At 37.8% G+C, this 121,896-nt stretch overlaps 4 protein-coding genes across 8 annotated transcripts; 2 read left to right on the forward strand and 2 right to left on the reverse strand.

Annotated features, from left to right (window-relative positions):
- The first annotated feature begins 759 nt into the window (after positions 1–759).
- RBP4 (retinol binding protein 4) lies at positions 760–8,045 on the forward strand. Of its 2 annotated transcripts, none has more exons than XM_065671909.1 (6): positions 760–828; positions 997–1,132; positions 1,726–1,862; positions 2,022–2,128; positions 3,734–3,946; positions 7,652–8,045. In XM_065671909.1, exons 2-6 carry the CDS (start codon positions 1,004–1,006, stop codon positions 7,663–7,665), a joined length of 600 nt encoding a protein of 199 aa, XP_065527981.1. In that variant the 5' UTR covers positions 760–828; positions 997–1,003; the 3' UTR covers positions 7,666–8,045. The 2 variants fall into 2 exon arrangements, with proteins under 2 accessions (XP_065527981.1, XP_065527982.1); XM_065671910.1 differs by having other exon boundaries at positions 812–878.
- An 866-nt stretch (positions 8,046–8,911) lies between these two features.
- Positions 8,912–15,565, reverse strand: FFAR4 (free fatty acid receptor 4). Its single transcript, XM_065670690.1, is given in 5 exon segments — positions 8,912–9,319; positions 13,051–13,179; positions 13,940–14,445; positions 14,448–14,673; positions 15,509–15,565. Coding segments are annotated over 5 exon segments (1,326 nt in total).
- Positions 15,566–22,297: 6,732 nt separating this feature from the next.
- Positions 22,298–36,662, reverse strand: CEP55 (centrosomal protein 55). Its single transcript, XM_065671911.1, has 8 exons — positions 36,284–36,662; positions 34,921–35,205; positions 32,390–32,455; positions 31,674–31,815; positions 29,248–29,564; positions 27,335–27,406; positions 26,290–26,409; positions 22,298–24,727 (listed from the first exon to the last, which is right to left on the reverse strand). The coding sequence occupies exons 1-8, from the start codon at positions 36,464–36,466 to the stop codon at positions 24,521–24,523; spliced, it is 1,392 nt and encodes a 463-aa protein (XP_065527983.1). The 5' UTR covers positions 36,467–36,662; the 3' UTR covers positions 22,298–24,520.
- Positions 36,663–38,629: 1,967 nt separating this feature from the next.
- Positions 38,630–111,549, forward strand: MYOF (myoferlin). 4 transcript variants are annotated; one of them, XM_065671913.1, is made up of 54 exons: positions 38,639–38,819; positions 44,703–44,758; positions 45,628–45,719; positions 59,153–59,261; positions 60,551–60,635; positions 63,087–63,247; positions 63,763–63,891; positions 65,340–65,402; positions 65,515–65,565; positions 67,178–67,208; positions 67,687–67,802; positions 68,986–69,112; positions 70,352–70,455; positions 71,407–71,475; positions 71,590–71,633; positions 71,998–72,080; positions 74,210–74,248; positions 76,713–76,837; positions 77,305–77,424; positions 77,749–77,926; positions 78,741–78,865; positions 79,388–79,494; positions 81,740–81,932; positions 82,957–83,112; positions 84,132–84,263; positions 85,885–86,048; positions 87,523–87,637; positions 87,941–88,046; positions 88,736–88,878; positions 89,650–89,823; positions 90,850–90,961; positions 92,358–92,435; positions 94,166–94,347; positions 94,440–94,598; positions 94,764–94,862; positions 95,162–95,323; positions 95,863–96,028; positions 96,649–96,725; positions 100,552–100,563; positions 100,679–100,777; positions 101,363–101,488; positions 102,267–102,422; positions 102,533–102,624; positions 104,021–104,191; positions 104,735–104,883; positions 105,101–105,240; positions 106,193–106,281; positions 106,367–106,462; positions 107,069–107,210; positions 107,542–107,641; positions 108,561–108,754; positions 109,810–109,919; positions 110,264–110,411; positions 110,865–111,549. In XM_065671913.1, the coding sequence occupies exons 1-54, from the start codon at positions 38,732–38,734 to the stop codon at positions 110,898–110,900; spliced, it is 6,180 nt and encodes a 2,059-aa protein (XP_065527985.1). In that variant the 5' UTR covers positions 38,639–38,731; the 3' UTR covers positions 110,901–111,549. The 4 variants fall into 4 exon arrangements, with proteins under 4 accessions (XP_065527988.1, XP_065527985.1, XP_065527986.1 ...); XM_065671915.1 differs by lacking the exon at positions 38,639–38,819 and adding an exon at positions 42,151–42,187; XM_065671914.1 differs by lacking the exon at positions 100,552–100,563.
- Positions 111,550–121,896: the final 10,347 nt, after the last annotated feature.

Here is a 121,896-nt window from a genome sequence, read left to right on the forward strand (position 1 = left end):
ATAACAGAAATTCTGGAAACTCTGATTTAAAACTGATGTGAAAAGGGACAGATGTGGTGTGTACATGCACTCAGGTATTTGCAGGCTCCACATATGTCCTACCACCTTTGCTGTACCACACAAAAGTGCTCTTTGTCTTCTCAGAAATTTGCAGGGCTCCGGTTCCTGTTCCTGAGAGCAGACCATGAGATTGGCACCTGAGCCATCTTTTGGGAAGGAAGAGGGAACCAGGCATAAGGACCTGAAGAAGTTCTGACATGACGAGACTTTCAGAAATGTCACCAGAAATTTGCAAGTATGATGTTTGCCACTGTTTATCAGGAGAAAACAGGAAAAGAATTTGTGGAGGAGGTGAAGGAAACAGGTCTGCACCTTGTAACTGGGTTGAGCATATTGGGCAAGAAGGACTTTGGACTGCAGCATAAAATCACATAGGAGGTGAATGCAGCTAACTCTCCTCCCTGCAGAGACAGAGTGCCTCTCTTCCTTTGTTCTCCCTGCACATGTGCACACCCCTTCTCCCAGGTGTGAGCTCTGCCTCTGGCTTAGGAAAACCAAAGAGAGGCATTTGTTCCTAGTGCCTGCTTGGCTGCAGGTGAGGGTCAAAGACCACCTGAGCCCATGGGAGTTATGCAAGACGTTGTTATGAAGAGGCCCTGCATGCCTACAGCATGCAACAGCCCACCTCCCTGCTCCCTATCCAATGCTGGGGTTGTATCTCAGGGGGTTGCGAAACCCCGGGACTATATAAAGCATTCCCTGTCTGGGAGCCCCACCACTGCCATCAGCTTTTGGGCTCTCAAGAGGCTACAGGGACCAGCACTGTCTGTAAGGGATCCTGCTGTGTTGGGCTGGGGACAACTGGGTGCCTTGCCTGTGTATGCATCAGGGAAAGCTGCATGATGCCTGGGGATCTGTCAGGGCAGCCTTCCTCCCTTCCTCAGTTGTGTGACAGAGCCTGTTTCTGATGCTATTCTCTGTTTGCTGTTGCTGCAGGGACAGGATGGCCCATACAGAAAGAGCTCTGTCCTGGCTGCTCCTGCTGGCACTGGCCTTGCTAGGCAGCAGCACAGCACAGCGGGACTGCCGAGTAAGCAGCTTCAAAGTCAAGGAGAACTTCGACAAGAACAGGGTAAATCTTCTTTTTCTCATGGATCTGTGATATCTTGCCTAACTCCTCTTCCCAGGCTACAAAATCTGGCATTCAGTAGCACCAGTGTTCACATTTTCACTCAAAGTCACAGACTGAAAAACAGCAGAAGTGTGTGATGTTGCCCACACCTCCACAGATGCTGGATCCTGGTGCATCTGGTAAGGAATACTGCAGAAACTGAGCTTTCCTGGTCTCGAACTGTAATAAAATGAGAGTTGTGATTTGGTTGTTTCTATGAAAAATTTATACTCATGTTTTCAGACATCACTGCAAGGAGAAAACATCTATACATAGATCTGACAAGATCTGCCAGTTGTTATCCTCTTCCCACCAAATTTCGCATTTAAATGCTGGAGAACTGCAGATACAAATAACATACAAACAGAATCAATTATTTATCTACCTAACTGTTGCAACAGCTAGATTTGTTTCCTAGGTACAACTTTGAGGCATGGTGTCAAATATCTGCATGTCCTCCACTCAGTAACTTCCCCCCCACCCTAGATTTTAATGTCTGTATGTAGTTTTCCATACTTCTAGGTCTAACTACAACCTTTCTTATTTCTTTACAGTACAGCGGCATTTGGTATGCCATGGCAAAAAAAGATCCTGAGGGGCTGTTTCTGCAGGACAATGTGGTAGCTGACTTCACCATAGATGAGAATGGACAAATGACTGCCACTGCAAAGGGCAGAGTCAGACTCTTCAAGTAAGCTGTTTGCAATCTTCCTCTTATTCCTTTTCATTTAACTTCTCCTTCGCTTACTGGTGCTCTAATCCTACCTGCTGTCCCTGTGGTAGTCATGCAGTCACACTGAATCTGTGCTGTTAGGTTTGCATGTGATGTATCCTTTCTCTCTGGCCACAGCAACTGGGATGTCTGTGCTGACATGATTGGCTCTTTCACTGACACAGAGGATCCTGCCAAATTCAAGATGAAGTACTGGGGTGTTGCCTCTTTTCTGCAGAAAGGAAGTGAGTACTTAGCTGTAGAAGATGAAGAACAACTAGTTACATTGTATGTCCCTCCTGGGGAAGGGAAATATAGGTTTGGACTTCTTAAACACACTTAAAACATGTAATAACTATCATACAGCAAAGCCTTAATGTGAACAAGGTAAGCACTGTTTTTCATATGGATCAGCTGGTTGGCTTTCTTTAAACAAGTCAAGACCAGGCCTTTGTATATCTTTCTATTTCTTTTGTTTGTTATCCAACAATATAATTGAAGGTCATTGGAAAGAAATGAAAAGCAGATGAAGTATTTTAAGTCTTTAGTTCAGAACTCAAGTTATCAATGCTTCTGTTCTCTCTGAAGAGCCTAATGTCAGACTTGGCCGAGAAGGAGAAAAAATTTTGCAACTGTTATTTTGCTTGGTTTCATATTTTCAAATGTAGTGATTTATCTATTTTAAGAAACAAATATGATCCAGTATATATAAATTCATATTTTTCTGTCATCTGTCACACCCTAGGCAAAATTAGTTTATTGAGCCAAGTAGAGATTCAGACACTTGTAGCTCAAGACATTTCCATGGATTGTTTCCAAGAGAAGCAGGTGGAATTTGGAAGTGATTTGGACTCCATTCTCTCCAAAGACACAGTTACAAAGAATGCTTTGGATGCCAACTGCTTTTGAATTGTTGCCAAACCTCCTCACAGCATGCTGCTGAATCATGTTTTCATGAATACCTCAGACTGCTGGCTGACCCCAGGTTCTACCTTTCTAAAAACTGTGGTCCCCACCCACAGGAGAGATGGGGAAGAGAACATACAGTATTCCTTCACCAGCATAGACATAGCACAAGGGAGGATCTTTTGCTCCTGGAAAGGAAAGTGTAGAGGTTCACTTCTGTTAGTACAGGGTGTCTCTGTGACTGGGTATTTATGAGATTACCTAGCTAAATAGTTAAGAAATTGTCACTGTGGTTTGAGAAGAGGGTTCATGATAGAGCCTGTAGCAAATGCACTTCTAACACACACGGAAATGGCACGATAATCTTTTTCCTTACAACCACAGTTTAAGTAACATCCCTGGTAGGAAAATAGTTATGGTTTTGAGTAATCTGGAGCATGACTAGCATGACCAAGAATACATTTAGCTTCTCTATTTGCTTTGTTAACCTTTTTTTTTTTCTGTCTGACTCTTCCCCTTTTTTGGTTAAAATAAGAAAACTTTATTTATACTTAATGATAGCTACTGTAATAGATGATTCCTTTTTTTTCTTTGCTGCTACATTTTATAATGATGTTCAGGCACGGATTTACAAGGTATTCATTAGCACTTCTTCATGCTGCTCTTGTTCTGAGCCTGTGTTAGAGGAGCAGCAGTGTGCCAACCATTTCCTCTTTTCTCCATCACTGTCCCTGATGAATATGCTTATTTTATTTATAAAAACGAAAACTCCCTCAAAACCATGGAATTAAATACTGGAAGCAGGAATAAACTAAGAGCTAATCTGTTATCATTTATAGCCATTTTCATTGTATTACTTTTATTAGAGTTATGGCAGCAATCTCTCTAGTTTTACCATATATTGCTTGTGTCTCAGCTTTGCTATTTGCAATGATTCCTTCCAGATGATGATCACTGGGTAGTGGACACAGATTATGATACCTATGCTCTTCATTACTCCTGCCGTCAGCTGAATGAAGATGGTACTTGTGCTGATAGCTATTCCTTTGTGTTCTCCCGGGACCCCAAGGGATTGCCTCCAGAAGCACAGAAAATTGTCAGACAAAGGCAGAAGGACCTTTGCTTGGACAGAAAATACAGAGTTATTGTTCATAATGGTAAGAACATTTTTTTTCTGAAGAATATTATTTCAGGGTTTGGTGACTAAAGTACTGGGAGTCAATTGCTCGTTAAATAGCAAATACATGAAGTCTTTTAGTTAGTGGCTGTAATACTGTATTTTGAAAACTGGAACTTGTAGTAAGTTATTGTAGTAAGTTTTTCTTCTCTTATCTGGAGGAGAGCTGAGTTGTGTAGCTTTTTATGCGGCACATCACATCAGCTGAAACAATAATTAGAGGAAGTTGTAAAACAATTATATCAATGTAGTATGAGTAAACATAGTAAGGATAAACTTCATAGTTGCTGTAAAAAGAAGTTGTATCTTTGACCAGACCTTTGTCTTTCTCAACAAATTAGTTGTTGAAGAGAATAGAATATATTTTCAAAAAACTTCTTTGACAAATTCTTCGTAAAAGGATTTTAAGTAAAATCAGATGTCTTGGAAAGGGTACCTTATAGCAGACACTTTCTCACACATCCTCATGCCAAATGTTTCACAAAGGGTGGTGGAAGAGAGACACAGCCTTCATACTGGTAGTATGACTCTGTCTTGAATCACATAGTCAGGCTGAGCTTGCAACACAGGGAAGGATACAGATTAGCTCACTTCTGCTCAAATATATTAGAAAAGGCCAAATAGTAATTTGTGCTACTTTAATCGATGATCCAGAAGAAAACTTAATATACTTACTGATAGAGATTACACCCAGAATGAGAAATAGTGAAGAATGAAGAAAAGAGATCATAATATTTAAGAGAAACAAAATAGTAGTGTACCCACCCCTACCTCTCCCCCTAGCATTCTGGAAGACATGATATCTACAGAAGCCTTGACTGGTGAACCAGCTGAATGTGAACTCGTATGAGACTCTTGTGCTTTATACCACAGGATATATATATGTTTCCTCAGGAAAGGATAATGAGGTTGAGTTAGAAGCTTCAAAGAATAGCAGAGAAAATTTGTAAAATGTTTCCTCCAGTGAGGGCTTCAAAGACCTTGATCTTTTCTCATCAGAAACAGGTTGAAGGCTGACCTGAGCAAAGTCTGTGCTTGCCCACACAAGCAGTGGGAATTGGATAATAAAGGACTTGCAAACATAAGAATAATAAATTAAAATAGATGGAACTTTAAAATGGACACATTCAGAGCAGAAATAAATAGCCATTTGTTTAAGTCCAAAGGTCATTAACCTTTGGAACAGTTTACCAAGAGCTGTTGTATGTTCTTCATCACTGAAATCTGTAAATCAAGATTAAAGGCTTTTCTAAATGACATGTTAGAATAAACTGGGATTGACTGAAGGAACTTTTGTGTATTATAAAGAAAGTCAGAACAGATGAGCAGAGTCAGCTCTTGTGTCTCTATTACCTGTTCATCTGCTCTATAAACAAAAGAGTAATATATTGCCATGTTGTAAAGTAGGTATGCTGATAACAGGGTGCCTGAAAGATCTGCTAAGGTGGGTGGTGTTTAGCATACTGATTAGTGATCTGGAAAAAGTGCTTGACAATGGAAACAAAACTTCTGTCTTGAATGAGAATTTGGAGACAGTATAAAAGACAGATGAGATTTAAGGCACTCAAGACTAAGAGACACTATAAATGCAAATGAAATTGTCTTTTGTGAATGATATCCATGATTGCATATAGGGTAGGATAGAAAAGAAACCATGTTATTATATGAATTGATACTTTCTTGTTTTGCATGCCACATTCACTGCTTATTTCAAACAAAATACAGTGAGAATAAAAATTTCTCAGGATGAGAAAACAAAATAATGACATAATTAGGGATTTTTTTGCATTAAATATAAGGTAGATATACAGATATTGTGTTATGCCTTTGAGACGTGTGTGCTATGGTGATTCCTTGCATTTCTGCCAAACCCAGAGAAAAAATATCCCACTGTAAAATCAGGATATTGGGTTAGTTCAAGTACCAGCCTAATTCAGCATGGTGGAATCTGTTTTATCTATTATTTCTACACTATACAAGGTTTGCAAGACTATAAATTTATCGCCAATCTTTGCAAGCATAAACTGAGAAGAAAAGCTCAGTATGCTGATTTATTCATAATTTGTGATATAACTTGGTCAAATATCTCAGAACTTCTATATAATTGAATGCTTGGTGGTTTTTTTCCCTGCGGAATATAGAGCCAATAGTGTAATTTAAAAATGAAAGTTCAGAATGCCTTTTGAAAGTTCAGTCCTAAATGTTCTTTGACTTGCTAACCTCAAAGTTGATCATGACGCCTCTAGTTTGTTATGGAAAGAATCAAATCTGCCAACTTGCACCTAGTGCTGTGTTGTCAGCTATCCTGATTTATATTCAGATGTTAGGTGCTACTGTTTGTAAATGAAAAATAGCAGCCTGGGTCCTTAATGCTGTCTGCTTTTTATTGAGTTTATCTTTATGAGCCCAGCACCAAAGATTAAATGAAAGTTAAAGCCAGCAATTTGCATTTTTTCCTTACTGTAATCAGGACCTGTAATTACCATAGTGTTAGTTGATTCTGAATTATCCACTATCATTAAGCCAAAGTTTCTGCAAAGCAAGAACATTTGGGAATGAGAGAATGATTGTGAGCCAAACTGAAAAAACCTTTACTGAAAATTTATATCAGAAACTCTTATAAAATTCCCTGAATTCCTTAGGAAGCCCTGGTACTTTAGTTTTCATTCTGCTATTAAAAGCTACAGAATTAGTAGCAGAAAAAGCCAATTTCAGTTGTCTGTACTGACCTGCATTCAATTGTTACTGTGGTAAAATTCTGACTGAAATTCATAGATGCTGCAAGAATAGGCTTGTACCTGTTTCTAACTGTGCATATTCAATGTCTTGACACTAATTTCTTTCCCCACCCCCAAGATTTTTCATTAGCTTTTTAAATTAATGCTGTACTCAAAGAACTGAAGTTCCCCCAAAAATCAAGTAGCTGTACAAAACTTACCTTGATGGGAGAAAAAAATCCAAAATATCTATTCTTTGTATAGTGGCTAAGGCAGAAGCTTAGGAAATGGCGAGTAGTTTGTAACTTGCATTGCATTTCTGATGGTAGCTCCGTTTGAAATATGGATCCAGCTCTGATACACTTAGTGTCTCAGAAGAATAGCTTAGGTTGCTCTGAGTTATACAAATACGAGTGTGGGTATCACAGTGGGACTACTTGTAAACACAATACAAAGTCATATCAGTAGAGCTGTAAGCTGAATTTGCTGTTAGCATTTGGTAGAAGCAAAAATTGTGAATTAAAGTATGGCATATTACCTCAGCTAATTTACTATTGCCTTTAGGAGTTTTGGAGGTCAGGAGAGTCTTACTTTGTTTACTCTTTATTAATTCTTAAATTAATAATTTTTAAAAGGCAAATAATTTGAAGCTTGCTAAAGTAAATAAATAACTTTTTCATCACTGATCTATCCAGTCCCTTGTTTGCCAGAGTATTAAAATGCTCAGGACAGTTGTAATAGATTGGGAGAATTCCTGGTTTGTTCCAAGTTGGAAATTCTTTAGAATTACAAACTGCAGAGCAAGGTATTGACATTAGCATTACAAGTAACACCATGCTGAATTCAAGAGCATTTTAAAGAAAGTAGATATGCATGCATTTTAAAATTGGTGAAAGTTGGTATATTTTAATTTTGTCTAGTGAGGCTGAGAACCAAAAGTTTCTTTCTTTTTTTTTTTTTTTCTTCAGGATTTTGCTCTTAAGGAGATCCAAAACTATGGAAAGAAACCATGTAACAACACCATGGATGTAAAGTTCACATGTTGATTGGGTGGTCTCTTCATAACCTTTTAAACAGCTTAATTTAGATTTTGAGTATATTTATCTGAGCTGTGTAGCTCACCTTGTTAATAAACCAATGAAACATTTTAATAAACTTGGATTACAGGGGATTCAAATTGTTTGTATGGAAATCTGTACATATGGAGACATTGGTTTTATTAGTAGACCATTTTCTCAATGCACTGTTTTGAATTGGTGACAGATAATAATTAAGAATTTATTTTTTCTTTTTTTTAGCAGTTTCAATATCTGACTGAAGAGTTTTAATTAAAAAGAACCAAAATAAATGTATTTTAATTTATTTTCAATACAATGTCATCTTTTTTCCTAGGAAATACTGGAAATCATTCCCAATAGCATTTTAGAAAAGAGGAAGAAATTTCAGTGACCCTATGTATCACTGATCAACTTTATTATATGCCTACTGAATTCATAAAAAATATGCATCTTTTAAAAAGAACTATTTTACACACAGCAAGTAAACATTTCTTTATTCCTTATTTATAAATTAGAAGGCATTATGTCCATATTTTTAATTTGAGGTGGAATATAATTGGTTATTCACTCGGTGATACTACCGATATGATGCTTATCATCTTGTTTCCTACATGAAATTGGTTAGTCTGCTCAAACCTGTGTTCAGGCAGTCAGTTATCTAAGTGTATAAGCAAGTGCCTGTTTTAAATGGGACTAAATAAAACAGCAGATACTTTCTGAGGATGTATGTTTTCACTAGAAAGTTAATCTCTTACTCAGTAGAAAATAAAAGAGTAAAAATAGATCAAGTGCCCCTGATACAGATTCACTATAACTTCATTAAAGTTAATGACATTTATGCCAACTAAAACTGTACCCTCATAGAAATTAATCTGTCTGGTATGTACTTATTTCAACTATTTAAATACACCAAGTTAACTGCCATATTCATACCTATTTCAATGTAAGTGGCAAATTAAATCCATTGGATTAAATTGTCCAAATCTTAATAAGGCAAAGCAGTGAAGTCGAGAATTGAGAATTTTACTTTCAGGAATCAGAAAATGCAGATTCTAGTTTGCTTTTCTTTTTCCTTCTCTGGAATATAGTACTATAACACAGTGACCTATTCAACTTGGGTTAACATAGACATTAACATCAAAAAAGTGTCGTAGCTTAAACTTTAAATAATTATCTAGTAATGAAAGATAAATTTGGTTGTTCATGGTTACTTCTTCTTGCAGTGGTTTCTGTACCAGCCCCATGCCTTACAGGGATCCCTGTACAACAGAGAAAAATTTCCTGACATTTACGTCTGAAATGGGCAATATTATACAAAATTGGATTGACAGCAGAGTTGGCAAAAGTGAATAACACTATCCAGAAGAAAACTGATGGAAAAATAATTAAATCTTGTTTGTAGTTCTGAACTAAGATTAAAAGAATAATTATTATAATTGGGCTCCACATGATGAAGAAGGAGATCATCAAAACAACGAGGGTTCGGAATAGTTTGTAGTCTTGCTGGGAAACACGAATCTGATGATTTTCTGAGTAGGCTAAGCCAGCATTTAAACTCCTTCTTGATGCTTTTGTAATCTGCAGTAAAAGAAAAGAAAGTAACTTTCACTGAAACCTAGAAGAATTTTTAACACATTTTTACAAGTGCAAAAGTAAATCATAGCACATAATGCTTCTGTTTTGAAAAGTGACCACAAAAAGACCTTTCATAATTCCATTTTACTTTTTGTCACTGGTTCCATTTCAAATGTTCTCACTTTACTAGCTTTTTTTTTCCTTTCAGCTGTGAACTCACGTCAGTATTAGTCAGGCTGGTTGATCTCCTTATGGCTTTCTCCCAAGCATAAATACTTTTTAGCATAAAACAGAACCTTAATTACTCATGAAATCCCATTAACTTTAAATTATGACCTCATTTGTTCTATCTAAATAAACCCATTGATTTTTTTCACAAATGCAAACTGGAACATAATGAACAATCCTATTGATGCACAAGGAGGAACGCAATCCAGTTCTCTTACAGCCATGCTGATCTTATAATGCAGGTATTAGACAGATCATGAATTTATTACAGCAACAAAATAATGATATGTTTTAAATGTGAAAGGAATTTTACTTCGAATTTTGTGTAAAGTTTCAGTCAGTAATCAGAATTGTTCTCTGTGAACTAACCTGGAACTTTACAGATCCATTTGTCACTAAGAAACTGTCTCCTGTAAAAGTACAGTCCAATGTAATAAACCAGACTATGGGTAGTTTGGGAATCCAGTGTTCATGGGGGTCAAACATCTGTCACCAAGTAGAATAATGAATCCCAGTGGCTTGCAGAAAACTGAATCTCATGCGCTACCTTCCCGTCTTCACTGAAGTTGGCATGGCACAAGTAAGTCTGTTACATTCACTTATCTGATGCAAATAAAACAAAATCAAAATATATATCATACAAACATTTATGCTAAATAATTGAGATGCCATTTTATCCCCTGCATAGGTAAAGAAGGGGTATTTTCAAAAGCCTGGATCAATTTGGTGTAACGAAAGTAAGTAGGAAAGCCAGAAGGCATAAGATTCTTCCTGCTGCTTATACATGTGACATTTCCCTTTAGCAGTAACTAATGGAAGGATAACACTAATACTAGTAATGCTTAGTGGCTTCTTGGTTCAGGTAAGGATCAAAATGGTTATAACTATTTATAAATATGGAGAGAACAAGAGCAATTTTCATTCTTTCTGCAGTTTTCTGAATTGGTCACAGAGGGCAATGGCCTAGAATAAATATTCATTAAGAACCTAGACATCTACCAAAAACTTCAAGAGAATGCAGGTGTGTAAATCAAAACCTGTGATCTAAAAATGGGCTTCTCAGCAGCTGCTGAGCCTGAGAGCGGAACAGTCTCAGTAGCTGCTCCTCTGATTCAAAATGGGCAGAGAATTCTGGTGTTTTCAGCAGGTAAAACTATTCTAGGCTGATGCTCTTCTGCGGTACCCATTTGTCACCCAGGCTAACTCCTCCAAACAATCCAATCCAAGAGTTGGTCTCAGAGGGCACCTAACCTGTCTTAGTAAGAATGAAGGTTTCACAAAATACAAAGGACTAATATCTCCTTCTAACATAAAAGTGGGAAGAGCAAGTTCTGTGACCTGCTCAGCCTCCACTGTTCAAAACAGCCACAGTATGTGTCCCATATAAGCATCCTCCATCTTTCCTGCTGGTATTGTACAGCCCAGAACTAAAAATGCAAGAATCATGAAGATTGCAGTGAGTAAGATGTAACTGCATTGTACGGAAGTGCTCAGCTGACATGGGCTGGCAGGGAAATGTTTTGGATCCCTTTTTGGTCTGCATAGCATAAAGGCAGGTACCTATCATGGCATCTGGAACACACTCTGAGAAACAGGAGCTTAGAAGTCAGGTAACCTCCAGAGCACAAACATCTTTACTAGTTCTAGCCTCTTATGTAAGTCTTGCCTGCAAGGAGGAACAGTGCAAAACCAAATAACTTAACTACAAATCATGGCTTCTAATCTTACCAGTTCTACTAGTGCTCTAAGAAGTGTTACAATAAAATAATACTCAGCTTCAGATTAAATTGTAAAGTATATATTTGTAGAGTATATTTGTTAACAAATTTGAGGTCTTATATCTGTAGTGATTCATCATCATCACAGATGCTGTATTAATTGAATACATGAACACTCTGAACTGCTTCCAGCAACACTGAGCATTGTAATCTGTGCTCACTGGCATCACAGAGCGTTCTCATGAGGTGGGAGTGAATCTGCTTTTGGGAATGACTTGGGGATTAAGACATTCTCCAGCTGAGTTCTGGTTGCTTCCTGGAGAGTGTGTGAGAGAGCGGATTCAGTTCTAACAGATGGGATCCTGCTATGGGCTTATTCTTTTTCCAGTTCAGGAGAAACATTACCTCATCATCTGTGTTATCAAGCTGGAAAAGAAACGTGAGCATGGCATCATGGAGCTGTTTTGTAATCCAGTATCCCAAACACTTTTTCAGGCTTCTAGCTCTCTACATGCCATTTTGTTTTCTAAATTTTATTTTTATTGTAACCTGGCATCTGCAAGGACAAGAGGTGTCCAAGGACTGTGACATTACTGGGCCTGCAATTTTCTTCAGTGCTTTCCAAGGGTTCAGACTCCCCACTGAGTTCTGTATCTTCTTTTCCTACGGCAAATAATGAGGTTGCAAAAGGCAGGTATTTTACCTAATGCTTTTACCTCAAGCTTATAATGAGTTTTCAGCATGTACAGAAACTAAAAGCTGATGATTTTGACTACAAGTGAAAGCCCGATCAATAGGCAACTACATGCAGCACCCAGATTCTCAGTCCTATGTTCATGGAAACATGGATTGCAGCGCTGGTGCATGTACCCACTGCCCCTTGGTGCTCAGAATTTCATCAGTTAATTCCCTGCTCAATAATTTGTGTATTTTGTGGTTCCTTTCCAAAACCTGTAATTTTCCTTATAGATAGTATGTGAAGTTTAATTGTCTAATACAGGAATCAAGAATCTTTTGGAAGTAATTGCTAAAGATTAGGCATTGCAGCTCCTAGTTTAAAGATTTCTAGCTCTTTCCCACTCTGGTTTTGGAAGAGGAAGAAGAAATCAGATGTTTGAAAAGGAAATCAGGTAACTAACATCATGCTTGCTAGATGAGATTAAAATTATTATTAGTTAGATTAAAATTCTGTGGTGCTTGGTGTCTTGGCCTACATTTCAGCAGTTAAACAACATCTACACACAAAGAAAGTGGAAGCAGATTGTTTGTGGTTTTTTGTTTGCAAAGTTTGAAATTGTGGAGGAATAAGTGTATTCTAGTGAGAACTGTACTAAAATTACATGCAGAAGATCAGCAGACATAAAAGGGGATGGTTTTTTTTCCTAGTCCTGCCTCTCTTTGCTTTTACAAATCCCTTGTAACTCTGGAGTGTAGGCTCAAGGAAAGCAAAAGCTTGTTTTTCATTACTTCAAGTGCTTGACTCCTTTAGCATTCAGCAGACTGACAGTCTAAATATGAACAGCACATAAATGGAGAAGTGTATCAAATACTATATGTAAATTAACACAAACTTTGTGCTGGGCTTCTGGTAATGTGCTGTTCAAGCATGTTCTTAGTTGAAGGATATAGGCTGCTACTTAATGGTTGAAGTGCCTTGTTTTGTATCAGTACTTACCATTCACTAATCAAATGTCTATTCCCTTTGGGTGTATCTGTATTCAATGACCATATGGTGATGCCTAGTGAGTTTACTTCCTTTTGTTCTGCTACAGGAAAGGAAAAACGTACCTGTAGGATTTTGGAGTAACTGATGACAATGACTAATCCTGGTACCAGAAAGAAAACAGTGGCAAAGGTCACATCCCAAAGTATTTCTCCTGCATTGCTGGGCCAAACCAAGGTGCAAATCTGAATGTCCTGTTTGCAAAGAGTAGAGAAGAAAATTAATATTGTGCCATTCATTATTTTTACTACAAAGTTTTCCCTATCTCCCTCTGTGTCTATAGAAAAAAGGGCTGCAGACTAAATTGAGTTAGTGAAAAGATTCTACTTAAAGCAATTAATATATTACTTCATGGCTTTAAAAGCCCATACAATTCCAAATATGTTGTCTACCATCTAAATATTGCAACAAATTTCATATCAAATGCTAACAGCAACTTTAACATTGAAACTTCTAGACCTTAAACTCGGTGATGTATTTGAGCGTTGTGTTGGGTGTACATCTGTATGTATTTCAAAATAGTAGCAGAAAAATCTGTGCATGGCCATTTTGTCCAGGGCTGCAGCATGTTCGGGGCAGCTCTCCCTGGGTGCTGAGCCCTCGGTAAGGGGGAAACGTGCTGAAAAAAGCATCTCTAATTCCCAGCGTACTGGGGGACACAAAACCATCCCAGGCGATGCCCAACTCCCACCTAACGGGAGGGTCCGCTGGCAGGACAGGACGGGACAGGAGCGGCAGCGGCGGGTGGGGGTCTCTCCTCGGTCACTCCTTGGGCACGGCCTCGTCTCCTTCCCGGAGCACGGAGCGCTGCCCGCTCCCCCGAGCATTTCCCCTCGGTGACAGGAGCGGAGGAGCCCCCCTCCCTGCCCCGACTCCTGACGCCGCCTGTCGCCCACTCCCCTCCGGCCGCCCCTCGCCCCGCTGCTGCGGGCCCTGCCCTGCGCTAGCGCTCACCTCGCCGGCGGCAGGCAGCCGCACCACGGAGAAGAAGCAGCAGAGAGGGAGTGTGGCGAGGGCGGCGAAGGCCCAGATGAGGAGGAGGGCGGCGGCCAGCGCCTTGCGGCGGCGGAGCGCGGCGTGCCGCAGCCGGGCGATGCTCACGACGCGCTCCAGGCTGACGGCCGACAGCGAGAGGATGACGACGGTGCCGCTGAGGCTCATCACATAGAAGAGCATGTGGCAGACGACGTCGCCCAGCACCCAGGACTCGGTCCAGCGCACGACGGCGATGAAGGGGATGGCGGTGATGAAGAGCAGGTCGGCGCAGAAGAGGTTGAGGACGAGGCAGTTGGCAGCAGAGAGCCGGTGCTGCCGTTGCACCAGCAGGTAAATGCCCCAGATGTTTCCCGCCAAGGCCAGCAGGAAGATGAAGGCCAGGGCAGACGACTCGCCAATTCGCAGGGCCGTCACGTTGTAGCCCCTGAAGTCTGAGAAGAAGGGGAAGTAGGACCTGTTCCCCCCGGTGCACTCCTGGACCCCAGCATGAGGGTGGCCAGTAGGCATGAGGGACCCACTGCAGGCAGCGGTGCCAGCCCTAGGGAAAGGGCTGAGCTCCCAGCCACCACGGTGGCACCCGGGGTGTCCTCCCAACACAGAGCAGGGGGCTGGCTGCCATCCCCCTCCCTCTTCCTTCTGCCTGTGCTGCTGAGGGCTCGGCTGTGCCAGCCAGGTGGTTTATGGCCCTTCCACTAGTGTGGAACAAGGAAGTGGGAGGGCAAACACGGTGCGGCTCACACAAAGGCGAGGCCACAGTGTGTGGCGAGGCAGGAAGGGTGAGCGGGTCTCTGTCACCTCCATGCTCAGGGGCCCAGGCCTGGTCGCCTCCTCCAGAGCCAGCCCTGCTGTACAGGCAGGTCCCTGGGGCACCAGTGACCCAGGCCCAGCCAGCCTGCTCCCTGTGCTGGGGTCTCTACATGGCTTAAAACAGAGGGATGGCTGTCAGACCGCTTCAAGAGCTCTTCTTGGGAGCCTGGAATAACCAGCACTGCTCTGAGGTAAAAACCAGAGGAACTTATCCATCGCCTCATGTCTTGACAGTGGCTTTTTGAAACAGCAGTCCTGTGCTAACTGTGGTCTGGCATGGAGGTAAAGTGTCAAAGTGCCACTGTCTTGATTTTGGGGGTCTGTTTACTAAGCTGATGTAGAGTGTTACCTGCCTGTTGTTATGGGTTCTTGCTGAAGAAGCCTGGTAACTGAAGACATATCTAGAAAATAATCATCTTGCCTCTGGGCAATTCCTGAAAGCAGTTGCTCGAATTGTGAATGAAAGTAGGCCTTTCTGATTGCGCTCTTCACTCCAGATGATTTGGAAATGGTCTGGAAGTAAAGCACATAAATCATCACAGATGGGCAGATAATGTCTCCTGTTTTCGTGAAGTATGTGAACAGCTGTGCACCTTCAGGCAGCTCTGGATGGATTCATTTGTCTTGGTGCCAGAGCAGGTGCTTAAGGATACAGTTACAGGCTTGGCCATATGGAGCTACACCTTTTGATTAGGTGAGAGTTATGCCAAACCTGTGTACCGATGGGACCAGGTGACCAGGCGGTGCTTCCATGTACTCTGGGTGTGACCCTGCCATCACCCACTTACGCAATGGCATTAGTGGGGATTCCAGATTAGGGAGATTCCAGAAACTCAGTCCTTCTAAGGAACAATCTCCTAATGAGGAATGACAAGAGTGAGATCTTTCTTGGACTGCTTCCCATGTCCTTGCCAGAGCAGAACTGATTTTAATTAGTATATTTTCTCTTGAGCTATAAGTGGTTCTAACTGTCTGTGCTGTCTCATCAAACAGGGAGTTTGCAGGGCAGCTTGAACAGGTGGATGAGATGCTCCTACTAATTCCTTCTGATTGATGACCATATGAATTGTGGGCAGATCTGCTGCTAAGTGGGTGGCTGCTATGAACTATGAACTCAAATGAACACAATAAGAAAACTTGCAAAGATGATTTTTTTGGCAGCCAGCAACACAAGTGACTGGCAAGTGTCTCAAAACACAGATCTTATTCTACATCATTCGCTGGGAGAAAAAAAATCTGCACCCATATTGAAAAAGTTTCAGCAAATTTAATAGAACTACTGAGGATGATTATCCATACTTATGATCAAAGCTTGACACATCTAATCACAATTTATGTTGGCTTTGCTGTGGACTGATTCTGTGAAATGATTAGTGAATCCTGAAATACAGCAAATACCTTCCAATTGTCACAACATCATGTATCTGGGACTTCATGCAAGCTGACAAACTATCCCTGAAGTCCTGGGCAGATGGCAGTGGTGATGATGTGGTCAGCTCTGAACAGCCACATCAGAAGTCTAGTTGTACCTATGTGAAAACTTGGAAGGCATTAACAGGATGGGCAGGGGTGGAGGGCAGTTGGAAATGGTAGCAGAGATAAATGCAAACTTTGTTGTGAATGAAATCTTTATAGCCTTTGGCATTAGTGGAAAATGAAATTAGAACAGAACAGGGAAAGGAAAACAGGGAGAGAAACATCCAAAGCAGAATATTGAAGCAATGAGGGCATTTTCAATCAGGGAAGAAGGGAATACCATAGAGGAGCAGATTTGAAAAGGAAACAATGTGTGGAAGTATCTGCATAGACCCTTGATCTTCTTTAGAAAGGATCACCTTTAGCTTTGGTCCTTAGGTGTGGATGAGAATCTCACTTAGCATAAGGCCATTGTTTGCTCAGGAGAACCAAAGCAAAATGCTGCTTTTAGTCTGCTATCGCTGAGTGAGCTTCTTGTTGACCTGTGTGCAAAATCCTGTGCCTGGGGACAACAGAAGTGTGAAGAAACATGCATGTTTCCAAGGGGGTTTATGAAATGAATGGGAGCTCCTTGCAGGAAGAAAACCTGTCTGATTACTCACGGGTCTAATGGATCCATTATATAAAGAAATAGTTTTATTTTCCCTCCCATGAAATACAAAAGCTGTATTTGCTGTTGGGTAACTACAATCATAGCAACCATCACGATGTGAAATCTGAGGAAGGGAGAAATCATACCTTCAACAGCGCTACTCTGGCATTACTGTAATAGGTAGATGCTGTGTGCGGTATATACTCTATGTGTGCTTAAGACAAGGAAGTGATTAACAGAATGCTTGGAAACTGGTTATGGTTACTGAACCTATATATTTTTTTCAACCTACCTATATAATTTTTTCAACCTATGTGCTCTTTTGCACTCAGAAATAGCAAAACATAGAGTCAACTCAAGTTTCTTTGTTCCAGGTTAAATGGAAGTTGCAGGGACCTCTGTGGAGCTGGTTAGCTAGTCTAGCAGGCAAAATCCTATTTCATTTTTTGTTTTCATCTTGACTGAAAACCTGAGTCTTTGCTTTCTCTACGACAGGTAAGAGCTGTGTTACCTGGTACCATAAGTCAAGCTCTTTTTTTCAGACTGTATCCTGACAACCATGAACTGGCATGACAGATGGGGATGGTTCAGCTTATTTATTTCTTGACCATAAGAAATATTCTCAGAGAGAGGGACTTCTTGGGCTAGGTGATTCTGGGAGATGGGGATTCTGGTTCCATTTGGACATGACGTAAGAAAGTTTCTACCTTATTTATGCATCCTTTTGCATGTAGTTTGGTGTTGAAGTCTTTGGGTCTATTTTCATGCACTGGTATCACAATGATTAGATAGTACTGATGTCAGTAACAGATGTACTGCATATTTAATGTTTGCTAAGTGATTTAAATTCATTGCATTAGAAATGTTGACTTTTTGTCTTCACAAAAGATGTTCCAGTCTTGTAGGTGACTCAAGCTGTGTCTATATAAGGGTTTTAGAATAAGTGGCAACCAGGGTTAGCTTTCTCTTTTCACTTTTGTTTTTGCATACCATATTGCAGCTCTTCTGCTTCTGGACGCTGTTAATTCTGTGCTTATAAGTTATGCTATTTTAAGGTTTGATTCAAATGCAAATCTGTTTTATTTTGCTTTTTAGGAACTGCTCACCCTCTGTATACTTTCATATCAGTGAGCTGAAGCATTTACACCAATGCCTAAGGGACAATGTTAAACTTGCAGTACAAATATAAATGCATCTGTTTGTCTTCATATAGTAGCAAGCTCACCCTCTCCAGTGTTCACTGAAAATACCAGATTCTTCTATGGATCTGTGTGATTACATCGAGAACTAATCCCTGTTTCCTCTGAGGAGTTTCATTTTCCTGTGGTCAGTGTCCATCAGAAGCTGGCATGTTTCCTGGGTTATGTGCTAGGGTGCTGTAGTTTCAAGCTGTAGCAGCACCATTACTGACCAATGCCTCAGTCAGAAACAGAGCTGTTGATAATGCTATCAGTTGATGTGCTTCCTAATAATAGCTGGGTCAGGTTTTTGTTGTCAAGACCACCAGAGGTTTTGCCAGTAGCAACACTGAACAATTTCCTCATGACTTGCAGTAAGGGAGGGATTTCTTTCTGAACCAAGTGCAAATGTAAGCACATAATCCATCTAACAGAGAATTCCCCTGGAAGGGCATGATCTCAGTTATGCTGCATGCTAACCAAGCCTCACCAGGGTGACTCAGCTCCAGCTAGATTGTTCTGACTAGGTAGGGTTGTTCCTGAATGGTTTTAGATACTGTAGTACACTTACACATTTAGCCCATGGATTTAGGGAGTTTATCAGTGGATATAGGGTATCAGAATGGTTCATTTGGACATCGCAGGATCTGGTAGAACACTCTCACCAAGGAACTGAGACCCTGAGTGAGATTTACATGGTGAATTATAGTCTGATATTCAAGTGCCATTGGACCTTTACTAACTTTCAGATGTGCAAAAAGTTACTTGGATTCCTGCTGTTGAACTTTGATGCAGAGCCATCAGAGCAAATTCTATGGTGTGCCTCTGAAGGATTTACAAACAAAACTTGTCACTAGCCTCTCTTGCTCATGAGATGTACTCATACATTCCCTGAACACATTGGTCTGCTGGGTTGTGCTCAGTGCAGGGATTACAGATGTCATCATTTTCCCTCATATTCAAGAACCACGTGATTAGAGAATGCTCTTATACATGAGTCTGAAGGAGAATCGTCTTACTTGCTTTCCCTTGTTTCATTTTAGAGGAGTAACTTGCTGGGAGCAACAGGGGTTCTTCAGGTCAGAATTGGGATAAACGCTGTACTTTTAAAAGTTGGCCATTTCTGAAAAAAGGTCTAGAGTGTGCCTGTCTGCTGCAGGAGAATCTGTGCATCCTGGAAGGCAAGGCTTGTACTTAGCTAGCAGTAACTGAGGGCTGGAGAAACAATCATTGTTGAAACACGAGTGAGAGAAAGTACATGTAGTGCTTTAAATTCTGCTGTAAACCCTCCTGACTTACCAAGTGTAATATGCTCAATGATGTGATTTCCCACACTGTTCATTTTTGTCATTATCAGTGGCTGTTTGAGATGATTGATGAGAAATGACTTAGAGCTTCTCATAAACCATGTCCAGAAAGCATGGATGCCTAACTTAGCCTGTATAGTTTTGTGTCTAGTTGAATAACACTGACACAATCACTGTTCTTACATTGATAAAACCCGTGCTTTTGCTGAGGCAGTGTGCTAATTCACCAGTTTTGAGCTTATCAGGGAAATTAAACCTGATTGCACTACTGTCAAGAAGCCAGCTGGATATCACTCTGATAAGGTCCCAGGCTTGTTTCTTATAGGAAATACATAGACTTTAGATTGGTCAAGGAGACAGCAAAATGAATCGCTGACTCCTGGTGGGGAGCTCTGTTCCATGACTGAAAGGGGACTGTGTGTAAAGGGTCTCACTTCACAGATGTGTGTCCTCTTTGGAGTCTGCCTTTTTTGCAAGAAGGGACTGGTTTGCTGTAAGCAGGCAATGCTAGAATAGAATTTGCATCTGTGAATCCTCAACAGCACCTCCTTTTGCACACCTAGCCTTTCTTGAGGAGCCATGTTTCTCACTGGCTGGCTTGGCTAGCTCCTACGCAATACCCTGGCTTCCAGAATCCTGATCCTGGAGCATCCTATGGACAGGAGCCCAAACTCCCCAGATACCAAAGAACTGGATAGCATGGCACTGCCCATTAAAACTGTGTGGGAACGAGGCACTTCCCAACACTAGGGACATGTGTGTGTGTGACATCATGTTGCATTTGTGTCATTTATCTTGTTTTCCATCAGGGTTGTGATGCTTGAGTGCAAACATTGATTTAAAATGGCTTTGTGTGCTCAAACTAGAAGCTTATACATAGAAATGCCAGCAATATTCCAGTCAAGAAACAAGGTGCAGTAAAACTGTTACATTGACTTCTGGTGCAGTAGCTACTAATTTTGCATGGAGTGAAATAACATGAAGAGTCAGTGCAGAGTAAGCATTGTTACCTGCTTTTTTTTTTCTTTTTTTTTTCCCATGATTTAAATCTTTTGGTGTGTTTTTTGCGGGTCTCTTTGTGTCATTAAAAATAGGGCTTCAAGGGACTGTGAGCACTCATCTGGCTGATGTCCCTGACCTGAGGCAACCTCACCTGCCAGGAATGGTTTAGGTAATTATACAAGTGCCCTGTAAATCCCCAGTGGTGAAGATTTTGCAGCCTCTGTAAATGATGTGCTTCACTGCTCTACTCCAACCACCAGAAAGATTTTCCTTATGTCAGAATTTCTGCTGGTGCAATTTTGAGCCTGTTACTCTTTTCACTGAGCATAGGAAGACTACTTCTTCCCTCTGTATGAAGCTTTGTTATTTTTCTTCATGGTCTTTTCTAGACTGCATAATCCTGATTCTTTCATGATTTTTCCAGACACCTGAAAGACTTCTACTACATTTACATTAGTTTGAATTGCTCTTGAAGTATAATAGTCAACATTGGATACAGTATTCCAGCTGTCTCATCTGGATTGAAAAGAAAATGAAAGCTTACGTGTAAAACATATGAGCCTGTTTATTCATCATGTTGTAAAACTTTTATTTCCTTACCTACCTTTTAAAATCCCACCTATGCTGCAGAATTCTCCAACACAATTGCTCACTCTGCCAACACAATCCTGCACTGTCCTTCCTTGGGAGATATGCAACTGCCTTGCTGCAGCTGGCTGCCTTGACAAAAACCCAAACACACCCCCATACTGACAACATGGCCATCTTTTTAACACCCAGAGAGACTTTGAGCAGGACCTTCCCTTACTGCAGGGTACGTAATTCTGCCACATTTTAGAAAAAGGAAAAGATTAGAGATGCTGTAAGTAGTATTCCAAGTTGCATAGTACCACTGTACATAATGCAGCTTGTGTTACTCTCTATACGGCATCTTTCTTGTGTGATAAAGATAATTTCTTATAATTTTTAAGGTAAAACCATAGCCACAGCTGTTATTGCAGTCTTTAACAGTTCAATCAGATTATGAGATATGGAAACTAACGGACAGGTTGATTGCCAGATTAAAGTAGAAATGGCCAGACCTCCTCTACTGCTACATTTTCACAGCTTGTAAACTTCCCCCCCTCTCTGCTTTGGAGATCCCACAAGACCAATATTACCCCTAGTTTTCTTGAAGGCACTGCACCATTTACATTAGCATTCTCTGCCAGGTAAACAGTGACATCCCATTGTCTCTAAATATTTGTGCTGTTCGGCGTGATTCTGTTACAGCATAACCAGCACTACACCTCCCTGCCACGTTATCTGCACAGTTAAACATAAGTGGTTTACTGTACAGTTTGCCTAACATCTGTAGTACAGTTATTGGCACATGGTAAATAACTGTGAAAAAATTATTATCGAAACCAAGAGCAAGAGAGAAAGCTGCACAAGCAAGCAAGTGATTAGAAGTTGATCCATTTGATGTAAGAAAAGTAAGAGCCATCACTCAGTAATTATTTCACAAGCAGCTCTCCTTGTGTAAAAAGTCAGTTGTTATGCAGAGTTGAGCTGTCTTTACAGCCACACCCATGGCATCAAACCCGTTTCACACTGGCTTGCTGTTTACAAAGAACACAGTACGTGAAAGCCAGGGTTTATAAATATGCTGGCACTGGTGAATACGTGCATTAATCCAGAAGCTTCCCCAGAACATCTTCAAATGATGCAGATTTCACAGAATTTCTGCCAGGTTGAGATTCAATTACTTGAAATGGACATAACTCAGAAAAAGACTCCTGAAATTATAAACACAAATGGCTTGCTTGAAATAACAGCATTTTTAAAATTACCTCCTGCCTTACAAAGAACTAAATTTGCAGCTAAATCCTAGCATTAAGATGAGCTCATTAGGCACAAACCTCTCTGTCCTACATATGACTAGAGAGAGGAGCAGCAGACCTTTAGCCCTTTGTATTGTTCATTTATTTTTAGGATAAAAAATAATTTTCAGTCCTAGAGAAAAAAACAGTGAAACGACCTGCATGCTTTCTGGAGTTTTATAGTTGGTTTTAGTCACATGTGACAACAATATTATTTGTGGTAATGCCTTCAAAATAGGTGTTCTGATGCACTAGAATGTCATATTGGTAATTTTCAATATGTACCACCCTGATGTCAAGCAAGGTTTTTCTGTGCTTAGGTCTAATATTTAGCAGGTAGGACTGAACTAAAGTTCAGAAGAGGTGCTGAAATGAACAAAACTTTTTAAAGGTTATCACATTATCAACTTAATGATTGTCAGTCTACAGTACCTGTAATGAAAAAGTGGTTTATGCTACTGAAGACTGCTGGCCTGTAGCAGGAAAACTTATTTCATCTATAATACATAAAAGATCAGAATTTCCTTTTGCAGAAACTATGCCAAGTATGCAACTGGGAATAGAATGCCAGCAGATTGGTGTGTTCTTAAAAGACAACTAACTTAAACTTCCAAAAGTAGTTTAATTAGAGATTAAAAATATTAGGCTGCAAGAAAAAGCACCGTCATTATACAGAATTTAAAAAATATTTAAAATGAAAGACATGAAATTAAAACAATTTTCTTCACAGAAAAACCTTGAGATTCTGAAGTATAATGTCTTTTTTACTCATATAGTTCATCATATCTTTGGTCAAAAAGCTGTAGCTACAATTGAGCAAAATTGTCAAACACAAACATTAGCCTGAGACATGGTTAGTGAAATTGAAAAGTGGATAGATAGTGGCTAATACAATAGATTTGGCAAACACATTTCTGATATCAAGCTAATAGCTTTTAACATTTTCTTTCTCAGGAACACTAGATTTAATTGATAATAACATCACTTGATATTATAATAGTTACTGAAAACAACCTGGAAGACAATCACATTTAAGAATAATGTTTAACCATCAGAGATCAGGGTGAACATAATGGGGTAAATGCACACAGCTTTGCAGCAAAATGTGATGGAAAAAGCTGATACTACCTAGCAATCACAATCAGTGTGGCAGAGATAGACCTGGGGAATTTCAGTCCTCAGCAAACCATAAAAGTGCAAAAGAAGCAAATTTCTCTTAACTAGTGTATCTTTGTAAAATTTCTTCACTTTAATTTTTGTGGAAGGAACTGCTTGTTGGACTTAACTACGGATGCAAGGAGTAAAATGCTTGCAACAGATCCTGGTTTACAGTACGTGCTAAAGGAAGATAACACTGTGATTGCAAATCTACAAAGGATTTTTTTTCCCCCGTTTCTAATTTGTTGCAAGAATTTATTGCTGACTTGTTTTCTGTATTAATAACAAAATACAGCGACAGTTCAAATCCATTAGAGCAATCTATTAAAAACTGCCCTTTTGAACTGGGATATTTGTCAAATGTAACTGATGGAATAACTGACATTTCCAAACTTTAACCTCTAAAATGCAGAAATGCAAGCAAGTTTACTTCAGTATAATTCTACACCCAAACTTCAAAAGTGGTGTCTGACATTGTTTAAAATACAAACTTTTTCCAGTACCAAAAAGGTTTGTACTTGCTATGAATTTGGTTTTCCCAATGGCATTTTTATTTTTTGAGAAGAACTTAAACCTTGGTCAGCATTTTTATACGAGCTCCGAGTTTTAATGTATCAAGATGGTGATACATTACACATATATGATCCCTATATAATTACACATAATACATACACTACACACATGCACATACCCCCTGTATACATAAATATATATATATATATATATATCACCATGAGGGCCAAAAATCTTCTGCAGCTATTACTGTCAGTTAAGGTACAAGCACAGTCATCAGGAATCACCAGCCAAGAACTGGATATGCCAAATATTAAAATAAAGCCTGACACAATAGGTGTGCTTTTACTGCTCCCATTTTTAATAGTGCAAAAAACATAAGTCAGTAGTTTGCTATTTGAAGATATTCCTCATTCTAAAAATATTTCCATTGGCAACCAAATATGCAGTAGCTATTTTTTTGCAAAAACAGTCATGTGAGGCTAAATAAATTACTATGATGTTTTTGTGGAACCGTCTTATAAAACTAGTAGTCCTTTATATAAGCTTAGGCAAAAAAAAAAAAAGCTTTAAAAAGATCTTTTGCCTTTGTAGAAGAGGACATGGGCTGTGTATAAAGCAAATATAGTAAGTCTATTTGGAACTCAAGCTGTACAAAAGTCAATATGTGCTAGTAATTCTCTATGTTGACTTGTTGGATATTGCATTTTACACCTGGGACACTCGAGAAAACTTTCATCAAGAAGGCTGGAATGTTTTGGAGAAGGACTTCCATCATACACGGTCAGCTTCTCTTCAAATGCAACTTGCAAGTCTTCTTGCAGTTCCATAAGTCCAGATTCATGGAGTTTCTGGAAAAGAAGATTTAGTGTAAGGTTGAGGCATGCATGCACTGATCAGTTATTAAGGTTTGATGGCACATAAGCCTTGTGTGTATTACAGCACTAAGGGTAGAATTTTAAAGATGGCTGAATGCAGTGACAATACTTGTGCTAAAAACAGAAGGCCTGTTCTACAATTCTACCACATTTAGATTAGATTGCAGCTAGCTTTTCTGCAGGCTATTTAAGACAGGTTTTCCCACAATGTCTGACTGGAAATTCTTCCCCAGCCATCTTCCTACCTGCTCACACACTATGTTCCCTTAATAAAATGATGCCTCGATCACCTCTACATAGGATACTACCTAATTACCTTCCCCAAAACTCTACTGTAATTTCAGTTCTCCTTCTGATCTCATGTGTGAAGTTCTTGTCATGAACTCTGTCCCTAACTGCAAAAGGCACCTAATTGTCCATTTGACAGCTGCTCCTCCAGCTTCTTAGCACAGAGGAACTCAAAGATGTAACTTCCCTGCTCTGCCCAAACTTTTGTTCTACTCCCAACAGACAAGTCTTCCAGTGGTCTACCCAGGCAGCTGCAGCAGCGAATGCCATCTTAGCAAGTGGGGCTCTCCCAGGGGCAACACATGTTAAAGTGGTGTGAAGTGAGTGAAGAACATCAGAATCTCCGGATTCATTCCATTCCCTTCCTCTTTTGAGAAAATACTTCCAAGTTGCCTACAACTAGAAGGGAAAGCAGTCTGGCAGAGTTGCAGAAGAAATCGTCTTATGCAACACATTAGGAACTTTTGCCTTTATTGTTTTTGTAAAAATCACAGTGGCCCCAGACCTGATCTAATGAGGGACATGGGCTCCATTTTGAAGCTCATTTAAATCTAGAACTGCAGTTTTGATGATCTTATTCAGCTATCACCTAATCTTACAAGGTTAGGCAATCCTGGATACAGCAGAGCAAAACAGATCAATGGCTTGCTTAATACTTAATCTTTCCCTATAAATTTCTCCATTAACTTTAAGGTTCAAGTCTAGGTGGCTTTCTTGGGCTTATATAATAAGCAGCAAACAAACTACAGTCCTCACAATACAACAAATGTCTTTATTCATTGTAGTAGGGAGCTTGTCTTTTTGGACATGAAAGCCCCACGTTTTAATGGCCCACCCATCCTGCATCAGATGGTGGTGGGGAGGAATTCAACTTCTATGTTTCTGGATTCCATCCTATTCACCAGCAGCAAGACTGAATAGAAGCATAATGCAGCTTTGCCATTGTACAACAGACAAAACTAGATAACACATTGTGATACAAAACACAGTTACTTTCCCCGCTCAGGAGCCTGACTATTCTGCATCTGCTGTACTAGGTCTGCACGCATGCTGTAAAGAAAAATGATGCCTAGCTAGCTGACATAGGGTTCTGCGTCTTGCGACACACACCTAAAGGATGTAAGGACCTGTAGGGAATATTTGATGACATGAATAGAAGACTCACTACACTTGAAGTAAGATGTGAAAAGATGCACATTTATGCAAAATCCCTGACTAAATTCACCTGCAAGTTATTCAGTACATACCAGAGGTTCCAGACGGGCTATTTGCTCCCTAGCCTCGCGCAGTTCCTTAAGGACTTCGTTTAACTGATGCTGCAAGTTCTGCTGATCTAGATGTTTATTCTCAAAGTCTGTGGTGCATATCTGGATCAGGCAACCCCCAGAATAAAAAGTAAAGAATTAAGGTCACAATTATTAAGAACTGGGGGAAGGGGTGTCCCCTTCTATATATTTAAAGAAAGTTTTATTCTGCAGTCATATCTTATAATGTAATTTTAGAAAAAAAGTAAATAAGTCCCGTGTTGCTTTCACTACAGTGAAATTCATACATGCCCAATTATGAAAATCTTCTCCCCTAACAGAGATGGAATTTGAAGTTATTTTGGGTGGAACACACTTCAAGCTGTCTTGCAATTTTAAGCTGAGCATTTTACAGAAAATCATATGTGTAAGTTCTCATTAAAAATGAGAGTTTCTACTCCAGGATCTTTCTTGTATCAAGATAATTTGGACAGGAACTATGAGTAATACTGTACACCCAAGCCTAGAAAATAAATGAAACTTCACCCCCCCCTCCCCCCCCCAACATCAGTTAGAGGTAAGAATGTACTTGGAAAAAAATAGAGAATATGAAAAATACAGCAATGCAATTATTTATATAACTTTCTAAGAGTATATTACAAAACTTCAATAAGCTGATTGGTTTTAGCATGTTTTCCATACCTAATCTAAGGCTGTACAGTTGACAAGTGATTGTGGAGAAAACATAGAATCATAGAATAATTAGGGTTGGAAAAGAGCTTAATATCATCTAGTTCCAACCCCCTACCATGGGCAGGGACACCACACACTAAACCATGTCACCCAACACTTCGACCTGTAAAAGGTTATAGGTCTTTGTCTTGACATGTCAATTTTTGGAAGCATCAAGAGATTACTAGGCATGAATATTCAACTCTGAGTATTACTTTATTTAATATATTAATCATTCTTAAATTTGAAGTTAGTCTAGAAAGCCCTTGTGTATAATACAAATTAAGTATCAGCATCTCAGCATGTAATTGGGTACCTGTTGTTCCAACAAAGCTATCCTACTGTGTTCCTCCTGCTGTTTGAGCAATACTTTACGAAGAAGTTGCACCTAACAAGGAAGAGAAACGTTTTTAACAAAATTCCATATACAACAGTTAAGAAGCTTAACAAATAATGACTCTAAAATGGGGTGGAAGTAAACTTTTATATTCCGACACCAACAAAAAATGTATGCCTGGTATGCAACAGAGAAACCAAATTCAAATGTCTGTACTTCCCTGGGGTTTTCCCCAGGGAAACATTATTATTGCACTGAGGAAACAAAAACCTTAACTTTCTTAGGCAATTGCCTAACACAGACAAAAAATGTGCACGCAAAACTGTATTTGTGCTAACACACCATGATCTTAATAAAAACCAAGCAATGCTGGTTTTTTTTCATAGAAAAAGTTCAGGACTCAGGAAGTGCTATAGTATAATGGATTATGTAAATGTATACAATAAAATATCCTCCATTAACAGCAGGTAGCAACTTTTATAGTGAATGCTGTTGTTCAGCTAAAAAAAAAACAAACCAAAACCACAACCCAACAAAAACCACCCAACCCCCCTCCCCAAAAAAACCCTTTTAATCATTATTAACCAGAGAGAAGCAGCCTGTTTTGAGACCTAAACTGTTGCTCCAGGCACCAAAGTAGGCTATGAGAATTTTATTCTTATATTTATTCTCAGCTCTGTATTGCTTTGTTATTGACCCCAAACTTCTCCAAGCAGTAAGTCTATCTTATTTGGATGCCCTGAGGACAGTCCTTCAAGGAGGGCTTTCCAGTTTCTTTTCAGCAGACGTGCAGTCATGATTTTGTGTTTGAAAGAAGAAACAATAGATTTATTTTGTTAGTAACACCATGCTTATAGGAATATTCCAAAACACCAGACACCACTGTACCACTGTAACTCTCCATACGGGGGAAGCGGCAAAGTCCTCATATTCCAAACAAAAGGAAGGAAGCACTGAATATTTTTAAATACAAACATCAGCACATATGTCTTCTCCCACTTCTTATCAAACAGAGATGTCAAATTCATTGAGCTCAAAAAGAGAAGGAAGGAAGGAAGAATCAAGAAGAATTTTTTTTAACTTAAGTCATCACAGTACTCTCTGGAACAATTAGAATCTGATGCAAAAGCCGCAGAACAAATCTGGCAACAGCATAAACCACAGGTATTGAGCAGCCTGACGGGCACTCCTTAGCTTTATAACTATAGAACTCTGCTCAGTGGTTTCTACCATAGCTGTTTTCAAGACAGAAACAACTTAAGGTCCATCCCTTCCTTTGCTTATCTGGCCCTTGCTTTCTAGTACTCAGGTGTGCCTGTATAGTTATTATGCATGGTATTATATAGAGAATCAAATGCAGGAACTCATCTGAATGGAAACACAAACAAACCAAAGCCCCCAGCTGCACAGCCATGGTCGTTGGCTGGAGGCACTATCCAGGGCCATAGCTGCTCATCCAGGAAGTAAAACTACAAGGCCACATGTGCATTGCAGCAGCCAGGAGACAGCACATATCAGTGATACTCCACAGTTCGGACTGCATGATAACGTAGCCTGTACAGACTTGAATTTTTATCTTTCCTTTTTCTTCACCCTGAGGATGAACTAGATTAGAATAAATTATTCTCTTGCTTCTCCCTCTTGTGTCCCACAAGACCAGGGAAATAAGTGAACAAGTAAGTGAAGTTTCCTTGTTTAAACAACAAACAAGAGCTTGATTTTGATGCAAACCAATATATTAAAGAATTCAGTTTTAAGAGAAGGACCTAAGTCTAGCAATACATAAAGAACAGTCCCCAGGGTGAGGAATGGTCCATTCTGATTCAGTATGACTTTTCAGCTCGCTTGATGCTTTGCAGATGGATCCTAAACTTCCAAATGCATCCACCTACCTGACATAAAAGATCTTCAGACTTTTTCTTTTCTTCTCTGAGCTGCCGTTTAATAGCTTCATTTTCTTGTTTTAATCTCTGCACTTTCTCGTCTTTCATTTTATTTTCATTTTCTAGAGTCTTGGTTGCAGCAGCCTGCTGTGACTGCAATAAGGCATTTAAACTCATTATTTCTCGTTGTGTTTCTTCATACTTCTTCTTGAATTTGTTAAGTTCAGATCTTAGCTGGGTTACAGTGCATCTTTCAGTCTCGAGATCAGTCCTAGCAGTTAGTAGCAGCTGGTCATAATATTTTTGCTTTTCCTCTTGTAGATGACCTTAAAGAGTCAGAAATAATTGGGATAGTAATGTGGGGGGAAAAAACCCAAAACAAACCACACCTTAAAAATCAGAATACCAAATCCTTGACAGTATTTTAAGACATAATGATAGAAATCGACATTCTAAGCCATCACACAGCTCAGATTAGTACCAAACTTTAGCTAAAACAACTTTCAGTAAAGCCTCCTTCCCAATATAGTTACTTGTAAACTGCAGCTTGGCTTGTGTATAGTATTATTCTGTGCTACAGCTTCCTTCACTAGCCCTTATAGCAGCAATACAGCCTTTGCCCTTACTATACAAGTTCCATGTACTACATGTAGTTCTTATATGGCCTCATGCATAACACAGAGGCATGGGAATCAAAGCCCAAAGACACCAGATTCTCCCTTCCAGATCTAAATCTCCTTAACCAAGGTTCTGGCACTACTCCCTCCCCAGATATCCTGGGAGCTGACGGGCTGTATTTCACCACTGTTGACCAAAGCCAGACAATCCATTATCTTTTGCAGACTATCTTCTTCAAATTGTATGCCATTATTTACTTCTAAACTGCAAATAGAAAGGACTAGGATTCTTTTATTTAAAAAAGCCTGCTTCATGATTAGTGACTGCTACTTCAACCAGAGTTTGAAAAAAATTCTGCCTATTGGCCCAAGAGAAGTTTAGCAAATGGGGGAGGGGGGGGAAAAAATAAAGCAAACAAAGAGGCAATCTGTAGAAATTCAGTGGTAATACAAAATACACCTGGAAGCAGAACAGGGAATGCAGAATTTCACAGGCTTTGCTGACTTTGGCACTGCAAATTTCTTGACTTTGTTACTTTTCCTATTGAAGGCTTCACCTCCTTCTTCAAAGTGTAATTTACAAGGAAGAGTTTCTTGCTTGACTATTCTTCCTCCCCTTGACTGCAAACTAGGCCTTACCTTCTTATTAGCAATACTGCTTTATAGGGTGGCAAGATCCTCAGGTACACACAGAGTTTTTTCTAAGGAAAAACTTGCCATATCTACTTTGAATTTGTACAGCTAAGTTCTTGGAAACCTGTATTTTTGCTACTGTTTAGCTGATTGAAGAGAGGAACTTTTTTTACTCCTAGCCTCCTGGCTGTTCTGGTGACAAAACTGACGGCAATAATTCTGAGCTACATTTCCTGGTGAGCTACTGCAGTCTGCCTCCCTCTAAAATACTGTTCATGGATTTCTAAACAGCACCAAAACAAGATTATGGTATTTTACTGCTTTCCATAAAGATTCAAGCAGTAATACAGAAACCAAGCCACTGCACTTCAGTTACTAAGTGGCAAGTACCTGTGGGCATACTCTTGCTCCAGGTAAGACAAGGGGGGCACAAAATCACAAATGATGCTAATTCTAGTGAATTTACCTTGCAGGTCAGTTGCAGCACATACAAAATTAAGAATTTGATAATAGGAAAAGCAAGCCAAATCCTTCTGGTTCTTTTGTTCAACGCGATTTTAATATTATTCCACATGCTAGTCAAGCACAAAATCAATCTGAATGTGGTACTGAGAGGGTGCTCATTATTGAGGAGCTGCATAGCACAGAAGTGAAGTAGAGGTGGCCAGATTTATATTGCAAAACACTCCTCTGGATAGCTGCCAAAACCTATGACAGGTTTTCATGCTCTGTAACAACTGTTCGGATGAGTGAAGAACGTGGCAGTCTTGAGTCATTTTTATAATATTTATCTTGAAACAAGTAAATTTAAAAAACCTGATCCACACCTAGCTAATAAATCCTTAATGCACCCATTATGTAGGTTGAAAGTGTACTTTGAAGGATGTGAGACACATATATATTTGCCTCCACACTTTCCACAAACAGAAAGGCTGCTAATAGAGTGTCAAGGCTGCTAAAAACCATCTCTGAAGTAGATAAGAACATGAAATACTGTTGATCAAGTAACAGAGCTAGATAACAGGAAGCAAAGAAATTTTACTTAGCCAAGTTTTACCATTAAACAACAATGTTGAGAAGAAAGTCTTGATTTTGTTTTATTGTGCTATAATTTGTTTTCAGAAAACTTACTCTATAGGTAACTATGGTTTGGGTCACTTCTGGAAAAAAAAGTAAAGTCAATACCTTCAGAACTGAATTCTTTAGATTGTTGTTGGCTATCTATTTCTGACTTCTGTTCAAGTTCAAAGATCTTTCCAAGCAGGCCCCTGACATATGCTTCACGTTGTTGGTCATACAGTAGCCACTGTTGGTTTTTCTCAAGTGCCTTCATGAAAAGAAACAGAAGAACAATGAAAAAGCCTCTGGTAATTTATCAGATTTCAAAAGTATTAGTCTTATTTCTTAGTATTAAAGTTACATATTATACAGGTAAAAAAGATAAGCTAGTTAATTCTGCTGCAAAATGCAGTAATCTTCTCTGTGCAACGATTACAGCACATCTTCATTTGGAAAGATAAGTCAGGTTTCTGAGCATAAGTTAAAATTGCAGCAATTATTAAATACTGACTGGCTTACTTGGAAAGGGGAAATGACTTAAAAATGAAGATTTCATGAGTTAAGCCCAGATTATGAAAAATTAACCTTTCATCCTTAAATATAAAATAAATACAAAATAATATATCTTGAAAGTGGAATAAAATAAAAAAGTATCATTGCAATTGTAAGTTTGCAAGAACAAGGACATGGATTCTACATCTGGTTAAATCACAGAATTGTTCCATTTGGAAAGGACTACTCTGAGTTCCCATACTACCTAAAACCATATATGGTGATAGTTGGCATTCTTATGCATCTTGATGCAGATGATTTATACTTGCAGTGTTGTACAGGAAACTTACATCTTTCAGTTGTTTTTCAACTTCATGAAGATTAGTTGGTGATCCAGTGCTGTTTGTTACAGCTTCCTGCAGTCAAAGAGCAACCCATTAGTGTTCTTTAAAATGGATGGCTGAAAAAGTAAAGCTAGTCCTGTATCACCGAATCACAGAATGGTTAGGGTTGGAAAGCACCTTAAGATCATCTAGTTCCAACCCCCCCGCCATGGGCAGGGACACCTCACACTAAACCATCCCACCCAAGGCTCTGTCCAACCTGGCCTTGAACACTGCCAGGGATGGAACATTTACCACTTCTTTGGGCAACCTGTTCCTGTGTCTCACCACCCTCACAGTAAAGAACTTCTTCCTTATATCCAATCTAAACTTCTCCTGTTTATGTTTTAACCCATTACCCCTTGTTCTGTCTCTACAGTGCCTAATGAAGTCCCTCTCCAGCATCCTTGTAGGCCCCCTTCAGATATGGAAGGCTGCTATGAGGTCAATAACTATTAATTTCACACAAATAGCAGAAGTTTAAGGATTTTTTTTTTTTTTTTAAAGAGGATCTAGGTTATGGAGAAAATAATTTCATATATTTAAAATAAAGTCTCCTGCTAGATACAGGACAAAGATTTACATTTAATTTATTCCATAACTCTGCAACTCATAGTTACAATAAAACTAAGAAGGCTGTCATGTGTTTTTTTTTTCCTGAACTGCTATCTTGGAAGACCTGAAGGGTGCAGGAGAGCTGAAAAATGAAGATATTTAGGGTATTATTTAAATAAATATAAAAGGCATTTGTTATTTTTCATATCCTCATACCTGTTACCAGTTTGACAATAAGCCAGACCCACAGGATTGTTGGGGAAAGCTGGAGCCTGGGACAACTTCAACAGTAAGATTATGTTTCTGGGAAACCAAGCAAGCCTGTCTGAAACCACAAGGACATACTGACTGATTTTCTGAGACTGATCCATAGCAGAGTGCTTGACGTATGAGGTGGAGTTCTTTAGACCCATCTAAAGCTAGAGAGCAGTTAAACAGTTACACTGCTTTCATAGTCTGACATGTTTATTCACTGCATGCTAGAAAGTTTTTCTGAAATCGTGTAGAAATAAGGGGACTTTAAGGAGAGGAAAAAAAAAAAAAAGTAGATTACTTCCCTAATCCAAGCTACATTTTCTCAAAATTTTCCTGTGATTTCTTTTAACATAATTTACAAGGTTTATAACTGAAAAAAATACAGAAGTTTGAATGCAGTCATTAAACGTCAGCACTTCCTAATCAAAATAGGATTGAGAGACACTACAATTACTTAGCTTCCTATTTCCATGAAAATTAAAATTCTGCCTCAGTGAAAACTCTCAAAATTGCATCATAAACCTGTTATTTCGATTTCAGGGTATCCCTGCTGCTCAGGTGCCACCTAGCAGTTTCAAGCGGCATTGCTAGACTTTCAAGTATTCCAAGTCTTCCAGTCAAAACATCAGTAACATTTAGCTGTCCTCTGTTGATAAATCAATTAAAAAACTTAAACGAAAATTCTGACTTTAAGCTAAAAGCTATTCTGGTAGTTCATTGACAAAACTATCGTGGAAATCTCTTGAAAATCAACATTTTAAATTCTCTACCAAAGTTCAACTTTTGATATTGAAAATAACCACATTGCATTGAAGTGGTATTTTCCAAGATTCTGCATTATTAGAAGTGACACAGATAGGTATTATCATTGAAAATTAGTAGTTTAAGATATTTTGCTATGTATTTGGCTAGAGCTGATTTTCTAGAAATTACCCGATTTCCATGCAGAGCACAGAGAACCAGCACCATCTGCTGGAAAAGACTTAAAGGCACTTGTTTTTAGGTACTGACTTCTCTGTGCCCCTTGATGAGATACCAGTACTTTTTCTCTGGAACATTAGGACAAGCAGGAGTGGAAAAAACAACTATAGAAAAGTAAAAGCACTTGTAAAAGCTGCCAAGTGCCTGGCACCATGCTTATTAACCACTTTAAATGAGAGGAGCAACTCATTAGTCATCTTCTGTCACATTGATTTACTATGTGTGATGTCATGTAGGGTACAGACAACTAGTTTTAACAACTAAGGAGCAAATGAGGAGTCATAAGAGCAGGGAAAAAGATATTCTCATGGCTGAAACTGAATAGGTGAGTAAATCAGTTTGTCCTTGTTAATGCCCTATGTTCCTGTTACTGCTGCCTTTTCAGCGTGTTTAATTACTGAGCATACAAATCCGAGAAGAGCACAATATCTGCTTAAGCAACAGTGGATCATTACATGTGTCATACCACTTACATGTGAGCTTGAAAAGGGACACTATAGTACAGCATTAGAGAATTCCCTCCCCAGCTGCGTTGCCTGAAATCATGCTCCCTGACCTTCATATATCCTTCAGTCTGGATAGCAGCTATCGTCAAGAATATTTCAGCATGCAACACAACTCGATTGAAAATCCATCCAAAATTTTATAACCAAAATTTTATATTGGTGCTTAGTGGGCACAAATTCCAATGTTTCTTCAATGCTTACCTGAGATGCTTGAGAAGTACCAGTTCTGTTTTCAAGCTCAGAACATTTTGCAGTAGCAGCGGCTAAATTACATGTTAACCGGTTCATTTCTTCTGATAGAGAACAAATTAACTGATCTTGCCTTTCTGCTTCCTTTGTTTTTTCCTCTAGTTGACTTTGTAATAAGGAGACTTCACGATTCTTGTTTTTGGACTTAAGCCTGTCTTTCAGGTTTTGGATTTCTTTGTCCTTCTCTCCAAGAAGATGGTTGTGTTTTTCTTTTTCTTTTTCAAGGGAAAGTATTTTCTAATGAAACAGAATTAAAAGTGACACAAATAAGTGTCAGTCTATGCAACAAATGCATTAGCAAGTTTACAGTAGTTTGAGAAGATACTCACTTTGAAAGGTTCTCTCTTAGCCTTTAATTAGCTGAGAATATTACTTCTTATTCAAAACAGACAACATTACAGTGGTCATCTGAAATATTTCAAGTGATAGTAAAAGCAGTCTGAGGTAGATGAAACAAGGAAAGAATGCAAAGAACCAAATTTCAGACTTGTTAGGTACCGAGTTTTGTATATGAACACAGATCACTGAAGTCTATGAACCTGAAAACACAAGCAGTACAAGAACTGTAAAACACATCCAGTTAGCTGGTTGGTGATGTTTCTTAGCACTGTTTGGCTCATCATTAGCTTTTGAGAAGCAGCAGACCTTCTTGCAAACTAAATGTCAGCAAATGAAGTTACAAAAGTGCTCAGCGTTTGAATCTGCATTCAGCAGAAGGATTCTGTTTTCCAAGTTATCTGGCCCTTCAGTTTCAAAATGTGCTTTAGAAGACATTTTCAACAGGCACTCTCTTTTCAGTAGACCTCCAGCACAGGTAATTATTACACAGCATTAGCATGGCATTTGAGATGCCCTGGGGCACTCTTTAAGCTTCTGTGTCTTAGTTTCAGTCCTTTAAGATGTAATAGAAGAATGTGGTGAACTGATTGCAGTTTTATTTGCCTATAGCTGACAGAGAACATAGCTCAAGCAAATACTTTGCACCTTTTTGCATGTGTCCTAGGCAACTGTTTGCAAACATAATGCACTTTGTAGGTAGTGCTCAAAATGATTCTCTGAGACCAGGTGTTCTGAACAGCTGGACATGTAAGGACAGGCCTTAATGGAACTCTGGCCTCAAGCCTTTGTATTTAACAGCCTTGTCAGATGACTGTAATTTTATTAGTTCAGTCATCATTGAAAAATACCAAGCTAAACCAGCATTGACATCAAAGTAAACTAAGTTTTAGATCGGCATCTTGCTTAAAGCGGGACACGCTCAGACTAATGTGAGCCGCACATCACAAAAGCTACTTCAAGTCAAACATCACCTCACCTCCAGGAGCATGCTCCTTTCCGGATCAGTTATTCTGCCTTTCCCTTTAACGATTTCCTCCATCGATTTCCTTAGAGCAGCGTTCTCCTGCTTGCACTTCTCGAGCTCACCCTCACCTCTAGAGCTACCCGACTTCAAGCCCCACTTCCCAACTATTATATCCTTGGCGGTCTTGGAGTTCATCTTTGAGCACCTACAGGAAACAAGCGTTACGGGGTGGCAGCCCTTTCCGCGGACAGGACGTGACACCCGGCGTGGGTCTGAGCACGCACGGGCCCGCGGACCAGCTGGGTCCCGGCGGAGAACGGGACTTCCACCCGGCGGCGGCCGCTCCGGCCTAGCCCCGTTTCCGGGAGTTTGAATCCCGCGGCTACCAGCATCGTCATTTCCGCCCAGGCCGCCGCACACGGGAGGCGAGAGCTACGGCATCTCCGATGGGCCAAATGTATGAGGGTTGGGTTGAAGAACGTTTCCGCCACGACAAGGACGGGAAGGGTCCGGGAGACCGGGCATGGATGGGGCATGAGTTGTTTGACATTGGGTGCTCGTTGCCTGGTGCTGTTGGGTTCCTCGGGGATCTGGAGAGGAGGCCCATGACTCGACTGGCCAATGCTATGGGCCTGCCTTCTCTCCGCCTCCGTTCTCTGTGCCGGCGCACGTGGTGATGGGTTTGCTTTTCCTCTGAGGGGCCATAGTCAGTTTTCCTTCGGAGCGGGTTTCCATGCCGTCGGTAAAGGGCAGCTGTAGAAGAAGGGGTGGTAGCAGATGAGCGCCCCCTCCCCGTGTTGGCTGCCGGTGGGTGGCTTGCCCTGCCACGGGTGTTCAGTGTACTGGCTGTTGGGGCAGGAAGGCCAGTGGCACTGGGTGCCAGGGGCAGACAGTCTCCCAGTGCTGTGTCTTCTGTCTTTATATTCATGCCTTCCTGAACGTGTTGAATTTAGATAGATACCAAGAACCTCTCCTATGAGGAAGGGCTGAGAGAATTGGGGTTGTTCAGCCTGAAGAAAAGGCAGCTCTGGGTCAACCTTAGAGCAGCCTTCCAGTTCATAAAGAGGGCCTATAAGATGGAGATTTTTTTTTTTTTTTTTTTTTTTTTTTGCAGGGCTTGTTGCAGCAAGACAAGGGGTGATGGTTTTAAACCAAAAGAGGGGAGATTCGGGCTGGATGTGAGGAAAAAATTCTTTACAGTGAGGCTGGTAAAATACCGGCACTGGTTGCCCAGGTTGGGGGTGGATGTGCTGTCCCTAGAGACATTCAAGGCCAGGCTGGATGTGGTTCTGAGCAACCTGATCTAGTTGAAGATGTCCCTGCTCATTGCAGGGCGGTTGAACTAGATGAGCTCTGAGGCTCCCTTCCAACCCAAACTGTTCCATAATTCTGTTTTTCTTCCCCAGCTACCAAAAATCTAATCCTTTTAGAAAGGAAGCAAGGTCTATCTTGGCTTCAGAAGTATGAAGCTGGATATTTCTCATGTGACTATATAAAAATTAGGCTGAACTTTCTGCATATGACTCGTGTTGCTCCATCTTGCTGGCTTTCTGTCTCATCTCTACTTAAAAACATATCTTGCAGTGGTATGCACTTGCATCTGGTCCACAGCTGTCAAGCTTGAACATGGGCTCGCTTAGAGCAAAGAATTCTTGTACTTACCATATAAGTTTTGCCTAGTTTAATTTCAGTGGAGTCCATGGCATGTGTTTATGTTAAAATATTTATAGGCATCCAAACAATAGAGGGTCTTTTCACTTTATTTTCGCACATATTTCCTCAATTCCGTTTCATTTCTACTTAAGCGTATGTATCTTAAAATCTCGAGATCTATGCAGAGCCTGTGTTTGTTCTGTGTAAAACGTCGTCATCCCAGAGTGCAACTGAAGGGGGAGCACTTAAACTATCTTTAAGACACTAGGTATCTCGTGATGCTAGACTGACACGGGGCAAGCTAGAAACATTTACAAACAATGACGTTGTAAAAATAAAGAGGGAAAAAAAATTATAAGATATGCTGAAATGTAATACCTTGGTGTACCAAGAGGCAGATGTGATGTATCTTGAGTACTGGATTTGTGCTTAATGTACATGTTGCTTTATGCTTGTTCTTGCCTTGGTTACTTGCGAGACTGATAATGCAGCTTAAGAATAAAAGTAGCAAAAAAATTGCCTACGCTTGTTTTTGCATTTGCTTTTCTGTTGCCAGATTTCATTAGTGAGTGCTGGTTTTGTGCAGCAGCGCAGAACTTGGTGTCAGTTTACAGGTACTGGGTTTTTTTCATAGCCTTGGGTAGCTAGTCTGTCATAGGTCCACCCCTAGATTTTCTTTACTGTGAAACAGCTATTCCGTGCCTCCTCTTCCTGCTAGCGTTCCAGTCCAGAAGTTAAGCAGCTTGAAACTTAAGACTTCCTTGAATTTCCTTCGTAACAATCAACATTTAGTCAAGACTGGAAACAATGCTTCGGGTGATTGTGGAATCTGCTACCAATATCCCTAAAACTAAGTTTGGGAAACCAGATCCTATTGTTTCTGTTATTTTTAAAGGTAAGAAAAACTGTCATAAATGTATTGAGGGAGGAGGTTTCCTGAAGGAGCATGCCCTATGTGAGTATTTGAAAATCTGTGGAAAGATGTTTTCCTGAAGTTACATCTGATATAAATTTAGGGAAGACTTTTAATTAGGGAGACAAGAGTTACCTGAACAAAGTTTGAACTGGGTGGAGTGCATTGGTCTTTCTGGCAAGCAGTGCTTTTGTTTCAGGATCCACATTTTACAAGCTTTTGCAAAGGCTTAGCCCTTTGCTTTAAAAAAAAGCAAATCTAATTGCATAAATAAATCGTATTTTAATTCTGGTATTGAAGGCTGCCTTGTTTTCCACCTGAAAAATCATTCCTCAGTCTTGATTACTTTGCAGAGCCACTGCTCATTGTTACACCAGTTTTTATTGTGACTGGTTTCTTGTTATTACCAGCCTGTTGAAAAAACAGTAATATCAGTACTGAAGGTGTTTGGGTTTATGGTTTCTCTTTTTTGTTTTTACAAAGTGGATTGCACTTTAAATTTTTGCCTGATGACATTATGTAAAATAAAGATGTAGGAAGGAAACCACATTTTACACTTTCATTGCTCATCAAGTACATATAGGAGAAGGATAAAACTGTATGATAAAATCAGCATTTATATGTGAAGCCAGTTATATTTTACAGTATATTTTATCTGTTGCCATCATTTGCTTACTTGGTTAGAATAAAGGAACTTGATTTCAAATGCTGGTTTATCTTTAAGATGCAGAAACCTCCCAGCAGTTTCGAATCATGTAATGCATTAAACCAAACTGTAACAAAGAGTCATCTTAATTCCTGGTGACTTGGTTTCTTAACTGTGCACTCAGATTGAAATAGTGTTTCCTGAAGTATGAAGAATCATTGTGGGGGTTTGTTACTTTTAGAAACCAAATCTGAAATCATGACATTTTGCTGGAGGCTGGAAAAGGACGAAGCAGTGCACATCCAGTATGTTCCAAAATGAAGAGGTTTTGGATACTTTATTTCAGCGTCACAAAGATGTGATGTCATTCCATTTCCTCTCTTTTCCTCCTCTTTTTCGAGTTTGTTTCACCCCCACTGTGTTAGGGCAAGTGGCAGAGCCAGTCTCAGTAGTTTTTGGAGCTTGCTAATTCTTAAAATACTGTTTTATTTGCCATGCAGAAAGTACTGTTGGTGGAGTTCTGTAATTTCTCTGGTTTGTTTTGTTTGTTTCTGCTGCTTCTTAAGCATTTATACTCCCTTTTCAGTTCCTTGTCTTTCTCTTGGTTTCCTGTCACAGTTTTACCTTTCTGTGTTACCTCTGTTCCTGCAGTTTCATGCTCCAGAGTTGTTTTTGTCCTAAGTGTCTGTTTAATTTGTCCTTGTAACCTTCTATTCCTGCTGTGTGCTCCAATGGAATTCAGTTTTACCTAGTAAATACAAGTTACAGATTTATGTTTTTTCTTTTGCATTGTTGGATTTGTTTCTTAGACTTCAGTTATCCAGACACAGGAACTGGGCAACAGACTGATGGAATGAGTTTATCCTTTATTTATGTGCTATAACTGGGATTTTTAATGTTCATAAATATGCTTAACCATTGTCTTAAATGCAGCTTCATAACTGTGACAGTTTTTTAGTAGGATATTTAATTTCTCATTATAACTGCCACTTCTTTTTATGTGGTTTTACTACATACCAACAGTCTGATTTTTTTGCCTTTGTCCAGAGTGATTCAAGGGGGGCAGAAAATACTGGGGTTTTGCCAACTATTGAGCAGCTCTGATTGGAGTGGAATACCTGGTTGCCAGGTGCAAGGATGTAGGGTCATATCTGAAATATGTTGAACTTGTGGCTTTTTATAAATGTTTTTTATATACAGCTTCTTCCCCCTCACCCTGTTAGTGTGTAGAGATGGAAAACCTGTCTTTATTTTGGAGAAGGTGTGTGTCAAAAGGCAGCAGTCTTTCACAGTTGTCAATACCCACTGTAGCTGCTGGGGGGACATAAAAAATGCAACTGGGAGTTTATTATCCAGACTGGGGAAAACTCAGGCATTTTCAGTACTTTGGGCATAGCCTTGAATACATTTTTATGTTCTTATTTGACTGGAGTATTCTTGGAGAAGTCTTGGAGAACAGCACACAATTGGCAGAAAATTGCTGTGGAAGTTGACATTTTATTAAACAGTGTTTTGCTTGTTGGCTTTTCCACACTATAACTTGCATAGCTTTTGCTGATGTCAGCTTCAGTAATTTTATGACTTCAGTGAAAACGCACAGTATCCCTCAGGATTAGGCATTTACAGCTGAAGGCCATGATTCTACAACTATTAGTACGTAAATTACTCGGCATTTTAACACATATACGTTAGTATAGTTTCATCTATGTATAGAATAGACTTAATCAAGTTCGTGTAATTCAGCTAGTTATAGACTGTACAGTCAGTACAATTAGTACAGTGACATGTATTAGGTACATACTAACAGGCAATAGCTGTTTCTGTGGTGGTATCATATTTACAATAGAGGGGGTTTGTGCAAGCAGTTGACTTATTTTTTTCACACATTTGCAGTCCATTGGGATGGACCTTTTATTTACTTTAAGAACAACTCACTGTTCAAAGAGAACTACACCCTGAGAGTAAACAAGTATTGCTGTCTGGAAGTGGAGGCTGGAACTACAGAATTCACAGCTCGCCGTCACTCTAAGTGAGACAAATTAATATGAAAAACTGTTGCCATTTGTTGAAGTGGCACTAAGTGGTAATGATTAAACCAGTACAATTCTTTGGGTTTGTTGGATATAGCGAACTGGAGGAAAATGTGTCAGATTCTTGTCTTTAGGTGTGAAAAATGACAGTTGCTTATACGTGCAGTCAGTACAAGGGCATTTAGTGCTTTCAGCATTCCTTTTGACTGCCGCATTCAGCTTTATGCATTAAAAAATGATGTGAAATTGCATTCTGTTTGATTGGGCCAACTTGAATAAAATCTCTTTTCCCATTTGTGCTTAATCTCAAAGCTTTCCAGCAGACCAGCAGTAGTGCATTGCTGTATTAATTTATATTTCAGGATGTGAAAGGAAAGCGTATTAGAGTGTAGTTATTCCCTAAATTTATGTTTTCTGTTTTGCAGAGAATTAAATTACCCTAACTTTAATTTCCTGGGTTTTGGAGGTCTGCCCGTTTGATCCTGCAGTTGCTGCCCCTGTGCAGTCTTAATTCTTCAGTCATAGAAGTTTTACAGAAATCTTAGTGAGCTGAAATGTGATGTTTCTCTTTAATATTAGGCTCAAGACTGTTCCGAAAGCTAATATTTGCTTCTCCTATTGGCCATCTGCTGCAATTGATAAAAATGTTAGGATGAAAGGAAAAAAGCTAAGATGTAAGCATTGGTTGTTTTGCAGTACTGTAATTAATAATGGAACAATTATTATTTAAACAGTTCATCTTGAATGACTTGTTAACACTGTCATCTCATTGACCATCACTAAGTTCTTATTGCATTTATTTCCAGTTGAGATTATTAAATGATATGTGATGCTATAATGCCTCTATCAAGATAAAGCAAGTAATGATTACTTTTACAGTACCAATATTACTGTAGCTAGCTTTTAAAGAAACAAGTATATAGAGTGTCCTACCTGTACACATTATCATTTCTTACTCTTATTTCTTGGTAGGACCAAGCTAAAAACGATGACCGGCCCTATTTTACAGTTTATTCTGATGTGATTTACAGTCTTGGCTACTATACCTGGTTTCATTAGCAATAGATGAAGGCAGCCTGAGGACCTGAAACTTGTGTGAGCTACTGGAATAACTGGGCGGTCCATCTTACCCTGCTTGACAAAGATTTTTTTTGGTGGGAAGAAGAAAGTTCTTTGCCAGCAGTTTAAACAAGCAAACAAACAAAAACCCATGGTGTGTTAAAACAACGGTAAAGAGTGTAATTAAAAATGTCAGTAAAGTGAAGAAAATACGTGTTTGAGGATTGTGACACTGACTAAATTACAACTAAACCACAATGTAAGCTGCGTTTTCCAGTGTTTTTCATCCAACTTGCCCACAAATGCAGAACACAAACAGTTTTTTCTTAGTATAATCTAGACTATGCATATTTTAGTGGAATCTTAAATCTTACTCTTGTTTTTATGAAAATTAATAGTCTGGAGTGAAAAATTTTACTCCTTGTCTTGACTGTTGCTCAAGTCAGAGCTTTCCTTACCGTACAAAGTTACATTTGAGCTTAGGCAGGGTTCACAGCATCACTAATTCCATCAGGATCAGGTCTGTGGCTTGCTATCTCCTTTACAAACAGCTGCAACTGTTTGTTTTTTCACCACCACGTTTTTTCCCCAACTCACAGCTCCTATTTGTAAGGGAATTTGTAGTATCAGTGCCAAACCCCAGATATTCTGGGTTATTAGGGTTTGAAAAATGCTTTGTCTCCTATTAGGTGAAGTTCAATTTCTATTACTAGACGTTAATTGGTTCTTTGTTCCGCAAAATGGGTCCACAGCATGGTATGTTATGAAAGCCTTTTCCTTTGTGGTACAATATGAGTCAATATCCTGTATAAATTGTAGACAATTCCTGTTACAGAAGTGTGAGTCAGTTCTCGCAATTTGCAGTATGGGATGACATTTCTTCTTCCAGTACATCCCACTCTCGTCCAATAAAAAGAACCACCACAGTCTGCTGCTTGAATAGTGTGTATGTGAACTTGCCCATGCGGCGTGTCTTTACTCTTGCATCCCAGGTCTTTGCAACGTTTTCCCTACACAGTATAGCCATAATTTGCAAATCATTAAACTCCTATTACCTTTACTGTAGTCCTTAAATATAAGAAGTGTGTCTGAAATTTAGCTGCCTTGTGCTGGCTGAGCATTTTATAGATCAGCATTAGTTTACTGACTGTACTTAAATATACTCATATTTGCAATTTGTGTTTAGAGAGTTGCATATTTGCCAGTGTTCTTATATGCTTCTGAGTGTCATGTCAAGACTTGTTCTCCATCAGAGCTGTATACATATAGTGCAACCAAAAAGTAAAAATAAAGCTATGGCATGTTACTTGCTTTGAACCTGTTGTAAGAACAGGATTTTGTTTTCCTTTATAATAGCTGAGGGGGGCTGCAAAGGGCCTCTGCAACATTTGGGTTGTATTATTTCTCTCAGGAGAAGGAATTTGAATTGAATGCCACACTATATATAATTTACAGCCCACCCAACTACCCCATGATTTGTAGGTTGACCACATGCAAATTTTACCATGAAGGATGGAAAATTTGTAGTTTTTAGGCTACAGGAAATGTCAGTGAAGTGATCTGCATAACCCCTGGAAACCATTTTTTTCAGGAAAGACTGCATTTCTTCTTAAATGCATATGTTTTTCAGCTAATATTTGCTCATTTAAAGGAGAAAGTGCTGACACTGGAAGCAGATCATAAGAATATTTCTTTCAAAGTGATTTTATTTCAGAGCTACTCACTTAAAAGTATTTTGTAACTTGGACATGGAAAACTTGTACCATATTTTCTTTACTACTGAAGTTCATTACTTTCAGGTTACTGATTGGTTTGATATCTTTTAGTCTTCTTTGATCATTACTGAAGTTGCAGTCAAGGCTCATAAAAGACTGAGAAACCTAAAGAGTAATTTTTTCTTTTCAGGAATGCATCTAACTATGCTTAAACAAAACAGAATAAAAAGCCTCAACCACTAAATTGCCCGGGGATGTTTTGATAGTAAAACGTGCAACTCCTGGAAGAGGCGAAATGAATTGGAACATTTGATTTAAAGCTCAAATTTTCTTTTTGAATAATTAAAGGAAAAATGGTAATGTTTGTGTAGTGCATTAGCAAAACCAGGGCATCACACTTTGTTTGTATTTGCAGATGAAAAAAAGAAAACAAAGAAAATTGACAGTGAACTTAACCCTGTTTGGAATGAGGTAATTTTTTTCATTTGTTTAATCATTTCTTGGTCTTTTGTAAGGTAAAACACTTGTGAAATTGGTACGTCAATTCTATAGTTGTGAATATCAGTTAGAAAAGGGAACTAGTGATACGTGTTCTTTCAAGGTGTCAGTAAATACAGGTGAATGGATTCATCTTGTACCATGCATTAGAATTCATTAAATAATGCTTTTATGTGGGTGTCTGGTGAGTTTGTGTCCTATTTTTGCTCCCTCTGACTTTGAACGGAATGATATTCAGCCATTGCTTAGCTACATGTATGGATCCTTTATTATATCCTGCAAGTAAACCCTGCAGAATTTGAATCATGTATTGAAGTTCCACAAGGTTTATTTGTAGGACTGGTGATTTTTTTATCTTCAGTAATGTTTTTCTTGGAAAAACATTTTTTAGGGTTTTCTTAGGGGTTTTTTTGTTTGTTTTTTTTTCCCCACAACCAGAAATTAAAGATTATTCTTACGTTTTGTAATTAGGAATATGAGAAAACCTACAAATATTTGTCTAAATTCAACAGCAATTGTAGTTCAACCAGTATTGCAGGGGAATAATATCAGATCTTGCTGATCATAAGAAAACACATTAGTGTAAGTGGAACTGCAAAAGAGGTTATGGCTCAGTACTAAATAATTTAGCTCTTTTTCTGTTATTGTTACTAGTAAGTAGAAAATCAAGAATGTACTATGAGCATTTTTAACTTTGTTTTTGCAGATGTAAGCTAGTCTGGTCTGTCACTAAATGCAGAATTTGTTTCTGAATAATTTTGTTGTATACGTTACCCTGCTGTTAACTAATTTACACATAAATTATAATTATAATTTGGCTTTGCTCCATTATATTTGTTCAGATTCTTGAATTCGACTTGAAAGGAATTGCTCTGGATAATTCATCTTCCCTGACAATTATTGTGAAGGATTTTGAGACAATTGGACAAAACAAGTATGTTCTTCTTGTTCTTTTTAATTCTTTTCTTCCTTTTTTTTTTCTTTTCTTTTTTTTCTTTTTTTTTTTTCCCAAAATTAAGCACAACTTCAATGCAAAAGTCCAGGAAAAGAATGGAACTGATAGTTACTGAGGGAAATGATGGATGTAATTAGATGGTTTCTGATGTAATACATACCTGCAGCCTGTGAGCCAGTGGGCTTTCCGTCCCTCAGATTCAGATTGTTTGATTGTTACTCTGAAGCAAAGTGTCAGCCTTCTTTTTTTGCTTAATTTTAGGTTTGCTGAAGCTAAATGAAAGGAATATTTTAGCCATTTAAGGCAGAATTGGGCTAAAATTTAGATCCATTCACCTATCACTGCCATTTGAAAACGACAGCTGCCATATTTTACGTGGTGTTTGCTTGTAATGACGGTCCTTGTGTAACTAGGTTAAAGCCACTACAGATACCTGGTGCCAGGTTGTCATCTTTCAGAACGGCGCAGGGCAGTATCTACAATTACTATACGTAATAATTGTCCAGAAAGTAGTTTTGAAGAGTTCTGAATTGTCATTCTCAGAGCAGAGCTAACGCAAACCACCACAAATTACAAAATGCAGTTAAAGCTCCTAAGTGTCTTTTAAAATCTCCCAGAAATGCTATATTTTGTATCACTTATTTAATTCTTGCCTAGGAAGAGGGAAGCCTCATTTCGATTCCCTATCTTGTCTGGAGGGATTGAAGTTCTAGACTCATGTCCTGGGAAAATGAGTTATTCAGCAGGGTAAATATGTTGGATAAAATACAAAAAGTGTCTTGGGAATGGAATCTGGTTTTCTGGTTTTTTGAGTGTCCTAGTTAGTGAAGTCTGTGGAATGCCATGTTCTTCCTGGTCCAATGAACTATGAGTTCTCTGCACAGTCATTAAAAAGCTTAAACTTGAGAACAAAAATAACTCCCCAAGATCAGCTTGTGGAACTCTTGTTTTCAATGTCAGATGTGAGAGTAAATTCTCTCTCCTGTCACCAGTTGTTGGTTAAGTGTAACAAGCCTTAGGCTCATTGCATATATGAAAGATTGTTAATGTTGTTGCTTACTTGTCTTCTGATTATATTTTGAAAACATTGTTTAAAACTGGGTAGAGGAATTTTTTCCTTGGTTGATGGCTTGGTTTTTGTTTGTTTGGATTGTTGGTGTTTTTTTGAGAAAATACGTATTTGGCATTAAGAGTGTCTTCTGTGAAAAGTAACCTGAATAATCTCAGCAGAGGAAGAAAATGCATATCTAACTTTCCTTAGAGGAGGACTTTAGAGTGTTCTAAAACTGGGGTGGGAGGCCACTGAGATCTGCCTTTTGTTACATTCATTTCTTGGAAAGGCAGAGGCTTCTATCAGGAAAGGATTGAGAGTTTAGGTATTCAGCAGATAGATAGAAGTTCTCTTAATGCCCCTAAGATGTAGGAATTTATGGCTCTTCTGTCCTTCATCATTTCTGTTTGGTTAGTGCTGTTAGTGCATGTTAGGCTTGAATCCTGCTCTAAAAGTCTAAACTCTACCAGTTCACTGTATAGCACCTATATATGCAAAATTTGGTTCCACATTTTTCAGACATCTAAATGGCTTAGTTTTAGTTTTGACAAAATCAGGTTTTATTATTAATTTTAGAGAACTGCAGATAAACAAACAGTAGCCATATCTATGTGTGCCTGGAAGATATAACACAAAACACAAGTAGATTTAATAATAATTTCATAGATTGAAAAAAAATCTATGTAGATGATGCCCTTAGTAACATAGTTTAGTGGTGGACTTGGCAGTCCTGGGATGTTGGTTGGACTTGTTGATCTTAAAGGTCTTTTCCAACTTCGCTGATTCTATGATTTCCTTCAACAAAATATATGAAAAATACATCTAGGTTTTCCACATATGAAGTAATTACTACAGAAAGGATGCACAAAGTATATGATTTTCTGGATTTTTTTCTGTTTAATTTTTTTTTTTAGTTTAATCTTGCTCTTGAAGACACTGAGAAAGGAGCCATCTGGAATTGAGGCTTCTATCTTTATATAAAACCTATAAATAGGTTTTGAGTACCGAAATGCTGTCAGGTGTCCATGTTGGCATTCAAGCATTTTTTGTAACTTCATAATCTTACAGAACAGGAATATTTAGTAAGTAAGCATAGAACTAATAAATGTCTTGTTCAACTAACTTTTAAGAGTACTTTTTGTATTTTTCAAGCTTTTTTAACTTTTTTTAATAAGAACAGATTTGTTCCTGTGAATTTGGGTTGATAGGACCTTTGACTATGGCCACTGAAAAAAATTGTTGCCGTGAAAAACTAAAATGGTAAATATAGGAACACTGGAACTTAATTAATCCACATTCTATTAAAAATCATAATAGATAAAATTTAGTAAAGCTGGAGGGTACTTTTTGTCATTTTTACCTGGACTTTGAGATTCCTGCTGTATTTGTATGATGAAACAAATAACAGACTTTTAACAAGTTTTGTGTGGTTCTAAACAGATGATGATACAGATTTAAAAAAAGAAAGTTTCTGGAGTTCTGTAGAATTTAAGCTTTAATATCAGAATGAGATGTGTACAGGGTACCTTAAAGCAATGCATGCAGATCATTTCAATGAAGAAGACATACTGGCTGAAATTGTTGGCAAACTTTTGTGTTCTGCGTGTCGTTTGCATGAAATAAACCTGGTCGCTAAAATCAGTTGCAGGAAAAGGATAAGGTAATGGGTGGTGGCAAGCTAATCAGAAAGCTTTTCTTTTGGGTAATTTACAGCAGGGATAGAGTTTATTATTTGGTGTTGAAACAAGCTTATACTGAAAGCTCTGAGAAAGCCTAGGAGATCTTTCTTAACACACATAAGATAAAGCTTCATCATGTGTTTAATCTTTAGCTATCCTATAGTGGTTAAGATCTGCCTATCTCTGCTTAAATTTGTCTGAAAGGGTGAATATATATATTTAGACAAGCATCATAGAGATTTTACTTAAATTTGTGCAGAAACAGCTTATCAAAAATGAGACACCAGCTTCTTTGTAGAAATACCTAGATTTTAAACAAGGATTTGTTTCTCTTCTGTACTCTTCTGCTCTATCTTCTCTGTCAATACTAAGTAGTGTTGGCTGATGTCAGCTTGAGAGGGAGTATGATATCACATCACCTTCTTTCTTACTCTTTTTTTTTTTTTTTTTGGCAAATTTGGATATTTTATGAGACTGAGCCAGGCATGCACTCATGTTTAATGATAGTAGTCCACTTCCATTGTTAGCTTTACTACTTTCTGCCTCCTCCCAGTATGTGAATTCAGGTTTTTACGATGCCTCAACAGCTCTGTTGTAAAATCACTGTGAGTCGAGCCGATGCCCTCAGATCTCTCATTCTTGAGATTCCTGTAGGTCAGTAAAGCAGGAATATATTGCATGCCTCTGACTTCGGGGAAATCCCAGAAATCAGAGCTTGATATAGGAAAGCTTGCCAGTAATCAGAATTTTTAAAGTGTCAGAAAATAAAGGAAAATGCCTGTTTGTTTTGCTTATAGATGTTATTCCAACTGACACAGAATAAGTTATACCACTTATTCTGGGTACACTTGAATATGCAAACCAGTAAGATTATTTAGGAAGGTGACTTCCATGTATGGAGCTGTCCAAAAATATATATAGTCCATACCAAAGACAGAACAACACCATCAAAGTAGTGCTCTTTCAAAATAAATCTTTGATAATCACCACATATTTGCGCTGTATGATGTGTTTGGAAGGACTGTTGGCAGGCGAACAGGATAAGGGGATGCGAAGTGGGAAACACATGAATAGGCTTCCTGACTGTAACAAGATAATAGGAAATGTCATCTTAGATTTCTTTTAAAGACACAAAGCACTATAAAAGCGGAAGGGATTGATAGTAATACATAGCAAATAAAACTAAAACAAGAGGCAATATAGGCCCACTGCTGAACGAAGTGGGTACCCTGGAGACAGAGGATATAAAGAAGGCAGAGGTGCTGAATGCCTTCTTTGCCTCTGTCTTTACTCCTGCAGACTCTCCCCGAGGGCCCCGGATTTCTATAGCCCCAGAATGAGTCAGGACAAAGGAGGAGTTTGCTTTGGTAGATGAGGATTGGGTTAGGGATCAGCTATGCAAACTGGACATCTGTAAATCGATGGGTCCGGATGGAATGCACCCACGGGTGCTGAGGGAGCTGGCGGAGGTCATTGCTAGGCCACTTTCCATCATCTTTGGTAAGTCGTGGGAAATGGGCGAGGTGCCTGAGGATTGGCGGATGGCAAAGGTCACACCAATCTATAAGAAGGGCAAGAAGGAGGACCCGGGTAATTATAGACCGGTCAGCCTTACCTCCATCCCTGGAAAGATGATGGAACAACTTATTCTTGACTCCATCACCAGGCATATCAAGGATGAGGGGGTCATTAAGAACAGCCAACATGGTTTTATGAGGGGGAAGTCATGTATGACCAACCTTATAGCCTTCTATGAAGAAGTGACTAGGTGGAGGGATGATGGTAGAGCGGTAGATGTAGTTTTTCTTGATTTCAGTAAGGCATTTGATACTGTCTCCCACAGCATCCTCATAGATAAGCTAAGGAAGTGTGGGCTTGACGATCAAGTAGTGAGGTGGATCGAGAACTGGTTGAAAGGAAGAAGGCAGAGAGTTGTGGTCAATGGCGCAGAATCTAGCTGGAGGTCTGTGACTAGTGGAGTTCCTCAGGGGTCGGTGCTGGGACCGGTGCTGTTTAATATTTTCATCAATGACCTGGATGAGGGAACTGAGTGCACCATCAGCAAGTTTGCTGATGACACAAAACTGGGAGGAGTGGCTGACACACCAGAGGACTGTGCTGCCATTCAGCGAGACCTGGACAGGCTGGAGAGTTGGGCGGGGAGAAACTTGATGAAATTTAACAAGGGCAAGTGTAGAGTCTTGCATCTGGGGAAGAACAACCCCATGTACCAGTACAGGTTGGGGGTTGACCTGCTGGAAAGTAGTGAAGGGGAAAGGGACCTGGGGGTCCTGGTGGATAGGAGGATGACCATGAGCCAGCAATGTGCTCTTGTGGCCAAGAAGGCAAATGGCATCTTAGGGTGCATTAGAAAGGGAGTGGTTAGTAGGTCAAGAGAGGTTCTCCTCCCCCTCTACTCAGCCTTGGTGAGGCCGCATCTGGAATATTGCGTCCAGTTCTGGGCCCCTCTGTTCAAGAAGGACAGGGAATTGCTTGAAGGAGTCCAGCGCAGAGCCACAAAGATGATTAAGGGAGTGGAACATCTCCCTTATGAGGAGAGGCTGAGGGAGCTGGGTCTCTTTAGCTTGCAAAAGAGGAGACTGAGGGGTGACCTCATCAATGTTTACAAATATGTAAAGGGTAGGTGTCAGGATGATGGAGCTAGGCTTTTTTCAGTGATATCCAGTGATAGGACAAGGGGCAATGGGTGTAAACTGGAACATAGGAAGTTCCACGTTAACATCAGGAAGAACTTCTTTACTGTAAGAGTGACAGAGCACTGGAACAGGTTGCCCAGGGGGGTTGTGGAGTCTCCTACACTGGAGATATTCAAGGCCCGCCTCGACAAGTTCCTGTGTGATGTACTATAGGTTACCCTGCTCTTGCAGGGGGGTTGGACTAGATGATCTTTTTAGGTCCCTTCCAACCCTTGGGATTCTGTGATTCTGTGATTCTGTGATTCTGTAATGAACATTCACATTTAGATAAAGGACTATTATGAAAGAGGGAATTTGGTGTAAGATTTCTGCATCTTACTTGCATGTAATATGTTTCTGTAGTTACTGATTCTATTTACTAATGCTGAGCTTAGAGAGATTTGGCCTAGCATATTTTTGCCATTCTTTCATTGTATTCTCTTTTAATTTTGAAGAAAAAGTTTGTGGTCAGGCACATGCTTGCAGTACTGCAGCACTGCGAATAGATGCTTGTGTGCAAATGACACTCCCTTGCTTTGTGTTTTAGTTCAAGTTTGGAAAGATGGAGTACAATGCCTACATGAGGTCCTTGCTACTGAGAGCTCTTACAATAACAGTTTAAAAAAAGCGGGGGGGGGGGGGGGGGGAGTTAGGAAAGTGAAGGCTGGACATCTAGGGAACTGAGTCACCCCAGAAAGACCAATGAGGAGAAACTACACCATGTCTTTGGTTTTATCTTCTCTCTTCTGGAGGAAAATAACCATAGAATCATAGAATAGTTAGGGTTGGAAAGGACCCCAAGATCATCTAGTTCCAACCCCCCTGCCATGGCCAGGGACACCTCCCAGTAAACTGTGTCACCCAAGGCTCTGTCCAACCTGGCCTTGAACACCTCCAGGGATGGAGCATTCACAGATTCCCTGGGTAACCCATTCCAGTGCCTCACCACCCTTACAGTAAAGAACTTCTTCCTTATATCCAATCTAAACTTCTCCTGTTTAAGTTTTAACCCATTACCCCTTGTCCTGTCATTACAGTCCCTAATGAATAGTCCCTCCCCAGCATCCTTATATGCCCCCTTCAGATACTGGAAGGCTGCTATTAGGCTGAACAGCCCCAACTTCCTCAGCCTGTCTTCATACGGGAGATGCTCTAGTCCCCTGATCATCCTCATGGCCCTCCTCTGGACTTGTTCCAACAGTTCCATGTCCTTTTTATGTTGAGGACACCAGAACTGCACACAATAGTCCAGGTGAGGTCTCACAAGAGCAGAGTAGAGGGGCAGGGTCACTTCCTTTAACCTGCTGATCACGCTGCTTTTGATGCAGCCCAGGATACAGTTGGATTTCTGGGCTGCGAGTGCACACAGCTGGCTCATGTTCATTTTCATTTTCTCATCAACCAGTAAGGATTGCTACTGTTATTTCAAGGTAGAAACAACTTCTGCTCAAATGTTCTGCTACCATTCTTTGCTGCAGTGTAGATTAGAAGAACAGCAATATGTTTCTCAACCCGACTCCCTCTCTCTGGCTGCTCACTCACAAAGCTCCTAACTAATGCACACTGCTATTCCGTGCAGTTACTCCTGACTAATTCTGGGCACCTGGCCCGTTTGCTGTGCCGAAGAGGTGACTACAGAACCATAATCCCCTCTAGAACAGCATAGCAAAAGATTGCAATATAACCCCCGATTTGTAACAACTCCTAGAAAGTTGTATAGCTGTTCATCCAGCCCATTCTTGTACTGTGGTAGGAGGAGCTCAGTGGATGTTATTCTGTTTTTACACTGTGCCAAAACACTAACTCATTGCTTTGGCATGTTTCTGTAAATAAAGTGAGAAAGAACACTGGAATATTTTTCTGTTTCTTCTTTTCCTGGAGATAGAATTTACTGCTGCATTTACAGGATCACTGACTTTTTGCAGATAGATTGAGTGCTCTTAAAGGTAAAAAGACGCAGTCAATGGAAAAGATAAATAAAGCAAACCACACTGACATGTATGCAGCCAGAACATCATAGGAATAAACTTGAGAGAACTCATATGATCCATGCTTAGTTAGATTTTCCAGCATAAAGACATTTGAAAAGAGAACACATCTGTTTTCTATTATGTCTAATACTGTGAGTAGAAAGATTTCAGACTCTCAGAACACAAATCCTTATGCAGTTAAAAACCAAACAAAACAAAAAAATCCCAACCCCATAACTTCAGTTGTTGCTTTGAAGTTAAGGTACAAAAATGTTAACAGGAAGTTACAATTGTGTCTGCGTGAAGTGATTTTCATTCTATTTGAAAGGGAGTTCGGATTATGTGTTGCCCTATGTTCTTTGCGTAGTTAGTAACCTAGCGACACAGAGGAAAAACAGATCAGGCACACCCTCTTCTCGAGCAGAAAAATGCAGCCACAAATGAACAGCGCAGCAAAGTATTTAATCGTGTTGAAGTATTTTCCATAGTTAAATAATTTCTAGATTGTTTGACTCCTCCTACAGCTGTACCCCTCTCTGTGGATTCTTTTCCATGTCAGTGTGGTTGTGCATTGGTGGAGGTTTTCCTTGCATACATTGTATACAAGATCCAGCCTGGTTAAGATTCAGTTTTATGGTTTTCTGCCTTGTACAAAATAGCATCCATGCTTTGTTTCTTTTTTAAAGCTTGTTCTTCCAAAGAGTGTTATAGAACAACTAAAGAAGATAAAAAATAGTTGGTTTGCTCTTAATAAAAATTTTAAAACAGCACAAGTAAGGTATGTGTTGGGTGTTGTAGCATAGACTTTATAATGGAACATACACACTGGGCAAGAAAGGTTGAGTGTAGCAATTATAAATGCAGTGTGGAATCAAGTTTGCTGATGAGTATAATAAATATAAACCTCTGCCAAACTAAATGCTTAAAAGTAAGTAAAAACTATTTAAATGCTTGACTCTCAGGGTATTAAAATCATTTGGCTTCCAGTAGAAGTAGCATGTAAGCAGCTGGAGGACATGATATGCTAAACAATTTCATATAAATTGCTACCTTCAAACAGAGGAGAAGAACTAAAATGCTTGGTGTTGTGAGTTAGTATTTCCTGATCCAGGCATGGGTGTAAAGTTTCACTTCTCTTGGTTATTTGGGCAGCTAACAGGAAGTGCTAACCATAGTACTAGCAGATTACTTAGCTTTGGCACAAATGCAACACTTTTTAATAGTTGTTTATCAGTAGTTCGTTGATTTCATGTTGATAAATTATTTCCTTTTGATTACTTAGTGGAATGTATCATAGGCCTAGTACTGATAAGGTATATTTGAAGTGGTGTAAAATCTTCTTTTAATGTGGACTTGGCTTTTATCTTTGGTATTTTATTCAGTGGTATACCAGAATGTCGAAACTGCTTGTGGAAAAGTTTAAAAGACATGGCTGACTGGGCATTATACGTATACAAGTCTTGGGGATAGCCAAAAAGGAACTTAAGCAGAGTTGAAAAGCAATACTTATTTGCAGTCTACTGCCAAAACAGCTGATGAACAAAAGGTCAGAGGATGTATTGAGTTATTTTGAAAGCAGAAACTACCCCACTTGATGGTGTCAAAAGACCAGCATGATCAAGTGTTGTCTGCCTAGGCAAGAGGAATAAGGCTGAAATTGCTCCAGCAAAGGACAGTGTCCTTTGAGGATGAATAGGGGACAGTCTTTTCGGCTGTGCTGGAAAGAAAGGACTCCTTACCACCTTGAAAGTCATGATTTCAGAAAGAGATTACATGCTATCCTGCCTGAAGGTAAAATGTTTTTGGAGTTCAGAGGATCACAGCAACTTCATAGTATCATGCAGAGAACTAGTATGTAACTGTCTGGCTACATATCGGATGTGAGTACAGAATCAGACCATGCAGCAGAGCATTAAACAGCAATGAGCTGTTAATGGATGTGGTGTCACAACAGCTGCTGCTATTTGAGTTAGCTGATTTGGGCTTACTTGACTTAGGCCAAAGATTAGAGACCTGAGAGAAAACAGCTTTATCCAAGACCTGTGCGCGTGACAAAGATGAGATGTAGTGATGACCTTGAGGCATTCCTTGTTACTTTTGAAAATAATACCTTAGCCATTGTATGATTGTAGCTGTATGATCAAAACCAGACTGGATGTGATCCTGGACAACCTATTCTAGCTGACTAGCAGAGGGGTTGGACTGGATGGTCAAGTGGTCACTTCCAAGCTCAGCAGTTCTGTGGTTCTCCTAAGGGAGGGGTGAAATATTCCCAATCCAGCTAACAGGACCACTCTGGGGAAGGCAAAAGACTAACTGCTTAAAGTTTAGAATTTAGCTAAGGGTTAGAAGTAGGTTAAGATAGCGTATAGGCTGAATGTTAGGTTTTTTGCTCTTGCTAAAGTGGAAGAAGACTGGAGAGCATTGTTGCCCAGCTTGTTAAAGGAGGGGGAAAAAAAGGACATCAAAGGCAACCAGCAGCAAGCAGTCTATGTAGATAGGTAGACTCCTTCTTCAGTCCTCGGAATTTCATAGAATCATAGAATAGTTAGGGTTGGAAAGGACCTCAAGATCATCTAGTTCCAACCCCCCTGCCATGGACAGGGACACCTCACACTAAACCATCCCACACAAGGCTTCATCCAACCTGGCCTTGAACACCACCAGGGATGGAGCACTCACAACCTCCCTGGACAACCCATTCCAGTGTCTCACCGCCCTAACAGGAAAGAATTTCCTCCTTATATCCAATCTAAACTTTAAAACTTATTACTACGCATTCAAATGTGTGCACAGTTATGATCTGCACAGGACAGATGAGGATGTAAAAATGGAAATTTATGCTGGAAAACTTCAAAAGCACTGCTGTTGAACAGCTGTTCAGAGGGTGTGGTGAACAGTCATCCAGAAATGATTGAAAGAGTCATCTTGCTGAAACAGTCATCCATGTAATCTGAGACTGAGTGACTTCTGAGCTGAAGTTCTTTTTGACATTTATATAAGTCACCCAAACCCATATCAAATCAAAACAGGAAATCTACAAAGTTTTTCTATAAATTTAAATAGTAAAATATTTTCTTTACCTTTCTCTATATTTGGATTTAGCCTAGGTGGTTTGGGGTAATCTTGTTGGATGTTTCTCTTCTATGTGTTGTGGCTTACACTATGATAACTCAAAATATGTACTTTTCTCTCTCAATTGAGAAGGCATAGTCATGGTTTAAGAATTTGGGGAAAATAAGAATATTTGGAATTGCTTAAAGCTTAAAATTTGGCTATGTCCAGCTGGAGACCGGTAACGAGTGGTGTCCCTCAGGGATCGGTGTTGCGACCGGTCTTGTTTAACATCTTCATTGCTGACATGGACAGTGGGATTGAGTGCGCCCTCAGCAAGTTTGCCGATGACACCAAGCTGTGTGGTCCGGTTGATATGCTGGAGGGAAGGGATGCCATCCAGAGGGACCTTGACACGCTTGTAAGGTGGGCTGATGCCAACCTTATGAAGTTCAACCATGACAAGTGCAAAGTCCTACACCTGGGTCGGAGCAATCCCAGGCACAGCTACAGGTTGGGCAGAGAAGAGATTCAGAGCGGCCCTGCGGAGAAGGACTTGGGGGTGCTGGTCGATGAGAAAATGAACATGAGCCGGCAGTGTGCGCTCGCAGCCCAGAAAGCCAACCGTATCCTGGGCTGCATCAAAAGGAGCGTGACCAGCAGGTCGAAGGAGGTGATCCTGCCCCTCTACTCTGCTCTTGTGAGACCTCACCTGGAGTATTGTGTGCAGTTCTGGTGTCCTCAACATAAAAAGGACATGGAACTGCTGGAACAAGTCAAGAGGAGGGCCACGAGGATGATCAGGGGACTGGAGCACCTCCCGTATGAAGATAGGCTGAGGAAGTTGGGGCTGTTCAGCCTGGAGAAGAGAAGGTTGCGTGGGGACCTCATAGCAGCCTTCCAGTATCTGAAGGGGGCCTACAGGGATGCTGGGGAGGGACTCTTCGTCAGGGACTGTAGTGACAGGACAAGGGGTAAAGGGTTAAAACTTAAACAGGGGAAGTTTAAATTGGATATAAGGAGGAAATTCTTTCCTGTTAGGGTGGTGAGGCACTGGAATCGGTTGCCCAGGGAGGTTGTGAGTGCTTCATCCCTGGTGGTGTTCAAGGCCAGGTTGGATGTAGCCTTGTGTGGGGTGGTTTAGTGTGAGGTGTCCCTGTCCATGGCAGGGGGGTTGGAACTAGATGATCTTGAGGTCCTTTCCAACCCTAACTATTCTATGATTCTATGATTCCAAGTAAGTTAAGATAGTGTTTCCCTAAAGCTGAGACATGCATGGAGTCACTGTTTCAGCTAATGTCCAGCTCTGTGCAAGAATTTGTAAGAAGTAAAGATGTACCTAGGGTCAGTCTAATGCTCACTGAAATAGCTAGGTGTATTTCCATACTTTTTTAAAGAACACTGGATCAAGACTATAATACTGAATCCAAGTGTCTGTTCAGTAAAGGGAGGAGAGCCAGTTGTTAGAAATGACATCAGATTTTCAGTTATGGTCATCTTAAAGTTTAAAACAGCTTCATGCTGCAGCATAGCCTAATCTTAAAGCGCTTTTCACATGTAGCCCATCCCCTGTATGTGATGAATATGAAGCATAGATGAAATATTATTGTCCTCTGGCGATTTGGGGTGCAGAAGTGAATGGCTTGAGAGAGAGTCAAAACTATCAAAAAGACAACTGGGATTGGAGGAGTGAGATGAACTGGGAAAGAGGAGTTGTGTGAGGAGGTGACGGCAGCGCATTCCAACAGATCGTTCAAACAGTGTAATTATTTTTTGTGCACAGCTAAATGAAAGCTTAAATGTGTAATACCTGGAATGCATATTTGCAGGAAATTAATGTTTTATACTTAGCTATCCTAATGTACTTTGCAAAAAGTAAATTATGTTCTCATGATGTATCAACTGAGAGCAGCTATAATAATACTCTTGCTCCATGTCAAAAAATACCTTTGCCTCCTTAGCTTCTCCGTAAAAAAGCCCTGTAATCAATTCAAAGGGACCTCAGTTGTCTGTGTACAGATCCTTTTTCCACTTTGGCAGCAAAGCTGGTATTTTGTTTGTAAAACGTGTTCTTTGTAATGTTTACAGCATGAAACTATCTTAGGTTTTTTTCATCAGCAAAAATCTCAGTTATTCCAATAACCCACTTCAGTATAGGAGTAAACTGTTATTACATACTGTGGGAATGAAATACAGTGCCAGATATCATAAGACCAATGCCACACTGTTAGAAACTGTGCCTAAAAGAAGTTTCAAAGGTTAAAAGTCCATGCAGTTTTCGCTTTTTTGAAGAGAATGGGGGTGACAGATACAGTCCCAAAGAAGGCAGAAGTAGCTGAGGAGGGTCTGCCACATAATGTCACATCCTATGGGCAGCCTCCTCAGTAGGCTTTTCTAGAGCCGTATTGAAACATCAAAGAGAATTCAGAGGCAAGGAGAGGAGCATACTCCCAAATGTAAAAGCATGAGCCACAAGACTAATTCTGTGAATCGTCTGCTGAGCACATTGATTGGTTGAGTTTGTTCTGTTTCACTGTTTTCATTACAGAGATGTTGTATGCCTTTTTGTGAGGACAGGCATATAGGGGAAGAAATCATTACGTCAGTTAGTTTACCAGTGAGAATTCCATGGGTGAAATGAGTGATGTGGCTGTTGAAAGTTATACAGATTGTTTTCAAAAATACACATAAAATTTGTTGACATTTAGGGGTTTAACCACTTTTTAGTTAAAGCTGTGTCTTCCATAAAGAGCACTGGCACACTGAAGTGTGATGAAACAGAAAATACAGATTAGCAGTACACAGTCATTAGCTAACATTTGCAATGACCTTTTGTTGTGATCTTGGGTTTTCGAGTCATGGCTGGAGTTATTTGGTTGACTAACACACTAGCCAAAGACAAAAGGTAACTTCTGTTCAATGTATACTTGCATTCTAATAATGTTTTTTCACTTCATTTCAGATTAATTGGCAGTGCATCTGTAGCACTTAAAGATCTTGTAGGTAACCAAAGCAGATCTTTTCCCTTCAAATTCATACCTCTGCTAAATGAAAGGGGACAAGAAACTGGAGTGAGTAGCTTACATTTCCTTATTTTACTGTATTCTTGATCAAAATTCTCCAGCAATAGGGCTAATAGTAAAACTAAAATATTTTCAAGTTATATTTACTTTATAAATTAAATGCTTGGAATTTTGTAGCAAAATCTTCAGACAGAGAAAATTTGTAACAGGATATAATTATGTCCATGCCATCTGCATTTGTTTAATATCCTTTCAGTTAGATAAATTGTTTTCTGTGTATGTATTATGTATTTGTATATGTGTGTTATAAATATTGTGGGCCACAGAGTATGCATGGAAGTCAGCCAGATGTTGAAAAAGAGCATTTTCTGAAGTACCAGATGCAGTTCATATGTGCTTTTTTTCTGTATTCTAATAGCCAGCTATGTTACAGCACTGATTCTAGAAAGCAAATAATCGTGTATATGTTCACTGCCAGCTCAGTTCAGAAAGTTACACAAGAACTTGTTTAACACCTGTTTAAATTTAACAGAGTTACTAACTGGTTATTAACTTAGTTATTAATTAAGTAGTTTCTAGATCTGGGACCTTTCTGTGTTTGTGCAGTCTCACTGTTAAGCCACTTCATATCGCATTCTAGTACACTCAACAATAAGAGGCTTTAAGAGTAATTTCAGTATCTCCGCAGCAGTAGTTTAATATCATCATTACTTGGTCACAGGCTTTTTTTGCTGACTTCTCATGTTACTATGGCAACTAGGAAAATAATGGTTTGCTCAATAATGGAAAACCACAGTCAAGCACAAAAAGGACAATTCTATAATTAGAATGGAAAATGACTTAGTGTTTTTCTTCCACGATGGAGGTAAGAACAAGCAATTAGAAGAGCCAGATAGGAAAGTGATTATGATTCAGATTTGAGCCAGATAGGAAAATCTAGTTATGGTTCAGATCACTCAGATCACTGCCTTTGGTTTTCCATCTGCAAATTTAGGATGTCACCTACTCTGCCATGAATATTGTGGAACTAAATAAATGAACATTTGTAGAACATCTTATATACTTGTAACAGATTTTTCTACATATAGACACAGTGCTTCCGTTTTTTAGATATTATTTTAGAACCTATTCCATTAACTGCAAATTGTGTAATCTTTCTGGGTTTATCTATATATAGCTTAATAACAATTTATTAATTTTCTAATAGCTGAAATGTTATTATAAACAGTGCTGTGACTGTGAATAGCTAACTGTTCATGTACAGTGTTAGAACAACTTACTGCTCTAAGTCAGTTGTGACTACTGTGTGTTACATAAAAAACCCTGTGTATTTATAGGCAACAATTGATTTGGTAGTAGGATATGAGCCACCAGTTGGACCAACAAATCCAAATGATCCAGGAGGGACCAATATACAAGAAGGTATTTCAATCTTTTCTTAGAACATTATGGTTAAAAGATCATGGAGACATTAAAGATAAAGCAAGAAAATGATTCAACAGCATTGTTCATCAGGAAAAAATGTAACCAAAAGTAAGCATGTCAAGACTGCCAGATAGTGATTTTAAAGAAATTAAGTATGATTCAGAACTGCAGCTAGGAAGAATAATTCCTAGGTAGTTCCTGACATAAAAGTGGTTTTAGCATTATTTTCTCCAATAGAATCAGGTTACAAAAGAATGATGTTGCTTAAATGCTCTTCAAAATGGCTTTTGTTCAGGAAACAAAGGTTTTTGAATTCTGAAAGGAACAGCAGTTACCTGCTATAATGCTAGGACTAACCTGAAAAGCATGTTTTTGGAAGAATTTTTCTGTTACTTTCCATGTCAGGGAGCTTTGTGAAATGATTTTCTTAAATTTTTAAACTTTTTTTTTCTCTGTAGAATAAGTAAGTTTTTAAAGACACTGTTGTACCTTCTACCATGCTTGATATTTGACTAGCCTGTGCAATATTGTGATCAGTAGGTAATATACTTTGATCTCCATATATAATATTACCCAGGCTTTTGCTAAGAATGTTTTTGAAATCCTGTTTTTCCAGACTCTTGAAAGAGCTGTGAAGGAGTTTTGCAGCTGACAGGCAAACAATTACCATAATATCCAGGCTGTGTTTGTGCAAAAAGAAGTCTTCTGGGGGGGGGAATTTTGATTGCACTGACTTCACTGAGTGGTGTTCTTGGGGAGTGGAAGGATAGGTAATGCAAACACAAAAGCTCTGTTAAATTACTACACTTCAAATAATTTTACATAAATGTGGACTTGAACGCTAAAAGTGCAAATTGACTTGTTGTTTTGATAGCTTTAAAAAATGTACTTGCACTACAAGGTAATACAGGTAAAGACAGAGATGGCAGGTTTTTAGCTAGTATCCAGCAACTGCATGAAAATTATTTCATTGCAAATTATCAAACACACCTTAGTTACTTATTGTAAATACCTATTTCCCATGAAATTAAATCACCTCCCCAGCTGAGATTGCTACAGCTTGGCTTCAGAAATTTGAAATTAAGTGCTAAATCAGGGCGTGTCATCAGTCAGTTGCCCAGATCCATCACAGCAGATGGATTTTGAGAGACGTGAAAGAGGTGGGGTCTTTGGGATCATAAAATACATGGTATGTTTATCTCTGTGCTTTCATATGTCTCTTATGAGGATCACCGAGGACTTCATTATGCAAAGTGATCATCACCCTGTGTTGTCAGACTAATTCATAGAGTGAGCAAATATTGTTTATGCTAACCATCAGAGACACAGCTTGTTCTTCCTGTAGATTTTAACATAGTCACCATCCTTCAGTTAAGAGAAATAGCTGGAAACACTAGGGAGGGTCACACTTTTGTGGTCTAGATATTTACGGATCCTGTTTTGCGATACTGGAATCTCTCTGTATGATCCAGTATTGTAGTGTCACGTAGTTGTATAAGTCTTCCACAGAGGTGATTTCAGAACTGTCAAAAATGCTTACTAAGAAACTTTAACATATTATTCAGTTAAATATATTAAATTCATTAGAATCATAGAATAATAGAATAGTTAGGGTTGGAAAGGACCCCAAGATCATCTTGTTCCAACCACCCTGCCATGGGCAGGGACACCTCCCACTAAACCATCTCACCCAAGGCTCTGTCCAACCTGGCCTTGAACACCTCCAGGGAAGGAGCATTCACAACTTCCCTGGGCAACCCATTCCAGGGCCTCACCACCCTTACAGTGAAGAACTTCTTCCTTATATCCAATCTAAACTTCCCCTGTTTAAGTTTTAACCCATTACCCCTTGTCCTGTCACTACAATTAATATTATTAAGTTAATTATATTATTTAATAATATTATTAATTTAAACATACTAAATATGTTATATTTAACATATTATTTATGTTAAATGCAATGGAGGAGGATTCAGAGTTTTATTCTGGATAGCAAACTCTGAATGTCTTCATGTTCTCAAGATTCTGAAGTGAAAAAGAATGCTACGCTGTAGCCTAGTCTTGCTGCTGGGAAACAGCTACTGAAACAAAATTAATCACTTCTGGTGTATTGTGAACTAGTCTGATGACACGTACAGCTGAAGTGTACTTTGTTGAAACTTCAATCGGCTTCTTCAGAAAAGTGCATGGGAATTGTATTAGATACTCTGCATCCTGAAGTGCGACAGGTTTATGGTTAGTTTGCTTAGGATATACATTTGTTCTTAAGCAGTATAAAATGACTAGCTTTCAAAAGGAGTTGGAAGCATGTGGTTAGCAGAAAAAAAATGTTGAAATGAGAGAATAATACAGGTTTAGTGGAACTCTTGGGTATCAAATTCTTACTCCTGTAACTTTAACATCAATCTGTACCGTTTATTAATTGCACTGGTTTTTTTACTGTATAAGATGGAGAAGATGATGGAGGTTATGAGGATGGCTTGGATGGCCCAGTTAGTAGTATCACACCAGCAGTTCCAAGTGGCACAAAGGAAGCCCAGCTAGCTAAACGTATCACCAAAGGAAAGAAGACACGAAGAATCCTTTCTAACAAACCACAAGATTTCCAGGTAGTAGATTTATTAAATGCTTCATGTTTGTTTTTCTTCCTGACATGGCATTGCTCCTTTCTCGTAGCCTGAGCATAATTAATGTCAGATTATGCAAATCTAATGCACTGTAGAGACAGTAAGTCTTTTAATTTGAAAGCCTGTATTTGAAAAGTACCCTTCAAATTTGCGTGTTACAGAGATGTCCAATTTTGTACAGTTCTGACTGAAATCTAGATTAACCTAATTTATCATATAGTTGTATAGATATCAAACTACAATAGCTGTTTTAAAAATAAATAGTAAAAGCAAGTTGAAAAAATTTACTGAAATAATTAACACCAAATTGTCTTGTAAAATTCAAGTAAAATTATACTTGCTATCGTAATTAAGTTTAAAAAGTCAGCCCAGTCCATTTCTGCCAGCTACTTCAGGTGTTGGCTAACTTTTTTGGTAGTATACTAAGAAATTGTTGATGATAGGTAACATAGGGAGTGGATTAATACAACTATTTGACTTTTATATTTTTTTCACAGATTCGTGTTAGAGTCATTGAAGGTCGTCAGTTACCTGGAAATAACATAAAACCAGTAGTCAAAGTTCATATTTGTGGTCAAACACATCGAACAAGAATCAAAAGAGGAAACAACCCATATTTTGATGAAGTGAGTGGCATGAAGACACTGTAGCCAAAATGTTGATGCTATTAAATGTAGAAAAATAGTTATTATCAGTGAATAAGAATTTGCTTATATTTATGGGTAATTAAGGCTTATGCACATTTTGCAGTTCCCAGTCCCTTCATTTATGTATTCACATCACTAAAAACACACCTCTGACACTGGCAGTCTTAGCAGATAAAGCTAGAAGGAAGCCAGCCCAGCTGAGACATATGGAATGTGTTCTTTGATACGGTCGGCCATGTGACATAATAATGACTTTGAACGATTGTGTGTAGGTTATGAAAGCAAAGAAAAAAAGAATTAGGAATCATTGTAGACCTCTCTGTTCAGATGAGCTTTCAGTGCAATGCTTTGGGACAATAAGACTGCCAAGCAGAATCTGGAAATGTCATTGTCTTGCTGCCTGTGATTTGTAGAAGTACAACTAGATTTCTTTGTCCAAACAGGGATCTGTACATCAAACACACTGAAAGACAGGTGAGAATTCAAAGCCATATAAGGGACATAAGAATAATCCCATGTCTTGAAGATTAATGTTGCAAAGCTTAAGCTTAAAAGAGGGAATGTTGAGGGATAACTCTCATTATCTAGACCTGTGTGGAAAATTCAGAAGGTTTTGGAACTGGGTGGCAAGCATGTTTAATACATACAGGCAAAACCAAGGAAGATATAAAATTTGAGACTCAAACTAAGCTGTAGGTAGCAGCCAAGATTTATGAAAGCAGTGGTAAAAAAAGCGAAGGGAGAAAACCATTTGCACCTTACACTGAATCACTTCCTAGTTAGTCTTGGTATCCTGATTAGGCAAAATACATGGACCATGCTTATGTACTCTTCCCTTTTGTTGGCTAAAGTACTGGTTGGAGTATAGCTGATCTCAAAGACCAAACTTAGTGAGGCAAATACTATTAATAAAACAAACACAGTAAATAGTATATTTGACTTCAGGCTGTTGAACTATCAGATTTATTCCTGTGGCCTTGAATTTCAAAGATCTGAATTATTAGAATCTATCACCACTAGCCTTAAACAAGACCTTTTTAGACAGATACAAAGGGATGGCTAGACAAGGATTTAATGTCCTGGAAAATAAACTACCTTCCCAAACTTGTTCCCCTGAGGAAAACGTGAAATGCAGAGCAATCAGCAAGGGCAGTACCCAAAGTCTGCAGCACAGCTATGCCTACTGCATTCATTCAAATGGAAGTTGTGACTGTCTTTTGTCTTATGTTGTACTGAGTTTATTTACTGAATTTAGTTTTTTATTCTGTGCTAAATTATCATATAATGTGTCCAGCAAGGAGGCAGGGTAAAAGTACTGTAGCAGGCATGCCTCGCAAGCCTTTTAACATGATGTTTTTGCATTTTCTATTCAAAGAATTGTGTTTGTCATTTTGAGACAGGTTTTTTGTTTGTTTTTACCTTAACAGATATTTTTCTACAATGTCCACATGACTCCTTTAGAGTTGCTTGATGAAACTGTTAGCATTCGGGTAAGAAAAACTGGTGCATGTTCAAAAGGCTGCTGAATGCATATAGCATTGTCTGGCCATTTCACTATGATGTTTAGAAACATTCCTGTTTCATGCTTGTCTCTTTTTTTAGGTATATGATTCTTATTCTCTACGAGCAGACTGTCTAATGGGAGAATTTAAGGTGGGTATGAAACTACTTCCATATTGTGACCAAGTTAAATAAATGAGAGAAAATTTTTTTAAGTACTTGTTTTAAATGTTTAAATTTGTGCTGCCTTAAAGGCCAGAAAATTACCTGATAATTTGCTTTTAATGCTAGAAACCATTTGCTTAAAGCGCTAGTAAACTGTTTTCTTATTTTAATAGGTATTGTTAAAGAATATTGTGTGGTTTATATACCAAGTTCTCTAACTTTCATCCAAGAAAGAAAAATATTTACCAAAAAGTAATTTTTTTTTTCCTTAAAAGGTAAAGGTAATTATCTGGTATGAGGTAGGGTTTGAGCAGACAATTTTATTCGGTAGATAATAGGGGTGATAGTGATATATATGTAAGGCAGCATAAAAATATACACTCTTGAGTGATGTGGAAAGGTGATCATAAGTTTGTCAAGTAAAAGAGATGGCAGAAGAGTCACTTAGTTTAAGTAATTTCTGTGTTTCTGATGGTATCAGTGAGATTGTCTTTAATTTTTGTCATGGTCAATACTGGGAGGTAGATATCTGCCTATTGAAAGTATTCATAAAGCAGTACAGACAAAGAATTTACCTGATAATTGTAATGGCTACTGGGATCCCCTGCATTTCTAGTATCAGTGCTGGCTGCATTTTCTGTTTGCTGATTTTGTACTGCTTAAATTCAGTAGGTCTCTCTAGATCAATTTTTCACAAAAATATGCAAGTATGGAAGAGTGCTCTTTTCTAAATGAAGCAGTTTCTGCAACAAACCTGGTTGCTTTTGCTTCTCACTGCTGATTCAGTATTTTCTAGATTTTCAGTGATTTCTAGTGATTCAGACAGTGAATCACTAGTAATTTCTAGTGATTCAGACAGTGGTATATTGTTCTGTGGAGGACTGTTCATTCACTATGCAGGTGATGGCATGTCATTCATCTACTTCCTGTTCTGCAGGCACACATTCCAGGAGAAAACCCCAAGGGTAATTCTCACTCTTTCAGACTTTACCTGCAAGGAGTACTAGCACCAGTTGCCATGAGCAAACACACTTACCTTCCTGAACATGTCTGAAATCTGATGCAATTAATACAGTCATGGCATATGTGCAATCTTGTCCAAATTTGACACAGTGGGGGAAAAAATTGCCATAATCTTCATAAAAGAAAGAAGAACTTATTCATTAAAAAAACAAGCTTCATTTCTGAAACTGAATGATGAGATGTTGAGCAGGAAATAAAAACAAAAGCATTCTGAAAAGCCTGTCTGAACATAAAATAATGGGGGAATATAGGGAATTCAAGAAGCAGTAAGCTAGCCCCATCTTCTGCCTCTGAGAAATTAAAAAGCTGGGGGTCTGAGGAGAGACAAAAGTAGCTACAGCTATTAGTTCTAATACAGCTTTTCTTGCATTTTCTTGGCCTCTGTATCCGTTCAGAATCCCTCATTTTTCAATGTAAGGCATTTTCTCTTTCTCCTTCAAAAAGTAGGCTGTGTAAACTTTCTTTTGTTTGTGACAAGAACAATATAGTAGTACTCATGAAAAACTTGAGGGGAGTTGTCCAGCATTTTTCTAATTTAGTATTTCTTCAGCGGTAATGCCTTTGATCTTTATTTCAGATTGACATTGGCTATGTTTATGATGAGCCTGGTAAGTAGCAGTTACTTCAGTTTATTTCCTAGCTTGAAACTTGAAGTTGAAATATTTCATTAAATTTCTAGTGTAAAAGAAGAAAGCTAATGGAAAGTTATTTGTGATTGCTGCTTTAAGTATTATTAAAAAAAAAAAAATCAAACAATACATAATTCCTTTCAGTGGTTTCAGGATGAAGTACAGACACCCAGAATTTGGATGTTAGTTTTTGTATCAAAGACCTGTACTGTGAAAAATAATGCAAAAGTATTTTATAATTCTGTCCTTGAATTAGTAGGCATTAGTTCAACATTTGAACACCATCAGATTTCTTGTTTTGAATGGCATTATTGAGACATGTACAGGACAGAAAAAAAAAATGACAATAATTAGTTTCAGGATAAAGCATGCTTTTGGAATAGCTGACTTTTATTATTTCTGCCATTTTGTAGTGGATATTACTGGGGGGTGGCTGGTGGTGTTTGTTTTATTTTAGGCCATGCAGTCATGAGAAAATGGCTTTTGCTGAGTGATCCTGAAGATACAAATTCAGGAGCTAAAGGCTATATGAAAGTCAGCATGTTTGTCTTGGGAACTGGAGATGAGCCACCAGTAAGTTTCATTTAAATGTTTTTCTTCCCCTCCCCACCCTACAGACATTTATTCACGTCCCTCCAACACTTTTTCAATATGTATGATTGACTCTGTGAGCTGTATTTAAAAGCAAGACAAGATTTACAAGTTGTTTCAAGGGCATCCAATACTAAGTGGCTAACTCAAAGCTTATCTTGTTATCCTGTCCATTTAAGCTAACTCTGGACCAGCTCTGGTTGTGTTGACCTATACATCCTGGAAGAAGTAGAGATGTGTTGGCCTGGGATTGCATGCAAGCCAATATGTAATTTTCCTTAGCATAGCTGATCAGGCTGAGCAACAAATTGATACCAGTTACCGGACTAAGTCAGGAATCCCTCCACTACTATGCAATGTAGACAAGCCCAGAGAGAAACCTGAGTACCAGAAAGCTTCTAATATTTGCCAGGGGAAAATCAGACCCATCAATAATTACAAATTAAGCACAAGTAACTTGATGCACGTGAAAGCAGTAGGTAGTTTTAGCAATCCAGTCCTTAACTGTCTACAGTGCTGTCAAGGTAAAACCAGACCCTCTTTTCTGTGTGTTGCTTTTCTTACTTGACCATTGTCTGTAGTTTAAGTTCAGCTGTTCTTCCTGGCTGAGATTTTTGCATACTGCTCCTCCTTAGTTTAGTACAATATGGTCCCCAGAGCCATGGAAAATCTTCTGGTTTTATATTAACTCTTCCTTTCTGGTATCCTCATGATACTTGAAATCACAAGGATAAATATTGTCTTTCCTATTTATTTTAAAAGGAGGAAGCAGTAAATTCTGGTAAATTATACCAGAGTTGTATGCATTTTCTAATTGCAGTATGATGCCACAATATTCATCTCAAGATGAGTATGGAAATTGCATGAAGTTGGTATTGTACAAATGCCAAAGTCATCATCATCTGATGATGCTAATTGAAGGGTGATTACAATTGGCTCCTGCAATTGAGTACTTTAGAGATAAAAATGTAAGTAAAAGTGTTTGGGTAAAGTTAATTTTTGTGGCTTGATAATTTGATAAAATCTCATTCTTTATAATAAAACAGACAACAGTCTTCTTTCTGAAGAGTATTGAGGGCATCATTTTAACTAATCACCTTAATTCTATACATTACTCTGTCTTTATTATATGCCATACACTATGTACCACTGTATCTCCCAACAGGTTGAAAAAAGGGAAAGAGATAATGAAAGTGATGATGTGGAGAGCAACCTGTTATTACCTGCTGGAATTGCACTTCGATGGGTCACTTTTCTCCTCAAAATCTACAGAGCTGAGGATATTCCACAAAGTACCTAGCTTCTTACTACTAGTCCATTGATGTGTTTGATTACCATTAGAAATAGTTGTGCTAACTGTTCAGAAAAACTCCTTGAACATAAAACATCTTGAGTGTTTTACGTAGCCAATTTCAAGTCCTTTGGTAGTGCTCAGTAAGTCTGTTTAATTCTTGTAGTGGATAATCTAATGTGATACCCATTAGATTAGTCACGTTCATCTGTTGCTGAGTGGGCCATATAGCTTCTGGTAGTGGGAAAGGATCATCTTCATTATCCCTTCTCCAATCACAGAAGTTACATGCAAGTAGTTGCAAGTAACTAATATTCAAGTACAGCTGATCTGCAGATGAGCTGGATGTTCTGTGCATGTCTAGCTCAAGGATACAGTGCATGTGTCAACATCCCAATCCCTGCCTGCTTTCAAGAGGTTATCAGGCAGCTAGTTCTCTGCAACCCTCTTCCAAGGCCATTTAGTACTAGTAGATAAGCAGATTGCTGATCCCCTGCATCTTCCTTTTCCCAGCAATCCATTAACTCTTCATATGTGCTCATAGCTGCAGCTGTTTTGCAATGGGGGAAGGGCCACAGGGCTGCTGAAATCAGTCAGGCACTGCTGTGATGGCCAAGCTAGTTCTGTATTGCCAGCAACCTACTCCTGAGTGGCCACAGGAAATAAGTAACTAGGAGCTGGTTGCATACCAGAAAGCTAAATGCAGTTTGTGAGGTATAAGTTGAGCACCATAAGCTTAAATAAACAGCCTTAAAGGGCAGAGGAGCTTGTAAGCAGTTTGACATTAATTTGTTTAGTGTGATTTTACTTATATCAGCCTTACATTGCTGAGACAAAGGCTCTTTCATTATATGCCATATGTGTTTTCTGATAGAATATAGATGTCTTTTTATCCCTTCTTAGGATAATTACCTATATCTGTGACAACAAATTACAGTATCTAGCAATATATGCATAATGTTTTTCAAATACAATTACAACTCTAAATTCAGGAGCACATAAGGACTCCTTATGATGTTTCAAATGTTTATGTTCTTGAAATTGCTTCTAAGCTGAAATTCTCCAATTTTACCAGCAACACTGTCCAGAATTCTGTTTATCAGATTAGATTTTATCTAGATTTATAATCTGGTCAATTTTGGTGGGATTGCTATGGACAATTTATTTTTTAGGATGAATAAATAAATAAAATAATAATTAAAAAGCATAAACTTTAGTTTCTTCTTTGACACCTTTCTAGTGGATGATGCTTTTTCGCAGACTGTCAAGGAAATATTTGGAGGAGAAGCAGACAAGAAAAACCTGGTAGATCCATTTGTAGAAGTTTCTTTTGCCGGGAAAAAGGTAATCTAGTAAATATCTGAATTTTTGTATTCTAATCACAGCCCTGAGAACAGATTTCATATGCTAGTATAAATTTTTAAGTATACTGAAAATATGGAAATAACAGCATTAGCCTTAAGGTTTACTTTGTCAAATGAGGACAAACTGAAAGGCACTGTAGTAGAATGGGTGTAAAGCTGATGACTAATAAATGGAATGTATGACTAAATGCTATGAACAGATGCAGGCCAGATTGCTTGCCTACCAGGTATTCTGATTGCTTTTAATACTGTTGATACAAATATTTCTGGACAGGTTAATTGCATTTGTACATTTTATTACCAGTGTGCTCTTTACAATACCAAGTTAGAGCAGAAGCACAATTGCACAACCTATAGTCATCACTAACCAATCTTTCTTTTTTTTTGGGTTTTTTTTTTTTTAATTAAAAAAATGTCAGTCTTTATTAAGTTATATAGTCAGGTTGGCGTGCCCAGTAATGTAGAGGATTTTCAGTAGACATGACTAGCAAATAATATACTCTAATTGTACTCTAAAATCTGCATAGGGCACACTGTGACCAAATAATTCCTTCATCTCGTTTCTCTCCTGTGATACAAGAGGTCAGTAGTAGTGTGAAAACACATCAAATTGTAGCTAGTGGGAATAACAAGCTTTAATAATTCAATTTAATTGTAGCCAATGGAAATAACAAGTAGGGTAACTCCAGTCTCGGATTTAAATGCTGTCTCAAAATTTTCTTTTCCTTCCAATAGTGATTAATGTTGCATATACAGACTGGTTTAGCAGTATTCACCAACTGAAAACTAGTGGTTTATTGCAGCATAAGCCATTCATAATTACTACCCCTCATCTTACCAAGCAGAATCTGATTTATCCTAAATCATAGCTAGTATATGCTTTTTTTAATCTATCTTTGATGTGCTATATATTTGATCTTATTTTTTGCAGGTTTGCACAAATATAATTGAGAAAAATGCTAATCCAGAGTGGAATCAAATTATTTATCTTCAAATAAAGGTCAGAGTTTTCTTGTTTCTGTGGAAAGCAACTATCTCTTTAGAACTCAGGGAATTAACATTACAGAGGTGAAATAAGTAATGGGTTCTTTTATTTCAATTGTTTTCTTTTCAGTTTCCCTCTGTGTGTGAGAAAATAAAACTTGCAGTTGTTGACTGGTGAGTCATGAACTTTAATAAAAGTCGTAGACAAGGTAAACTGTATTAAGTGAAGAAAAGTCTGGTTCTACGGATGTCGGGTATTTTTCAGTCTATGACACTATTTCAGCAAGAGTTTAAGTGTTTTCCTTCTTGGTTTCTTCACAAGACACCTGGGTAATGTAACATTAGAATATTGTTAATTTTATGCAGTGATGTAAGGGTCAGGTGACTTCATGATACAGCCCACATTTGTAACTAAGCTATCACATCTCTGCAATAATAAAGCATTCCAGGTGATACAAAATGTGTGTACTGGTATCTTGCTTCTATGTAGGATGACCAGCATTATATTTAAATAAAATCTTTCCTTTTTTCTTTTTAGGGATCGTCTTACAAAAAATGATGTAGTAGGAACAACATATTTGAGTCTCTCAAAAATTGCTTCTTCTGGAGGAGAAATTGAAGGTAATTGAGCAGTACATAAAATTATCTTCTCTTGTGCTGGGAGGAATAGCAATGTTCAGTGCTGTAAGAAAGTATATTTTCCTATAGTTTCTCAGTTCTGTGGCAACAAGATTATTTGTTTCTGGAATTTTCAAAACAATGCTTCTGGAAAATATACTGTTGAACTTTTCAAAGTAAAGTATTGAAATTTTCCATCATCTTGAAAACAGCAGTAACTAATTCAATATTCAGTGTTTTGTTATATATACGAAGTTAAGGAATTAATTAAATCTGTAAGTACTTTTCCAAATTCAGAAAACTATAAGATAGTAAGATACAAAACTGTAAGATTTGTACGATAGGCAAATTTACCAAGACACTTAATAAGACACTTAAAACCAATCCCGAGTCACTGTTTCATAAGTTCATTGGGCACTAGTAGACAAGACTTCTTTTGCCACCCTCTAAGCATGTCTGTTCTTTCTCTGGAAAGATATCTTAGAAGCTGGAGAATGTTCCTGAGTAGTTGGCCTACAGGAGCACTCTAGAACCACCTGCTTATTTCCTGTATACTATTAGGCTGCATTCAAATGTTCGGGAACTTGAATTAGTCTCTGCTCTCATCAGTAGCTTACTAGAAATGGGCATTTCATCTCATTGCATGAGTGCTCCAAATGATTACTTAGTAGCCCTTATTTTAGTGGCTTCAATAAATGAAGATTTTCATTGCAATTCTGTGATCACAGACAGTGAATTTATGCGCTTCATTCAGTATAGTTGACTGTATATGTAATTTCATAAAAACTAAAAACTGCATTGTCTGCAAAATTTAGTTAAGCAGGTATGATATTCCTAAAATGTTGTCCCCATTGGCCAATACCTTTGTGATAAAATTCTTCCTTACAATATTATAAAAAGCATTTATTTTGCGAAGACTTTGGGAAATATGGGGGAAAAAAACTGTTGCATTTATGGTCTAATATTATGATTATTTCTTATTTCTTTGTGATTTATATCTGTGAACTATTCTTCTTTTTATTAATACAATTGAGCCAGCTCCATGACAAGGATTCTGCATTAATTTGCCAGAAATTGTTTTTAATTAACGTAGTATGGCATATTAGTTGTCCATATAGAGTTGTAAAGTCCATGGCTAAACATGCTTAACATTTATTTATCTATCTACATTAAGTTGAAGGACACTGGCTCAAAACCATTTACACCATTGCCACAATAAGAATATAAATTACTTTTTTTCCTCTTGTGTTTAGTAAATCTATGTGATATGTACTTGTGTAAAACAGACCAGTTTGTCCCTAAATTGATAGCTGTATCAGGAATTGTGGCTCCAATCCTGCAGTGACTTGAGCCAAGTATTCAATTTATCGGATTGAACAGTATTTTCAGTCACATATCTTCAAGTGTATAACCCAGTCCTCTTAGAAGTACTGCAGTTGAAGTAAGATTTTGTGCATTCTTTTCATTTACCCTCCACACATCCAGAGGCAAAAGACGAAAGGGTTGGGCTAGGGAAATTCTAGGGAGATAACTGCTGCCCACATAAGTGTGTAACTTAAACTGCTGCTGAGTCACAGCTCATTTATAGTTCAAACCCAGACACTTAGTAACTGAGCAAATCTCACTTGGATCCTCTCCGTACTGGGGTACTGACATTGAAATAGTCATTTCCATGTAAAGTCACAAATTATCTTCTCTTGAGGTCAATGCCATGACTGAAGCCTGTTCTGGCTTCTAAAGGATTGGGAAATTGAAGTAATCTATGGTCTTCAGTAGATGAAGACATTCTAATGGGCCCTGAAATGAGGTGGTTTTCTTAAATGTTCTCAAGATTTTATAATATTTTTTAAAATAGAGTTAAATTTTGTGGGGAGGAGAGCTAGGCAGAGCTGAAACAGAAGCATTAAAACAATATATATTGTCAGCTACATGTTTGTGGTTTTTTTCTTTTGGAATTTGTACAGGAAGTGATACCTTCATATTTTAATTGGGAAGCAAGATTGTAGCCTACATGAACGTATTTTTTTCTTGAGCTTTCCACTTTATTTTAAAAGCAGATTGCTTTGTGTTGTACTTGTTTTTAAAATGCTATTGTCACTTGTCATGTAACTTCTTCTCTTTTCATAATATAGAATTTTCACCTTCGGGAACAGGGGCTTCATCATATGAAGGTTTATAACTTTGTCTGCTACTGATTTTACTTTCCATTGCCCAAACTGAGAAGCCTTATCTAAGAAAACCCATCATCTTAAAAAGCATTTTTTAATAATTGTGTAAAAGACTTCACCACTACATTTAAAAAGTATCAAATGTAACTAACTGTATAAAACAGTTTTGGCACTGGAACTGGTTTGAAAATATTTCTGTTTGCTGGTGCTTCAAGCTGTGTTTAGAGTTGAGCATGCAGTTGCTTTAATTATTAAGTGCTTGGTCTAACAATGGCTTGCAATTTTTAATTTAGCTATGAGACTGTAACTATATTTGCAGCTTCAGAGCCCTGCAGAAGTAAATAACTACCTAAAATAATTAATGCTGTTTTGCTTATGCTTAGCTAGCTATATAAATGAAGTCTGGAAAATGAAATCTGATTCTGTTAAAACCTGGAGAGACAGCTTTTTACATACCTGTCTAGGCTGACATCCAGTTCTGAAAGATATTGTGGTAAATATTTATGTAGTAAGAAATAAATACAATTGGAGTGCAGTTGAAAGGTAAAAAACATTCATCTGCATAAATACTATCTTAATAAAGTAATATTAAGTCAAAAGCTGAAATAATTTTTCAGAATTACTTTCTGAAATACATGATCATCTTCTAAATGTTAACGATTTAATTTTAAAGAAAACCTACAAAAAATATTCTTTTCATTCCAGGTTTGGGAGGGCTTTTTTAGCTTGGGTTTTTTTGTTTGTTTCGTTTAAAAATTCATATTCTGTTTATTAGAAGTAGTAAGTTGTGAATCTATTAATTCAACACACATCTCTACCTTAAATCTAGTCATATTGAGATCCAGTGTGAGCAGTTCAGTGTTAGACTTTTTAAAAAAATCGGACAGTATTCCATCAAGAATCTGAATGATTTTCCATTCAAATTTATATCTGTATCTGATTCAGATGTAAGGATGTGAAAATATCCAAATGCAAAATAGAGAACTGCAAATCTTTATATTTTGCAGATTTTATATGACTTCCTCTTGGCAGGAAATGACATCAACACATCACATAATTTACATTATCCATTTGTGTCACTCAGTGGTCACAGTGGCCAAGTCATGCAAGGCGTAACCCTTTATTTTCACTTCCTTATCTCGGCCATCCTTTCCTATGATAAATGCATCATTCTTTATGCTGCAGATCACTGTAAGTGGTATCTGTTGCAAGGTTTAGAACCCGATTCTCATCACTTTTTTTATACCAGGATCATTTGTTCAAGTACAAAAGCTAAGATACAAGAAGGAATAGAATATAGAATCTTTCCTGTTTGCCCAAAACTACACAGTATTTTTCTGCATGTATGTTGCTTACCGTGTTCTAATTTTCTTTGCACTACTCATCAAATTTGCCAGTCAGTAATGTTGGCATGTGTTTGATAATTACTGAAAGAACAATTAAATCCCTTAAGTATAAATTTCAATTAGCTCTAAAATGAGCTTTCCAGAATCTCATTCATCTAATAAATTTGCCAGGCATGAATGCAAACCCAAAAGATAACAGCAGTAATATAACCGAGGCTTACCTCTCTATATATTTTTGCTAAAAAACAGAAAACTGTTGAAAAATACAAAATTATGACAGTGGGTTTTCAAGTTCTTAGATATCTTAAATATCGGAAAATAAAGAGTAGCTTTGGTGTGCAGTTTCCTAGCTTAGCTATTAAAACTGACAAAAATATCTAAATCCCTATTAATGGTTTTTTTTTTTTTCTAGATTAAGACATTGGGAGCTTTTAATTTGTTAGTCGTGGAATAAGAATAATATACAAATTAGAGTTTATTGTAATCGGAATTAACTAAGAATTAACTGAGTTTGCAGACTTTGTCTTGTATGAATTTTAGCTTACTGAAAAGGGAGTTTGTGAGAAACAGTGCACCGTGGCAGTTATGATTAGAGTTTGCAGTAGTCTGTTTTACCCTGAAGAACAACCACAGAAAAATAACACTAAAAATTAAAACAGGAGTATTAACTGTGGTAAACAGTAGGGCTTTTCCCACTATGGTGTGTATCTTTTTTGTAGCTGTTTAGCTAAAACAATGGCCTATGCATTTAAATGATTGCAAATGTTTTACTCAGTTTCATTTGTTTCTAGAAAATCTATTTTCTGTTAACATAGAGTGTATTACTCTTTCACATAAATGAAACCTGATATTTGGAGTGGGGCAGAAGTTATGTTTATTCTGTGGGGTTTTTACTGCATGAAGTAGTATGTAGTAAGTATTGTACAGTGAAGAAGGAAGTTAGGAGCAAGTACAGTCATTGATGTAATTACTTTAAATTTATATAGTATACCCAGAGAATAAAGTGTTCTTACTTTACTAATAACTAACTAATACCTAACAATTGTCCTGATGTAATGTTAATTGTTTTTCTGGCTCTGAATGCTAATTAACAAAGATATATTGGTTATGTTTTCTGTTAGCAAACACTGGAGAAACTGAAGTTGGCTTTTTACCAACATTTGGGCCTTGTTACCTAAACTTTTATGGAAGTCCAAGAGAATACACTGGATTCCCAGACCCATATGATGAATTAAACTTTGGAAAGGTCAGTTTCTTTACTCATTGTTTTTAATTAAAGGATTAAACCAGATTGGTTTTAACAAAATAATGTTCGGAGTTTTTTGTTTCACGTTGCACTCCTTTTGGTCTTTTTATTTTGAATAATATTTTTTATTTATTATTAAGAAGGAAGTATGATAATTTCCATTCTCATCGGGTTTTGTTTTAAAGGTGTTTTTGAAGGAGCAGCTGTGGTTTTGATGGTTTTCACTACCTGTATCTCTGCATGCATTTATATTTCTTATTTCCTTGGTTTTGAAAATTTTTTTTTTCTCATTTCTACCATTCATTAAAGCCAACTGCTCTGTTTCATTTGTTCAAATATGTACACTCGTGCCTCTGAAGAAGTTTCGAGAACACTTAAGTGAAGCCAGAATAATGTGTAACTAAGGAAAAGCATGCTACTTTAGGAGAAATATATAAAATTGCATTCAATATGTAACTATGTTGCAGGGAGAAGGAGTTGCTTACAGAGGGAGAATTCTGGTTGAACTATCTACAATACTTGAAAGCAAACCTGCTAACAACAAAAAGTTAGAGATGATTCCTAATGATGACTTACTGGTTGTTGAGGTAACTCCTTGTTTTATTGTCAGTGTTGGTAATGGAGATGTGCCTTGGCTGAAACAGTTGAGTTGAATCTCAGAATTGAGGGAGGTGATTATTGATAATGTGGCTAAAAAATGTCATACCCTTTTGGCATGAAATATTAACTTGAAACATTTTTATAATCTCAAATACAGTAATTTATTATATACATATCTTTTTGGTTGCTTCTCGTCACAGTAGTAAAAGTAATAACATTTTTATTTCCATTTAGAAATTGCTGGTGTTTGCTATAGTTGTGGATCCTGTTTAACAAATATTGAAATACAGCTAAAAAGTTTCTTCTTGTAGAAATACCAGCGCAGACGAAAGTTCTGCTTGGCTGCTGTGTTTCATTCTGCTACCATGCTGCAAGACACCGGTGAGCCTATCCAGTTTGAAGTGAGCATTGGTAACTATGGCAACAAGTTTGATACTACCTGTAAACCTTTGGCATCAACAACTCAGTACAGTCGTGCTGTTTTTGATGGTAAGGATGCTACTGGTATGGGGATATAACGATGTAAAATTTTGAGGCGCTATTTTATAGCTTTGGAATGACAGCCCTGACTACTAAAAATTATTGAAAAACGTGACAGAAAAGTCATGTGGCTCTTCACAGCCTTTGAGATGAAGTTTCATTTATGGAATACATGCTGCAAAGCCTACTGAGGTTGTTAAAGATATTTCCACAGAATTCAGTGAAATCTTTTGTCTGTGTACTAGATTTGCACAGGAAAATTGGCAAGTAAAAAAGGTATCTAAAACCTAAGGATTAAATAGGAAAAATACCCTTTGAACATGCTAATTTAGAATAAAATAAAAACCTGTTTTTAATCCAGGTGTTGGGCAGCCTAGAAGAAAACAGCCTAGCTAAATCACAGGAAAATATATTTTGGCTATAACTTTTTTATAAACTGCAAACAGTAAGAGGTGGGGGGCAGAGGATCTATGTATCAAGTGAAGTAATCAGGTTTACTCTGAAAAATAAGTATTTGAATATTTTATTTCAGATATACACTTATTAATATGCTGTCTGCATTGATAAGTTCTGAGGAAAAAATAATAAACATGTTAACAGATAATTTATCAAAAAAATCCATTGGATTTTGAAAGAATTTGAAGTAAAATTTTGCCACTAACAGACACTGCATTGGCTGAAAAAGTCTTTGACAGGCTTGGAGTAGCTTGTTCGTTCTTAATAAATTGTAGTACATAGATGAAATAAATACAGCAACTTGTGCAGTGTACAGTATGTATTCCTGACTAATTCTAACCCTAACATACGAATGTTTTCACACCAGGTAATTATTATTACTACTTGCCATGGGCAAACACAAAGCCAGTTGTTACACTGACTTCCTTTTGGGAGGATATAAGTCATAGATTAGACCCTGTGAATGTAATCCTAAACATGGCTGAAAGACTGGTAAGACACTTAAGATCTTTCCTTCGCTGATGTGCTTTCCATATTTACTTTTTTCACTTAGAGGTGTAATAAAAAAAGTTACTTTTTCACAAAATTATGAAACAGCTTTCTGAAAACTTTTCCCTCCTTTTTTGCTATTCAAAAATTAAACATAGCTCAGTGTAACAAATGGCACTGCTATTCATAGGTCTGTATTCAGGCAAGGCCCAACACACTCCTGCTTGAATCTGCAGGGAATTCCCACAGGGAGGAAGAGTACTCGGTATTGGTTAGGGGCATGTTAAGTTTGAAGAACTGTTATTTGCTTTGGAAGCTAGGTGCAATATCATGTATTGTTAAATACATTGAAAAAGAACATGGGAATAGTGCTGTTAAATATGAATCAAGTTTGAGCATCTGAGTCTTTTTTTATTTGGTCTGTATACGTCCAAATAAGTAAGTTAAAGTATTGAAACTGATATTGACCATATATACCACAATTGAAGCTTTTCAATGCAAATCCTTTTCTTTTAAATTCCTCAGCAATCCAACTTAGCCACCTTAAAATCAGGAATGCAGGCTAAAATTTCTGAAAACCTATTAGCTGAGATGTGGTTGAAGCTAATTGATGAACTTACAGAAGATATAAGGTAAAAGTACCTTTTTTATCTCTTACGTTATCATTCTAGGCCTGCTCAGAATATTTTCTATTGCCCTTGCTAAGTCAGAAAACAAACCCTGAGGACAATAAAACTGATTACCCTTCTGAACTAGCCTGAGCGCTGGAATTCCAGAAGTCTCTGAAAGTAATAAAACATCATGGATATTGCCAGTGAAGTCTCCTGTTTAGTTCTGCAATTCTCCCTTGTCTTAGTCACTGACAGTAATAAAGCAGCATGTCTTGAAAAAAATCTAAGGCAGGACTGTTCTGAAAATGTCAAATTGTGAATCTCTGCTGCTTTTCTGCCCTCTTGCCTTGTATAGAATTCCTTGTGTATTTTTTATTTGCCCATGTTTCAATGTTATTTCTGAAACTGAAGAGGGAAGAAATTTTGTAATTTACTGATAAGCCCAGGAAAAAAAAAATAAATTAAGCTATTTAGAGCTTAAGGGCCATTAAGATTATATTTTGGAATAAGCCTTTAATCAACACGTCTGAACGTGTGGGAATGTCCAGAGAAGGTGATAGGAGACAGCACTTAGGTTTCTAAAGGAGAATAAACTCTAAATAGAGAGGAAGGGATCATATGTGAAAGAGACATTAATAGGAGGAAACATCAAACTGGGGAGAGACACTTGAAAAACATTAAACAGGTGGGTAGTGAAACCGCGCAGGAAAAAGAAAATGAGAAAACAGTTATTATCGGTTAGAGGAAATAACAGAGAACATGAAATGGGAGAACAAAAATTATCAAGCTGTAGAGCTAATATGAATGTGAACAAAGGGAAAAGTTAACAGTGGAGATCAGTGTATACTAGCAAAGAATTATATGATAGATTATGTCAAAATATAAACTAGTAATCTGATAGAATACCTGCTGTGATCTAGAAGAAAGTGGAAAACCAGACATACTTCAGGAAAGCAAGAGGAGAAGGGCAAACTACAGTCACATGGAGCCATCTAGTGAGTGTAGGAACTTCAGGGTTTATATCAATTATGTCAGCTCATCCTCCTGACGTACATCTGCAGTTATTAATTCAGTTTGTAATTTTGTAAAATATATTATTACTGAACAGTTACTGAGCAATAGCACCTAGGTATGTCAACAAAATGAGCTTTCTGTTGTTCATAGGGTACAATTCTCCTTATGGGCTTTTTTTAGCAGACTTCTAAAACTCTGTCAAAGACATAATTCCCTGTATTGAATTCCTGAACCAATTTTCCTTGTCATGTGTTCAAATGAGTTTTAGGAGTTTGAGAGAGTTTTCAGTGCACTGTTTAAACCTAAACTAAGGAGACTTTCTGGAAGTTCTGATCTGGTACATTTGATTCATGTGTAAGTACTTGCACCCAGGGCAGGTGGCACTTCATTCAGCTTAGTAGAACTAAGTGGTGAATGTATAAGTCAGTATCAAGGTCTTGCAGAATCAAAGCCCTTAGAATTGCATTGCTTGTCATTAAAAATAGGTCAGAGAAGAGTCAGTCTTTTCAAACTAGGCACTGTTTAGGGAACTAATTTTTTGTGTGTGTGTGTTATATTAAAGAGCTCTCAATAAACTCAGTTAAAGGGCTATCCCTTTATCCTTAGTCATTGATCTTTGAAAAGTCCCCTTTTCCTCAAACATCCTCCAAACATCCACCAAAGCTTATTTTTCCTGGGCTCTACTGTGATGCTATAGGACTTTTTGGTTCCTTTGAAGAGTTATTCTGCCCTCTGGTGACTCAGAAGTTCCATGTCATGGATTTCTTTTAAGAGTTTTTTGATGTTTTCATGCCAGAGGGTTAGATAACTCTAGTCATAGACACAAGCCATATTTGTATATTGAGTTTCTGAGAATTTACAGTTTCTAGTGACGGAAAGCAACCTAACTTGTTCTGAAGGCAGTAATTTCATCTTTCAGGTGAACATTCTCAGACAATAATTTTCTATTTTGAATGTATAGGGAAAGGTGCTTTGCTTGGTTTGGTTAGCAGCAGTTAGATTAAAGCATATACCTCAAGCTATTGTACACTGGTGCTTGTTGTGTAAGCACAGCCTTTCCCTTGCTTACTGTAAACACTTTGTCAGATGGAAATCTTTCCAGAAAGAGATGCTATAGCACTATTCTGGTGGGTTTTAATCACAGGAAATAATAGCACCCAATCTGTATGCCACTGTATGAATATCTGTGTTTCAGGTGTGGCTAAATAAAATCCATTTAGATTATTAACCATAATAAATATTCTATTTTCAGTAAACCATTTCCCCTCATAGAAGGCAGATCTAATATTACAGTCCTTGACACTCAGATTGAAAAACTGCGTCTGAGGTCTCTCAAACAGATTGGAGAAGCAGCAGCAAGGATGAGAAATGAAGCTACTGATGTGAAAGCCACTCTGACAGAAATTGAGGATTGGTTGGATAGATTAATGCAACTGAGTGAAGAGGTTAGTACTATACAGTACTGGTTTAGATATAGCTATTTGACACAAACTAGTGTAATGTTCACTGCTGATCAGACAATATCCACTCTCCTTAGAACAGTAATTTTAGATGCTTTGAAAGTAAACATGTTCTTCTCTGTAATTAGGATTTACTTAAATACAATGTTTTAGTGTGTTATCTGTCAGTGAATGCATGTTGGGAAATAACCGCTCTGTGAATTGTAGAATAGACTCCATTCAGTTTAAAGTGACGGTACTTTCCTTTCTCCCAGGATTGCAAGTCACAGGGCTGGTTCAGGGGCCGCAGTGTATATGTTGTACTTCTGCAGCTTGTTATCCCTAGTAATTGACTTCCAACAGAGTTAAATCTGTTTGTTTCTATGTTGTTTTTTAAAATTTCCAGCAATATCTTCAGTTTTTATTTTTCTTGGTTATCTCAGAATTGGCTTTCACAACAAGGTTTATTTTCCCTTTGTCACTTCTGCTTTGAAAAGTGACTGATTAAAAAAAAAAAAAAAAAAGAGCAATTAATTTGAGAGACTTGCACCTCGCATAAAAGGATGTGCACAAAGCTGCAAAAAGGTAGTAGGCTGTTTCTGCCTTCTGCTAAAAGGCTTATGGTTATCTACCCCTAACATGGAAGCACTACAAGCCCTTAAATATGTAGCAGGTCAATCCAAAGCATTAGCATTTGGGATTAGTCACTTTAGTCACCGTATAGGAACTGAGATACAAAATGTGTCTAGAAAAATCAGAAAGAGGTAGAAGAACTGGTTTTTTTCTTAGTAGAACTTACTTGCTTTCCAACAGTCTCAGTGTTATTTCAGTGGTTATTTCAGAACTACATATTGTGTTACTTGCAAGAAAAACAATTTTCTCTGTCATAAATCCATGTTAATTATTGATTCTAAGTGATAAATCTTTCAACATAAATCCTAATTTATGTTTCTGTTATCTAAGCATTGGACTAGTTTAACATCTATTAATTACTGATTTTAACTTTCTTTTCCCCACAAACAATCCACAGCCACAAAACAGTATGCCTGATGTAATCATATGGATGATCCGAGGGGAGAAAAGACTGGCTTATGCTCGTGTTCCTGCACACCAAGTACTTTATTCCACAACAAGCCCTGAATCATCTGGTAAATATTGTGGAAAGACCCAAACAATCTTCTTAAAGGTACTATTTCACACACACACCCTTAAATATTAATTAACATTAACTCCCTAAACTGTGATTCCTTCTGACATGAGCATGAAACATGCAAACAAACTATGACCAATGAGGTGCCAAAACTCAGGACAGATTAAAAACCAAATGCATATAGCTTCTTCACAATATCACAAATTGTAACGTCAAGTTCATCATAAGCCAGTTAGAAACAGAATCAGAACCTGAGACTTTCCTTAAAGAGCTCACAATCATGACAGGACTTTTAAAGTGTCACTGGGGTTGGTGGTTAGGGGCTGGACATGAATGGAGACTTTTATAAGAAATAGTGTAAGTCAGAGAAGTTCTAAAAGCCTATTAGAAGTTTTGGATGGCTTTCTGCATGTAATATAGAGCATCTCTACACCCAAAAGTTCTGTAGTATGTCTGTCTGCATTGAGTCTTACTCGTGAATAGGAATGTCTTTTTCCATTTAAGTTTGTATTGTCTTCAATTGGACTAAACTTAAGCAGAAAAAAAAAGCCGATCAGAACAGTAGCATTTAAAGTTTGTCAGGGTACTGGTAGTTACATTGATTCAATGCAGACAAGCCTATATCATGTTCTTCATGCAAGCCTCCTTATCATGCGTGTTGTGATGCATTACTTCTACATTTAGTGAACCATTCTGACTAACCTCTCCATTTCCAGGGTCTCCTGATGAGAAACGCTAACATCCACATTGAATTTTAAAGTTTGTTCATAACTAAAAACTCCCAGCTGGATAAAACCTGGGAGAGAATATGCCGGAACAGGGGCAATGCTACTGTTACTATGTTTGGTTTTTATATGCCCTAGGCAGGTACCATTTAAAGAATGTTTCCTTCCTGAACTGTATTACTGGCTTTTGAGGAAATGCAGTATAGGAAGAGATAAATAAATCATGTCATAAATCATATTATCATATCTCTGTGTTCTTGTGTATATTTTACTGAAAGCTGCAATACCTGCATAACATAACAAAAAGTAACTTTTTTGTTCCTGTGCCAGTACCCACAGGACAAGACCAAAGATGTCAAAATGCCTGTGGAGTTGCGAATTAACATTTGGCTTGGGCTCAGTGCAGTTGAAAAGAAGTTCAATAGCTTTGCAGAGGGAACATTCAGTGTTTTTGCAGAAATGGTATGTCCATCATTGCTTTCTTACTTTAAACCTGGATGTGAGTGCTAGGAATTCAATTAAATTGGAGCTCTTTTCATATATTTATTTTTGCATGCTGGGAAGAAAGGGAAAATAGTATTTATTATACCAAAACAACTAGATCCCATTCAAGGCAATTAAGATCAAGTCCATTGTGCCTACCAGATGAACTTCAGCAGAGCAGATTCTGAACTGGTTAATCAGGTAAAAATCTGGTTAACTCCAGTGATTTCAAAGACATTTCTTTTAGATTTTTATCAGTGTAATTAAGATTGGGATCTAGACTATTATGTTTGGCATGTGAATAACCATTTTATTTTAATTGCTTCTTCACTTCTACAAATGATACTGGTTACAAGTTTTTTTGCTTAATAATGGTTCTTTTGTAGCAGTAGAAAATTTACTGTTACAAAACAGTAAACTGCCCAAGGAAGTTGTGAATGCTCCATCCCTGGCAGTGTTCAAGGCCAGGTTGGACAGAGCCTTGGGTGAGATGGTTTAGTGGGAGGTGTCCCTGCCCATGGCAGTGTTCAAGGCCAGGTTGGACAGAGCCTTGGGTGAGATGGTTTAGTGGGAGGTGTCCCTGCCCATGGCAGAGGGTTGGAACTAGATGATCTTAAGGTCCTTTCCAACCCTAACTGTTCTATGATTCTAAGAAAAAATGGTCAAACCCAGTAGATTTTGCTGACAAAAGGCCATAATAAACATTTCAATGGTAAGGTTAACAACTTTGGAATAAAATGCTTGAAATAGTCCCAAGAGTATAATAGAGATTTTGAATGATAATGGTAAGCATCAGATGTCTTCTATATGCCACATCACCTAATGCTGCATACAATCCAGTATCAGTATAATAGCTAATGAAACAAGACATTTTTACAGAGGCTTGTATCACTATTGCCTCTATGTTTTAATGTTTAGTAGTATTGTCATAGGTCACTTAAAATAGACAATGGATATTTAAAGCCATTATTTAAGTATAAAGAAGCTATTGAATATTTCATTTTTTGCTCTTCAAACATCAGTCCCACAATCTTACAAGAATAAGAGCAGAAAACTTAAGACCATCATAAATTACAAATAATTCCATTAGCATAAAAGGAAATATACTGTATAAACTGGGCTGACATCAGAATTATGTCCCCAGTAGCTTCCATGATAAGACTATAAATCAGTTTTACATGTTATGAAAGAAGAGATTATAAATAAGAGATTTGAGATGGAAAAGAATGAGAGGATCATACATTTAGGGAACAGAAGAAACTCATTTGAATAATGTAATTGAATTTTGTTTAACAAAGCTTTAATTTGGAGGAAGTTTGCCTGTAGCTCTACAGAGGCATTCAACTAAGACAGTTTTGTTTAGCAGTAGAATCATTGTTTGCCAGACAGCATAGATGAAAAAGAAGAAATAAATTAATGATTACATTGCAGAGTAATGTGGGAAAGGAGTACTTAATTTCAGAAAAGGGAATGGTACAGTAGAATGTTTCATTTTCAACAGTTACATAAATGTCTTTGTTTGTTTGTTTGTTTTTCATCTCCCTTCCTAAAAGCTTTTAATTATTCCAAAAGTCCTGACTTTTTCTTTCTTCTCAAACAGTATGAAAATCAGGCTCTTCTTTTTGGAAAATGGGGTACCTCAGGACTCGTTGGTCGCCACAAGTTTTCGGATGTCACAGGAAAAATCAAGCTGAAAAGAGAGTACTTTCTACCCCCAAAGGGCTGGGAGTGGGAAGGAGAATGGATTGTTGATCCTGAGAGAAGGTCAGATATTTTTTATTTTATGTCAGGACTAACGGAGTTTAGGGCAGGAATAAAGGAGTTTAATCTCAGAGTGTGGAGTAGAAAGCTCGTATCTGTTTTCTTGGCTGAGAAAGAGGTTTTAAGCTGATCTTTCTAGGACACCAAAAAACAGCCAATAATCAAAGCTAGTTAATAACCTTTTAAAAAAGTAAAATAACACCATTACAGGATTTGCATGGTCATTCACATACAGTGGATGTTTTTTGTGTTTATTTCACTAAATGTTGAGAAGTTCCATTGTTTAATGAGGGCAGCTGTCACAGGTTATTTCTAAAACTGACTCAAGACAATGGTTGTTTTCAGAGCCTGAGGTTGTGGTGCTTGCCATATGATAATTCCTCTCCTGGCAGACTGAATTCCTGAGGTGTTAATACTCCCCCAGCTCTAGCAGGTTCAGTCTTGCTCTGTCAGAGGTTTTCACCTCCCGAGAGTTTAGCTATTTATGTTGCCAGACTTTAAACCACACTGGGTAAATAATTAGTTTCATAAACAAAAGCCAGCATGAGAAAGAGATTGTTTTCTCTTTTCTTAACAGGTTCAGCCTATTTTAAATTATGTGTTCTGGTGGTAAAAAAAATACCGGACTTTTGTTGTAGAAAAACTGGGCAGAAAAATATGTGCTATTATTTGATGCATTTTAAAACAGCATCAGTTTGTAGGTATGAATGGATGGGTTTATTTTCATATTCAATGCATAGTTTTTATTACAATTAGTAGTATGGCATGAAGAAAAGCAATAACAGACATGAAGATATTTTCTCAGATAATGAAATAAATGCTAGTGTTACAATGCGTAAGTATTGCATCATTGAAAAATAATCTGCATGGCTCTATTTGACCAGAAGATGGCATTTTAGAACAGCCTTTCGTGCTTTCTGAATCCCAGTAAATGGAAATCGTGGCTATTCTATTTGATTTAATGTTCTCTTGTTTCTTTTACCTACAAGTTAGAAAAATATTAGCCAACTGATTGCTTGTCTTGTCAACAGCATAAAGGGGAAAAAAAATGAAGTACATTGCCAAATTTTAGGTCATAGCTAATCAGACGCATATAAATCTTGTGTGCAGTTTTGGTTTTCCTACATTTAAATATGTGATTCCCTTTTTTTTTTTTTTCTAAGAATAATTGTTGAAATCAGATCCTGAATAACACAGCAGTTAAAATACTCCTGCTAGTCACTGATTATATGAGTAATATTCCTCCTATTGCTTACTACTACAGGAGTTGCTTCAATTTTAGGCAGACATTCTAGGGAAATAAGTAGCCATCATATAGATAAGGGATACCCTGTACTCTGTTAATAAATAGAACTTCACAAACATGGACAATCCAGAATTGCAGCATGTGTGCACATTCTGTACTTTGTTTCTGTATGTTCTCTGTAGCTAACTAAAATGCATTTGGTTTAGTAATGTATTTGCTTTGAATTTGCAGTTTGTTAACTGAAGCTGATGCTGGTCATACTGAATTTACTGATGAAGTATATGAAAATGAGAGTCGCTATCCTGGAGGGGAATGGAAAGCAGCTGAAGAAAGTTACACAGATGTGGTGAGAATGATACTTTTCACTGCATAAGTGGAGGTTTAAGAGAAGGAGTTCTAGGATTTGCTACACAGGCACTGGAATGGGTGGCCCAGGGAAGCTGTGAATGCTCCATCCCTGGTGGTGTTCAAGGCGAGGTTGGACAGAGCCTTGGGTGACATGGTTTAGTGTGAGGTGTCCCTGCCCATGGTAGGGGGGTTGGAACTAGATGATCTTAAGGTCCTTTCCAACCCTAACTATTCTATGATTTTATGATTCTATATTTAATCTATTAATGCACAGAACTGTTATGTTTTGCCTACATAAAAGAATGGAGAAAAAGCTCCACCGCCACGTGAGTTCACATGTCCTCTTGGGTGGATGTGGGAAGATGATGCTTGGAAATCTGATTTAAATCGAGCAGTGGATGAGCATGGTAAGATTTACTGTTTATCTACTGATTATTTGCTGATTATTAGGACAATCTGTCATAGTCTATGCTGAAGGAGAGCACATGTCAAGACTGTAACAATGTCCTGAGCGTATGCCCTATGGAAGAACGTCAAGGAAATATTTGGATAACAGTTGCTTGAGGAATCAGATAAAATTACATTTGGGAAGTGTTCTCTGTCAGCATCTTTTTCTGTTTCCATTTTAAACACTGTTCTATCGAACTCACTCATTGAGCCTTTCTTGGGTCAAAATGGACAAGTCTTCTGAACTGTCTATGTAATAAATTCATTTATAAGTGCCTACTAGAGAGAGAATCACATATTCTAAGAAACTGTACATTGATCTTAGCTGCAGCAGCAGATGACAATTTTGAGCCAAAAGCCTTGAAAATGAAAAAAAAAAAAGGGGCTAATGTAAACAACAGTGGATGAGAGGTTCCAGTTGGGAAAACTCCATGTATAAACAGTGTGCCTGAAAATAGAGCCCATCCTTATTTTAAATAAGTTTCAAAAATGTTTTTCCCAAGGTCAAAGTTAATGCAGTCCAGTGGTTAGGAGCAGGCCTGTCAGATGTGGATTAGTAGCAGTAATTGGTTTCCTTTTTTTGTGAAGTCATGCTTTTCTTTTTCTATCTTGCTTGTGTTTTTGAAATGTACCAATTAATCAATTTCAGGATGGGAATATGGAATTACTATTCCTCCGGACACTAAACCAAAGTCATGGGTTGCTGCAGAGAAAATGTACCATACACATCGACGACGAAGACTGGTGCGGAAACGTAAGAGGGATCCAGCTCAACCAGTAACAGCAGGAAGGGTAAGCAGAAGAGAGATGCAGTCAGAGGCTGCATGTTTTCATTATACTCCTTTTCTTCATCTTTTTGTAAACTGATGTTTCCAGCTTTGGTTTATAAAGGGATATGCCTGCCAGAGCAAGTGCTGAGTTTTTTCATTACATTTATAAAAGGACTGTTGTGGTTTAACCCCAACTGGCAACTAAGTACCATGCAGCCACCCACTCACTCCCTCCAACTGTGGGGTGGGGAGGAGAGCTGTAACAAAAAAATGTAAAAACCCATGGGTTGAGATGAGAACAGTTTAGTAATTGAAGTAAAAGTAAAATGTAATAATAGTAGTACAATAATAATAACAACAATAATAAAAGGAAATAGAGAAGAAGGAATAAACCCTGCCCCCTCCCCAAAAATAAAAAAAGTGGCACACAATACAGTTGCTCACCACCCACTGACTGATACCCAAGCAGTGATAAGTCCCTTCCAGGTAACCCCCCAGTTTATACACTGGGCATGACATGCTGTGGTATGGAATATCCCTTTAGATAGTTTGAGTCCGCTGTCCTGGCTGTCTCCCTCCCAGCTTCTTGTGCCCTTCCTTAGTGGCAGAGCATGAGGGATTGAAAAGTCTTTGACTTAGGGTAAGCACTACTTAGCAACAACTAAAATATGTTATCAGCATTATTCTCAAACCAAAACATAGCATTGCACCGGCTACCGGGAAGAAAAACTACTATATCCCAGCCAAAACCAGGACACCACCACTATCAGTAATAAAGATTTATGTCTTCCAGGGAATGCCATCATATGAAGATCAAGAAGGATGGGAATACGCTTCCTTGATTGGTTGGAAATTTCACTGGAAACAACGCAGTTCTGATACTTTCCGTCGAAGACGATGGAGACGAAAAATGGCTCCCTCAGAGACACATGGTGCAGCAGCTATCTTTAAACTTGAAGGTGCTTTGGTAAGCAGCAGAGTATCAAAAAAGTCTTCAAAAGTTCAATACGTTAACTTACAGTAAATAAACAGTTATGTGTATCAGCTATTTTAGTCCCTGAATTGTTTGAGTGCTATATAACTGAGGAACTAGTACAGTTTATATTGTTTAAATTGTGTAGAGTCTGAAAGGAACCATTAAAGTCAGAGTAGAGACTCCTTCATTACACCCTTATTACTTTATTTTTCAAAAAATTTTCCTATTACATTACATGAGATTTAGTGCAAAAGGCCAAATTTCCACATGACCCTCCTGTGAAGTAAAGTGACAAGGTAGCTCAAGCTGTTCACACACAGAATTTAGATGCATTAGCATCAACACAAGAAACAACAGGCACTGAGATAGCTGCTCCTGGTTAATATTTGTATATATAAACAACCACACACAGGAAAGGATAGCAAAGTGCTGGAGAAGCCAGAACATCATGTGTCATAAATAGATGATCAGAATCTAATTATTCCTCAAGTTTTCACATTAAAACAGCTTCATAGATAAGTTCTATTTACCAAAATGCAAACTGGAGCAAATAATGAGAGAGCTACATTGTTTTTTCTAAAATAATGATTCTGATTGTATAACATTAACAAAAATTTGCACTTTTTTTCTTGGTTTGTTCTCTTTTTTGCACCAAATGGCAATCCATGATTCACCGATAGCTTTTTCTTTCCCCACTTAATTTGGTTCCACAGAGTTTAAAAATTCCTATTTCGGTTTCTTTTGTGACTATATGTCCTGGGATATTGCTAGGAAAAAGACATTTTGGATCGTAAGCTTAAATGACTGGATCTGATTTCTGCACAGCTTTGATGACATCAAGAAATTACCTTTGGACATGACTAAACATCTTTAAAGTACATTTACTCAGGAAAGTAAATTTCTCCTTGTCCTAGAGGAAAGACTGAAACCAATATATTCCCACACACAGTCCACTTTAATCAAGTTCCTTCTATATTTGTAAATACTGAGTAACTTTTTTTCTGTATATAACTTCAGGGAGCAGATAATAGTGTTGATGACGGAGAAGGGAAGAATTCAGAAAAAAACAAGGAGTCAGCAACAAAAGTGTTTGGTGCCAACACACCACTTGTTTCCTGCTACTTTGACAGTAGGTTCTTTAACAATTCCTGTTAAAAATCATGTCCATTTCTTCCTGGTCTCAAACAGAATTGTTATTATTTGTGTTTCACGTCTAGGCTTACCTTCTGGTACCATTACTGTCTAGTCCTTGATTGGGCAGTATTTAGGCTGTTGAAAGAAGAAATTCAGTTAGTCATTTCAGTATTTCAGCCCACTGTCATGCAGACATTTTTAAAACCTGTACTGGACAGGAATTCTAAAGCTAACTATTGCAGTACCTGAATTTTAGGCTTTCTCAAATGATGCATTTTTAGCATTAGGGTCCCTCCATAACAATACAGGGAGTTAAGCCAGCAGAGAAGATGTCTGAATGGTTAATTTTTTGCTGGTTTAGCTCACTTAACCAGCTCAATTGAGGGTCAGATAAATGCCCGATCAGAGGAAGCAGTAAGACCATGTAGTTGAGTTGGCAAAGTGAACAAAACTGTAACTTTGCCAACCTGGATTGGCTTTAAATGCCTTGGAATCACTGTAATGGGATTCACAAAAGCAGGGACACTGAGATGGGAGCCACCAGTGTTTGTTAGTTAACAAGAATAGAAGCCAATCCAATCCACTGCTAAGGCTTGTCTTTGTTTGGACTCTGCAGAACTTGGTCTCCCTGCTGGGAATGGGTGCCTAGATCTTAAATCTTGTTTTTCAGAAGCTGAGGAAGATTATTATGGTTTCTTTTTAATAATGAACACAATAGGAGGAAAGTGGCACCTTTTCCTACCAGAGTTCAGAGTTTTCAACTCATTGAGGCTATGAGCAGCTAAGATTTTCCCAAGGAAGGGCTGACATCATTTAAAGAAAACCTGTAGTAACTTAACCACGTGCTGTCCTGGGTTTGGGCCACTCTTGCATCTTCTTGTTTAAGCTGTTCCACCTTGCTCATATTTTTTTTTTTTTTTTTTTTTTTACTTTTTAGCCAAAGAGGCAAAGTTACAATTGGAATTATTTTCTAGATCTAATAGCTAAAAATACGAAACTCTCAGGTCTCTGCAAGTGCTGCAGTGAATACTTAAATCAAGCACAGAAGTGCCTGGCTCTTGATTCTCTTTGGAGGAGCTGGATTATCACAACATTTCAAACACGAATCTTTGAATAGAAGAATTTTTGATGATCATATGGTGAAAAATAGCATTAGTGTTTGGTTTGGGTTTTTTTTCATTTCTGCTTTAAGTTGTGCTGGAACAAATGTTCTCAGGTGCTAGCTTGCTGGTCTTAGTACACTTGTCAGTAGAAAAAAAAAAAGCCGAAATGTTGCTACAGTCTTTGTGCTTGAGTTAAAATGAGTAAGGCATTTTTATAAACTCAAGATATCTTCATTACAGAAAAGAAGCATGTATAATGCAGTTGTACTCTTTATTTATTTGATACAGGAGTATATACGTACCATCTTCGCTGTTACGTCTACCAGGCAAGAAACCTCATGGCTTTGGACAAAGACAGTTTTTCAGGTATGGAAAAATCCTGCTAATGGTGGAGAAAACCCAATTCTGCAATGAACTAGTACCTTGATTTAGCTATAAAATATTTTAAATCCATAAGGTCTATGCTGCTGAAACTATACCATAAAGGAAGTCTCAGCTGCATTACGTATGATCCAGATTTGGTTGCTACCCGAAACTGTAACTAAAAGAAGAGCTCTGAATATGCAGCACTTGCTGCTGCCAATGAATTCCCGTTATGGGAATGGGAACACAGGTCTGAATTCCATGACCCATCCCTTACCTATGCCTTAGTTTCTCCTTCTAACCAAAGCCTATGTACAGTTCCTAAACTGTCCTAAAGGAAGCTTGCATAAAAACAAGGATGAAGAAAGCTGGACGGCTGCTATGTTACCAACTGCATCTCTGTTCAGTATTTTATATTCAGTAGCACTGGGATGCCCTTGTAGTAAACTACACTGTGCCTTACTAATAAGTATGGCTTTTGTTTATACAAGTGTACCTGTTGCCTTTTAATTTCCACCTCTTAGGTATTCCAATAGTGTTGTATCCATTTGGCATCTTTGCAGTCAGGCTAATTCGATACTCAGGTTACCAAGTATTTAAGTTTTGCTGATTACAATTAAAATCCCACAGGGAAATCAGAGAGCAAATTAAAATTAGATTCTCTAAGCATATGATTTTACGTTTTAAATAAGTTCAGCCAAAGTTCTAGATGAAATGGGCAGCTCAGAATTTTCTTTCCCCATCAACCTCCATTTGCAACCTTCTTTTTATTCCTGTTTTCGTTAAGTGTAATGCATGTGTTAACTTGTTACAGAAGATAGAGGCCTATAGATATTTTAGTGCTGTTTTCTGTGATGAGGTGTTTTTTGTACAGCTGCCTGTGTGTATTTGGTCTTCAATGCTCAGCACTTCAAAGCAATACAAGGAAACAATAATAAATGCCACTAATTTGCATATGTAGAATTAGGATGCAGTCACACATAAACTAGCAGATCTACATTTTATTTTCCTCTAAAGCTAGTTTGAAGAGTTAGCTAAATTTTGTAAAACTCTGATCAGGTACCTGTCCAGAAGCTGTTGAAACTGACCTAAAGGTAACCTTTACAATAGCCCCTAGTTCTTAGTAATTGCAATTTGTACAGGAAATGTTAATGACCATCATCAGATACCTTCTACAGAGCTCTTGATGATTTAAAGACCTGCCAAACACTGGGCCTGGACCACTTTAATCATTCAGCTGTGTCGCACGAAGAGGTTGCTATAAATAAGCATGTTTGAAACTAAAGCTTGATCTGAGCAATATAGCCTGGGAGCATTTGCTGTCTGGCAACTAGTCAGAACTAGAATTATTTCTCTGTACTATTTATGAGGCTGCACAGTTGTGTATCAATGGAGACAACAACAACAAAAATGTTTCGATGGACCATATTTGAGATTTGTGTAGCCAGTGTTTCACTTTAGTTTTCAGGTTCTCTTTCTGATTTGCAAGCTGTTTTATCAATTTCATTTATTACTATTAATTGAGACTTGTATAAATGAAACTGTTTAGTAACCCAATGGAATTTGCTCTATTGAAGGTAAATTATGTGCATGTGTGGGCTTTTGTTTTACATAGAATGGCTTATAGGACTGGTAATGACAAAAGAAAATAACATATTTGATAAAATTGTGCTGTGCGCCTTATGGGGTTTTGTTTGTAACATTATGCTTTTAATTTTTGTATGATATTTCAGACCCATACGCTCACGTTTCCTTCCTTCATCAAAGCAAAACAACTGAGATCATTCATTCAACTCTAAATCCTACATGGGACCAAACTCTCATATTTAATGAAATTGAGATCTATGGGGACCCACAGACAGTAGCCCAAAACCCACCTAATATTGTTATTGAACTTTTTGACAGTGACCAAGTGGTAGGTGAATGCTTTTTACGCTGATTGCTTTTCATTTATTTGTATTGATTGAGAATAACATTAATGTCTATGATTGCTATTTTTGGTTGCAGGGTAAAGACGAATTCCTTGGAAGAAGCATTTGTTCCCCTATGGTCAAGTTAATCCCAGAAGAGGACATCACACCAAAACTGCTCTGGTATCCTGTAACAAATAATGGCAAAGCTAGTGGAGACATTCTTTTTGCTGCAGAACTTATTTTAAGAGACAAGGTATATACTTCTTAGATATACTTTTTTTGTGTGTATACATATATAGTATGATATATATCCTTTAACTGTGAGTCATAATGTGAAGAATTGTCTTAATACTTGATATTAAGACATTTCATTTAAGGAAGATGAAAGAAACTAATACTCATGTTTGTGTCTTAACAGGCTGGCACCAACCTTCCAATTCTTCCATCCCAAAGAGCACCAAAGCTTTACATGGTACCTCAAGGTATCAGACCAGTAGTTCAACTCACTGCTGTTGAGGTTGGTTTATTCTTAAACTACCTCAATGCAAGTACAGTCATCTTATCCTCTAAATGGTATATTTGTGTATTTGTTTCAAGAAAATAAATATTTCGGAATGAGAAATATGTGGGATTTTTTTTCTTTAAGTGTGTTTGAGTTCCGTTTTTTCCATTAACTTTCTTAGAACAATGAGCTGGAAATTGCCAGTCACATTTTTTTCCTTTAAAGACTTTATTTCCTCTTTCCTACTTTTTGAGTATCATGTTAGGCATATTGGTACCTCACTCACTCTGCTGACACTGGATTTTATTTTACAGATTCTGGCCTGGGGGCTTCGGAACATGAAAAACTATCAACTGGCCCCTGTTATGTCTCCAAGTCTCATCGTGGAATGTGGGGGTGAAATGGTGGAATCTGTGGTGATCAAAAACCTCAAAAAGACACCAAATTTTCCATCTTCTGTTCTCTTCATGAAAGTTGTACGTTGCAAAAACCTATATACTAGCTATCTATAGCAAAATCAATTATTCCATACTTTTAAAGGTCAAGGATTTGTTATGCAAGAATAAGCAGAAAAGCTTGCACAGCCTTTTTGTCTTAACATGAGCAATTTACTGAGCCTGAAAATTATAATAAAGTTCATGTAAACATATTTGTACAGTCATTGATAAATTACACAATTTTTTTTATACACTCCATTACACTATATATATATTTATTTGAAAAGGCATCAATTTACCTTTGCAGTAGATGTGTGGCTACTTTCCTACAGCTAGGATGGGAGTTGTTCAAGAGTCAGGAAAGTTCAAAATTTGATGCACTTAAAATTATTCTTACTGACTTTTATTGAATCAAAATGTAAGGTTAGAAATTTTCATTCACCATACAACTGTAGAACATGGAAGTTCAATATTAAATAAATGAAGCAACAGATCTAATTCAGGGGGGAAATCTTTATTCTGAATTTTATTTTCCTTCTGTTTGAATTGGAAACAAACTCTTAACCTTTCATCTTTAGCTCTTGCCAAAAGAAGAGTTGTACAGTCCATCTCTCGTTATTAAAGTAATAGACCACAGACCATTTGGACGAAAGCCCATCGTGGGACAGTGTACTATTAATTTACTGGAAAGCTTTCGCTGTGACCCGTACACTACTAAAGAAGACATTGCACCACAACTGAAAGGTAGATAGCTGGAAAATGAAAAATTCTGGTTTCTTACAGGGTGCTAGAATAACCTGTCTTCAGTGTTTACTCTGTTACGGTACTAATGAATAGCCAACTTGTGTTGTGTACTTACTTGGAGATAATGTGATCTGAAAGCGAAAAATAAGAATCTAACTCAGAGTATTAATTAGTGCAATATTCTGTGAAGCATAAGAGGACAGGAGGTAAAAGCAAGGCCTCAGACTTAATATGCTGGTTCCCTGAAGTTCCTCTTTAGTATCAACTTGGAATTCAACTGCCTGCAGATTACCCCTGCACTGAGTGCTGAAGTAATGGTCCAGTATTCCAGCAAGAATGCTCTGAACACAGTGCTGATATTTCTCTCTATATATTTTCTAAGTTTTAGTAATTTTTTTTTATTCTATATGTTTGAGAAATGTTTGCATATCCTGCACAAAAATATATTGTATACTTTTAGCAGAAAATGGCATCTAATTGCTTTCCTTAGATGATCAAACGTACAGCCAGTTAATTATTTAGCATCTTCTGTAGCTGTTTGGATTTCAGATCTGACAAAAATGGTTTAGTAAGTTATTTTTCCTACACCATGTTGCCTTAATAAAATTTTTGGCTTACAGTTAGTCTACTCTCTGCTGCACCTCGCCAGGATACAGTAATTGAAATGGAAGACACCCAGCCACTCCTAACAGCTCAGGTAATCTTTTGAAAACTGATACTTGAATTTCTTCTTTAGATCTGTGATTTCTGAGAAACTATCTAGACAGAAAACTGTCAGAAATGTATGCAACCTTCTGGAAAGCCAGATGGAACAAAGTTACTTTGTGACAGGAAAGCAAAGGAAATATGTTAATATTTTTAACCTCTGTTTTCATATAGTAAACATAAAACTGTAGCTTTTTGTGCATGGTAAAGTTCACCCAGTAGCTTTAAAATGAATTCACTTATCCAATAGCTGATGACAGCATATGAGAGAACATTACCCAGTTATCCACTAGTAATGGTAATAGCAGCCTGGTCTTGCACAGATAGAGCAGCTAAAAATCAAGGCTCTAGAAGGAGGTGTATGCTTTGGTGGGTACAGAATCAAAGCCATGGTAACACAGACCTTCAGCCATTCATTTTATCGCATTCATGACTGACATGAAGTTATCCAAAACTGATACCACTGAAACATTTTTTTTTCTGCACTAACACATCTTTTCTTTCCTTTTCTGTTGTGCCTTGTGAATCTCTGTACTGCTCTGATTCTTTCAGGACCACCACAATACAATTTTACTTTCCAGGTAAAAAATAATTCAGCTTGCAGAATTTTACTTTTGAGTTAAAACATGAATGAAGACAACTTCCAGATAGAACATTTTCACGGAAAAAATTTCATTTAAGACTGCAAAATGTTCCCTTTGTGTAGAAAGTGTTTTCATAAACTTCATAAACTTCTGATGGCCTATTATTTTGAAGGAAGTTATGCCCTTTAATATGTCAATTTTGCAGGCTCTTAACCCACAACTTTGATTTTTCAGAAATGCGGAATTTTTATTTTGTTACAGAGGTCCCAAAGTGAATACTACTGAATTTAAACTTTTGAACTCTCACTGCTATTTGAATATTTTATTGATTGCACTGTTCCTCCTTCATTTCTTCTTCTTTATCTTCATGCCAGTATTTTCAGGCTTTAAATAGCTCATAGACCATATTACATGTAAACTGTTATTAATATTTAATTTAAAATAGTGTCTAACTTTTATCTGAATTAGCCATTCTGTCCTAATATAAATGCTTTATAACTGCCACAGAGATTTTCTATTTATTTTCTTTAAAAAAAATTAAGAGATTTAGAAAATACAGAAAAGAGAACTTTGAACTCACTGGCAAAAATGATTGAATTTGTGTAGTTGATTTCAACTATAAAGTGTAAATTTTTAAATGCTACATAAAGTGAAACACAGTTTCTTTTAGAGTTTGACCAATATATGAGCCACATATTTTATAACACTAGATATACTGATAGCATCCATGTGAGAGAGGAAAGAATATTCAAAATAATTCAAATTTAAATAAGTACAACTGTGGAAAGTGAAAGTGATATGCAGAGAACACCCTGAGGAAACAAAATGCCAAAATTTCATCAATTACATTCCAATTTCCAGTGTTTAAGCAGTATGTCAACAGCACTCAGCAAAATGGCTTCTCCAACAACAGTGCATGTATGTACGTACCAAGCTAATGCATGGAGATGACCAGAATAGTGTTGGATGGGGGAAGAATGTTGATGTGATGTGGTGATGAGGCTGTACTTCTGTTGGCAATTATTCCATAGAGAGATTTTGGAGGAGATGATGCTCCTAAGTCTAGTATGATTAGTTACTAATATTAAGGTATCCTTCTTCAAAAAGGCTTGCTATGTGTGTACAGTATGTATGAACTATTAAATCCTTATTGTCTTTCTTTGTCAGCTTTTTAAAAGCACAAAAATCAACAGGAATTCTTTAGCCACACTATTAAAGTTTGTTTCAAAGCCTGCTTCCTGGAGAATAAAATAAATCTACAGTAAATAAAATTCCAATTCTAACTTTTCTAGGGACCCACTGTATCTCTTAATTCTTTTCCATAATTTCAAGATGTTCAGAAAGTTAATAGTTCAATGTTAGTGTCTCAAAATTTTCATGTGTAAAAATTTACAAAGAAGTCACTGGATACATTAAAAAAAAAAAAAAAGAGAGAGAGACAGTAACTGTTACCTCATCTTTACCTGGATATTTTGGATATTTTGGAATATTTCACTCCAAAATCTCAAACTAATCATATGGCATTTTATTCTGTCTTTTGGCATTCTGTGAGCACATTGTGCCCTACAACTTTTAGTAACAATAATATCAAAATACTGAAGACTCATTGTTTGCTTTGGGAATTTGTAAAGACAGCTTTAAGGTTTCAATTTTTTGGTTAACTTCTTTTTTCCAAAACTACCAAGTGCTTAATTTGAAGAGACATTTGAAGGTATATCAAGGGAAAAACAAAACAAAGAATAACTGAAAACAAAAGCTATACCCACAAAGCCTAATCTGAATTCTTCCAACACTATGCTTTGATGAAAGATTCAGAGTTCTACGTAATACATTTTGTAAAAAGGCTTTAAATTGGGAATTTAAATTATTATTGCATAATTACGCAAACTACCCTTCGTGCTGTCAGCATTACAAACCAGTGTTTAAACAAGGTGAGATTTAAACATGGCAAAGTATTCAACATTACCTTATAAATTCTGCCTCTCAGTTTTGCAAATCACTAATGACATGGTTTCTCAGAATAAATCACTCTAGTTGCATTTAGAAAATCTGACAATCCCATGCAAATGTGAACAGAATTATGGTGTATTTCTGATTTGAAGTTAGACAAGACTACAAAAATACAGTCTTGTATTTTGTCCAGTCTTGCTGGATAACCTGTCAGCAAGACAGTTACTTACAGAACAGAAATGGGAGTAAATGAGTATGATATACCATAATGATGTCCTGACCAATTGATGCATTTGGCTTGTATTCATAAAATGTTTTGCATATTTCTTCTCCTTTGTGCAAAAATGGGTGGATTATGCCTTTAAATTAAAGCACAAGGTATGATACATAAACACTAGCAACACTAGCACAAATGACACTTGCTAATCCTGTCTTACAAACAGGGATGCATGATGCTTGCTCTTAAGGGACTATCGGGTCATAATTATGGTATCTGTTATTTAATAGGTGAAGCATTTTGGATTGTGCAGATTGTTATTACACTTACGTAGATAAATTACAGGCACATATACTGGTTGCTACTGTGCTTTATAATTCTTCACTATTTTTCAGAATCCTGAAAATCCACAGCATGTAAACAATTGATAAACAATAGTAGAAGGAAAAGGGAAAAGGCTGTTGAACATTCAAATTGTTTTATAAAGAAGTAAATATTCAAAAAGGGCAAAAATATCTCATTAATTTTATGTATGTGAAATTTGTTTGGAAAAGAATGCCCGGAATAGACTTAGTTTTGTAAGTGCTGTTAAAAACATTTTTCATCTCAAATAAATCAGATCCAGTGCTCTCCGCAACCATGGCTAAAGCAGAGAATGATGCAACTGTGGAAATCAATCAATAGAATCCAGAGTGTAACACTACAATGATACAAAAAGAAAATCAAGTTTTTCTCAGTTTTGCTTTGTTATTTAAAGAACAAAGCACAGGGCGATAATGTCTTAAGAGTCCCAAGAACTTGGTTTTTAAAATTTTTATACATTTATGCTCCAGTTTAATATCTAGGACATACTCACAGCAGCAAAATATAAAAACTTAAATGCATGGTGTCCAAATAGGCTTCAAAAGTATTTATAAATTGTTGATGTTACCAACTTACTTTACATACATATTAGATGCAAAAATCTAACCTTTTAAAGCATGTTTAACTGTATGCAATTCTACAGATCATATTCTCACCACTGTTTTTATTTTGCTCTTTTTTTATGAATTGATCCTCATGAGCAGCTTAAGGAAAAGGTAATGTATCCTACTATATTTTGATATGCTTAGTTGTTCATTGTTTCTGCTGTACAACATGATATAAAAGAGGCTTTATCTCCCAATAAAAGGTTTTTGTCTGCTTTTCTTTAAGGAGGAAGAAATAGTTGATTGGTGGAGCAAATTTTATGCTTCAGTAGGAGAACATGAAAAATGCGGACAGTATATTGCAAAAGGATATGACACCTTAAAGGTATTATTCAGAATAAAATAAATTAACATTCTCAATGTTTATAAGCCCAAAACCTATAAACAGGGTTTTTTTATAGGTGCCTTTTGTTTTCTTAAATGCTCTAAAAATTAAAGTTATAAAAATTTAATTAAATCTTAATATTTAAAATTTAAGTCTAAAAATTTTAAAATTAAATTTTAAAAAATAAAATTTTTGAAAGCATTTAAGTGCTCTTAAAAATTAGTAAAGGTCCATTACTAATTCTTGTGGTGAAATTAAGGTCCTAAGAAGATACCTTTGCTTCTTTTCTACTTAACTACACTTACTGAAAGATGTATTAAATTTAGTCTAACCTTTAGTCAAATGGAATTTTATTCTTGACTGCTTTGCCTGCCAGGCAGATCCTAAATAAATCTATACACTGAATAAGTACGAACCCAGAGAATCTGGAACTTTCTTTTGTTTAGCTGAAATTCCAAATGCTTTGGTTTCTTAAGATAGCCCAATCAACACACAGTATACTTTGCAATGCCCCAGTGGTAGATCCAATATGTATGGTAATTTCTAAGCTGCACTTTCTTAATTTTCCTTTTTCTTTTCTTTAAGGTGTATGACTGTGAATTGGAAAAAGTACCTGAATTTCATAGCTTAACAGACTTCTGTGATACATTTAAACTATACAGAGGCAAATCTGAGGACAGTGATGATCCATCAGTGGTTGGGGAATTCAAGGTAAATTTGAAATAATGGGCAACAACCAAATGCTATATGCAGTCTTTTGTATGTACGTGGCTATCATGTAAGTAAGCCTACACGCAAGCATTGCAGCTTAAATATGGATGCGTGTGTTAATAGGGGCAACAGATGCTCATAGCTACCTAGGTACCGGCCCTTCTTTTCCAAGGAAGGTACAGCTACACATTACTCACACTAAACATGATACCTGTTAAGGTAAAATAATTTATCATCCCTGCTGAAGTGATCTTCTCTGGTACCTGTGAAACAAAACCTCCCCATCCTGCAGATGTTCTGAGTGAAGTGCATTTCTAGAATGAATCTGGAAAAGATATTTTTTATTATTTCTGTCACTGTGTCTATGCCTTCTGAAGATTATAATAATGTTAACGCTGTATGTAAAAGAAAACAAAAACAAAACCCAAACCTCCAAAACCAGAAAATACAACCAAACATTAAATGATGTTTTTGGAGAGGGAAACAAGTATGCAGTATTTGTTATGTATTCTCAGCTGGAGCAAACTGAGTAGTTGTGTTGAAATCAAAGAAGCTGTATTGATTTAAAGTGACCAAGGGTATAGCCTTAGCTATGTAGTAAGTCAGGCAAAACCCACTAAAGTGAAACAAAAGACTTCAAGGTATAGCATTTGAATCAAGCTATAATTTTGCTATTCTTTATAAAACTGTTTATATGTAGGATAAATTAAAAAAAAAAAAAACTAGCAGAATGACTTTTCTGCATTATATTGACTGAGCCCTTATATTATTTTTTTAGGGATCCTTTAAAATCTATGCATTACCTGATGATCCCACTATTCCAGCTCCTCCTCGCCAGTTCCGTGAGCTACCAGACAGTGGGCCTCAGGAGTGTATTGTGCGAATTTATATTGTTCGAGCTTTGCAGCTTCAACCCCAGGATAATAATGGGCTGGTGAGACTTTTTGCTTTTGAAATGTCTGTGAGCTAACTCTGATGTGGTGTATTTTAAATGAAGTTGGTCTTGATAATCATTTCTTAACATTTTTTTCTTATTTTAAATAGTGTGATCCTTATATAAAAATATCTCTAAGCAAAAAAGTCATTGAAGACAGAGATAATTATGTGCCTAACACTCTCAACCCAATTTTTGGCAGGTAACAAACTTTTTTGTGTTTTCAATTTATTGTATTTTAGAATGTTTGCTTATTTTTTAAGGTAAAGCATTGTTTGAGATATCCAGTGGTCTATTCATAGTTATATACTGACAGTGAACTGGAGTAAAATTGCATAAGACATTTCCCTTTGAAATCAAGGGACTACACAGGCATTTGGCTAGACTATAGGTTTTCTGTATCACAGGAATAAATTGCACAAAGTCAAACAATGTATATATATATGTACATGTAGTGTATGAACCTCCCTGTGTTAAGCTTACAATAACAACAAAATACACTTATAGAATATGGAAGAAGTTTCAACTGAAAACTACTTTGATGTCACAGTGAGTAATCATCTTAACATCTATTCCCAGTACATTACCCTTTCCTTCAAAGGCTAGTGATGTCTTTGAAATATATGAATAGAAAAATACTAATTAGAAATAGAAAGCTTACATCATCTTTATAATTGCTAATGAAATTCTGGGTCTGTTTTGGTGTCCAGAGTTAGAGGAGGATTCTGATAAATTAGAAACTTGGGAGAGGAGGACTAGAAGGATTATAAAAAGTTTGGAAAGCATACTTTGCAGTGATATGCTGCAAGATTTCAATTGTTGAAATCATGCAATGAAAGAGACAGCAAAGAGACTTGATTACAGGTACAAAGTACCTTCAAAATTTCAAGTTTTTTCAGAATGATTCTGGAAGCCAAATTTAAAAAGTTAGACTAGAAATAAAACAAACAATCAAAAAAGATGCCAAGAATAATTAACCATGGGATACTCTACCTCAAGGGTAATGGACTCAGCAGCAGTAGAAACCATGAGGCTGCATATATAGAAAGTAAATTTGGAGAATTTGAGAAAACTCTACAGTCTGTTTTGACAGCTAGATGACAGAGTAATCCCTTCCAGTCATAGAAGCTAAGCATTTGAACAGTACTTTTTTTAAGGCTCCAACTGTGTTTGTATTGTAGTAAAAAAAAATATAAAACTTTCTAATCATACATAAACTATGAACATCCACCTTTTTTACAGAGTAGCTGGCCGAGCCACACTCCTTTCTTTCTTAGTCCCAATTCAAGCTGCTACACTGAAAACATCTCAGTAATACTTTGTGCAGAAAGGAAGGATGTAATATCTACAGGAGTACAAATGGAATTATTAATAAGTGCAAATAAAAATTGGGGCATGAGTGGTAACAACTACTAGATTTATTAGCTTTTGAAGCATCCCTTTCATATATTGTAAAGGCTTAAAAATAAACTAAAAAGGGATTATATTTTTTAAGGGTTTGGGTTGTTTGGGTTTTGTTTGGTTTTGGATTTTTAGTTTAAAAATAAAAAACATTGGTCAGAAGAGCAATGGTGTTAACTGGATATTTTTGTGTTTAGAATGTATGAACTCAGCTGCTTTTTGCCTCAAGAAAAGGATCTGAAAATTTCAGTCTATGACTATGACACATTGACACGTGATGAAAAAGTGGGTGAAACCGTAATTGATCTTGAGAACAGATTCCTTTCTCGTTACGGATCTCACTGTGGCATCCCCCAGCAGTACTGGATGTAAGTCATTTTTGTCTATTGAAAATCTTCATCTGTGGCACCTAGTACTGAGTCTCTCTAAAAAATCTGGGCTTCTTTCATCTTAATTATATAGTGAAAAAAACAATGCTAGGGCTTCTCATGGGTGTTTGCTGTGCTCACTCCGTCATCTGAATTCCAAGTTAAGCTGCCAAGTCTTCAGAAGAGCCTTGACTGAAAACCATGATGTCAAACGTTTTAATTTTATGTGGTAATGTGTGTTATTCCTATCCAGAAAACACACACTTAGCAGAGTTTTCTGAACTACTCCTGGAAATAAATATGAAATTATTTGTTGGTGTAAATTATTTTGATATGTGGAAAAAAAAAAAGCACTCTGTCTTGGAAGGTAATTAATTGAGCTGGTACAAACTTATGTTACTGTATCAAACTCACCTGGCCTCAATGTAGGTAGTTACAGTGGCTGCCTTTTCTGATTTAGTTTAATAAATAAATTTTATATGATGTGTAAATGCCCTGAATAGTGAATGATTTTAGGATGTGTTTCTGTTGCTCCCTTAAAAGTTCAGGTGTGAATACCTGGCGTGATCAACTAAAACCAACTCAGCTACTGCAAAATGTAGCCAGGTTTAAAGGCTATGCTCCTCCTGTCCTCTCTGAGAATGGTAGAAGGATTAACTACGGGGGAAGAGACTATACTTTGGAGGAAGCTGGTAAGCTTGTTCACTTATTTTATATTTCTGTCTTAAATTCATATTGATACAAATATAAAGTCTTTCAATTATTATGGAAAATTAGACAAAACCTTTGATTTTTTTTTTTAACATTAAGCACAGTTTTCTCAAATATCTAGTTTTACATTTTTTTTTAAGTTGAAATGCAAATTCTGGTTTATGACCCCCTGTTCTTATTATTCTTCCTTTATTACAGAAGCTAACAAAATTTTGCATCAGCATCTTGGACCAGGTGAAGAGCGGCTAGCTCTTCATATCCTCAGAACCCAGGGTTTGGTACCTGAACATGTGGAGACAAGGACTTTATATAGCACCTTCCAGCCCAACATCTCCCAGGTACTACGAACCAGTTTACTTCTAGTTTCCCAAATACAGAAATGGAGCACTTCCACATTTATATTGTGTTGTCAACAGAGTAGTATCACTTGAGGGGAAGAGGGCTACAGATTAATATTGCTGGTTAGTTTACAAACATAACAAAATGCAGTAATGTTCTGCCTTTAAAACCCCCAAATGACACCTTAAACACTGACAGTAGAAACTGGGAAAGACTTATTTATTTATTTCTTACTAAAATAACCTGGAATATGTGTTTAAGACCTCACCAACAATAAAGCAGACAGCCTGATTCAAGAGCTTCCTAGCTACATTCAACAAATTAGACCAAACTTTTCATTTTTCTACAAAGTCCAGAGGTGATAAACACAAAGTCTTACACTGGACCTCTCTATTAGAAAGGCACAAAGGCTAACATTTGTTTTCTAGCATTTACTGACTCACCAGTAGTTGTTTGTTTAAGAAAGTTTCTGCAGCAACTAGAAAACTTAACCTGCAAAAAAAAAAAAAGGAGCTTGCATTTGAAATAGCATATAAAATCTGCAGTTGGTTGCCTTACTTCAGTCTAGTTAAGGAAACTAATCAGCTATACTGGGGAGGCCACTAGCAACAAACTTATCAGCCACACATATGACACTGTACTTCATACTACCTCCGAGAGAACAGAAACTTGTACCTACAGAATGAGAATTATTTAGACACCTAATTTGCACTGACTTCACTAAGAATTAACATCCCTACCAGCTACTGAATCCTTGGCATTGTTCACTTGAAAAAGCTTATAGAACGTGCTTCCATCTGAAGTCTGTCAAAGTTCTGACTTTGGTAACAAGCAAGGTCTGCTCTGTGGCTAAAATTAGTACTTTGCATGCCGATAAGCGGTTCTGTAGAATTATCATGACAAACCTGTATGCGATGAACAATCTCTCATCCATCTTCTCCACTGCTACAGGGAAAGCTCCAGATGTGGGTTGATGTTTTCCCCAAAAGCTTAGGACCGCCAGGCCCTCCCTTCAACATCGCTCCTCGAAAAGCCAAGAAGTGAGTGTCTGTATATACTACACACCATGTGACAGCCCTGACAAAGGCAATTCAATTTTCTTTCCCCAAATATCTTATCTCTTAGGTATATCTTGCGAGTGATTGTCTGGAACACCAAAGATGTCCTTCTGGATGAAAAGAGCATCACAGGGGAAGAAATGAGTGACATTTACGTGAAGGGGTAGGAGCATCCTGTCATGTAAAATTTACAAATTAATGATATTCAGAATGTCCTGAGAATCCCTAGACTGTGGATTCCAAAGACACTTTTGTTCAGCCAAGTCAATGCACACTACAGCCTTTGAAATAGTGGTAACCTCAGAATACAGAAGTATTATAAGATAAAGCATGAGACCAGTTAGCATGTACTGAAAGATCCCAGAAGTTCATCTCTTGTGAAGGGAAGCAAATAACAAGACAGGGAAGTTAGCTTTGGTGCTGTATAACCTGAATTCTTACCTTTTACGTTTCCCAGTCTTAATGTAAAAAATCAATAGAAATCAGGGAAGTATACTACTAAACTATTGATCTAATTCCTCCTTAAAAAGAAATAAAAAAGTCTGCCACAACACAGCACTGACACAGTACTGGCAGATCAGAAACTCAATTCAGATGTTCCCATTTACAGTGCCAAAGTGGAACCAAACTGAGAAAAGGTGTGAAAGACACTAGCCCTCTGCAGGCAACTCTTACGACTTGTTTGAACCACTTAATGACATGGTTACAATACAAACAAGCATCGATGTTGCTCCATGCAAACAGCAGATGCCTCTCTCTGTATTTGTAGATGGATGCCTGGAAATGAAGAAAATAAGCAGAAAACCGATGTTCACTACCGATCACTGGATGGTGAAGGGAACTTTAACTGGAGATTTGTTTTTCCTTTTGACTATCTCCCAGCTGAACAACTCTGTGTAGTTTCCAAAAAGGTAAGTATTTCTAAAGATTTCAATAGTTAGAATACAAATTGTAGTTACTCTGGTAATTTTGTACCTATATATTGAAAGAAATATTTTGGCTCAGATCTGCATGCCTTTCTCAAACTGCTATTGCAGATTCAATTTTGCCCTTGAGCCAGGAACACCAAATGGGCAACAAACAGCAGTCACCTCTTACTGAGGGCAAAATTAGATCTTTAATACATCCGCCAACCCCAGAATTCACAAGTACTAACAGATCACAGCTTTGAATTTTTGTAATTTTAAAAACATGCTTGGCTTGGTCTCTTTTTTTTTTTTTTTTTTTTTTTTTAAATTTTAGGAACATTTTTGGAGTCTTGACAAGACAGAGTTCAGAATCCCACCCAAACTGATCATTCAGATATGGGATAATGACAAGTTCTCCTTGGATGACTATTTGGGTAAGAATTCAAAGAAAAAAATATTGTCTCAAAGTCATTTTCAATTGTCACATAAGGATTGTGTTTACAAAGTGAGCCACTCGGCATTCAAATACACTCCTGTTTTCCCTTGTGGTGGAGGGTTACTTGTGCTCATGAATGAATACATGAATATTCTCTCAGTAAAGGCCTACTTTACAGATAAATACCAAGATATTCTCATTTAGGTAAACCCTATCACAAAGACCATGAAATTATAATGTGCATGAAAATTACTTTGCTTCTTTCTTCAAGTAGAATTACTTAAAACAAGAATACTTCAACTTTAAGTAAGAGTGTTTATATAAGGCTGTAATTTAGGTTAAGCAATCTACTTCGTGCCATTGTTAATTCTACTTCACACCATTATTAATACATTTTTATAGAGATATTGCTCTGCAGAAGATTCTTTGCCCTGTATTAAGACAGCTCTAAAGTCCTTTAGCCTACATGCAAACCATATAGGCCTTGAAATCTGAAAACAACTTACTGATTTATAACCCTTGTTAAAGTCAGCTAAATCATGCATTTGACCATCAGAAATTACATTACTATAACCTTGCTGTATTTGAATATCTAGTGTTTAGATGTGTGGGGAAAAAAAAAAAAAAACACCTCTATTAAGAATAAAGTGGTCTTGCATTAAAAAAGGGGGACAAGAGCTTGCCAATTCCAATTTAGCACCACCAGCAGTTTGAACACTAGCAAGATGGTCATAAAAACAGCCTTATGTGTCCCACTTCTCTATTTCACAACATCATTAGACAAACAAGAACGTAATGTGTATGTTGATTGCTTTTCCTGTATGAAATGTTTGGAGATAGGAAAGGTTGATGTTAAACCACTCTGCTGTATAGTTGTTTTTGTTATGCAGTGTTTATTTTTTTTATCCGTCTCCTAGGCTTTGTGGAACTCGATTTACATAAAACAATCATTCCAGCAAAAGTTCCAGAGAAGTGCAATATAGACATGATTCCAGAATACAAGGCAGACAGTTCTCAGAAGGCTCCCAGGATCGCCTCTCTCTTTGAACAGAAATCCATGAAAGGATGGTGGCCATGTTATGTTGAAAAGGATGGCTCCCGTGTTTTAGCGGTATGATTATTACCTCTTTCTTTAAAAAGTACTTAAAATGTGCTTACCTTGCTTTTCAAATTACAAAGAAAGACTGTAAAGAATCCCCTGCGTAGCTATTAGCTTTCAGGGGATAGACAGAGGAGGAGTAAAAAAAACATTCCATGCACAAATTTAGGAATTTTGCTTCATCAGCAATTTGTTTGTTTGTTTTAAAGTATGAGTTCAATACTTAAATTTATTTATTTTGGTTTTCATTCCATTTAATTCAAAGGACTCTGGTATCACGTTGAGTCATGTTATCTCACCAAAGCAGCCAGTAGAGTTTGTGTGTGAATGAATTAATCACATTGTTGCTTAGGGAAACATGAGACAGCCTAAATGTATTAAACACTACAGAAAAAAAGTTTAACTGCAAAGCATCTTAAAGTCCTTTCCAACCTTAACTATTCTGTAATTGTATGATTTTTGTACACAGCAAATATAATTTATATTCTGAGAACTCTGACTAGCTTCATGTTGATGAGGACAGGCAGAAGACCTAAAGCATTTTAACCTGTTCTATGAAGAATATAAATGTGTATTTGTCACTTGCTAGAATATTAAGCCTTTCAAGTGTGTCTGCTTCTTCTTTATGATGCTTTTTCCTTTAAACTTTATTACTAGAACTTAATAAACGAGAAAAAATATTCAGAAACATCTGTCAGCCATGGCAATATAAATAATGAGATGCTTAGTCATTTGGAAAAGAGGCAATCCTTGGGTTGTTCTTGAAAGAGGAGAAGAATTGGTTTTGTTTTGCTATATTGGAAAAAAACAGTGTGTTGCTTAAGACAATATGAATTAGCAGAATGATTTTATGTACTGTGATTTTTATTTTTTTTCTACTTGTCATTTTCTGATACTACATTGTGACATTGTCACAGTGCAGAAATAAGTGTATTTTGAGAATGATAATGGAAAACACACAGATGAACACAATGACCTGATCCCAAACTCTGCTGTTTAAGTACCAAACAAGTGCTAATAGTGCTGCTTCAATAAGATGTATGTCTCATGCCATATGTTTTTTGAAGGGTAAAGTTGAAATGACATTGGAAGTTGTCAATGAAAAAGAAGCCGAGGAAAGGCCAGCTGGTAAAGGAAGAGATGAACCCAACATGAACCCCAAACTAGATCTACCGAAGTAAGATATTCTTCTCCCCCTAGTTTGAGAAATATATAATATCTAGCTACTGTGATGTTCTTAACAAAAATCTGCATACAGTAAAGGATCTGTTAGACATCAATTATTGTTTGCAAAACTTTATTTATGAAAGTCAAACTTGTTTTCTTCTGCAACCATAAGATAAAATGCAAGATGGTTTCAGTATTAATGGCATAAATTTACCAAAGCTGCTGTCTTACATTACAAAACTATCCATGTTTTCTTCAAACTCCAAACCAGACTGTTTCCATGTGCTATACTTTCATGCATAAGTATTTATTGTTTTTATAGTATGAGTAATGTTCGTTTCTTTCGAAACACAGCCGACCAGACACTTCCTTCCTTTGGTTTACAAATCCCTGCAAGACAATGAAATTCATTGTGTGGCGCAGGTTTAAATGGCTTTTTCTGGGCCTTATCATCTTGCTGATTTTACTCTTGTTTGTAGCAGTACTCCTCTACTCATTGCCGGTAAGAATTTTTCCATGTTTCTGTTCTTCAGCTGTAGTATGAAGCTAGCTTGTATCTGAGTCATCAACAGGACACTCTCCTTGCTCAGACAAGATTCTGTCAATCAACTCAGTTTTAGCAGGGAGGCAGGCATTGTATCCTTATAGGTATAAACAATTTCAGCTGATTTTGTTGAGAAACGACTAAAATTTATGTTAAAACTAACCAATAGATGGAGCAAACAAGTGCTTTAGACTTGTTAATATCCTACACAACTAGAAATCGGTCTAAAGTCTGGATTTCAGGCTACTTTAATCTAAAATATCTTACTCATTTTTACTGTCTTTTAATTGAAATTACCATACCTTGAATATATTCTGATCTATTTTAGTATCTTAAATGTCACTGAAAATACACTGCAGTATTTTGTGTACATCTTTTTACCTCTATTGTTTCTTCCCTGCTCCCCAACAGAACTATTTGTCAATGAAGATTGTGAAACCAATTTAAAGAAGAGTTTTTTACTTCATCGTTTTAAATTGTAATGAGGTTTTGCCTCAGGCCATGGACCAAATTCAGCAAGGCTCTTCATCCTTTTCATCTGCTAGTATTTGGAACGGTAAAATAGATAAGTAAGAATTTAACCAAGGTTAGCCAAGGTTCAAGAGGTCATGAGAGGTGTCCTAAAAAAACAAAAGATAAACTCCCTCACATTTCATGTACTTTTTTTTACTTCAGTAGTATCTACACATGGTAAAGTTCTGACTTCCTTGCTTTTAAACTAGATTTTTCATAAAAATCACTCAGAAGACTGCCTGCTATTGCTATTTTCTTAATGGATGCTTCCGTTTCAGAATTCCTTTCTACTAGGCACACTCTGAAATGCTGCTTTTAACTTAATGAAAAATAAGCACTACTTATAACTATGTATACCAAACTATGTATAGCAAAGAAACCTCATAGTGCAATGAAAGGAGGGTCAGACATTGTTCTAGAAAAGTTTTCATCATCATGCTGCTTAAAATTTTTACTTACTGCAGACTTGAGAACTCTAGATATGTATCTTGACAACAACTGCATGCACATAGAAATAAATGATACTGTTTACTTATGTTTACTTATGATTTACAAATGTTTAAATAAACTTATCTACAAGCAATATGCAAGTTTCCATTCTTTATCTATTGCAAAACTATGATGCATTAGATATTGTAAAGTGTGTATCAGAGGATGTAAGGCCACAAACCTGGAGTTGAAGGTATTTTACTGTTACCTTTACAGTGAAAGACAAGGAAATACTTCTGCACAAAGTTCTAATTAATTTTGTCATTAATTAGGAAACCAATATATAAATTAAATTTGTTGAATAATTTCACTAGGCAGCTTTTGTATTTAGGGATGACCTTGAATCAAAACATACATAAGAGGATACACAAGCCAGATTCAACCCTCATTTGAAATCTGATCTGCACATGGAAAGCATTTCATTTAGCCTCAGTCTCCTCTCCCTAGGCACAGTAAAATATAATCTGCATTGAAAATTAGGTTATACTCTGGGATTCCACCTCACTTTTATGACAGGACAAAGCAGAAGTCTCTCTCTGAATATCCTTTGGAGTTTGAAATGTAGGAAATCTGCAGCAGAACCTGAAATCAGCATTTTGTATGGTTGTCACACTCTTGACTGGCTAAGGGCTTCAGCTGTCTTTGAAAAGATTACAGAACTGACTGCAAGAATTGGTCTTGAAAAATCTCTGGCATTGTATTTTGTGGCTAACGTAATTCTTTCTTGTAACAGAACTGCAAAATAAGCACTTGTCAGGCAGAATAAGTAAATTATACTGACTTAACTCTGTTGAACAAGTAGAGCACCGGTATTACATGAAATAGTTTCCAGAATGGCAAGTCCCATTGGCTGGAGGGGAGCAAGCAGCAGTCATCCTGTCAAAAAAGATAACAACGCCCTTGTTTTTTGGTTGTTAAGAAATTCTCAAGCATCTTGACCTATGAACGAGAGCTCAGAGCTGGAACTAATCACCATCCAGATGGATTGTCCCTTCACTAATGATGAAATAGCACTCCAGAAATCACTGGCAATTTGCATGAGCTAATGTTTGATCATCCACTATTAAAATCTGTCTCAATCAATGCCATAAATCTGACAGCCGGTAAAAATCACAGCAGCCTTATTTTCATTAGAAGACAAGAAAGTGTGTTACTTTTAGGGCTGTAATTAGAAAGCATTTAACTTGAAAGAGCATTCCCCAGAAAACAATTGTGAAATGGAGTAGAGATCTGAGCAAGCCTGTTCACCTAGCATTTGAAGAGTGGCAGGCACTGCCCTTCTGAGTTGGGTTCACCCTCTTCCAGATGCTTTTTTGTCCAAGCATGCATAGGCTTGATAGTTTCACTACAATTAGGCAATGTTATTAAAAACATAACTGAAAAGTCTGAGCAGCCACTCTGTCTCCTAGGCTGCTCCAGTAACAGACAAAAGAAAACACATGTTCAAAAGAAAGAAGATGTGATCACTAATATTTACATACAATGCTAGTCGAATCTGTAATCCCTGGTGTAGCTGCTGTGCATGACTCCAACATACAATAGCTTTCTGCCTAGTTCAACAGTTAGCAAAGATTTAGCCCTGCGTGGGGAATAACTTTATGCTGCTCTCACTCTGCACTGACTACTGGGATGTTCACTTTGGCCAGGACAGCTCTTTACTGCTCCAGTTGCCAGCAACTGAGGCAAACACCCTTTGAGGACACAGAAAAAAGGGCAGAATGTAGATGTACCCAATATCACTCTTCCTTATAACAGGAAATCACTTAACCCTAGGAATTCCTCCTCGTATGGGTCTGCTTTACCTAAACCGATAAGGTGACAAATATTTTGGCCTGTGGGCTGGTAGGGCCAGGTCAGCTGCCCTCCTGTCACTAAGTGCCCAGTATACAGGCTCTGTGCTTCACAGAAAAGATTATGTGGGTCTAAAATTACTTCTCTGTCTGGGAAAAGACAATGTTTGATGAGGTCATCTCCTCTGTACCTGCATGTCATTCAAACCTGAGATGCAACCAGCTGAAACAGCCAGGGAAAGGCTAAAGCTAAACACCAAGTGCTTTTAATAAAAAAACAACTAAATAACAGCAGTATGTCTTTATTACTAGTAGTATGTCAGGGGACTTCTGTCTCTGACATTATGTAGGTTCAGACAACAACAGATGCACCTTACTATACCCAGGTATCCAAGCAGCCTGTGACTTCCTATCCGTTGCTTGCTGCAGTCACCCCAAACATTGACTACTGGAATGGTCTGTAAGCAGGTTTAACAGCTACTGGCAATCTACAACTCGTCAGATTGTAAAAAAAAGAATCAGTAAGAGGAAAAGATTTGCACCTAATCCAGTTCAGCATAAAATAGAGGCAGGGAACTCATCACCTACAAACTGTTCTTGCATTTCTTTGAACCACCACAAGATGACATCCCAAGTCTCATGTGTTCACAAAGGCCTTCCAGTACTTCTGTTTTATTCCTATCCTAAACACATCCCACATATGAACAACATATAATTAATAACCAAGGGAAAAAACAGTCATATCAAAGCCCGTTGCTTCTAAGTGCATTTGGAAAGCACAGCTATGAGCCCTGTTCAGACCTGCCTGCTATATACAAAATCCAGATCTAGTCCCCACTGACTTCAATGCTATTGCCCAAGTAGGAGTTCCAGTCTATGCCACTGGATGCAAAGTACCAATTTAGCAATTTGAAAGCAGTATCAAAGAGTGAGATGGCAGCATTCTGTATTGGATCTTCTGTCAATGCTACCTTGGGTAGTGAATGGGGTTTTTTCTACACAGTACTTTCTGGTGCTCAGAGCTGTGTGTGTCGTTTATATAACCAGGCTGTCATATATACAGACAGGGACCTAAATGAGACAGACAATTCTCTAAACAAGAAAAACTAGAAAATTCTTTAAAAAGTCTTATGCAGAAAAGAAATTGGAAGTACAAATTATGTCTGTGGAGTCTGACCATGCACTTATACTTCACTGCATCCCATGCTCACTATCAGGAATCCCCAAAATTATTCCACTCACACATAGCTCTGTGCAACTGGGAGCAGGATTATACACTCACAAGGTATGAGAAAGGCCCTTCCTTGCAGAATTCCCAAGTTTTCTAGCCTTGCATACATACTCCATGCTGCTCAAGTTATCAGATAAAATACCACAAAAATCTCGGGCCAGCTTCAGAGTCACCATTCGAATGGGGCCATGGCTTCACAACCCATTGGCATGGGTGGCATTACTAACTTCATGTATTTATTCCTATTCACTACCATGTCCTTGACTAATAAAACCAGACTTGGAGCAAGACCTCTTCCTCCACCCTTTCTGTTGTTTGTTTGTTTGTTTTTTAGTGTGGGACTATTCTCTTATTTGCCTGAAACCCTAGTACTATGGTGTTATGAAAGAAATCATAGGCTACAGCCTTGAGAAGGATATCTTAAGCTGATGTAGTCATCAAACAAAATATTCTCACACTGAGTCGTCTGCAAGTTCCTTTGGTCCACAGCTCTGTTTCAGGACTGTGGGCACATTCTGGGAGATAAGAATACATCAAATGCACAGGAACGATCTTCAGAAGAAATTATTTGCCATATCAGAACAAATACAATAGGTAAGATAAAAATAAATCCAAATAAAAACAAAAGTAACAAAAAAGTAGTTAGCTGCCAAAGCACATATGTACCAAAAATGAGGATGGACATTGCAAGCATAAAAACTCATCAGTTGAGAAAAAGAATCCTTTAAGATTACTTACTTAACTCTTACTCTAAATGTAACACACTAAATGTAAAAGAAAAATACTAGCATATACTGAAACAATGACAGCTCCCATTAGTAGCAAAATGTTAGACATCACTATCTTGGAGAAAAGCATCAGGCTCTTGCAGCAAAATTCCACATTTCTTAACACTCCTTTCCCTGATTTCAAGGGGATAAACTTTGCAGAAGTATCTTGTATATCAATCTGCTCTGCTTTTACTCCCAGATACACAAAGCCTTTGTTTTAGTTAACACAGTTAACAAATGTTTTGTGCAGATAGCTATCTGTCTGAGAACTGATAGCACAGTTAATTAGTGCCTTCACTTCTGCCTTATGCCCTTAATTCTCAGGTGTGAGAAACACACACTGGCCTCCAAAGGCTACTTGAGGCCTCGGCACCTCTGGGACTCCAGTGATGAGCCCCTGCCCTGGACCTCTGACACTCCCTGGCCTGGCAGAGGGGATCGATTTCAGTGGGTTTCTTCAAAGCTAAAGGGTTCCCATTTCAGAGTAGGAGACAGACAATTCAACTTTTAAAGCTAATCCTGCCTACATTAGATCAGTGTAGCCCAAAATACACACATTCTACTATGAAATCCATCCGCCCTCATGCAGCAGCCTGCACTGTATGTGCACTATGTAACTGCTACTGGTAGAATATTGAGAAAGAAAAAAAAAAAAGAGAAGACTGGGACAAGTATTTATGCGAGAAAGAAAGGAACCAGAACACTTGGTGAGATCTTCATCTGGTGTTGCCATACAGGGCTACTATTACTGATTTATTTCAGGTTTTGGTTTTCTTTCTTGCCTTTAAAAACTCTGAAGCAAAGTGGGATGGTCCCACTGCGCCCTGAGTTTAACACAATGAAAAAGTAGACAGGTAGAAGCAATCAACCTTGAGAAAGGATTTACTTTTACTTCAATTGCACAAGTGTAAGTGCGTGCTTTTAATTAGAAATAAGATCTCTCCACTCATCTTGCTCTGATCCATGCTGTGCCAACTTAAACCCTGCCAATGAATCTGAATAGTCAAACAAACCTCTGTCCCTCCCCAAACATTCATCATTCACATTAAATAAAACACATAACAATTGAGGGAAATATAGACCTGAAAAGAACTGATTTCCAAATGTAAAGGTCTAACCTGAAGATAGCTATTTTCATGCAAATCTGAATTCTTCTTGCTCCTATACATGAACCAAGAATTATCTGTTCACTTAACATTCTAAGCTTCTCTTACCAGATTAACAGGGAGGAGCAAATTAAAGGAAAATTGAATGGAAATCCCCCAAAGCAAAGAAAAGGACAGTACCTCCCCTGCTCCCAACCAGCAAAAGACCCAGAAAGCAAACTTGCGCACTCAGAGCAAAAAGGAGAGATGAAAATGGGCTGGAACCCCAAATCCACCCTGCACAGCAGAAGCCAGACCAGCTTGCCAAATCATGGGAGGGTTCTGCTATTAGCATCTGCTCTAATGACTGATCTGCTCTTTGTCCCTTTTGGGGCACTCCAAGTCAGTCTTACCTTGTCCAAGCTGACACAGTACATACACTGATGCACCTCTGAAACACCTTCCCGCAGCAATTGTTCAGCATGTGGCCACCTGCTCCATAAAACTTCAGCTGTATTATACATATCCTGCATGTCACTACTTGGTTTAAAAGCTGAGTTTCCAGTTTGGAAACTAGAAATACAAAATTTCACCTCTGGTATTTTATTTTTTATTATCTGAATGCAATGACAAAAAATTAATTGCTCGGAAAATTTGGTGGGAAAGAAATTAAAAAGGGGTAAAGAAAAAAATCCATTGCCCATCTGTGAGAATAGCGTTTGTTGGTTTTACCATGGATAGAAGTTTCAATGAAAAGCTGCAGAAAGCTTTCAGAATTGCCTGTGGCAGCAGGAGCTACACCTAGACTGGGCAGAGGAACCTACAAGCCTGGTGCAGTTCTGGAGCTCTTACAAGCTCTCAGGAAGATGGGCCAGACTGTAACAGAGCCCTGTATCTGCAAAAGATGAACAAACTCACAACTCAACTGAAATTTCAGGGTCAATGAGCTTTTGTTTTCTTTTTATGTATAAAGAAGTAATACATTTTAACCTGTTTATCTGAATCAGAAATAATCTTTCTACTGGTGGCTCCAAACAAATAAGCTACTCCAAGCCTTGCATAAGGTAGAAACTGTTTCTATTACTTCACAGAGGCAAGGCCAGGTGAATTAGCTACTAATTTAAGCCCTAGTCCTTTCTTCTTATTTTTATTAATTACTCATTGTTCATGAGTATGTCCAGGATTAAGGCAGGGCTACACATTTTCAACGGTACGTATATAAAAGATCTGACCCACACTAACATTCCCAAGGATTACACAAGTTACGGTAATTTTAACCAGAAACGCCTAGACTTTATGAGAATGAGATGAAACACTAGTCAGAATATCATGGACTGGTCTACTCTAACACGCCCTGTACTACTCGAGTCATAAAACAATGGTGAAACCCCATATAGAAATAGCTGGCAGATGCAACACCATTGAATGAACTCTGATGTGAAAGCCAAGTGCTAACATGAAGACACCAGCTCCAGAGATCTTAGTGAACTGTAGTCTCATCAGGTCAGCATTTTTCATATGAGCTATTTGTAAACGTCTTTCAACTTTGCCTGCGTTCAATAAGCAAGAGAATGAGTAACAGGGAAGGAATCAGGAGACACAGATTAGCAATATATTGAATTATGCCATAGAAGCCACTGCCTTGTAATAATGTGGCTTTACAGAATTTTCATGCTTTGTGATGCTAGTAAGAAGATATATTAGGAAAACACCAATGATCTGTGTTCATTAAGAAATAAAAGGAACACTGGAAAGTAGTGATCTGGTGAGAACAGCATTATTCAGCAAATATGACTATTTCTGCGAGCTGCTCTTATAGAGCAGTTTGGGTTAGAAGAGAATTCTGAAGGTCATCTAGTCCAATGCCACCACAATGAGCAGGGACATCTTCAACTAGATCAGGTTGCTCAGAGCCCTGTCCAACCTGACCTTTAATATTTCCAGGGATGGGGTCATCCACAACTTTCTTGGCAACCTGTTCTAGCGTTTCACCACTCTAATTGTAAAAAAATTCTTCCTTATACCAGTCTAAATAGCCCCTCTTTTGGTTTAAAACCATTATCCCTTGTCCTATCATAACACGCCCTGTAAAAATTCTTTCCCCATCTTCCTCATAAGCCCCATCTTTCGGTATTGGAAGGCTGCTCTAAGACGTCCCCTGGGCCTTCTCTTCTTCACGCTGAGCAAGCCCAACTCTCTCAGCCATTCCTCACAGGAGAGGTGCTACAGCCCTTTGATCATTTTTGTGGCCTCTGGGCCCACTCCAACAGGTCCATCAAAGGACTCCCTCTCAAAAATCTTTTTTTCCCAAAATTGACATCACTCATTCTGACAGTTAAAGAGGAAAGATCACATCACACCAAGCTTCTCACAAATGTGATGCTTCTTTGACAGTTACAGCAAGAGAGACTCTATCTCCTCTTCATGTACAATGTATTTCTCATTGCAAAGCAGATCTGCCCGCACAGAAAACAGTGGAATACTTAGTACTTACTATGGCATGTAAGTAGGTACTCATCTCGGAGGACAGACCATTCAGACTGTGGGTTCATCAGCTCCTACCTCCCTTCAGTAAGAAGGCTGCAGCCTCACCCTTGAGCATGTCATGCAGAGCTCAAGATGTTCCACTAAGCTGGAAGATCCTGGGAAATCCTCATGAAAAGCTGTTTATGGCAAGCAAAGGCTCATCTACTAATTTTGTTCCTTTGACACAAACGTTACCTATGATTTCTGTTACACACAATACCCTCCCTGTGCTCTCTGGATTTTAGAAAGCTAATACTATTTCCATTTTGTCATGAGGGGAAGGAAAGGAAAGCATCGTTATTAGACTATGCTAAGTGTTCTGCTAATACGTAACTGCAGGCTTGATCTAGCTGCCAGTAGAAATGGGTAAGACCCTTCTAGACAGTGTTGATAAATGCTTTGATATGTATATTTTAAAACAGTAACTCCAGACTATAAAAACACTGACTATCAAATTAAATATATTACGCTTTAAAAACCCATTACCTGCATTTCAAGGGAAAGAATTTGCACTGCAACAAATGCACTATTAAAATGTTTCTGAGGTACAAATACCTCATCCCCAGTTCTTCCAGAAACTGCAAACAAATAATTAGCCCTTCTGAACTCCAGAGTCTGTCGGCTGTAGTTAATGTGATGTTACTAATGCATTTATAAACACCAGGCTCCAAAGCCAACACTGAGATATTCCATCATAATTTAGATCTCTCATTAACTTCACCACCCTGACCAACGTGCTGTCACTGGCAGAGTGTTTGACAGTTTACATTACCTGCAGACATGAGCTCGTGTCAATTCAATTAAGAAAGATTAATTCCAGAACTGACAATGCATAAATATTTTTAAATTACACCTGGCCTTGTTGGCAGTGCTTACTCCACGACTGCCTTTAGAAGAGAGAGCTTGTCTTTAGCCTCCTGGGCAGACAGGGAAACTAGAAGGAAGGTGAAAGAAAGAATTTACTGTGAATTCAGTATTCCATCATACTGTCCAAATTATCTTTTTTAATCCCTCCGCCTTCCCCTCCCAATAGTTAAACAAGCTTAGCTCTCGCTGTCTGTTATGGAATGAAAGGAAACAGGAAAGATTCCATCCAAACAACCACTGCCAGAAAATTGTCAGCAACATCTTTATGATGATCATTTGCTGACTGGTTTAGGTCTAATTTGTGTACATTATTGCTTTGGAAGGCATTCAGATACCATGGTGATAGACACCGTATGAGAATGTAGATGGATAACATTTGACATTTATCTCCATGAACAAAGATCTGGGTAACTCCCCACTGATTGCACTTCTGATGCGTGAAGATAAATGTCACATCAGACTAAGCCATCTCGTATTCTAGTGAAACACTCTTACTCTTGGCTCTGGTGTGTAAAAATATCTAGCTTCAGTGCATATGAACAGGCTTATCCAGGTAAGCATCAAGCGCAGGGTGAGAAAATGGTTTGTTCACTGTCATCAAACAGATCACCAACCAGAAGAGCCACATTTATTAAATTCTGGTCCACAGTTTAATCTACTAGAAAAAGCTTTTTCTGAGATTTCAATGTAGCAATTATACAACCATTGCCTGAAAAGAGCATTTTAAAAAGCAAAAAGTCTCTACCACTATAGCCAAATCAATGCCATACCCAAATAAATAAACTCTGTTTAGAAAGAGTGCAGTCCCACATGAGCATCACCAGTATCTTGCTTTCAGGACCAGAGCTTTACCTTTGTACTAAATTATACTGAACCATGCAGATGCACCTACTTCAGTGATACTAACGTTGGCTGATTCTAAACAAGGCAGATGTTGTAAATGGAGTAGGAGTGGGGATCTCTACTAAAACTTAAGAGTAGCATTCAGCTAGCAAAGGGAAAGGCAAAAAGAGGTAGCACACTCTTACCATTTTTAGCTGATCCCAGGACTGTCTTTCCTCAATAAGCTTGGTATTAACGTGAAATGGGATAAATGAAGTCACAGAATCCAGAACCACTTGACATAAGCGTTCAAGATTCTCATGTTTAGACATGTCTTTTTTAATTTTTCTGTACCCACCAGTGGAAAAGATGGATTGAGTGGCTTGCAAGGTACCTTAAACTCATCAAATTTGAGTTCTTCTGTACTAGCCAACCTGAGGCAGCATTAAAAAAAAAGACAAATACAGCAAGAAAAAACAAACCTGGCAAGTAATAATGTTTTCAGATCCCTTCTAAAGTACAAACTTGAGCACATGTTAAAACAGTGGGCAATTCAGGGGTTTAGCTTGATTTCCTGAGCAATGAAGGCTTATGTTACCATATTGTTTGCCCACCCCTCTCTCAACAGTCCTTTTCTAATGAGGCTTGGAGGCAGGCTCCATCTCACATACACAAGGCTTCTAGATGACTAGCAGCATATAAGAAAATTTAGGATAGATCCAATAAAAGGTGTAAGCACTTTGATGTTGGACATCTGGCAGCTCTTATTATGAGATGCCTCTAATCCCTGTGAAGTGTACAGAGTAAAGTAGATGACACAAAATCAAAGCCCAAGTGGCTGGACACGTGAAACAGCCTACACCTGAGCAATAGGGAAGCATTCAGAGCAAGTGTGTCTGAAATTCACCCTCTGCTAGGCTTAGCTTTCTTCATAGACATGAAGCCTCCCCTGTGGATGTGGAATGACATCAAAACTGATGCTTAGCCCACTCAACACAGAATTTGAGCCCTCAAGGACTGTTGTTTGTTTTATCCAATGATTATCTTGTGTAAAGGTGCTGCTCTAATGATTTTTTTTCTAAATATTTTGTCTTATTTTTAAATCCTGGATTTATTTTTAAATCCTGGTAGCTACTAGATTGAATTTGCAACAGTATTTGCCACTACTGTCACCATAAGGTACACAAACAACACATTTCCAGATTCTGTCATCAGCTTATAGAGGAACCTTCAGTTCTGGTTGGAATTTACTTCCCTACCCCGCCACCCCCGCCAAAGGCTGATGATTTTTGGAATGTGCCAGGAGAAACAAAATGTTTCAGAAGCTAAACCTTTTTCAAGTCACTTCAG

This window comes from Lathamus discolor, chromosome 3, assembly GCF_037157495.1.
Source record: "Lathamus discolor isolate bLatDis1 chromosome 3, bLatDis1.hap1, whole genome shotgun sequence".
NCBI lineage: Eukaryota > Metazoa > Chordata > Aves > Psittaciformes > Psittacidae > Lathamus > Lathamus discolor.

Coding starts and splice junctions, on each gene's coding strand:
- RBP4 (XM_065671909.1), top strand. CDS start 1,004: ATGGCCCATACAGAAAGAGCTCTGTCCTGGCTGCTCCTGCTGGCACTG. Junction 1,133..1,725: donor AGAACTTCGACAAGAACAGG/GTAAATCTTCTT, acceptor ATTTCTTTACAG/TACAGCGGCATTTGGTATGC. Junction 1,863..2,021: donor GGCAGAGTCAGACTCTTCAA/GTAAGCTGTTTG, acceptor CTCTGGCCACAG/CAACTGGGATGTCTGTGCTG.
- CEP55 (XM_065671911.1), bottom strand. CDS start 36,466: ATGAACTCCAAGACCGCCAAGGATATAATAGTTGGGAAGTGGGGCTTG. Junction 35,206..36,283: donor AAAGGAGCATGCTCCTGGAG/GTGAGGTGATGT, acceptor CTGTTTCATTAG/AAAATACTTTCCCTTGAAAA. Junction 24,728..26,289: donor TAGCCCGTCTGGAACCTCTG/GTATGTACTGAA, acceptor CTTCTTTTCCAG/AAACTCCATGAATCTGGACT.
- MYOF (XM_065671913.1), top strand. CDS start 38,732: ATGCTTCGGGTGATTGTGGAATCTGCTACCAATATCCCTAAAACTAAG. Junction 70,456..71,406: donor TTTCTTTTGCCGGGAAAAAG/GTAATCTAGTAA, acceptor TATTTTTTGCAG/GTTTGCACAAATATAATTGA. Junction 110,412..110,864: donor TACTCCTCTACTCATTGCCG/GTAAGAATTTTT, acceptor GCTCCCCAACAG/AACTATTTGTCAATGAAGAT.